Source organism: Anas platyrhynchos, chromosome 3 (genome assembly GCF_047663525.1).
Source record: "Anas platyrhynchos isolate ZD024472 breed Pekin duck chromosome 3, IASCAAS_PekinDuck_T2T, whole genome shotgun sequence".
In the NCBI taxonomy this organism is placed as follows: domain Eukaryota; kingdom Metazoa; phylum Chordata; class Aves; order Anseriformes; family Anatidae; genus Anas; species Anas platyrhynchos.
In genome coordinates, this window is record NC_092589.1 from 83,878,191 (window position 1) to 84,022,369 (window position 144,179).

General features: G+C 42.0%; 2 long non-coding RNA genes across 3 annotated transcripts; one reads left to right on the plus strand and one right to left on the minus strand.

Moving 5' to 3' along the window:
* The first annotated feature begins 4,209 nt into the window (after positions 1–4,209).
* On the plus strand, positions 4,210–115,613 carry LOC140002022 (uncharacterized). 2 transcript variants are annotated; one of them, XR_011807875.1, is made up of 5 exons: positions 4,210–4,427; positions 4,743–4,845; positions 102,091–102,278; positions 111,380–111,471; positions 115,064–115,613. It is a non-coding gene; the product is annotated as an uncharacterized lncRNA (long non-coding RNA). The 2 variants fall into 2 exon arrangements; XR_011807876.1 differs by lacking the exon at positions 111,380–111,471 and having other exon boundaries at positions 115,064–115,608.
* A 22,256-nt stretch (positions 115,614–137,869) lies between these two features.
* On the minus strand, positions 137,870–139,099 carry LOC119716541 (uncharacterized). The gene is made up of 2 exons (XR_005264737.2): positions 138,271–139,099; positions 137,870–138,178 (listed from the first exon to the last, which is right to left on the minus strand). It is a non-coding gene; the product is annotated as an uncharacterized lncRNA (long non-coding RNA).
* Between the last annotated feature and the right edge of the window lie 5,080 nt (positions 139,100–144,179).

Here is a 144,179-nt window from a genome sequence, read left to right on the forward strand (position 1 = left end):
TGTCCCTGGCAGAAACCTGAGAGTGGCTGTGGGCCTGTTGTTATTGTTGACCTCTGTCTGTCAGGGATCATGTTTTGTTTTGTTTTGTTTTTACTATTGGGCGATGTGCCCTATTAATCTATACCTAATTTAGAAGAGACTCTGAGGCTTTTTTGGAAAGCGAAGAGACCACATGTTTTCTGTGCAAGTATTTGAGAATGACTGCTGGCTTGTGGCTACTTTTCAAACCTGGGGGAATGTTGCAGAGAGCACCAGTATCTGCCAATCAGTTAATGCTGATGAAAAAAAAAATAAATTGGAGACTAAGGACACTTGTGATACTGTAATTGCACTTTCTGAATAATGGATCTGGCTGTAATTAAGGCTGTGGTGTTCCTCATACATAACCCTGCCAGTCTGAGAGGTTTTGTAAAAATTCTTGATAAATTGCTCTGGTTCAGAACTAGGAAATACAGAGCAAGGATAACAGTGAGAAGGAATGTGAATTTGTATGGGATTCACAGGCTGAGGTCTGGCATTTGAAGAGATCAGGAAGGGGAGATCATAAGTGTATTGGACGAGCATGAAGCTATTTATAGGAGTAGTGGAGGGAAGGGATCAGGATGGGTATGCTCAGCTTTGGGGAACTATTGCAACTATCCTCATGAGTTAAGCTAGTGAGGCTACTCTTGTTCTGAATCTGCCTCTAAAGGAGCTGTTCTCTACTGACAATGGAAAGAGTCAAGATGAATTAACATCTCTAGGCTAAAATTATCCTTCTTTAGTTGTGAATTAAGACTGCTATAGGAAATGACTGAAAGAGCTCATCTACTCCAGGCAATTATATACAAACATTCATTGCATTGTTGATTCTTTTCTTAAAATTCTCTGTTAATAGATTGGGACTGTTGAGTTTCCACTGCACCGCCTCACCAACCTTGCCAGAGAAAGAGGTCTGTAACATCTGAAAAACTAAACCTCCTGTAAATACAGAGCTTTCTTGGCCAATTCAAAATGAGCCATGTTCGTGATAACTGGTTAATTCCTTTACTTTGCGCTACCTTATCTTTAAAGAACTGTCATGATTTTGCAGATGAGACCGTTCTTTTTTAGATGTCAATAACTTGAGGTCCTTCAATATTTCCTCATTTTTCTCCTATTTCTAGACTTCTTTTCTGGACTCCCTGAAGGATGCTCACATCTATACTGAAGGGCTATGCCATCATCTGACAATGAGACATGGAGTGAAAGAATTGCTGCAAGCGTGGAGATGCTTTTTGACAGTGCAGAGATGCTTTTTGACAGTGCCCTTGTTGTAGCTTCTTTAAAGAGCTGCCAGTTCTTTGGGAATCTTTTTTTTTTTTTTTTTTTTTTTTTTTTTAACTTCTCTGTTAAAATTGCATTTCTTAATGGCCATTTTCCTGAAGTCTTTTATGCTCTTTGCCTCTTCTAAAGAATCCACAGTCACAATTACACTTTCTTCTTTATCCTGTTTCTCCTTAATCCTTGGAGTGGAGTCCAGACAACTCCTCTCCTTTTCGTCCCAGGGCAGACATGTTCCAAGAACTTCTTGGGGAGGAGTTTGCTCATGCATTGCAGACATCGAGACACTCAGTGTCCAGGCCAGATGTCCAGGCTATCTATCTCTCTGGTCAGGGGGCCACATCCAGGAGGGATCCACTCCATTCTATGATATCAGTCTTGGATTAATAACTCTTACCAAGTACTTATGTCTTTTAAAGAGCATGGAAGTATTTGAGTATTTGACTAACTTAGATGAAACAGGTCTTGTAATATTTCATTTTCAACTAAAGTTTGAGAAATAAAAGTCTCTTGCTAACACCAAATTGTACAGGTGAGGTCATTTTGGTTATGATCACCCCAAGGCTTGCCATGTGGATTTCCCTTTGTGATATGCTGTATTGTAGTCTAGGACAGCCCCACTAGCCTTCTATCCTTTTTAACATTATCTGAAGACCTTAAAGCAGCAGATCTCTCTCTCTTTGGATTTTGGAGAAAGTACATATGTGCTTCCCTGTCCATTCTGCTTGAACAAACTACAGCCTCCTATAAATATGTCAATTCTCTTATGCCAACGAAGTCATAAGTCTGATCTTATGATAAGACTTCCAACATAGTGTTCTTTTTCCCATTACGTCCTTCCTGGAAAAGACACAATTCATTGACCACCATCCTACTTTAGCCTTCTAAAACCTTACTGCAGTTTTATCTTTGATGAGTTTAAGCCTCTCCTGCTGGTTGTTCTTGCTTAATGCTGCCTTAAGGACTTCAACTTCTGGTCTCTGCCAGTTCTGATTTAAAACTCTCATTACATTAGCAAGCCAGTGTGCAAAGATATTCATCTTTGTTAATAGAAAGCTTAGGATGTGAGGAAAGATACTGGAATGGTGGACTGCTGGAGAGAAAGTGTGTGGAAACAGTCAAAACACAACGCTAAACTCATTTGATTTGAAATTTATTACCATAAATTTGAAGGATAGAATTAAAAATCTGTTTTCTAGTTTGCAGTTCTGGCAAAACTCCTCACTAAAGTAAAGTATTTTTTAGTTTATAAAATGTTAGTCAGCTCACAGGAATAATAATAGAAAAAGGATCAACTTCATTTTAGCAAAACTTTTTTATTTTTTTTTAATTTTTTTTTTTTGTGTGTGGCTTGTTCCCATTTTCTTTCACAGTGCATCAGTGCTTTGAGAACTTGACTTAGTGTAGCAGTGGGGAGTTTGAAAGTGTATATGAAGTATAAAAGAAGTATGAAAGAGGAAAGTAGAAGTTTTTCACTGGAAATTCTGTACTTCAGAATAGTTTGAAGCAGGCTTTTTCTTCATTCTAAAATTAGTTTGAGTATGAGATCTTTTAAGAACAAGCCCGCATGCTTGGCAGTGATCTACGTGATTTCCATCCTGTTCCAGTGTGAAATGTCCCATTCTAGACAGGCAATGAAGTTCCCTAATGTGCTCATTTTTTCCACTGGCCACAGAAAAATGGCAAACCTGGTTGTGATTGTACTTTGTTTAATAAAATAGCTGTTAAACAGTGTTTCAATATATTTCAGCTAATATCCCGTTACTAGAGAACTGGCCCCACCTAATGCATCCCATCAAACTTAAACAGCTTAGCAGGTTTAGCGTTCGGCATCAATTTCAGATTTTCCAGGATACCAGAATTGCAAGTAAGATATTTGACTATAGGGGACTCAGCCTCCTCTTGCAAAGAAACAAGAGCCATTTTGGAGTCATAGCCTAAATGTCACATCTTTGTTCCTGCTTATGTTGCTTTCTGAGTTCTTTTAGAGATGCTCCATTGTACTACCCAAACCAGGTCTAAACTCAGATTGTGAGTCCCTTTCACTCGAGACTCCTGGTGGATGTGCTGTGGTCTCTGTTGATAGTATTATGACTTGCCATAACTTCTCTACCATCTACTGGTGTTGGCCAGGGTGTTCTAGACCCTCTCTATGCCTAAAAACTTGCTAGACCTGCTGAGAAATTCTGCCAGTGGTTTGGTACAATGCAAAGAATGGGGTGTGTGTATGTGGCAAGGACGGAGAGGTTACTGATGGCAATTGTAAAGTGATGAAGCTATTTGCTTAAGAAATGAGCTTTTAAGAACCCAAATTCATGTGTACAAAGTAACAGCGCTTCAGAAAGTAACGTAAAAGTTCACACATTGGTTTCCATGCTCCAGATGTTACTGTTGTGTCTCTGTAGTTTGTGGATGTCAGATTTGTGGATATTCAAACTCAAAGTCTAGCCTTTGTCTGTGTGAGGATACTTCTACAGAGTGGTCTTATACAGATCTTGGCTGATTATTTTGTGAAGCAAGAAAACATATTATTTCATACAGGTAGTCCATAGGTCTATTCTCTAGTCACAGGATAGCAAAGAGTGGTCATTTTTGTGAATTGGTGGAGGTTGGACTTGAAGAACAAGCCCTGATTTGAAACTAGGACTCAGAATAAAGCTCCTTAAAAGATTTAACTCTAGGAGCATGAGGAACAGGTCCTCTGCAAATTGGAAAGGTAAATTAACATGGCTTCACTGATGCCAGAGAAACTGCATCCATTTATGCCAGTTGAGGATGACAAATTTCCAGGGCCTGTGTTAATGAGAGGCCTGAAAGTGGGTGGAGGCATGAAATTACTTCAGTATTATTACTTCAGCAAGGCCTTCTGCACATGTTCCTACCATGGGACCACCTCGGAGCATTTGTCTGAGGAGAAGTTTTGTCACATCAAACTAAATGAGTTTCTGTTTCTGCTCTCAGCACTCATTCCCATCAAGGGCCCTCACATGGCTATTCCAGCACACAAGAATGCATTCAGGAAGGAGCTGTGATCAAAGCTTCCTGGCTCCACTGAAAATTGGAGGCTCACAACAGGAGCAAGGCACTTCTGCAGAGCAACACACCACTGGTGTGTGCTCGCTAAGGTGAGCAAAGAACAGCAGGTGGGTGTGGATTTCAGTTCTGCTCCAAGCTGCATGTCTTGGCTTGCATTTCTGCAGTGGGAAGTTATGTTTATACGTATTTACTTTAATGGTTTATTCTAATTTGTCTTTCCCTAATAGACTTTATAGAAAAAAACTATTCAGTATATCAAAGAAAAAGCCAAGCCAACTGAACTATATTGCCTGATGGTAGGTTTCCAAGAGTAGTGACTGCTGTTAGCTGTAGCCCTGGCTTTAGTTCATTTTTCAGGTTTTGCTGGAGCTGGAGGTAGATCCTGGGTTGTTTCCTGCTTGCAGGTTGCAGCAGATGTCTCAGCTGGAACAAGCTCATCTCTCCCCAGAAATGGAGCTTCTCAAACACAGACTGGCAGCTGAGGAACTAGCTTCATGAGAGAAAAGGGTAGGTGTTCCCAGAAAAGTGGTCCCACTCCCTGTCTCCATGCTCCAGCCACTTATTTTGGCCTGGCTGTAGGACTGAGACCCCTGTGGGAGCTGACTCAACTTGCTAAAGTGGAGAAAACAAGCGCAGTAAAGACGCGTGTGATTTTCTGCTTTGTTGTGAGCAGTGGCACACAAACAAGGGTCCCAGGAACATCACAATGCGTGGCTGGGAGTAAGAGAGGAGGGAGGAGGAATGAGACACCCTCTCTAACTCCTTTTGGGAGTGAGCGTATGACTGTAAATTAGTTGCCTGGGGAGTCTTCGGGCGGAGGAGGGAAGTGCCTGACGAATTGAGGCGCCTAAAAGGTTAGGCTGCTCTGGAAAGCAGGCGAAGCGGATCGCTGCTGGTGTACGTCGGGTTTAGATGCTGAAGTTCCATCTTTGGCAGCGTTTGAGCAAGCCAGATCCCACCCTGAAGGATCTGCTTATAAAACAAACAAACAAAAGAGTTGTTCTGTGTTTTTCACTGGAATGCCACTAACTGTGTTAATGACAATGGGGACCACCAATAGTGTGAACTCCCTGTTCTAATGCAATACTTCCAGGCTTCTTTAAACTGCATTTTATAAGAAGCATCAAAGGAGAAAAAATTCTGCATTAGCTCTATGGGAGCTGCGTGCATACATCAGAGGGCAAATTTGGCCCCCAGTGTTCTCCCTGCAGTGAATTTGAGTCTCTGATAGCATCAGTGCAAGAAGAATAGAGCAGTAGCTTAGGAGGCATGTGGCATTTCCTGGCTGGGTGCAATGGATTCCCCAGCTGAAACCAATAAAAATCAGTTCAGGAAGAATTTTTCAGAAAATCAGTGGTGAAATTGACAGTCTTGAAATGCTCACACAATTCTTGCAGCTGTGGAGTCCTTAAAGTCAATGAGTTCCAGGAAAAATGACAATAGTTCTGGAAACTTTCCCATGACTGCCTCTGGGCAAGCATTCAGAATAGCTCGTTTACTCAACGATGCTAATTCATTAATCATTAGAGATACTTTTGTTCAGTTTCCTTTGAAGTTAGCCACAACTTTTCTTTTCTCCTAAGATGAAATGTGGTCAATTATATCCATACATAGATTTAACACGGGGCAGGTTCTTCTCTCTGACAAATTATTTACTTGCTTTGTCAACCCAGACTTCTAGCTCTCTGATGTTTCTCGGTTGTATATACTGATCAGAAAATGTTGCAACTCTTCCAATTTTACTGCATTAGATCGGCTTTCCTTTCAGCTCAGCCCTTAATGCCCTCAACGGCTGTGGCAAACTTTGATGTGATTGCTCTTTAATTTTCTTATTACAGGACAAATCAGTTTTGTGCTCACTGCCAGCTACAGCATCATTATCCTTTAAAAGGCATGACTCGTCCAGCCGTACCCCTTCTCTAGGAACCGATTTTTGGCAACCTCCTTGTTTTTCCTGCCCTTCCTTCCACTTCTGAGCTGGTGGGTGATCGGACTTGAAGCCAGTTGGTGTCTCAGCCTTCCTCTGGGCAGGCTTATTCTCAACCAGTTCTGCTTTTCTGGTGGCCTGGGCCCTCCAGCACTGCAGCAGGACTGGAAAGCGCCCATGCTATCTCCCCTGCTTTTCTAGTTTATCTGGCCTCTGACAGGCCTTCTCCTCTCCTGCGGGTGAGGTTTCACGAGGCGTCTGAGTCAGCCCACGAGCTTGCTGCTGGTGAAAGGGGCAGACCCATTCCTGGGCACATGCTCCATTTGTCTCCCTTCTGTCATCTCTGGGATGTGTCTGATCCATTACTTCACTTGAGTGGTGAAAACTATTCACTTTTTCTTGATTTGTTTTGTTTTGTTGGGTTAGGTTCCTGCCAGTTTAGTGAGCTAAATTCACTTTCTAAAGGGGTCAAATGAATGCCACAGCTGGGGAAAGGGAAGGGTAGGTCTCTGTAGCTGGCAGCAAGAGGGGGAGCGGAAATGCTCTTGGTTAAACAGAGCTGTTTTGAAAGAGGATGGCAGCTGTTGCTGCATTTTTAGAGTTTTTGAGAGCACTTGCTGGATTGAGTTGTCTCTGGAGAGACTGACAAGTGGTGCTTGGTTTGTGGATCTGCATGGGATTCAGGCCTAAGGTGGATGTTGAGCTGCTCAGGCTCTTCATCCTGGGCTGTTACCCAGGGATTGTCCAGCAATGAAGCCTGAAGGGCACAGGGGACTGAATGTGGCCTCAGTGGGGAAGTAAGCCTGCGTGGGGATGGGCAAGAGGCACTACATGTTGCAATTCTGGATGTTAGTGTCTAAATTTTACCTGAGCTCTCTTTTGGCTGTGAGCATCTCTTCCTTCTGAAGAAAGCTGTGGTATTGGGGATGACTCTTACTGTAGGAAATCCTACTGGTAGGTGGAAGCTATATTTGGACTTGCAGTTTCAGCATGTAGTGCTGAAAATTATCTACAAGGGATGCTCAACAAATTCTGCAGTAGGCAAGGGAGCTCTCTACTGATGCTCTGAGGTATGGCAGAGCAGATGAGTAAGCTTTCACCTTGATGTAATGTTAGAGACCTCAGGGCAGGCCCTACTGGCCCCTGCTTTGGGGAGGGCAGGATTGTCACTGAAAATTGACAGTGGGAGCTCCAAGAAAATATGCCATTGGATGGTGTCCTAAGCTCTGAAGATGTCTGCATTGTATTTTCAGGTGGTTCCAGCTGTCTGCGTCCTAACTAGTCACACTCTAAGTCAAGGTCATGTGAATCATTCCTTATTTTAAATGCTTATCATAAAAGACAGATTTTCCCCAAGAAAGACTTGCTTTTCTCCAGTGTCTAGAAAACCTAGCTTGGACAGAAAATTCCCATATAATCAGCTGAATCAGGGTTTGGGTAACCACACTGAACTGTCATCATCGGCAAGGGCATCAGTTTCTGTATGATAACAGTGTTCTCTTAGACGTATAGGACTGCTATTTGTGTGTCGGATGACTGCGCTCAGCTGATTTCTGGGCACTTTGTGGCTGTAGGAAGGCTGTTTCAGTCCTCACCTGAGTAGAAGGGATGAGAGTCTGGAGAGAGCTACAGGCAACCAAAGCCATGCCAGAACTACAGTCTGAAGAGGGCACTTAACTGGAGAGGAAACGTATGAAATACCTGTAGTGGATAATAAAATAGTAGCAACAGGTCATATTTTCAGTAATCTGCTCTGGAAGAAGTTACACACATTCATTTACTTTAAACGCTTTAGATGAACAGTTGAAATGCCAGAGCTTTCTCTCCTGAAACAACACCTTCAGGACTGAAAAGCTACTGAATTCTGACTGATTTATGCGAGGAAAGGTTTGTGACCCAATAGTTTTTCAGAGCTTGTAGATTCAGTAATTAGCTATATAGTTAAGTCTAGTAAGTCCTAATACCTGTTTTCTTTCTTAATTTTGCCAATTAAATTGAGCTCCTGACTTGCACCTGTGGAAGGTTTGACATTTCTTGGTAGGTGTGTCAGTTATACTTTGCTATTTACATCTCTTTCACTTTATGGGAAGAAGCAAGGTTAATTCCTGTATATGTCCTGGTGAATTGCTTATACTTTAAGTGAACAGGAATTCCTTTGTCTTTCTGGAGTCCCAGCCTGTTCTTTTCCAGTAGATGGATTTTTTTTTTCACTTTTTTTTTTTTTTTTAAATTTTATTTTTTTATTTTTTCATAGTCCTTTAACACAGCAAGAACTGCTGAACAAACTAAATTGGTGGTCACTTTGTCTTTTGAATGCATGACTGCTAATTATCATAATACACAGATCTGTCAGAATGACATATGTATAAAAATTATAGTGCCAAGTATGCTTCTCAACATTCATATAATACAGAGAGCTAAGAACCTTCCAATTGTCCCAGTGTTATATGGACCCCCTGAAGACATTGGCCAAATGCAAGTCCTGAGTAGGCAAATGCAGTTCTGCTAAATGTCTTTCACATTATTTGAGGTGGTGTAGTGGATGCTGTGAAATTTTTGTGGAAGAATGAGCAGCCCTGCTGGACATTCCCATATAAAAATAAGTGACACACATTTGGTGGAGGGTGGAGAGGGAAAGGAAATAAGCAAGAAGTACCAGGTGGAGAGTGAAAGAGAAAGCAGGCCTCTTTTGTATGTACTTCGATGTCATGGGATACTTGACCCTCTTGGGTACCATATTTATGCACCTGATGCAATCAGCCACTCCTACTGCTGTCTTCAAGTCTGAGAGTTACACCCATCTACATCAGGGGATGGAAATGTTCCTCAAAGAATGCTTGACTCTTTGGGGTTTTGACCTTTAAGCTACTTTGTTATTTGTTTTCTGACCTATCCCATATCTGTGATTTAATTCTAACTGCTGTTCAACTTGGCTTGTAGTCTACAGAACCACAGAGCTGAAGCAGAGGTAACTGTGAAACTAATTATTTAAGGAAGAAACTCTTCCAGTTACAAAATCAAACTGATCTTGCTCCAAATCTTCATTCTGAGCTTCCCATGTTATTTCTTGTTAGTCTAGCTGATAAAATAGCACAGACAAGCCTTTGGGCATACAAGTTGTCTTTCAGATTTGAAGCAAAAAGCACAGACTTCAAGTTAAGAGCATAATTTATTGCATGATTCTTGAGTGTCTGTGCCCCATGCCATGAACACTCATGCTTCAGGCCAGTCTGCTGACTCTTGTGTAATGTTGACAGATCATGAAAACAATACAGGTGAGAAATGGCTGTGTTTTGCTACTTATTTTTCAGCCAGATGAGCTCTTAGGTGCATTGCTGCCTAAATGCCTGTGTTGGTGCAAAGAAGAGAAGAGCTGAGAGTGAAGAAAAGAGGTTGATGCTGAGCAAGGACAGGGTCTAGGTAGGCCACCTCTTTCTTAGCAGTAGGCTGTGCTCAACACAAAATGAGGATTTATCAATGTGATGCAGAGCTTGAATTTAGCAGTACTGACCTCAGCTTGTATTACAATGTAAATATGTCTTTTGAAACTATTTTGTCTCTGCTCTCCATTTCTGTTCAACCTACTTCTACTGGCAGTTTCAAATATCTGTTTTATGATGCATCCCCTGTATTTTACTTGTCCTTTCCCCTGCATTTCCAGTCTGCCATGCATGTTTTTATGAGATGCCACCATATTGAGAACTTGGAAATGCATTTATCTCACCATTCTTGCCTTACCGTTGCTCTAAGTCATTACTTGTTGCCTTTGCACATTATCTGCCATTCCATCCATACCTCTTAAAACTCTTCTCCATTCTCTGCAGAAATTTCTTCTTGAGTTACTCTTCTGCAGATTCTTTCTGTGATATCAACCTATGTTTCCCATTGATTCTAAGAGGATCTGAGGTTATTTAGAACTTTTGAAAACACCAGGACGTTTTAAAATAGATACTTGAAAATGGACTTACGGTGAGAAAAACGTGTTGAACCTGATTTAATAAACAACTCATCACAGCTGGTCCTGTGGGGCACAGTGGTCACTATCTCCACCTCGGTGTCCTGTCACAAACTCAAAGGGAGTTTTATTGTGTAAAGGATGAGAGCTGTGGTGTGATGGATTTTATCTCTGTGCAGTAATCCTCAGTTTAATTGTGTCCCTACCTCTGAAAGGATGCGCAGTATGTTCCCAGGAATTATGTTCCTGAGAAATAGTGGCAGCACAAAATGGCATGTAGCTCTATGCTGCACTGCTGAGAGTGACCCTTTGAAATAAAATGAATGTTCTCTGACATTCTTTCTCTCTTCATTGTAGCTTAACTGGCATCAATACAAAGGTTTACATCTGTATTAAAGATGTTGGTGATTGCTGAATGCATGATACATGGATGGCCATTATCATCTGCAGAGAGTTAGTGTACTATGCATATAATCAATCAGTTTCTGTTCATGTCAGGAGCTGGCCAGCTTGTTACAGCCCGTATCACATTAACCTTTGCAGTGGAGCGATAAAAAGCAGAAGTGATGTGGAACATACAATGAGCACCAAGCAGTGAGCCAGCCTACCTGCTTCTTGCTTGCCAATCCCATAGGTATGTGGATTCGTTAGACACCAGCCCAGCTAGCCACTCATGTCTAGTCTCAGCCTATTTCTGACTGATGAGATACCCAACTTCTACACAGACTGGTACTGGCTGAAGCCTCTGAGATGGGTTTGTAAACTGGATCTGGTCAGGAAAGCAACTGCCATCATCTGACATGCTGATAGTTACCTTTTGCAAGGTGGACAAGAGGGAAAAGCCTGGGAGGTTGGAGGTGCTGAGCAGGATGCAGGAGGGTCCCGACTCTGGTCCTGTACTGCAGACTGTGCCCAGACCGAGGGCAGAATTTGGATTGCAGACCATGGTTCCAGGCCTCTGTTGTTTTATCCAATGGAAAATCATTGAATTAAAGTGAAAAACACAATTGACAGCACCGTCTGAAAGGCCAGGTTTGTAATGCGCACATTCCAGGAAAGTGAGCTAGTAAAATAATAGAGGAAATAATGCATTTGCTGGAAGAGCTAAATAACACTAACAAAGCCAGTTCAGCTGCAAGATATATAGATTTAAGGACATTTATTGGCTGTATTTAAAGGAAATCAGATAATCTATCTGGCCTCATAATCTAGGAAAAGCCTTGATCCCTGGCTTTGCTGCTCTACTGATGCTTTATGGCCATGATGCTGACTTAACTGGCCATAACAAGCATGGGGTGAGAGAGAGCTTCAAAAACAGCTGGAGAGAGATTAGCTATCTGGAAATCAGTCATTTAGCCATGACCTTTTCAAGGAACAGGAAAAACAAAAACAAAAAACTAAGAACTTTGTGCTTCAACTGTTGTGGCAGAGTTAGGTTAGCATGACTGTGGCTTTCTATGCTCAAATAATTGCTAATTTCCCCGATGGCTCTCAGGCTTTACAGGATGCTGGAGTTGCACTGAGGGACAGCCCAGCCCACATCTGAGAAATCCAAAGATGTCCTCAGATGTGTGCTCCCACCTCTTGAAATGATTGTGCTGAGATCTGAAATCCTACAAACAGCCGGGGAACATCTTAAAATAGCCCCAGTGTTTTAGTGAGATGATGACATCTTCGAAACTGTAGTCAGGCTTCAAAATAGACAGTAGCAAAACTGAAGCTTCTGGAAATGCAGTCCCAGACCCTGGCACAGATGAGTGCTCTTCACCCTGCATTGGTTTACAATCGTTGGCATAATTTTGGAGTCACTGGAATTTAAAAAATAAGAAATTCTTCTAATCTAAACAAGTAAAATAACACTATAAATAACATTTAATCTTCATTGTGACTAAATTAAGTGAAGCAAGAAGTTATTAAATATTTTTCAATTCATTGCTATAGCTTCTCTTAAATTTTATGTGAAGCAGGAAGCTGCAGTTGAAAGCAATGTAAGACAAAAGTCTCTGACTGAGCCAAGGATGTGGCACAGCTGGGAAAAATAGTAAATATAAATCTCAGGCAAGACACTGTTAGCAGAGGCATTAAATAAAAAAGGAGTTTTTCTGCATGGTACTGATATGACCTTAGCTGAATTTTTGCACTATTTTATCTGCCTGTTTTCAAAAACACACCAGATGATTCAAACTGGAACAGGTGCAGGGCATGAGGACTAGACAATCAGTGGAAGAGGAACCTGGCTTGAGGAGAGCAGACTTGAAAAAATGGTGTTTAGCCTTACTGATAAAGGTTGAGAAGGGACATGAAAAGCCTTTATAAATACATTCTGTGGATTATGAGAATGACAGTAAACATGAGTGGGTGTCTAACTTTGGAAGGGAAGCATGGCTCAAAACTGATACAGCTACGTTTAGGCTGTATCTATAGCATCTATATTATTGAAGTAGTAAAACTGTGGTTATTTTGTTCTTTTTCTTTCAGAGCTAATGCCTAGCCATAACCAGGGTCAAATCGTCACCAATCGGGAACAAGACCAAAAAAAAACAACAAACCAACCAACCAATAACAAAACCCAACAAATCAGCCATCCAAACAACCAAAAAAAAAAAAAAAAGATAAAGAAGACAGGGAACAGAAGGAGAAGAATTAAGTCAGGAGGAGATCTGATGAAAGATGGAAGGACATGGTGTGAGCATTGGGCAGGAGGTCACTGAGGGGTGAGGTGGGGGGCACTGAGTGCCCAGGGCACTGGTGGGTGCTGCCTGGTGTGCTGGGCTCTGCTCAGAAATGGGAGCAGAGGAGGGAGTGTACATGTCGCCCTTTGCCCTCCCTGCTTCTGGGACCCTCCTTGCTATGTATCCTCCTCCTGGGGACATGGGAGGCCAGCTAGGCCAGGGCCAGGAGGATACTGTTGAGGAGAGGTCCCATGACTTGGTGGAAACCACCTCCTAGTAGGGCCCCCAGAGGAGAAAAAAGTAAGATATAAGTGGGGCCTTTCTATGCAGGAAAGAATTGTACATTGCACCTCCACATCCAGCCAGCTGACAGCTCTCCATAGCAGCAGTCCCTATGGTTTTCTACTCCTACTCTCTCAAATAAAAAGCTCAGAGAAAAATAGCTCTTCTTCCAGTCAGCAATGTGACTGCTACAATCTGAAGCCTTGTTTTGCCTCACTGATTAACTATGCATATGGTTCGTTAGAAACCTGCTGAGTAGCATTACTGTGCAATTACATCTTTGGGAAACCTAAGTCTCTTTTTGTATATGTATATACATTTCCTAATCTTTTCTTGAGAAGTATGTCAAGAAGCTTCACGTTTTGTATCAAAATCCAATCGCAGTAATGAGGCTGAGCAGGGCTGGTTGTAATGACAGCTGCCTGTGTGATATTTACATTCAGCAGGGTTCGTGCACAGGGTTCTTTTAACCTAAAAGTGGAAAAATGCTTCTCGGATTAATGTTTTTACATGTCAGTATTCCATTCACTGTGCAGAGATGGGTGAGAGAAAAGACAGTCTTGATGATGTTATGTGCCAGAATCTGTCTTGTAAAGACATCTTTCAAACACTTGGCGTTGCAAAGCTTTTAATGTCTCTAAGAATCAGATAAGAATAGAGAGAAACTGAGGACATTGCAGCAAGAGCCAAATGCAAAATTGCTGAGGTTACTTCAGTAGGAGTGGAAAAGAAATGATTTCCCACTTTCTTTGGGAAACTTCGCAGTTCACAACAGATTCATACTGGAAGCATAATTCCAACAGCGTTGCTCAAAGATGTTTTATAATTACCCTTTTATCTTTTCTTCCCAGCTCTGCAGCTACTTCTAGTCCCTGTGAATTTACTGGAAGAACGAATGCCACTACAGCCACAGAAGCTTACATGTCCTGAGGATCTCTTGTAGTTTTCTCACCAAAACTTCTTCAGATTCTAATTGATATGAAATAATTTATTGCTGTGATATGACAAAATAGCATATATTTAACATGCAAGTGAATACATCATTGCTGTTTTTGGATGACCTTCTGCAAACAGTGTGAGACACTGGAGAGGCTCTGGATTATCCCTGTTTTACCTGAAAATTCAAGTCCTGAAAGAAGGCAGTTCTTAGAAGGGAAAGAAAGATTGCAGCAGTAATAGCAGAGCCAAAGGACCATGCAGTGTGTCCCCTCTCTCTCACTGTGCTCTAAATCAGCTAATCGTGCCACAGTACTTCAGACTCCTGCATCTTAAGGGCTTCTAGTTCTGCGGTCTCTCTGGGAACATTTTTCTAACTCTTCATTGCCTGTCTTTGCAATCAGAAGGGTTTTCATTTCTGTATTTGCCTTATTGTTATTCTCTTCATGTCCTAACAATCCCAGAGATGGAGAACAGATTGCTTTCCCTCTGCCTTTTACCTGTTTGAACCCTGCCACTTGTATGAGTAAGAGCAACTAAAAGTAAAATCCAGTCTCTTGCTCTGGATCTTTTGCATCCAGTAAACATGCTGTTAAGGTGCTCAGGTAGCTTCAGCTATCACGTGGAGCAGACATTGAGGAGGACAGCACCAGAGAGACTTTCTTTAGAAGCATATAAGCTGAGTGACACACAGTGTGGTAACAACTGGGGCAGGCTACAGGAACTGACACTGTGAAGCACGGAGCAACTCAGGAAAAATGGCTGTAATGATGCCTGCTGGGACAGCAAGTTTCAGGGGGCCATCTTAAGTCTGCAGTCTCTAATGAGTGTTTCTCTGACATTAATGTAAATAATAGTAATCTGCATGGACCAGAGGCCACACCAGTTATGGAACAGTGCTCCTCCTGAGTTGGAAGTTCAGTGTTTTCTCTACCCTGTTTTGCTCATTGTCTCTTTCAACACTGCCCTTTTTACAATAGAACTTCTGGACAAGTGTTGAAGCATATTCTGTCTCCATCTTCTTTTATAGTATTGCAATTATATAAAACATATGCTTTTTGATATTAGTGAAATACAAAGCTTGTAATTTTATAATGCTGCAAAGCCCTTTCTTCCAAGCAATAATGACCAAGAGATGCACCTAAAAGAAGCAGAAACTAATTACTTTGGTGTCAAAAAGACTTGTTGGCTTTGGTTCATTTTTATATGGTTTGTCTGGCACTATTAAAAAGACTGTCCTCCTCTTGGCTGGGATTTATCTCACCTGAATGTAAGTGTTCAACATATAAATTCAGCGAGGAGTTTAGTCTAGGCTGCCTCTAGCATTTGGACAGGCACTGCCATGATTCATCTTGCTTGTTTGAAGCAGCAGGTCTAGTATGAGATGTCCCACCATCAGAAGTACTTCCCTCCCTCTTTTCACCAAACCTAGAATTTAAGGTGAGCTTTGAGTAAGTATTTCACTTCTGAATGATCACCTTGAGATGGTTGAATGAATCTGCAGTGTTCATATTAAGGTAATTTTAACTCCAAGGTGTCCAAAAGCTAATGCCGTGATTTATTTAGTGTTAGCTATGGCCAGGCTTATGTTAAGTAAAAAGCTTTAATAATGATACTCTCCATTATTAGTATGTTACTTGCTGGTGCTGCAGGTTCCATTACTTGCTCATGAGAAATAAGCTTTTTTTTTTTGTTTCTCTTGCTCAACAGTCTGTGTCGATAGGCCATTTAAAAGTATTTGCTTAGCTTGTATTAGTTATGGTATCTCTTGGAGGCCATTCACTTGAGATAAATAAAATGTGGGCAGTTTACACAGATTAAAAACATGTGATTTGAAACAAACATGCATTTAAGGAAAGGAAACATTTGGAACTTGTTAGCTTTGTGAGCATTTCTTGCAAATAGATGTAATTCTAATGGTCCTGAGGATCTATGCAAGGAAAAGAAGGACTTTATCTTCCTTGACCTCTGAAGCAGAATGATTGGCAAGTATTGGGACTTAATTTGTTGGAAAACAAGTGATCTCATGGTTTAAATGACTTTGTCAGTGAGTGCAGTAAGAATTATGAAGACGCAAATCACAGGGTATGAAAGAAATTTGGTTCCACATCATTTCGTTATCATGAGTATTTTCAGTAATGCATTTACTCTAGCATTCTCTGTTCTGATGTACAGTAACATCTGTTAGTCAGAGAAGTCCAATTTTTAATAATTGTCTTGACAAGGCACAAAAAGATCAAGTAGCTTGCTCAAGGTCACACAGAGAGTGAGATTTAGTTTGTGTTTTCAAAGAAATATTGCCTGGATCCCAGCTTTTATTTTTATTTTTTATTTTTATTTATTTTTTTTTCTGGTAGAGCTAATTCTCCTTAATATTTAGAACTTGTTCCATATAGCACATGATTAAAGCACTTTCGGCTACAGTGTCGAGAGATGCTGTTGTTTGAATTGGAACCTAAAGCACTTTTATTCAGAGCACCAATTAAAGATATGAGATAGAAAAGTAAACAAAGCATAATTTGGTAATATATAGCTCTAATCATATGGAAAAGCTAAACTTGCAGAGTTTAAACTTGCAGCTGCTAGCAACATAATAACTAATATGCAGTATTTTAATCCAGCGTTTCCACATTTCTTTCATTCAACCTGGAACAGAAAAAAAAAGCCTGTTCTTATGTAGCTGTTATTTAACACACCGAGCTGATGAGGTTTAAAACATGATACTTCTCGTTTCTAAAATATGTTCTTTAGTTATAGAAGGATGTTTCACTTTGAGGTCTTTTGGTAATTAAAAAAAATGTTCTCTAAAAGGAAAGTTTTGGGAATATATATATATATTATTTAAGTAGAATCTTAAAAATGTGATGGAATCTTCCATGGGAATAATAACAATTTCAGTCTTCTAATGAAAATTTAGGCATTTGACACTGCAGAATCTAAAACTTGATGGGTGTTCATTCCCATTGCAAGTCCCTTGGCAAGATCCCTGCTCAGGGGTCCAGCAAGTTGAAACAAATTTGTAACACCTGTGGTCACCTCAGAAAAGCCTTAGAATGGAGGTAGCAGTTCAGATTAAAGGTGACTTTTACCAGCTCCCGGCACCAACAGTGGATGAAAGGAGATGCTAGGACTGAGCAAGAGCAGGACAAGCTCGCATTGATAAACCCCAACCCCTCTATATTCTCCCAGATCCAGCTCCTCTGTCAGCTCAGGAGCTGCTCTATTTTGTGATCTTCAGTGGATGTCTCCAGGGAGTATGTGGCACACCTTCCCTTGGGTTAATGCATGCATACCTCATCTGCAACACCGCTTGGCAAGGAGCTGCACAAGTTTAGGGGCTGCCACCACCTCCGTCTTTGAGCTGAATGTGGCTCTTCCTTGCTTCATGTGATGGCTCCTGGCTCTGCGTAGTGGAGTGGATTGTGCGTAGCTGATCCTGTCATCACGTTACCCAGAATTGTAGAGTCACCAAAAGTTTTTGGGATAAATGGTCCTAACCTAGCCTGCAAATCCCTGCAATGATGCCCAGTTTTCCTCAGGGTGTATTTCAAAATGTTATTTACAGTCTTATCCCAGAGATCATTTCATGCTTTCTGGCTTGTACTGTTCTCAGTGTTTCACAACCCAGCTTTCCACCCTTCAGGTCTGTCTAGAGTTATTTCCATTTGGAAACCCTACAACACACTGGAGTTAGCTGCCTATGCAGTAATCTCTAGGCTATGTCAGCAGGAAGATTCCCTTTGAGTTATATTTGATTAACTGATTTTCATTGTTTTAGTGTCGATAATTTAATCTTATGTTGAATCTCCTTAATTAAAAGGAATTATGCTTTGAATATAAAAACTTGGGTCCTCAAGCATTACAGTGACAGGACTGAAAAAGTGTAGATATTTTTAGGATGCTACTATTTCAAATACAAACAATTGTAGTTCCTTGCTGTGTTTCTGTGCCCCATATCAATTCCTGTTCCCTACAATTGGAGCAGATACATCTGAAAAATTAAATTACAGTGGAAGTTCCAATAAAAAAAAACAAAAAAAAAAAACACAAGAAAATCTATTACAGTCATAAATCCTATCATGTGTGAATCACTTATTTCCTCAACATTCTCTCAAATGTTCAGCATTGTGACATTTCAGGCTGCGGGGAGGTATTTGGGTCCAGTGCCAAATAAGTTGGCAGAAACAGCCCCTAATTGACCTTGGACATTCATCGTCGCATTGTGTCTGGGCACCAGGGTGACCAATGCATTTCTCCATGAGGAGAAGCAGAGAGTAGTGTTATAGGATGGGGCATGTAGGAGAGGGTGAGCAAGAGAGGCGTGCCTTAAACCAGCACTGCCATTGAAGAGATGCTTGTAGATGTGTAAATGTGACCTTGGCACTGCAGAACATGTTTTTATACATGTTTAAAAATGTTGCCTGCTTTACTTTATCCATTTATACACTTGGATGCTGAAGAAAAAGATGGAAAAGGACTCGGAATACTGTGTAAGAGCCTCTTACATCAGAAAGGAAGAGAAGGGAAGAAGGTATGGTGATAGTGCTGCTATGGAGGGTGATTGGCTCAAGCAGTGCAATGTAAGATGTCTCTTGTCCAGAACTCTCCTGAGATGTCAGCTGGCCAAAAAGAAAATTGTTGTACTTTGTTGTTTGAAAATGTGTTGTGCTTTTGGTAACAAATAGTACTGCCAATCTGAAGCATTCCAAATCGTGAATCAGGCTCCAGAAATCACAAGATTAAGAGGAAAAGGAGAATTTTTAGAAACAGTATGTAGCTGGAGCTCTTTGTTTCCTGTTTTTTGAATCTTTACTGTGCATTACGGACATATTTTCAGATTTTTTCCACATCCTTGAGGAATAACAGGTACCCTTAAAAATTGAGATTTTCTTCATATAACATGACTTGAAGAACTTGGGCTTTGTGGAAACTACTGGATATCAGAAACCTTGATAATACATTCAAAAGGTTTAACAATAATGAATAAAAGAAAGCAGAAAGGCCTGAGAAAGATTATACTGCCTGTCTTAGTGAGTTGACTCACATTGTTACTGAAATTAAAGTGAGGTTAGCCAGATGAGAAGAGATTGCAAAGATTTTATTGATTAACCTTTTGCAGGGAATATACATCTCATTTTTCCTGGTAAAACAGAACAGGCTCCAAAGACTGAAACGTGGTGATTTTGAAAACGCTCAAAGGAGAAGCAATGACAGGATTTATGGCATTCCTAAAAATGCAGAAAATAATACAAATGTGGGAATGTTGCCTCTGTCACTTACACAATACTTGCATTTTAATAGTATTATATAAAGAGCTTATAGGGTAGGAGCACAAAATTCCCCAGATCCAGCTAAGATACATAGTTTTCTGTTTCCAGAATTATCAAACTCAGCAATATTTCTTACAGACAGCCTGGCAGAACAATGAAGAGCTGTATAAGAATAAAATTATCTCTTTTGATGACAATTACTACCCTGAAGTTCAGAAAATTTGGAGGCACGTTGGAGCTAAGCAAAACCATCTTAGGAAAAGGGGTAAGGTCCTTCATTTCATAATCCTCATGACTAAGATGGGTATTATTCTATAAGAACAAAAGGTTCTGGAGAAGTATTGCCAACACTTGACTAGTTAGGCATTGTGATCCTTGAAAAAGAAGCAGCAGAAAGATTAAATATCCCATTAGACTTCTAACGTTAAAGCAAATCCACCTGGATTTTGCAAAGAGGCAGGATGCTTGATGTACCTCAGGACTGCAGAAAGGGAGAAGCAGAAAGAAATGAAATATGAAGTCTGGATACTCCACTATGTCTGAGGAACAAAAAAAGGACACCCAGAGGAGGATATGTAAAGCTGCCTTTTACTAGGATGCAGTGTTTCTGCATCTAGTCCCTTGGAGGAACTTCCAGCAAACTTCAGGCTGTTTGGGGTTATGTAGTATCTGGCAATAGACTCAAGGGACCATTTCAGCAGCTGGGGATCAGCTCAGAGAAATGCTCTCTCCTGGGGAAGCAGTAAGAAGAAGGGGAGATTCTGAACCCAAATTGTCATTTTCTAGTAAGTACAAGAGCACTTCTTTATAGCCATACAATTTCCTTGCAGGCTGGCTATGTTAGGCTTACAAGCAAAATCTTTGGGTCACGGAGCCATGCTGACAAAGTGGGCAACAAGCTTTACAAACACGATGTTCTGCATTGTGCTGCCACAGCAGGTTTAATAGCCAGATGTTAGGGAGAGTTTTATGGATAGTAGGAAGGGAAATAATTGACAGGGTGAAGGTATTAAAAAGACAAGGCTGTATTTTGGGTAAAATGTGCAAGGAGCTACTGATAGAAGGGAAAATAGGCAAAAGAAAAGAGGGGGTGGATAAATCAACTCCACCTATTGCAGATTTGCCTTCTTCCTCCCCCTTAATTCTTAATTTGACAAACAAAGGAGAAAATATCAGAAAAAAAATGTAAAATATATTGCAACATTCTGAGCTGTTTTCGTTTCCCTTCATATTCTTTTACTACCAAGCAAAACTTGTTCAGGAAACTTTCTGGGATGGCAATTCTTTGCCTACTTTGCTGTCAAAAATAGTAGTTGCAGCTTTCAGCCTACTAATCTCTTTGAAGCCAGAGAGATTTTCTGCCCAAATGAATTTTAGCTCATGAACAAGTGATTTAAGGTATCGTTGATCCTAGCTGAGAGCTTTCACCTTGGATGGCTCCATACCTGGAAAAAAAACCCACAGCCCTTCTGTCCTTCATGTGGGAAAACAGTTATGGTGCTTGATGTCCTTTAAATTAGTTTACTTTGGGAAATATTAATATGAATACATAGATTTGTAGAAGATTTTGTGACTCAGTAATGAAACACAAGTATTGATCATTAAAAAGAGTGGACTTAAATCTTTGTAGGGCTATTGTGAAAGAAGCTGTGGATAGTATTCACCTATAAATGATTTTAAGGGCTGAACATCACAGAGCAGCTACAAGATTAAGTGCTGATTAAGTGCTCCAGGTGTGGACTTCTAAAACTCAGATGCCAGGAAAGAGGGAAATGCATGAGATTTAGGCAGCAGGTTGCGGGCTAAAACTTCTGAAAATCCTCAGCCATGCTGTAACTATTTACAGTGGTATGAATGCCAAATTAGCTATGCACTGATCTTAAGACACAGCCAAGCAGCCATAGGGACTTTAGGGCTGAATAGATTCGGCTTTGTTCAAATATAGCTAATACTAGCAACACATCTGTTGATGGTTAAGGAAGCCTCAATGTGGCTGGAAGACAATATATTGTAAATTGTATGAGCAAATTATTGTTGGCTCTGTCTATTACTATGACAGTAATGGTGTGTAAAATATGAAGCTATATCCAAGGTCAAGATGGATGGTATCTTGCTAAGATACTAAGGTATAACTTTCAGTGTCACTCTGTCCAAATATAAATTCATGCTTACTGTGTTGCTTAATGTGGCACAGTTTAGGTCTCTGAAGACAGAACAGAAAACCATGCTGGGTTTTATTCTCAGTTGATTTATCTGAAGATAAGAATAGACGCAAGTAGCCCTGTATAGGCAGCAGTTTCATATGGAATATTTACCCCTGCTCTGTATGATCTTGACATAACAGTGCAAAATGTACAGAGGCATTCTGCTTATGTGAATGTAATAGATGGCATAACTTATTGATGCTAAGATTTGCTTGTATCTGAACTGTCAGAAATATGAGATCATCCTTCTTTCTTACTTAAGTTGACCTTTTCCTCTAGAAACTATTTTAATCATAATTTCCATTACAGTTCGGCTTTAGGCATTATGTACACGCACGAAAAAGAACATCTCAAAAGAAGTATTCTCATCTTCTTTCCAAACCTGAAAACACCACATATCCTGGGACACATCAGGTGGAAAAGTAAAGAAAGAAGTGGGAACGAGATAAGCTGGCAACTGGTTGTGAACAGTGTAATAAGTAACAGTCTTAGCACCCCAACTGAGAATTGTCAAGCATACTTGACCTAACTTGCTCCATAAATTATTGACCTTACTTTGGAAGATATGCTCAGTTGCTTTTAATTTCACTACCACAGCCTAACAGTTGTTTCAGTTTATTTTCAACTGTAATATGTTTGGTAACACATCCAAGGAAACCAGAGCAGAAGGGTGAAAGCTTGAACAACTTGATCACATAAACATGTTTTCATTTTGAAGCTATTATTTATGGAAATCCAGGGAATATTTTGGGTGCCATATTCACCCTTCATGGGACTTCCTTGAAGTTCACAGAGTTGCTTGAGAAGGGATGAATTTGGCAGTAGTTCTGTGCAGGGACTTTCATTACAGGCTCTGGTTAACCTCCTTCCTCAGGAAGGGGACACAAATAAAGACAACAACAACAAAAAACACCAAAAAAGAATCTCATTAAACTCTCCCTATAAGAAGGAACTGTTGTGTTCTATATGTTCAGGGCAGCCTCCTTTAGTCTCACTTTGGGAGGAGCTCTGTACTGAGATGAGATTTCACCAGATAGTGAAAAACAGCTTGTAAAGAAAATTGGGATACTTTGGGGCAGAAGATACCAGAAATAGCTCAAACTGGAAATTGCTGAATCTTGTATCTGAATTTTAGAATGATGATTTAAAACAATCTACACAAACCCATTCCTAGAGTAACCTGAGTAACTTTGGAGAAGCTTTGTCAGCACTGAACACGCAAAGACTAAGCCAAGTCCTGAAAAATGAAGGGTTTACAGTATTATTTTGGGGATTACTGTTTCACGTTATGGTTGTGGGGATTACTACCTGGTTCTGTCATGTAGCTTTACAATAATTATTTTTCCAGGTTGAGTAGCCTACTGACTTTGTCAAAAAGTTACACTCTTAGTTTAGCAAAGCATATTTTTTAGAAACATGGCAGTAACGGCAAGTGAGTTTTTTCTCTGCCTTAATTTCTTGAATTAGACATAGTATTTGCAGCCAGACACCTAAGGACAAGTAGTGTTGCAATGTTGGAGAACTGACTTCCCTAACAAAAAGTCATGTTACTGTTTTCTCTACAAGTGTGTGAAGTCAAGCTCTTTCTTCACATCATCTGGCTTGCTGACTTCCAGAGGTCTTGCTCTTCTGTGCGTGTCCTGGATGTGTTGGAGTCCCCAGATGTCTGCTGCCAGGCTCCAGTCTCCTTGAGGGGGGCTGGCAGTCCTACAGGACTCCATGGGAGATACTATCCACCATTCACTTTTTCAGCCTCTGAACAATATTTTGGATAGTCAAGCCCCAACTTGGTTGGCCCAACCCCAATTAAATGCTGAAGGCCTGCACAGGCCCAGCCTTACACTCATATATTAGACTGCTTGTCAAGGCCCTCCCTTGACAAGACTCCCTCTTAGTCTCAAAAGGAGTTTCTAATGTCTTCTTTTCTCACTTGTGACTTCAAGCTCACGTGAAAACTTGCTACAATCTGTTGTTTATGCTTATTTTCTCCCTTCTTCTACTTTCTGCTGTCTTTGTCTGGATGTTGCCTCTCTTTCATCCCTTCCTCCCTACTTGTCTCCATCTCCTCCTGCAGGTGAATGCCCTTTTTCCTGAGGTGCCAAGGCAGGATGTTAGAAAAGGCTTTTAGTTTCCTTCTGTTCCTCTGATCCACTGGCACCTGTAGTCCCTGTGGGCCAAAGCATTAAGCACCAGAGCTGGGCTCTAATCCATTCTTTTAGTGCTGTTAATGCTATTTTACCCTAAACTAGAAGCTTTAATGGACAGGGTATAAAACCCTTCTCTGTAGGATTTTCTGTGGGCTTCCCAGCATGGTCCCTGTTACCAGTCTAATCTTCACCTGTCTGACAGTCCTGTGCACAATGCAGAGAGCTCTGGTGAACCAGTGTTCTTAAGAGTGGTCTCATCTTCTCTTCAGACGTGGAAGATGTCCCTCTCTTCACCTTTGTAGCTCTGCCCTGTCATCAGCTTCTGTTCTTTGCTTGTATTTGGCTCAAACATCCCCAGTCTCCAGGTGGTTCATCCAGCCCAGTGATGGAATCACCAGGCAGGCTAGGGCATGTGTGATGTACTGAGCGGTACCTCAAGAGGTAGTAAATACAGGCTTGTTTATTCAAAGGAAATGAAATACAAGATAATGGATAAAATTCATTGGTTTTCACTTAAGAAAATATGCCTGGTAAGATTTATTTGAAGACTAGATTTTTGTCTGTGTTGTTTGTTTAAAAAAGTGCATGGATGCCAGAGTCCCAGGTATTTTTTTAGGATAAGTTCATGAATTCTTCAGATGCGACTTTGAAGCTTTTCCCAACCTTTTGAAAGCATAAGTAATAAAATTGGGTGGGTTTGGTGCCTCAGATGGAATCTCCTAGACGTAAAATCCATCTACTAAGGTGTTTCATATTTTCTAAAAGCCAAAACCGTGCAAACTGCAGCCCAAACTATGAGGTGCTTGTTAAGTGTAGGCAGAAAACAGTGTCAAATATTCTTTAGGCTGCCTTTCATAATCACTTGTTGGCTCCACTCCTGCAGGACCTCCTACAAGGAGGTCTTGGCCATGTTCTAAAATAATACATTTATCCATAGGCAGCAAAGACTACAGCTGCAGCCTGCTGTTTGTGTGAGATTTAGACACAAATGGAAAGGTCTTTTAACTTCTCTGAATTCCTCATTAAACTGCTGGTGTGATTTTCTGTAGCCACCTCAGCTGAGAATAGCAGTCCAACAAAGAAGTGCTGGATGAGACTGGCATCGTATGCTTCTCTATGAAATATTGCAAACTGGGAAAAAACTGGGATTTCCCAGAAAGAAAAGTTGGAAAAGTGTTTTCAAACTGCTGTAGGGCAGTTTTTTTGCAGAGGGGACTCTCCAGATAGGGGTGATGGTGGGAAGTTCATGGAAATTCTGTAGCCTCAAACCACTGCATGTTTTGTGGAAGCTGCTGATATATATATACATATATATATACACACATGTGTGTGTATATATTTATACATGTATATAATAAAATTGTTTGTATTGAAGTCTTATTCCCTAGCTGGGCTTTTCCCTCTTCAGATCTCTGTTTCCCCCATTCAGATCTCTGGGAGCTCAAAGAACATAGGATAGGAATGTCAGGGCTGGATATCTATGGGTATGATTACAAACAGGTTTATTTGTCCAAGGAATAATGAAAACCAATGGCCTGAAACTGAAGCCAGACAAAGTCATGTTGGAAATAAGACACAAGTCTTTAACGGGGAAAAGATTAGCCTTTGGAAAATAGCTGCTGTGGGGAATGTTAGTCTCTCCATCTCTGGACATCTTCAAACAAGAAGAGAGCCCTGGCTCTAGGGCTGTGTGCTTTCTGGCACTACCAGCCTCAGCAGAGCCTGGTGCAGGCACCTCAGCCAAGCACAACCTCCTGCGCCCAGTACAGGAGTGCCTGGGTGCAATTTAGAGCCCCAGGAAGGCAGGTGATATCATCAGTTGTGAGACTATTGGAGAATGTCTAGAGGAAGGCTACTAAGATGGTGAAGGGCCTAGAGGGGAAGATGTATGAGGAGCGGCTGAGGTCCCTTGGCTTGTTCAGCCTGGAGAAGAGGAGGCTGAGGGGGGACCTCATTGTGGCCTACAGCTTTTTCATGAGGGGGAGTGGAGGGGCAGGCACTGATCTCTTCTCTTTAGTGACCAGCGATAGGACCCTAGGGAATGGTGTCAAGCTGCAACAGGGGAGGTTCAGGCTGGATATCAGGAAGAGGTTCTTCACTGAGAGGGTTGTCACACACTGTAACAGGCTCCCCAGGTATGCAGTCACGGCACCAAGCCTGTCGGAGTTCAAGAAGCATTTGGACTGTGCACTTAGTCATATGATCAGTAGTAGTGCATCCTCCTAGCCTTCTGAATGTGGGATGCTTCGTAAAGAAAGTAAGAGCACTGAACTTCAGCCAAGCTTGAGACTGACAGACTTACCTCTAAAGCATGGTTTCTTTCTCTAGATGTGTAAGGACATAGTTAAAAGGTGTAGCAAATAGTTTTATTTTCAGTCTGCTAAGGTGTATCAGCATTTGAAAGAAGTTTCTCAAGGTTAGCATGTACACAGTTCATAGACATTTCCTAAGAAAAATATAGTCAGTTTTGTCATATTTTTTATCACTAGAGTGTGACAGAGCTACCTGCTCCTTTTGAATAGATAGTCCATCGACTATGCAAAGAAACTGTGGATCTGCTGTCCTTAGGTGTGCTGCTCAGTGCCCTGAAACATGTTTGGTCCTACCAAAATGGATGGGACTGGATGTTGAGTATTAATGATGAGGAAGGCTTCAGAGTCAGGCTGGCAGTAAGTATTTGTTTCTCACACATGACCAGAAGCAGTTTATGTTGGTTATATACTGCCTGATTTCAAAAGCTTAAAATCCGAAAGCTTAAAATCCAAAAATTTGCCATTGTTACAGTGATTATTCTGAGACAAACTTGGGGGGAGGGGGCTCTGAAGAGGCCAGAATTGTGTGTGGGGTGAGTGACATCTGAAGAGTCAGCCCTTCTTCTGGAGAAGATAATTAGTGAGATGAGTGGTGAGGCCCTGGCAAGGCTGCCCAGGGAAGCTGTGGATGCCCCATCCCTGGAGGTGTTCAAGGCCAGGCTGGATGGGGCACTGGGCAACCTGATCTAGTGGAGGGCATCCCTGCCCATGGCAGGGGGATTGCAACTGCATGATCTTTAAAGTCCCTTCCAACCCAAACCATTCTGTGATTCTATGATCATTAGGAAAAATAACCACTTGCGTATTGAAAGTAACTGGAACGAGAAAGCAGTTTTTGTCCTAACATCCCTTGAAAAGAAATGTGTGGCCATAACACTGTCTTGGAGGCGAAATCTTAAAGTGTGCTTGGTCTTATTTATTGGTACATTGAGTCTTTGGAACCACTTCATTGCTCAAAAGTTGTCAGTGCTGGCACTTAAGAGCATGGAAATATAATTTCTTCTGCTGGTGCTGATAGTGCTATTTAGAGCTATAATGTTCAGAATATCTGGGATACTGCTGATGCTTTTAAAGTGGCAGACACAGCCAGTATTGCATGAGCTGATGACGGCTTTGTATCTAAAAATTTTTATTAGATGGATTGTTGCATTTTAAAACACTACAATTTCCATATGTACTTGCAGAAATCTTTTGCTATATAAAGTGGGTTTTTAGGGATTAAGTCATGTGGCATTCCCCTGACCATGGAAGGGCCATGAGAGTTAAATGGCCTAATAAAGATTTTAGAGTCAAAATGATAATTTTAATGTAGAATTGGGAAGTGAATTGTGGTGAGGAATATTTCTCTTAGCGTGGAAATATAGCTACTGAGCCTGAAAACTTTGTGCTGCTAAGGAAACATTATTTGTGGAGGAAATAGAGAAAACCAGCAGTGGTTATCCATTTCAGAAAACAAATGAAAGAAAGCGTCATATGTAGCAAATTGTCCATGTGCAGCAAATAACCGAAGGAGAAGAGATCTGCAAGACTTCACCTGGCCTTGACATATTGGTGTCCCAGAAGAAGTGAAATCTGTGTGGGAAGTTGTGGTGGGACACCTATGTGAAGGGGTGACCATTGGCATAGATTCAGTAGATGCACCAGTTGGAAAGGAAGGAGAATTCAGCCACACAGCTGAGGACATTACTGAAGGAGGCTTTGGAAGACAAAGGTTGCAATCAAACTGTACCACTAAAAGGCACTGTGTAGGAGTTGAAGTGTAGGTGTAGAATTAGGTGTTGAACAGCAGTTAAAGTGCTCTGTGTGGTTCAATGTCTGCTGGCATAATTATATTTCACCTTCTCGTTCAGATTCAGTAGTGTAAAACATTCATCACATCCTAGTCTATTATACTGTAGAGGGCTTCTGTGCTTTGGTAAGCATTTATGACAGGTTGTCCTGGAGGCTGAGCACATTTCAGCAGTGGATAGAGTGGTCCCTGTGTACATTGGCTTTGTATCAGTTTAAGTTTGTGAAATGCTTTGGAATCCTTTGGGGCAAAAGGCCATGCAATGTAGGGCCATTATCATGTTTGCTAAGAAAACCGGGTTTGGTGCCAAAAATGACAAAATCTCCTTTAAGCTTTGAAAGTCTATAGCTAGAATCCGCATTAAAATAGTGCAGGAACAAAGCAAAATGGGACTGACTGGTAATTTTAGTGTTGCCTTGGCTCTGTCTCTTCCTGATGTAGGCAATGTTGATCCTATTCCTTTTCACCTTCTTCCTCTGGGTTCTCCAAAGTCCGTGGCTATAATCATGGGGTGGACTTGGCAGCGGTGTGTAGGACCTGGAATGTGTTTTTCCAGCAGCCGTGTCTGGATTTGTGGCTGACTTCTTTGGCTGACGCCACTGCTGGCCCTGCTGGCAGACAGATCTTCTTGGGGGCTGTTTTGGGTTCACAGTGCTGTCAGCTTGCTTTGTGTTCTGCCCTAGATGCCATTTTCCTTGAATCACACTTTTTTTTTTTTTTTTTTTTTTTTTAAGACTGCATTTGTGGACAAAATTCCTAATATGAAAACACATGATATGGCAAAAATCTTTCCATATTTCAGGGTTCTTGTAAATGTTTCCGTGTGAACCAAGAGTAAATTCACACATTTGCTCAGAAAAGTAACTCCTGCTGCAGACGTGGTCATTTCCAAATAAAGCTGTTTGGCTGGGGAATTCTGTGGGAATTTCTGTCTCTTGTATTGTGGTGAATCCCAATTCCCATGACAAAAAACGCCCCTTAGTGCCTTTCACTGAAATAACACCTCGATCTGCAAAGGTATTTAGGTGACTAACCATTATGTAGGTGCCTCATTTCCACTGACTCACACTAAGTGCACCAACTACTTTTAAGGCTTAAACTGTGCACACAGGCAGTGCCTGCAGATCATGTTGCTGATGCCAGCTGGGCAGGAAGGATGCTAATTCAGTCCTGGATTTCCACCTTATCACTCCTTTGCTGACTGGTGGCTCTGCAGAAGTTTTGGTGGCTTGCTGTGAGCAGTTTCACCAGGGGATGGGGTATATCCGTTCACAGTCAACTGAAAGAACCTTGCTGGATCCCAGGGAGAGCTATCCATGTTGCTTTTGCTTTCTCTGAGATTTTGAAACACAGAATTATAGAATCATAGAATATCCCAAGGTGGAAGGGACCCATAAGGATCATCAAGTCCAACTCCTGGCACCACACAGGTCTGCCCAAAAGTTTAGACCATATGATTAAGTGCACAGTCCAATTGCTTTTTAAATTCAGACAGGCTTGGTGCAGTGACTACATCCCTGGGGAGCCTGTTCTGATGTGCAACCACCCTCTTGGTGAAGAACCTCTTCCTGATGTCCAGCCTAAACTTCCCCTGCCTCAGCTTACCACCATTTCCACGGGTCCTATCACTGGTGTTTACAGAGAACAGGTCACCTGCCTCTCCACTCCCCCTCATGAGGAACCTGTAGACCGCAATGAGGTCCCCCCTCAGCCTCCTCTTCTCCAGGCTGAACAGGCCCAGTGCCCTCAGCTGCTTCTCATATGTCTGCCCCTCTAGGCCCTTCACCATCTTCGTCGTCCTCCTCTGGACACTCTCCAACAGTTTTACATCCTTTTTGTACTGTGATGACCAGAACTGCACACAGCACTCGAGGTGAGGCCACACCAATGCAGAGTAGAGTGGGACAATCACCTCCCTCGACTGACTAGCGATGCCGTGCTTGATGCACCCCAGGATATGGTTGGTCCTCCTGGCTGCCAGGGCACACTGCTGGCTCATATTCAACTTGCAGTCAACCACAACCCCCAGATCCCTCTCTGCAGGGCTGCTCTCCAGCGTCTCATCGCCCAGTCTGTACATATAGCCAGGGTTGCCCCATCCCAGGTGCAGGACCCAGCACTTGCCTTTGTTAAACTTCATGTGGTTGGTGATCACCCAGCTCTCCAATCTGTCCAGATCTCTCTGCAAGGCCTTTCCACCCTCATCAGAGTCCACAACTCCTCCTAGTTTGCTATCGGCAGCAAATTTGCTCAAAACACCTTCTAGTCCTACATCCAAATCATTTATAAAGGCATTGAAGAGGACTGGCCCTAAAATGGAGCCTATAAAACATATTTTCATCAATCCTCTTTTTATTGTGGGTTTTTATTTTTTCATTTTTTCATTGTCAGATATTTCCTTTACCTTTCTTTTGCCTTCTCTTCTCTTCTCTTCTCTTCTCTTCTCTTCTCTTCTCTTCTCTTCTCTTCTCTTCTCTTCTCTTCTCTTCTCTTCTCTTCTCTTCTCTTCTCTTCTCTTCTCTTCTCTTCTCTTCTCTTCTCTTCTCTTCTCTTCTCTTCTCTTCTCTTCTCTTCTCTTCTCTTCTCTTCTCTTCTCTTCTCTTCTCTTCTCTTCTCTTCTCTTCTCTTCTCTTCTCTTCCCTTTTTTTTTTTACCTCTTCTTCCTCTCCACCTTCCATTCTTTTACTTTCTAGGTTCCTTCCTTCATGGATATCAGGGAGAAGAAAGAAAACAGGAAAGCAAGAAAAAAGCTAAAAAAAAAAAGGAAAAAGGTGAAAACCCTAGATCTTTCAATTTGGAAGACAGGACTCATTTTTAGAAATGCTTTGAATAGAAAATGTTGGGAGCTGTTACCTTGATCACAGGATTGAGGCAATAATTGTTCTCCATGTATGTTAAAATGTTTCTGGGGAAAAAAAAAAAAAAAAGATTTCCCCTTTTATGCTAGATATTCCTAGAAGCATTTTATGTTTTGATGTCTGTGCTCGTTAAATAAATTTATGAGCCTGTGCTCCACATTGGCACACTATCAAAGTTCATGTGGCTGGTACCATCTTTTGACTGCAGGCCCTGTCTTTCCCACTATCCACACAGTGGAGACATTGGTTTATTCCTGGGCTTTTCTTCTCAAATGAACCAGCTTTGATATAAGCTCCTTTCTTACACTGCTGAGCAGTTGATTGACTAGCATTAAGGTCAACAACCCTACCTCCTTTACATGACTGAGCTTGATTCTAAGTATTTCCAAAACAGATATATACGTAGAACATGTTTTTGGTGGGGATCATTCCCTGGAGTCTGTCTTGAGTACATTTTTATCTTTTGCACCTTCTAATCCATCTCTAAAACACAGAAGTAAGACTAAGAGGGAATTAGTAAATAACAATATGGATTTGTGCAAGAGTAGTGGGAATATCAAGTTCCTCTTTTGAAAATAAATGGGAATTCCAGCTTTTTAACAGGGAACAAATTTTTCTTGTTATAACGGGAAGGCTGAGCAAAAATATATATTAATATTAATATATGTATTTTAACATATTACACTATATATTATGTAATATATTAATATATGCAATAATTATCATTATATATCAATATATTATTATTATATAACAAAATAACATTTATTGAATCTACAGAAGAAGATGGAAATCCCTGACCTCTGGATTACAACTGCAGTGATTTCATTAGGTAGAGACATGAGGATGATATAGCAGAATACAGTGGTTTTCTGACATTAATTCCAAGTTTGTATGCCTCCTAAACAATGTTTATTTGTTTGTTTGTTTTTTATATGCAGTGCAATGTGGTTTTATTCATGTTGGAAGTATCCAACAGAAAACACCTTCAGGAAGTGTTTCTGAGGAAAGTACACATAAGAGTAGTGCATGGTTTGCTTTACTGGTTTAGACAAGTCAGGCTAAGTGACATCAAGTGACTAATTCAGTTGAATGAGACATCACTTCTCTTTTGCATTTTGATTTATAAATATCATAAAGGAAAGAATTGCCAAACAATAATAGCTGGCAAGCTCTCTTGCCAGCCAGCCCCAGATAGATCCCTAATTTTTTATTTTTTTTTTCCCTCCAGTGATTTGTCCAGTTTGTTCACAAAGATACTAAGAACAATAAGGCTTCTGCTGCTTTCCTTCAAATACTTCTCTCCAGTTAAGAAATCTTGTTGTTAGTCATTTCCCCTAGTATTCTCATTTTATACTTCATTTGGTATTTTAAGTTACACCTTTTTGTTCCAGCCTGGTTATTTATTCCTTTCCTTGGTGTTTACACTCTTCATGTACTTGAAGTGGTTAACATATGGCTGTTGGATGCTGTACAGACAATCAAACATCATTCCTTTAATCTCTCCTCATAAATCAGCTCCTCCAGCTGTTCAGTCATTTTTACTGCTTTTTTTTCCACATAGCCATCATTCCGTTCCTCTTTTTCTGATATTGGAGTGCCCAGAGCTCTGCAGAGATTCCTACATATAATCTCCTCAGAGGCAGGCTGAGTCGTGTACTCTCTGGAGTCTGTGACCACATGCACAACTAGCTATGAATTCTGCTTTGGGTTGCTGTCTCCCATCTGATAATTTGGTGCTTTCTTACACTTCTGTCATGCTGGTTAATTCTGAAACAGCATCCTGGACTGCTTGAAAACTTGATTTAATACATTTATGGTATTTAGAAACTTTAGGAAAAATGCTGTCGATCAGTGCTCAGAGATTTGCGTAACAACTAACAACCCATAAGGGCTGGATGGGATATTGCCATGTCAGGAAGAGATGTATAAGGAACAAATGTTATACTGTTACATAGAAAGTAGATGTAATATTTGCATATATTGGAGGATAATTAGCAGTATTACTGGATCAGAAACATAAGCTGGGAAGGATCTTAAGATATCACCTAGTGCATTATCCTGTCCAGAGGAAGGATCTATTGTAGCTATGTTGCTCATGATGGGACTCTTTTCTGTTATTAAGGATGTCCACAAGGGAAGTTCTGCAGTTTCTACAGGAAGTCTATCACAGTATTTACAAACAATCCTGCTAGAAGGCTTTTCCTGTTTTCCAACCTGCATGATTTCGATTTTCAGGCTTCTCAGGAGTATTAGGAGTTGCCTTTTTTGCTACTTTAAATGACAACATTGATGAAATATGGGACTGGGACTTGGATGCACCTGTTCCCTTGCAACAAAAAGAAGACATAAATGATGAAGGAAATATGGTAACTGTGTGGCCTGTCATTATTAATCTAGTTCTCCAGTCACAAAATGTCTGAGCAGCCAACCATCAGTGGTCTTAAGAATGACTGTCTGGGAGGGAGATGATGACAAGAAGTACTATTAATTCAACAAGAAAGGCTTTATCCATGCCAGAGTCCCAGCTGCTGGCAAAGATGATTGCAGTAGTGCTGTGCTGATTTGCACCAGCTGAAGGTCTAAAATCTCTGTTTGTTTGAAAAAAGACAGAATTGTGGTACAAAACATGCCTCAACTCCTTGCATGTGTACCCACAGTTTCCTCTGAACTAACTAAACTGCACATGTAAAATACTATCAGTTCAGAAATGTCCTTTCAGTTAAAAATAGCAGTGCAAGAGGTAAAGCCTGCAGAGCTGCCCTGGAAATACTGTAAGAAGTTATTTCATTTTAAGCTCTTTTTTTTTTTTTTTTTTTAATGGCTAGAAATACATTGTAATTGACTAGTGGTTTTATCGATGCTTTGATCCCATATTCTAGCTAATGTCAGGAAATACAGGAAGAGATCACGGAGCAAATGCTACCCAAGTCTAGGAAGTGTTTAGTGGTCTGGGAGATCATCCAGACTGGATATTCAAAGCAAAATATAGCACATATCTTGAACGTCTCAAAAGTATTTCAGTTCCCATTGTAGTATTAGCATTTACTGAAAATGTAGTGCAGACATCCACATGGGCCATGCTTGTCCAAAAAAGGACTTGGTGAACAAGTTAACACACTTTTAAAAGTAAATACTCAATTTCTCAATTTTGAGCTGTTGTTACTGAAGAAATCATGTGTTCAGATAATTGTGTGCCATACTTGCTGCTCATAAATGAGCTAATTGTAATATCCTCTGTTACCAGGATGAGCCTTGTAATGACAAGAAAATGTTTCCCCAGGTTAAGTATTAGGAAAACATATAAGAAATGCTTGATACCTCAGACAAGAGTAACACAGGTAAGAGTAGTTCTTTGGATATGCATCTGTCAAGACCATCAAATATGTCAAGAGTGTGCCCCAACATCCTCCGCAGTGTTGCCTACAAGGCAATACAGATCTTAAAGTCTATCCCTAGTATTGGTAGAAAATAGTTTTTCCTTCTCCAAATATGAATATGTAATTTAATTAGAAAAAAAATAAAAATACTCTATTTACCAACTAAACTAAGATTATAAACCTTAATAGTCTTCTCAGACTGATATTTTCCACAACCCTCTTCCAGTCATTCAGCCTCCCTGTGGGGTTCTTTGGGGAAACAAATAGTGACATAAGGGACCTCAGAATCAATAAAATCAGACTCTGGGGAGAAAAGGGAAGAAAAAAACCCCAACACTTCAGAATCAAGAATTTGTCATTTAAAATGACCAGTATCTAGTATGATACCTTCTTAGGTAACGTGGGATCCAGTCACCTAAATGATGGATTTGCTGGTTTTTAAGATGACACTGAGAAAAACTGTATAGAGGATTATTTTGTACTACTCAACTTGCTTTAAGCCCACAGCTAAGAATGTGTATTTCTGTGTATTATGAATTGTGTATGTAAGTATATGAGTATATAATGTATATGAGTATGTAATTATACATTATATTGTATGTGATTATAATTGCTGATTCAACCGAATTTCAGCTTGCATCTCTTGTGTCTTGTTTCATGCCTGTGCATCTCCAAGAAGAGGCTCTGTCTTCTGTGACTCCTCCCATAATGTAGCTACAGCCAGCAGTAAGGCCCCTCCAGCCTTCTCTTCGTTAGGCTGAACATACCCTGTTAATGGAGTCTCTTTTACATCCTTGTGCTTTGGCCTCCTGCCCATCTTGGTGGCCCTCCTACAGACTCACTCCAGCACAGGCATACCTTTGCTAAATCCCAGTCACCTTCTTGCCCTTCATGAGAACAGAAATGGCTTCCTGGAGGATTTGCTCTGTAGTCTGTCCAGGGATTGAGGTGAGACCGAGTGACCTGTAGGTACCTGGATCATCCTATCTGCCCTTCCTGAAGACGGATGTGATACTTGACTTTTTTTTTGGTCACCAGAGACATTACCTGACAGCAGTGACTTTTCAAAGATGATAGCTTCAGACTCAGATCTGAATCTGAATCCAGGTAAACCTTTGCTTTGTGACTTATTGTTGCCATTAACAACCTGCACTGGGCTGGTTGCAGCCTGGCTCAGTGACGCATTTACTCTGGCTGATGGCTGGCTTCAGAAGCCCAGCTGGGTAGTGCCAGCTCCTTCGGATATGGAGCAAAGTCCTTGATCAAGCAACAAAATCAAGGTTTTCAGGCTTTTATTCTTTGCTGTGCCCTGACTTGTATACTGGTTTAAATTACTTGTAGAGGGGTTCATGGCAGAGAAATGCAGCTCTATGATCAGCATGGTCACAAGTAGGTAGTCCGTAATGTGGACCGTGAGAAACCTTCTTGTTCTTCAGAGGTCACATTCTGCAGTTTTGTCGGACCTAACTTTTGACACAAAATGACATTAAATCTGATACAAATGGAAAAATTACTTTTGTCTAATGAACTATCACTAAAGCTGAGGAAGGAATGAAAGGGGTACAGAAGGCACCTGTGAAGTATTTAGAAGTACTTAATGGATGTTAGGAAGAACTTCTTTACTGAAAGGGTTGTTAGGCACTGGAACAGGCTGCCCAGGGAGGTGGTTGAGTCACCATCCCTGGAAGTCTTTAAAAGACGTTTGGATGTAGAGCTTAGGGATATGGTTTAGTGGGGACTGTTAGTGTTAGGTTAGAGGTTGGACTCAATGATCTTGAGGTCTCTTCCAACCTAGAAATTCTGTGGTTCTGTGATTCTGTGAAGAGTCACCTGCATGAAGTTCTGCTGCTGCTGCTCTGCAATGCTTTTCTTTTAGGTGCAGCTGTTCACACAAGAGACAACACTATGAGGGCAGATGTTGCCCCTACAGGTTCTTCCAATGCTCAGTGTCTCTTCAGTGTTAGACTTTGTTGTTGGTTGGCTGATTTGTCTCAGTTTTTATACATCAAGATTGCAGTGAAGGTCAAAATATGTGACTTAATCTAAGCAGAGAAAAACAAGGTGGTAAAGTATTTTCCATCCTAAAACTCCTAAAAGGAGTAGTCTATATCATATATTTGAGGGGGTTTCATCATCACACTGAATGGTGTCAGAAGAGGTATCTGTGAGAATGTAAAAATAAATCAGTGAAAAAGAAGAAATAGTTTATCTCATGAACATCTCTGCCAGTGCAGTCCTTCCTATAATATGTGTTGTAATAACTATTCCAGGTGATTTTTTCCTGCCAGCGGAGAGGTGTTTCCATGGAGTGTGCAATCGCTGAGGGCCTGAGCAGCTCCCAGCAAGGGCCAGGGATGGATTCCAGGTGACTTTAATGCCTTTTCAATCCAGGTCTAAAGCCTACAGTTAGCCTAAGACTACAGTTAAATAAGACCTTCCTGTGCTTAAATGCCCAGAACCACTATAGCAGGCAGTGCCAGATTAGCAAGGCAGAAATGACTTTATAGATCTTTAGGCTGCTGTAAAACTACTATAAATGAATCTTGGCTACCTGTGAGCTCCAAGAGTACATCTGGTAGCAAAGCAGGAAGGCAGTATCGAAACTGCACCCTCTAGCTAGAGAAGGGAAGGTGGCATTAAGCTGCTATTGCTGCTTTGAATTACTAAAGTTCCCTTTCTATGGAGAACCATCAGGAGAGCGAGACTGTTGGGTTTCTGGCTCTTTTGCACCAATGAGGTGGCAAAAAGCAGCTGGAGCAGACTTGAGAACCAAGCTGTACAGCTCATTTCATTTCGCACACTAATATATATATTTTTCCTGTTTCTGAGTTGTACAGAAAATGGCAAAACTTTCAATTGGCTTTAATTACACAAAATGTAACTAATCACTCATCATGCATTAATTACCAACAGATTTTTAAAGACACTTACTGACATTGAATGATTATGTAGGAGATGCATGTCGCTTATGAAATGGATAATCCTCAATCAGTATATTTCTTGCAATCATTCTGTAATTATTTGACACTATCTATATTTAGGTTTGGTAGCATAAATCATAAAATGCTAAATTATTATTTAAAACAATATTTTAAAAGTCAAAGCTATGTAAGCTAATCCTATAGAAATATGTCTTCAATAATCAACTGGTATTTTTTTAAAAGTGCAATTAGAATCTTATTAAATCTAAATTAAAAGCTTATATGAAAAACAATTTAAAAATAGATATTGAAACCTAAGAATTCACACTCTTCAGTGTTTGCTCTTATTACAATGCACACTTAAGAATTTCATAATTTTTTCCAGGTGGACAAAAACAAAAAGGGTTTAAATTTGTAGCTAGTTTCAGATTTTAAAGTAAACAGGCTATTTGAATGGAAGGACGTGGTTTGCCCTGTTATACCCATATGAGAACATTTAATTTTAAACACATCATAAAAATAAAACATTAACATTTCTAAGCAACTTTATGCCATTTGAAGGGAGATTTTATTTTCATTTCAGACACTGAACTTGATTTTTCCAACATGCAAATTCTAGGTCAATGATAGTCACAGGGAAGCAAAACCAAGGACATAGTGGGAAGGCATTCATTTTTACAAAAAGAATTAAAGTGAAAAAATCTGCAGAAACCACAGGGTATTAGGGTATAAAGTACAGTGAGTGTGCTCATTCACTGGAGTGATGCTGAGCTTGATGCCACTGGTTAAGCCTAAAGCCATGGTTTGCCCTCCTTGCTTTAATAGAAGGGCAAAAATCCCAGCTCTTAGTTATTGCTAAGCCAATTTTTGGTCACTTCTTGCAAACTGGGCTATTATGAGGTTCTCTTACTATGTCGTTATGTTTATACATTGAAATCTGTGGTTGGCATTTCTTCTATCGTATCCACAGGGCAAAAGCAGAATTAGACATAGAAACAGAAAGACTCCTGCAGAGAAAGCAGCAAGAAAGGGCAGCTTATGAATTCTTTCGAAGATTGCAAAGAGTTATGTGATATATGATTTGTAGTCACAGGCTGTGCCTCTTGAGCTCAGATGTTCATTAGCTGATCCTGTTCCATCCTGACATATCTAATGGGATAACATAATATCTATACGACAGGCATGATTTTACTGACTTTCACTGCTAAGCAATGTTGAGGCTTTCTGAAAAAAATTACCATCTTTACTATATACTCTGTGAGCACAGAAGTCTCTCAAATATCCATTGTTCTCTAAGAATTGTCTTCGGTAACTCAAGGAGTGCTTGCTTGATTTTCTGGAAGATAATGAACTCAATGGAAGAAAATCAGGCTTACTTGAGCAGGGCGTCCTTACAGCATTTCAGACAAGTTGCAGTAGTTTTTCTGAAATGTAAATTCTCTTCACAGCCACAGGATTGGGTCATTCACCTGCTTACCCCTGGTGAGAGCAGCTAAGTGACTGGAACACATTTTTCTTCTTCTAGAAGGTTGTCATAACAAAATGGCCAGAGCTGGTACTATATCATCGAGTACATAAGGTCTCCTCCTCTGCTGGGGGAACTCTTGCTTTCCTTACTGGACCTATTGAAATGTACTGTAGAACCTACTGATGTGAGTATCCATCAGCATTGAAAAGACTCGTGTAACATAATTCCAAATGTTTCTCATTGCATGCTCTAACTGCTCCAATGGGTAGGCTTGACATTTAAATCCTTCTTTGGTCTGTATACCGGCATCCTCATTTTATGTTTTACAGGACTTACATTATAAGAAAGCGTTTGTAAAAAGTGGCTTTCAGTCTTCTTGATAGCCTCAGAAGTCAGTTATAGTTACTAAATGCAGATTTTGTGATTGAAGTACCTATTTATGTAGAAAGACCTGATGTGGTTTAAGTACCTTTTTGATCCTCTTCTGAGGCTTTGGTGTATGTTTCAGGTAAGGGAATAAAAATCTTACCATTGTGCTCATGTGGAGGCCAGCAAAGAGTTCTGCTGGCTATAGCATTCATAAGATGAAATGCTTGCTCTGTTCTTGTTCCCCCGTTTGTGGAAACTCAAGGCCCAAAAGAGTGGATAAAGTCATCCTTAGGGCAGTGCAGGTGGGCCAATCTTGAAGAACCTGCTCAGGGAGCTCCAAAACTGATTTGTTCTTCCTCTTTTCCAGAAGTTCATAGTCTCTATTGACTACAAAGAGACTTTAGGTAACCAGTTTAGTCAGTGTTGTTTTATAGAAAAATAAATGCATTTATATATTTTCAGGCTCAGTTCTATTGTTGTACACACTGACATTCTACTTTTAAAATGGCTTTTGTTTGGTGTGTATCTTCTGAATTTCTTAAACCTTTCATATACCCTATGATTAAAACCCAGGGAAGTCAGAGTTGATTCATTTCCAGATCAGGTGTTGTTGTTTTTATGCTGTTTATAAGGAATGAACAAAATGCTCCTGTTTCCCTCTTCTTATCCTCTTGCTGGCATAGACAACAGGTGAACATGAGCTGTTGATTTGCAGGGTTTTATTGTTCATAAGCTGTAATGTGAGAGGGCTGTGAAAGAGTGGTCAGTCATTTCAATCTCTCTTCAGCATTTTACCCAGTGTGGGTGTGTCAGCATTACAAAGGCTATCTGATGTCAGAACAGATGAATTGCTCAGGGAATTTTCAGAGGCTGAACAGAAAATCCTTTACTAGCTAAATTATCAGTATTGTCCATTTATGTATTTAAAGAATGATGAAATTAAAAGTGCAGTATGAATGCAGTAATTTTATTTTCATATTTTTTTCAACTGTAGATTTGCTTTTGCTTCCTGATATGTTTTTCTAAGTGTATATTTGTACTCCATCCGTAGAATTTCCTGTGGTTTGAAATTCTTTTGCTGACATGAAAACAGTTGTGATTTGAAAAACAGAACAGTGTTGAAACTGGTAATTCATAAAGCAGTTGAACTTATTAATATGGCTCAGAAACAGGATAGTAGTAAAAGGTGCCATTTCCTATGTGTAAATGGAAAACCTATGAAATGGAGGGCTGGGAATCTCTTGTGATTGCAATGACAGTGCATTCAAAAAGCAGGATCCACTCATAGGGACTCACTTGAAGGACCTAGAGGTCCAGCTTGGGTCCCTGCAGGGATTCTATGAGAAGTTTGTTTGTAAAAGGACTGCTGTAGGTGTAATGAAATAGCTAAATGTTCCCTTAGAAGCTGTCTCTTTGGGAGCCTCTTGTGTTTCCTCTGCCAGATTACAGAGAGTGTGAAAGCCTTGCTTCCTGTCTTCACCTTGCCCTGCATTCTATTAACACTGGCTTTTTATCAGAGTTGTAATAAGACTCTACTCTGTGTTAGGTATTTTCAATAACTCTTCCTGAAGTGGGGTGCTATGGGACTCCTGGGCAAAGTATTCAGCTTCCCTCCTGTCCCTTCCCCCTCTACCCCCCAATAAATTGCACTGGTCAAGCACTGCTTGATATGACTCAGTGCATTTATGGCCAACTACATCTTAATGGACATTTCTTTTTGCCAAGCAGCGATGCTTCCTTAGTTAGGAGTGCATTTCTTCTTTACATTGTTTTAAATAAAAGGGTGGATTCCAGAGTCCCTCATTTCTTTCTGCAGACATCGCATCCCTGAAGTGTAAATTTATCACCTGCTGAAGGGAAATGATTTTGTGGGAGCCACTTGTTAAAATATTGGCACCATCTCCCTGGCTGGGCCACCCATGCAGTCTGGCTGCCTGGAGGTGTTTCCATCGGCGAGCGCTCCATTATCGGCTGTAACGCACAGCGCTTCCTGCCCCTTCCAAACTCAACACACGATCGGGGACCAGCGTTTATGGCATTGACCCATTAACCACACTCATCCGTTCTCCTGTTCAGGAACGAAATGGCTTATATTTCAAAGTGTTAATGTACGTGGTGGTAGATGAGGGTTCCTGTTCAGATAGGGATGCTCTGTACTAGCGGCAGATGCGTTTTTCAGTGCTGTTGGAACAGCTCAGGAGAAGGCTAGGTTGAAACTAGCCCTTGAATCCATGTATAGAAAGGAAAGGTAGAAAATCTTTTTTTTCCTCTCCAAATGGTGTCTGTCTATAAAGCAATACTCAGCTGTGGAATGTTGAAGAAAGTTTTATTTCTGCACTCTGACCTTTAGAGGGCCAAGCACAGCAAAAGGCATACTCTAGTATTCTCTGCTTTTTAGTAAATCAGTCCTAGAAATAAGAAACCATACTGCCTTGAGGGTGGAAAGAATAAGGAGGTGGCAGGGACCCCACAAAAACACTTGCTTAACATGGATCTTCTGGGCTTTATTTTAGGTAGGCACTGCAGTGAGGAGTGGGTGTTCTCCTGCGGCTGCATCTCCTTGGCACTCCCATGGGGGTGTGTAAAGGAGAAGCACAAACTCATCTTGTCCTCTCTCCGAAGGCTTTTGGAGGAGCTGGAAGATGGTGTTTGGAAAGTGGAGTTTTGACTTAGTGGAAAAGTTAGAGAGTTCTGATGTTATTGTCATCTGGAATTAGGGGATAAAGACAAAATATTAAAAAGCATAAAGGAAAGAAATTTTTCTTGGAAAAAAAGAATGATGCTGAGGAAAAATCTTTCAGACATTTATGGCCAAAATGAAGTAGTTCAGTATCGTGAAAGGAAACAGTAAATTGAAATGTCAACTTACAGTTGAAACCATTTGTTTCAAATAGTATATTTAAACAAAAAAACCTTTTCTAAGGCAGATACAAAGCTAAAATATTCTTGAGACATAAACTTTGTATAAATTCTAAGGAAATCAGATTTCCCAATAAAAACATTATCTGGGAATCAATCACCTACCTGCAGGTTACGTATTTCATAGCCCCACAGTTACATGCACAGTAAATGTCCTCCGCACTGCTCATTAGCTCGGGTTCGCATAAGCCAAGTGCTGGGTTTGTGCTTGCTCACCACCTGCCCCTGTCCAGAGACCAGGGCTCCTTCCTTCCCTTCGCTGCTCTTTGTATAAGCCAGTGATTAGGAGGCACATAATTCCACAGACCACAGCTGCCTTCTCCCCCAGTTGAAAAAAGAATCAGAAATAATTGAGCAAAATCTAAGCCATTAAACTGTAATGGACTTAGCAGTGCTTAAAATCTAAGGAGGCAATGAACTTGGATTTGTAAATCTACTCAGCTTATGAAGAAAAACAAGATGCTTATAACTTGTCAAAATATGTGTTTATTTAAGCAATAGCAATGTCATGAATTTAGTTGTGGGGATGACTATCCACATGATATCCAATTATCATCTAGTATTACTTAGAAACCCTTTGCGCGTCTGTTACTTCTATGTGTGAGCTTACAAAAACTCCAGAGCAGCAAATATGAAGAGTCCCATTGTATCCTTACCTCCGTTGGAGTAAATCAAGCTTAAATCTGTTGAAATTGAGGGATTTAAACTGATATAAAATTGATTTGAGTACAGAATCAGGCTCCAAGCTTAGTGCTATGAAAACATAACTAAGAAGTGTAAATCATTGAAACTGAAAGCAAATGTGTGTTTTCAATAGTAAGGGACAAATGTTGCAAAAGCACACAGTTGCAGTCCTAATTAAGCTGTTAAATTTACATGGAAAATGTGTTGATTTGTTCCTTTCAGAGGAGTTAGGTTACATGGTCTCCATTAATAAGAATACACACAGTTAAAAATAAGTAAGTGAAGATCCATGTCATGATTATTTTATTTATTAAGACAATTAAAAAAAAATCTATTCTTCCATCGTTACTGCTGTTTGTTTACCTCTTGCATTATATTTACAGCTTAATGAGAATTGCCTGACCAGATTTATTTCTTGAATGCCATGCTCAAGTACAAGTGACACAAGTTTGGGATAATACAGGTGTTAATTCAAAGTAGTTAAAAACATATCTTCTGCCTGCAGTGTCCACTTTTTCACCTATATACACTTGAGGCTGTTCTTATATAGTGTCGATTCTTCTGCATCTTTGGTGTGCTCTGCAAAATTGGTAACCCAATGTGTGATAGGTATCAGAGGACATGCAGCTGAAATGTTATTATTCTTCTCTGTATTTGGAGATGTCTCATTTTGAGATTTGATTAATGTCTCCTACATTTTTATTTTTCTCATTTTATTTCTCATTTTCCCTCCTTGTTTCTTATCTGTCCCTTCCTCCTGTTTTGTCCTGATGCTCTGTGGGTGTTTTGCTTATGTGAAATTTAACCTTAAAATCCCCCCCTCTCTCTTTTTTATTTTTATTTTTATTTTTTTATTATTTTCCTGCCTGATTTAGTATGGTGGAGATAAAACCGGAAAATTTAGCTCTGTAGCTTTAGGTGTGTGTCTGAGTTGGATGAAGTTTCTCTTAGTTTTCTTGTTGAAAAAATGAGCTGGGTTTTCTTGAGACTATCTCATACTTCCTACAGTAAGTGTTTGCTGTTGGGATGTGGGGAATGTTGGTGGTTTTGAACAATAGACCAGGGGGCAGGTATTTGCATGGTGCTGTGATCCCCCCAGCCTGGAAATCTTTCTAGCCATGGTTTCTCTCAGGGCAGCTTGTTACAACCTGGGAAAAGGGGAGATATGGGGAAAGTCAGTCATTAGGAGGTTAATCTTCTTTATCAAGGTGCCACTGGGTTGACATGGAAATATAGTTCTCTATGGCCTTCAGAAGGTCCTTAAATCTCATGTCCTACTGAGGCAAATGACTCCTGGTAATAATTCTGTTTTCCATTATGAATCGAGGAGGAAGTTTGCTTGTACATGTCATTGCATCTGAAGAGAGAGGTTGGTTATTTGTTACTGTGGATTGTAATTTCTCACGAAGACATGATTTTCTGGCTTCAGAAACGTCCTTGAAATCATTCAGATTCTTCTGGGATTCCAAAAGCAGTTGATATGTGGGTTTACATGGTGTACTTTCACTTGATGACTTAGGAGGTCCAAGGTGAACCAACTCTGTCTGCAAACTTGGAAACTAGGTAGAATATAGAATGTCAGACTGGCTTCTGCTGCAATGAAGAAAAATATCGTGTTAATATCAAAACAGCTTCATCCCGTAATAAAAAGTCAGTGTGTTTGTAAACAAAGCACTTGAAAAGGCATAAGTAAGAATGGGTCTTGACATAAGATGTAATTTTGCACTGAGGATTTAAAGTAAACATTGATCTGGAGGTAGGCAATCGGCATTTTTTGGATGAGGTGAACAGTCTCAAATGAACATAGCATAAAGCTGGATGGCTTAATTTTAGTGGCTATTATTCATTTATGCTTTTGAGGCTATTTGTCACATTAATTTAACCATGTCACATAAGTGAATAGATGTGGTCATGCAAAACTGGAGCAGAAATAGATCTAAATTCAGATCTGGAGTTTGATTATCCAGCATCATGCATTGCGTATGTTTTTAGAGGCTATGGAAAATGATGCCATGGGTGTGAGTGCAGCCCCTTCTTGAGGGTAGAAAAGGTGTGACTCTTATGCCATGTTCACATTCAGCCTGGGAATTTAAAGCACTTCCTTTCTTTCCTCATAAATGTCAATTTTTGGAAGCACCTGAGCAATACCAGCTACTAACCTGTGTAATGACTTGCAATTATTTGTGATCAGTACCTGCAGAGCATAAACTGGATCAGGTGCTTGCCTGCTAATTTTTCACCTGATCAACATGAAATTAATCACCAGATTTGGGGCTGGGAAAAAATTGATCAAAATAACTTACAATTTCAAAGCAAAATGGGAGGTTATATTTTGGTTCTGTAGCATTTTCAGGAACAATGTTCCTTTTTTTCTTTTCTTTTCTTTTCTTTTCTTTTCTTTTCTTTTCTTTTCTTTTCTTTTCTTTTCTTTTCTTTTCTTTTCTTTTCTTTTCTTTTCTTTTCTTTTCTTTTCTTTTCTTTTCTTTTCTTTTCTTTTCTTTTCTTTTCTTTTCTTTTTTTTTTTTTTTTCCTTACAGATATCCTAGAACATTTTCAGACTAAGACAACAAGGCTATGTTGCAGAACAGTACCTTCTGTCAAGTTTACCTGGTTTTCCAATGTAATTGCAATCTCATCTTCTTTAGTAACATCTGGCACTGACAGGGTTAGTACAGAAGGAAAAGCCTTATTGTCATAATTTCTGAGATTTTCCAGGGTGTCCATTTCAGCCTTTTGGGAAATCAGGATTTCTGACTCCTTATTCAAGTGTTTATCAGGATTAATACTGTGTTTTTCTATGTCATTTTCCCTCTGCAAAATTTTCAAACACCATTCAATTGGTATGGAACAAAAAACACCCTGAACTTCAAAGGAAATCACAGTATAACACATGCAAGGGGAAATCTTGTTTTCACACAAGTCTTATTTCCACACACCAGCTTTTTATCAGAGCAGACCCCATGCCAGAGGTTCTTTAAACTGAGCTGCTTGTGAACTGGCAGATCCTTCCTCTTACCATACAGGTCATAGGAAGCAAGTCTTCACGGAAATCTGCTGGAGACTGGAATACTATCTTTGGAGAGTTCATAGCATCTCATTTGAGGTGTATGGCTCAATCCAGGAGGAAGGTTATTGTGGGACTGTCTCTCTGTGCTATGAGGGGAGGCAGTCAGCATGGTGCTGGACTGGTTCTGGAAAGGTTTTGCAGTGGAATTGCACCAAGACGACCTCCAAGGACAACCTGTCTAAAACACAGTACTGCAGTTTTTCCCTGCTAAATGCACAGAATTCATCTATATAACTTGAGGTAGCTTATGCATTTGCTGGCCCATGACAAAGGCACTTCTCAAATACCTGGGAGAATCCCATTCCATGGGAGGCCTCCTGTCTGTTGGCAGCATCAATATTTCACACATTCAAAGTGCTGCAGCCTTTTGCCTGCTCTGTGGCTGCTGGTACAGATGTGGCTTTACAGGGTAACCTATTACTTGCTGAGCAGATAAAAGTAGCACACAACATCATGGAGCAAGAACGATGCTGCAGCGTGCTGACAGGACCATGCTGCCTCATATGGACAAGAGCTCCAGGACTCCCTCCTGCTGGAGTGCCATCAGCCTTCCCCCTGCATGAAGCTGTGGGTATTCTCATCTGTAGGACACTTGTCTGTCCCACGATCCAAGTTTCCAGAGTCCCACCTCCCCACTGTGGCAACCCCGCAGGCTGAGTTTCAGGGATCAAAACTTTGTGCAATAAATCTCTTGCTACACAAGGTCCCGTGTGAGCTATCTGCACCATGTGCTGCTTCTGCCAAGACCCTCTTCCCTTAGGGCTGGAACTCCCAAAAATGAAATTTCTGCAATGCATTGATTGTCCACATGGATGTTCTAGTGCCAAGCTTGTTTTGTACATTCTCTGTAGCATCTCTGACAGATCCTCCCTGTTATATAGCTGATGCTTCAAGGATTATCAGTAGTCAGTTTTGATCTTTTCACTGGCATCCACACCTAATACAATCTTCTTGCTTCCAGAATCAGAAAAATGTGCAGCAAAGTACTCCCTGTGTGAAAGATACCTTTTTAATATAATGTGCCATTGTAAAAAGTGGGTGTGATTTGTGAAGAAAAGGCACTTTTGAAAACTTGCATGTATATAGTGAGTTAGCAAAAATGTTTGGAAAAATTTGAAGGGCCCCAAACCTCAAGCTTGCGGGGTTACTCCATCCTTCCAACATATTTGCAGCACCCAATCACAATTAAGGAAATTATTTTAAAACTATTTATAAAAAGAAACACAATATGTTTAAGTTGACAACATATTGCTAAAACCACACTAGATCAGTTGGGAATTTGAGATGTCATAAGCATTTTAGGCTATGTAATCAAATAGTCTCCCAGGATTTTACACACTGCTAGTTAAGAAAACAAATTTTCATCTTACATTTTGCAAGCTGTCACCTTATATACAGTATATCAGAAAACTTGCCATGACTGCTTTTACTGCCAGACCTCTTAAGAGCTAATTGGTTAAGCACCTGGGCAGGAAGCTTTTTGGCAGAAATGCTATTTTCTGCAAGGGCTAGCTATAAAGTTCTGGATGGCAAATTGTAATCATTAAGGCTCCCTCTTCTGCAACAGAACACATAAAATGTAAATACATTGCTTGGAGAAATTACGATGCATAAAAGGACAGGCTGTGTTTTAAGTTTATCCGATGACTTATGGCCCAAATTTGAACATGGAAAGGATCTTATGCCTTTTTCAGGGTCAAGCTTTCAGCAGGCTTCTCTAATTGCACCCAGGAAAATGAGAATCCCATCTGTTTGCATCTACCCAAACTATTATTTGCATGCACAAATGCTAGCTTGTGTATGCAAGGAGGAGTTGCAAATACAATGACTCATACTGTTTTTTTCAAACACAGGTCTTGTTGTACATGAAAAATAATTTCCATGGGCTTTTTTCCAGTTACGGATTGAAAGTGCTGCTGAAAATTTGTCCCCAGGAAATTGTACGTTTCTTTGGTATTGTGTTAGAAATCACAGCCTAGCCTGCTGCCTGGAATGAGTTGAATGCAGCAGTTTGTGAATACGTGTTTGAATTCCAAACATGTTTTGCTCTGATTGTATTGGTAGGGCTTTTTATTACGTGTTATTCATGAGCGCTGTCATGAATGCAAATACTTTTTCATTTGTGTTGATATTTGATATGTTTGTTTCTTTTGGGGCAGAACTTTCAGGAGAGGTGGATGCCAACTTTCTCTGCAATTTGCTGAGGGGAGGGAAACTTTCAGTTTGCTCATGTTCCTCTGAAAATGTTAGCTCTCTGTGAACATCTCTTTTCATTGGCAAACAAGAGCATACAACATCCTTTGCAGAAATCATTTAAATCAACGGCAGTTTGTTTTCAGACCACTTTGTTTTACCTGTGACTTTGTTAGTTGTTACTTCTTTCACTCAGATTTAAATTGGTGAGCATTTAGATGCAAAAGCTAATGTTTATGCTTTAATTTTATGCACACAAGCTGTCTTGCTGAGCTTGGTCAGAGTTAAAGCAGATGCATACATTTGCAAGATCTGGGGAGCTGGAACAATGTTGTGTGATTTAATGACGGCTCACACATTGCTAGTAATAAATAGCAAATAGTTGGCACTATCCAGAAAAGAGAGAACATCGATCTATGCGTTTTGAAATATCCTTGGCATAATTTGCAGTACAAGTATCAAGTACCCATGCTGTTGTAATTAAACTCCAGTGACATTAACAGGGTCTCAACAAGAAGATGAAGAACAAGTGGGAAACTCCCCCCTTGCCCTCTGTTGACAATCCTCACACTTCTCCCTCCGTTTGAAACCGCGGCTGGGAGGTCGGAGGCAGGCACAGCAGCCTGCCAAAGAGGTGGTTGCGTTTGGCCTCACTCAGACCAAAGCAGCGAATCCTCCCTGGGGCCGATGCCCTGCCAGCTGCCCCCTGCCAGGGCTGCACCAGCGCAGCGGGGGCTGGCTCAGGGCACCCGTGGGCTGCTCTGGGCTCTGCCTCTGCCCCAAAATGCCGTGCCACCCATGCGAGCTCTGCCCTTGCAGCCAGGGGATGCATTCTTTTCTTTTCCCTATGTATGCTTTGGGCTAAGTTTTGCCTTTGTGTAAGCATATGTGTGAAGTAGCTTTTACTGAAGAGTGGGCTAGAGAATACTGGATAAATAAGTGTCAAGCAATAAAGCTCCACTTAATTTCTTAGCCAGCCTTTCCCAGTCTTCTCCCATTTTTTGCCCAAAGCCCAGCCTTTCTGGTCAATAGGAATGTTATTGGAGAAACAGGGAATGGGGTGGCAGCACTGGTAGTCATCATTTAAAAGAGCTCTTTGGGCAAATTGACTACACAGGTTAATTGTGTGTAAGGCTTGCATGAAAAGCAACCAACAGGTGATCATTGTTAACTATGAATATTTACAGAGCCTGACTACCAGCAAGGGAGAAATACCAATTTTCATAATACAGAAGAAAGTAAGTGGGATTAAAGGAATGAAAGCGAGAAACAAACAATGTAGAGTGAATATCTGGGGGAAAAAAATAACTATATGTGTTTTACAAAAGCTCTTTGATAACAATTATCTCTAAATGGTACTAGTAGCAAGCTTTGAGTTTCTGAGCTTAACTGTAGCATTTACAAACTCAGTGATAATAAACAACAGGTAACGAACATTTAATAACAGAGAAAGATGGTGTGAGTTTGTCTCTTCTAATTTTCATGATTCTCCTGTAACAGATATTAGAAGGTGTTTAACAGATATTAGAAGTTGTTACTTATGATAGAGTCCAATCTGCCAGATTTCTGCTTGTAGGTCATGCCTATATTCTAGGGTCTCAGAAAAACTATCCCCCTAAAACCAAGTCATTTCCCTGCTAAGCCATCAAAGAGAGACTCTGTCTGCCTAAAGGCCAACTTCAGAAGTCCCCGTAAGACAGAACCTGGAGTGTGTAACTGGTTCACATGGCAGACACATCCCTGTTAGGGTTTGAATAGTAACACAATGTTGAGCTGATGACTTGGGTAGGTAATTTTGGGTCAATACTATCTGGGATTTTGACTGTTGACTGGAAAAATGCCAACAGAGAGAGAGAAAACCCAAGTCCTGCCTTTTTTAAATTTTCCTACTTTTCACTCTTGCTCTACCAAATGCTGATTCTTGCCCCGAAGGCTCCATCTCCAAGGGCTGTAAATCGGCTTGATATCCAGAGATTCAAGAGAGCTGGTCAACAGCCTCCACAATACTGCACTTTCTGAGCGACTTGTGATTTAGCGGACCCGATTTAAAACCCTAATATGAAAAAAGTCACATATGTGAAGGGGAGCCTCCGCCCCTTCTGCATGCACACACTCCCTGACTCATATTTTTGAGTTACGGCTCTGCCTGCAAACACTGCGCAGGCTGCTGCGACCTTGGGGCTGTGTGCTGGGATGGAGATCTGGATCTGCTCAAGCTCATCTGAATAATTTCTGGAGGAGTCAACTGGACCTTCTCAAAATACAGCTTCTCCGGGGCGAAGGCTTTGAATGGGAGGCTAATCGCTGATGTGTGTTGTTTTGTAGCTGAAACTTTTCCCATTGCACTTGTGTGTTAGAAGCTGGAATTTGGCTTCCTGTCTGCTGAGTTTCTGCCTGAAGCAAAATTTTTATGACTGAGCTGTGAACCCCTGAGTGGAGACGGTTGTAAAAGAAAAGCTTACAGCCTTTTTAACTAATTGTGGCCTTACCGGCGATTACCATAAGTTTTTCAATTTATTTTTTAAAGTTTTGTTCCCTCCGATCTCATTCCATGTTCCTGAATGCGTCAGAGCTGGTGGAGTCTGAGTGTAAGAAGGTACACCAGTAAAAATGCCCAAAAGATACCAGAAAAAAAAAAAAAAGTAAAAAAAAAGTTACAACTCCCAGTTCCCCACTCACCTCCCCCAGACTTTGGATCAGGCCCTCAGAAACCAGTCTGAAAGGGCAGGGATGGCAAGGTCATTGAGATGCTAATGCTCCTTTTCCCAAAGGAAAAATAATCTTTTACATAAAGTGAGAATAATTCTCAATCTCATTACTACCAGCAGCCCGTTTTTTAATATTCATTATTCAATATATATATATATATATATATATATATATTTGTCTCTGGAAAAAATCTCTCAAAATAATCACCTTTGAGAATGTCAGAATGCAGGTTTCCACAGACTGCACCCAGACCTGCAATTTCTTTACTGTTTTGGGTAAGTGTTGTCTTCATTCCACAGACTGCCACCCTTTCATTTTGCTGCAAGTCTGTAGCGATGATCCTAATAAGAGGAATCCAGGGAGAAAGATGTGTGTTGTGCTTGTGATATCTTACCTCAGCTCTTTTCTGTCCTTTCTGGTGCCTGAGCAGTTTCTTCATCAATAAACAATAAGAAGCCATGGCAGAAGAGGGTGTGTTATTTATTAAAATGTTGATAACTTCTGAAAGACTAAATTCCATCATTTCTGTCATATAATTTAAAACAACAGGCTTCAATTCATTGAGGCAAAGTCTGAAGCATTAGGGAAAAGGACTTAAGGTGATGTATCCAGACACAATGTCAGCAAGTAGGCAATGCGCTCCTCATGATGTAGCTGGAGGCGGCTGGGAAGATTATACAGGCAAACTGTGACATGCTGTTGCACAAAAATGTTCTGGCTATACTAACCTCACTTCTGGGCTCAGGCTCTGTTACTGCATTATTAAATACCCGATTGTTGATATAATTCATTACTTCAAAAGGACACCCACCAGGATTAAACTTAAAAAATGGAAAACAGCGTTTTCTATTTTTAAGCAAGTGTGAGCATTTGGGTTCTCAGTACAGTATTCTCAAATGAATTAATGGTGAGAAATAGCATGTGCAGATTACTATGAAGACAGGTAGAGCTCTAAAAGCAGGAAAACCTCAAAGGACAAAACAACAAGAACAAGATGACAACACCTAAGCCTAAGAAAAGTGCAGGATGATTTTTGGTTTTATAGAAATAAGATTGTGAAATTAAACTGGTTATGTTATAATGATAAATATTTTACTCACAGGCTGCTGTGGGCAGTGAAGTCTACTAGAGGCATTTTAGAAATACCACAGCAGTGGGTTCTATGGCTGCCAAGACATTTCTTTAGACTTTTGTTTCAATGGGCACAGATACATTTGAGCAGTCAGAGGGCAAAGGTAGGAACAGTGGGCAGTTCTCTGAGAAATGAACAATACTGCAGATAGATTTCCAATAGCCCTGTCTGTGCCTGATGGTAGATCATAGGAACCATGTGAGGAAAACCTGCTGTGCTTTCTGTAGACACCATTGCAGACAGTGAAGATTTCAAGCTTTTATAAAAATCTTAAACAATACAGAAGCTTGCTAAGAAAAAAATGGAGACTAGTTAACACCAGTTACAAAGATGGATGAGAATCAAAATCATCAGAATGAGAAGAACTTCATTGTAAAATAAAAATGACATTCCCTCAGTTGGGAATGTGAGACCTTGCTTTGCAGGAAAGGATTAAAAGCAAACTCTAGAAATCAGAGGCACCAGTGATGCATGTCAAGAGAAAAATCATTGATACCATAGATATAAGCAGTTCCATAAGGTTGTTTCCTTTTGTATGAAATTCATCTATGGTTAGAAAAGTTACTGTACCTCCTGAAATAAAATTCGGTCATTTTGGGACAGCCCGGAGCTGGTAACAAATATCTCAAAACAAACAAACCAAACCAAATTGCTAAAAGCTCCAACCCTGTCATACCCAAACACCAAAATACAACCCCTCAAGTTTTGTTACCTGTTGTTACTGGTAGCAGTTTCACTATTCACTATTTTGCTGGCAAAGCCTTCATTCAACCATTTGTCTTTCATTGCTTCTTTGACTCCAGGCCTCTCAGTAGGGTCAGGCTCAAGTAAGGACTGCATGAAGTGTGTAGTATTTGGATGAAATGACACGATTTCTAGTAATCTCTGATTATTTGGGCAGGTTAAAATTTTTCTACTTCTTCAGAAATGTAACACTTTTTCTGCTTCTCCACATCGTAAGAACGTAAGCTAAAATGCATTCTCAAGGACTACCTCCCAAATAAAACAGCTCCACTTCTCCTCTGCGACTACTGTGGGCCCACGTGGTGTCTCTGTGCCCCCAGAGACACCTGAGCAGCTTGGGTAGCATGAGCCAGACCATGCTGGGAATCACGCTGTGGACAAATGGATGCTACTATGGACATAGGACTCAAACTTGCTTCCAAATTTGCTTGATTTACCCCAGTGAATGCAGCCTATGGCATCAATCACAATCACAGCATTGTGCCCACTCAGTGTTTGGTCAAGGCTGTGAGAGGGGGCACATGCCCTTTGCTAGCTGACTGCCCCAGATCTACCTCATTTGCACAAAGCCAATCACATTGACAAAACTGTACCGAGGGAGGGAGATGCACCCTGGTGCCAGATGACATAGTGCACTTGGACTTCCTGGAGCTGGGACAGCAAGCTCAAACATTCCCATATGTCAGTCGCTCAGTTCCAGTACTGCATAAAGTCCCTCTTTTTTTTTTTACTTCTTGGGAAAACTCTACTGAATTTTTCCATACTCCTTGGGGATGCTTTGAAATGAGCAAAATGGCAAGTGAGCATTAAACTGGGGGAGTAATGCTCCTTTCACTTGCAATCTCCTTTGGAAGGACTTAGATCAAAAGTATGCAAAGCTTGTGTACTACTGCTCTCTCACTAAGTTCCCAGTGGGCAAGGGAACAATGGAGTTATCCACAATCTTCCACTAACTGTGTGGGCTTTGTAGAAAAGCAGAGATAATGCATTTATTAGTAGAAGCTATAACAATAGGATAAATAAGAAAAAAACAGAAATATTATAATTGCATCTATGGAGAGCTTGTAGAAAAATGGAGCTGCTATCTGGTAGCCAATCTCCAAAGACAGATAAATGAGAAATTAATGTACAAATGGTCTGGACAGCTATGGTAGATATCCTCATACCATTTACTGGGGGAGAAAAAGAAATTATATCATCACTTTATCTTAATATTGTGACTGAGGACTAGATCCATCTAGCTTGGTCTGGAACTGACAGTTGCTTCCCAGTGCCTGGCTGCAGGCAGCCGCTGCAGCTCATCTTGATACCTTCAATGATTCTTGCCAACTGCCAGAGCAAAGCTGCTCAGAATGATAGGGAGATCTAAACTTCAGCTGGTTGGCAGCTGGGAGAAACAGGGCTCTTTCTCTCTGCCTCCTGGCTTCATCAGTGAAGCTGCAGGATTTGAAAGGGCTGTGAGAAGATGCCAAATCCTGCCTGTGATGGTTGAAAGAGATGATGATAGTTGAGGTGTAGAGGAGGAAAGAGTGACTACACTAAGATGTGTATTGGAAATTTGAGCTTTGTAAAAGTAAATTCTGAACACTGACCCAGAATGCATGTACACCAACATTGTTTCTGGGATTTTAGAACCATGGGCTCTAATCCAGGCTGGAGCTTCTGAGAGCTGTCTCTGCCAGTTGTCCTAGAAGACTCCATAGGCTGTACCTTATTAAAGACTGTCAGTAAAACTCAGTGAAAAATGTATTTCAGTTTTTCTTTTTTTTTTTTTTTTCTTCTCATGAAAAATATGAACAGTCTCTTCACGAAAAGAAAAGTGCCTTCCCATTTCTTTAATTACCTAGGCATTGTGGGTTGTTTGTAGCCAAAAGATAAGTTCTTCAGGAGAAATGATCTAAGGTTTTAATAAATTAATTTTGGGAAAGATCGGGATGAATGCCTGACTATAACCTGCATATGGCACACTGAACCTAAGGGTGTTCTTATTTACTGCAAAACTTCTCTGCTTGTGTAAAAGTAATGTATATTTTATTCCACCTTTATATAAGAACCAAGCACAGTGGTCTTGTAAAAAGAGACAAATGTCATTTTACTGGCCTGTGAGACAAAGAGATCTTGCCTAAAACACAGAATTTATTTCTAAATTAAAACAAACTCGAAAAGGTACCTATTAACCACCAATGAGAAAGTTTATGTTATTGTTAAGTTCATTTTATCTCATGGATCAGACCTTATATGCATTAGTATTCTTTATAAAAATTGGAGTGCATTACTGAGGGCAATATCTGATGGAATAGGGATGATTTCTCCAATTAGTATCTTTTGGTGTAGTTACTTGATATTAAAAGGCTCCACTATGAAGGGTAATGTGTCGGTTAGCATAGCAAACATACTAACACCTCTGTCAAAGAAAAAGACAAACATCAGAGCTCTATATAATGGTAATAAATATATTTAAAAAATCCAACAAAACTCTGAGTCAGGTTTTAGAGATTTGCCTTCAGTATCAAGAATGAGGTTACAAATTAGCCCTAAAAAGCAGTTTACATTGAGTAGATGTTATGCTTTTTCCTTTGTGTAAGTGCCATTTTATTGAGAAAAGAATGCTCTGGGAAGTGTGCATAAAAAAGGCTGTACAGTGAGTGACTGGAAAGCCTGCAGTGTTGAAAGTGGAAACCTGCTGTTTATTTTTAAAATAAACTCATTGGAGTGCTAGTGCAGGGTACCCAGCCCATCAGAATAAAGTATTTCAGTTTGGAGGCTGAGTGACAACACAGAGCTGCGACTGATCTGGTAGATCCTGTTCCAAATACTAATTCAGTTCTCTGTGCTTTGCTCAGATTGTTAAATTAGGTGTGACTTACGCCTAGAAGGCATTCGTTTGGTAACAGATTGCTGTTGGCTGGAGACCTAAAGCTTTAACTCTTGTGAAATAGTAATAGTTTGCTAGCAGTGATGAGTAAGCTTTATGAAGGTTTGCCATTCAGGAGAAGTACCAGCGTTGGGAAAGCCAGTTGGGATGTCCTGAGGCTGCAGCCTGGGCACTTTCCCTGGACACTCTCCATGGTGCTTCCTTCCCCCAGCTGAGCCACACCACTGCAGCAGCGCTGCTCCTTGCAGTCCCGTGTCACATCTCTGCTGAACTCAGCTGAGCTGGTCATTTTAGGAATTTAGGCAATCCCAGTTTGATTGATCTGGTTCAGACGCTAGTGCAGATGATGATTGTGTTATTTGTGAAACCGAGATCTGCATGTGGAGTGAGTGCAACAACATCCTTTTTAAAATATCTTCAAAGAGCTGAAAAAACATGAAGAGATGATGTCACTGTTAAAATAAACTATGTGAAAAAGGTGACACCTTTTCTAATTGTTGAGCTGGATTGCATTTGAACCAGCAATCTATGGATAAATGGATCTATGCTTTTTATTACCAGGACTAGACTAGGACTTACCTTGCCTCACTTTAAGCAACTAAAACCTAGGCATCAATCATTATCAATGGAAAGAGATGGGCCTCCCCAAGAGAGTCATCACAGCTATGTTATACAGCTATTTTATGCTACAGTTAAACATCTTAGGAGATGAACTTCTTGCACTGACAATAGCAGGACTGCCTGGTATAACCCAGATGCCTGATTGATCAGAACTAGGTGACATCATTCTTTTCTCACTTTACCAAACCTTCTTATAAATCTAGTCTTCAAATGTATTTTTTTTCCAAAACTTTTTTGATGAATCCTTTTAGTAAAGAAGTACTGAGATACAAAGGAAACATTGCAATGAAACAACACCTATATGCTAGTTGATTGAATAGCAAGGTTTAGAGTTCTACAATACATAATATTGTGTAGGATAAATGTAGCTGGATTTAAAGTGAGAGGCTCTGTTGAGTGGGAGCAGCATGCAGTACAAATGGATCTGTAATGTCATTACAAGATTAAATACATTTCTCTTTTCAATGCATCAAACACTATCATGCAGTTTAACTTGCTGGTGATGTTATACACAATTGGTGCATTACACTGGCAGTAGCTCATTTCATCAGCCTACTGGATGGGGAAATCTCCATGGCAGAGGAATCTGGGGAATGGATGAAGCTGCTGTCCTAAAGTCTCTTTCAAAATCTTACACACAAAAAGTATCTAGTTAAGAGTAATGCATGAAGTAGCTGGAATCTGGTGCTATGTTAAACTCAAAAGTATTAGCTGTAACAGGCTGCTTCTCCTCTGTCACACTGATCTCTGTGTATTGTTTGAATACAGCAGCTGCTTTCTTAACTCATCTGGTGCACAACAGCTAAGCACTTTGCAGTACTCAAAAGAATCTTTAAAATCTTATGCACGACAGTTATCAATAGGTGAAACAAGTGTTGCTGTTTAATGTTGTCTCATAGGAGCCTCAGCTGTATTGCAGTTGAATTTGGTTGGTTTTCTGAATGTGCTTCTGCCAGAATATAGCTGCCTTCTTCCCCATGTTACCACTCCTTGTCAGCCTTGCTGCATAATGCCAGTATTTCTCCACTACACTGGAATCTTTTGATGGTGGAGTCCAGTTGATCTGAAATCCTTTACATATTTTGTGACAAGTCACAAGAAATATAAATTAAGTTATCTAATTAATATTTTATTCCATCAGAATTCCCTTTTCCACGATGAGAATGTGAACAATTCAGGTTAAATTGTGAATAGGTTTTATACCTAAGTCTCAAAATGTGTCTGTGTTAATACCAAGGGCCTTGTACAAATTTTATGTAGCCCTTAACCTATTATGCGATGTATATCAACAGAGTGAGCTCAATAGGTGGTTCTGTTTACTGCTTTGCCTTCATTCAGCCAACCGAAATGTGAAATAAGTATAATCCTATTTAAGTGCTGACAGCATCCTCTAGACTTGATTTGTCTGGGTTATGTCTAGGTAAATTCAGAGTAGCACTTCTGAAATCCAGACATACTGAAGTAGTTCAGTAGAATTTGTCCTTCATCTTTAACGTTGTGTACGGTTCATATCCTGTAAATTTAGAGTAAGCTGAAGTGTAAGAACCATAGAGTAAGGTCAAAATCCTAATATATATTGTATCTGTCAGAAGTAGGTCTTGAGAAGAATAATGTACATTGTTTAGTTATGTATACGTACTATTGCAAAGTTGATTGAGAGAGGTAGCCTCTTAACTCAGATACTCTGAATCACTCTCTGGATGATGTAATTTTTTCTCTCTTTTGAGCATATAGGGATGGAAAGCTTCTACTTTTAGACATCTGAGTTAGATGCCTGTACATAGCCACCTGCACCACTGTAGATCAAGCTAAAACACTTTGCTGTCTCTGGATACATGGTTTAGTAAGGACTACTGAGCACTCCTGAAGGAGACTCGATATACTTGCAGCTGGACAATGGGGTGGACATCCCTATTCAGAGGAGTTCTGTACATCCAGGCCTCTTTTTCCTTCCAGCAAGTGTCCAAAAAAAGGTGGTTTGGGTCTGGATCAAGTGCAGCATTTTGTGTTGAACAGCAGCTGAACATTAAGATCTGCTGGATCAATGCAGTTGTGGGGTGGGATGGGAGGAGGCACTTCTAAGCTTCCTCCAGAAAGCACAATTACTCTTACGTGCCCTGTGAGCTGTTTGAAATCCACTGACTTTTATCATGGCTTCAGTAGCACCCTGAATGTTACCCTACCACTTGGCTTGTTAGTTAAGGTACTGAAGGATTCGTGGTTACAGTCATAAATAAGTGTGAGGAATCTGGATGAAGGTGCATTTGGCCAGCTACAGATTTTTTTAATCTTAATGTTCTCCGTGAAGGTTCGGATTAGTCTGTATTACTCATACATATCTTCTTTGCCCTGAATCATATCTGTTAGAAATAGACCTGATGTTCTAGAGTGGTAGGAGTGTGAGGGGTTCATTTGATGGGTTGGTACGTGCAAATTCTTTCTGTTGTTTTAGAACATGCTCCCAGAGCCACATGCCCTACCTTCTGCCAGCTTCCCTTGACACAGGGTTACTCTAGAACAACGTGTTGTTCTTTTTTTTTTTTTTCTTTTCTTTTTTTTTTCTTTTTCTTTTTCTTTTTCTTTTTCTTTTTCTTTTCTTTTTTTCTCTAGTGTTTTGCAATGGACACACATTTCAAAATACATTTGTCACACTCTTACGTTATTTTTCCTGGCAATCCTTCTCTGATGTTTCTCTGTTTTCTCTGCATTGATGCCCCATAGTAGAGTGCCACCAACCCATTTATAGCAGAGTTTTGTCTAAACCATTCAGTGCTGAGAATGTTTCGATAAGTGTACTTTTAGATCTATTTACATGGACCAGACGTCCACCTTTGGGCCATATTTCCTGCGAGGAAGGAGTTCTGGGGCTGTGTAAACTGGACTTCCACACTGGGTAAGTAGCAACCCCCTCAAACTTTGTGGTATTGCTCAGTTCAAAATCTGATGGTCACAAAAAAAAAAAAAAAGGTGAAGAGATCTGTTCCCAAGATACTTTACCAATTGGCCAAAGACAGCAGAAAGATAAAGAACCAATACATGTGATGAGTCCATGCTACTTCCCTAGTGGGCCTAACATGATGGCTGATAGTGCCTGAAGCAGTGCGGTTGAGGGACTGGGCTGACTGGAGACTCTCCTGCCGTGTGACCATCTCAGGAGACAGCCAGGGGTTTTCATCAAGAGGCGTGGGGCCTGGTGGTCACTGCTGGTGGCCCAAACAAATCCCTATGATTTGCCCAGAGGAGGAGGAGGAGGAGAAGGAGAGCTCTTGTGATCATTTACAAGGAGGAGGCAAACAGAGTAACCGTCCCCTCAGGCGTCATCTCTTCTTTTCTGTATTTGCTGACCAAAGCTGCCCAGCTAGCATTAGCATTTGGCCACATCTCAGCTGTGGGTGCCCGTCTGGGCTCAAATAAATGTGCCATGGGTAAGTAGAGGAGAAACAGACGAGTTACCCAGCTGTTAGGCTGTAGTCCTGCATTGGTTGGGTTTGGTTCTAGCTCTTCTGGTTTGCCTCAGTTGACTGCATGCTAGTACAAGAGCTCAGCGCCACAGCTGCATGAGTGTGGCTGAAAGAGTTACAGCATCCAGCTCAGTGTCTGTGCTTTGTGCGTGTTGTAAATGTGGAGTAAAATGTGCTGGCTTAAGCCTTTTTCTCTGTATGAGTGCATGTGTGCAAGGGGAGGGAGCAGAAAGGTGCGATTGTACAGGGCTAGCTGGCTGTCAGCCTGGGGTGAAGAGCTGGTTCCTTTTTTCTCAGAGGTGTTAAGCTTTTAAAAGTTTGGGAAACACTGGGTTAAACATGTGGCGTCTCTAAAAGTGAGCTTCCCTTGCGGGGATTTTTCCGTGCGGTTTCTATAGAATAAAATTAATGTTTCTCTGAGCTGTGTTAACTGCTTGGTGCAAATTCTCTCATTTTTATAAATGTTTGTTTCAGAACCCTAGCAAAGTTTCTGTTAGTGACCAAATGGTGAGGTTTCTAGTTGGAGTAATGACTTGACAGAAGGTAATGCACCTATACCTGCATTTCACCCCAAAAGATTTATTTCTTTGTCTACAAATCACTTCTGCTAGGAACAGCTTTCTACACATAAAAGCTGTAATTGTTTCTTGCTTCTCCAGCAATACACCAGGGAAAATGCTAGACAAAATTGTTTGCCTTGCTCTCCTAAAAATATGTTTTAATTAAAGCTCAAATAAACAAGCTGTGAAGTTATACTTTGTAACTCTTATTTCTACTAAAAGCTAGACTATGTTCATTCAATAATCATAAGTTCAGTCATACCAGCATGCTGCTTAAATAGTAACTGAGTTGTCACTGAAAGCCACCCAAAATACAAAGTTGAAAAGACAGGTAACATGCACCTACCACCAATTTTGTTGTCCTCATAAAGAAGAAAATTTTCAATTTTCAGGTCCCTGAAATGAAGACAGAAAGCAAACTTTAAGATGTCTGATGTCCCAGCTAACCATTTGCAGATATTTTTTAGCAAAGCTTAATTGAAATAATAACAATAGTTCTACACAATTGTAACAAGATCCTGAAGTTTTCAGTTGGGAGAATGGAAACTTTCCGTATTTAATGGAGTATTTTATGAGTATTTTAAAATAGATCGTTCAGTTTAGAAATCATCCATTCTACTGGTGTATTATTTTGGAAAATAAATAGCATTTATTTCTTTGTTTGAGTGAAAAAGGAAGTTGCATCGTGTTTGGACCTGGAGTGTTTTTGTCTTTGCTTGAGGCACTGAGTGCTGCTGAGTATTTCTGCTTTCCTGTGGAGTAAATTGTATCCCTGGGATTTGGATGACAAGGGGGGAGCTGGGAAGTGAGACCTGCCTTGCCCATGGAGGTGAGCCTGAGCTGGGGCAGGGGCAGATGCCCTGAAGGTGGAGCCATCCTCGCAGTGATGTCCATGTAGCCAGGACCAGCCAGGACCAGCCGCCCTGCTGAAGGAGGACGTAACTCAGAGCTGCAGGAAAAATGCTCCTTGCTGGCTCAGTGGCTTACTCGCTTATTGTGGGAACATTTATATCCTCACAAATTAAAACCAAAAGCCAGAACATTGCTCCACTGTGGGGAGTGCCCAAAGTGGCAGCTGAAATGTTTCACAGTGCAGGGGAATCCTCCACCAGTGTAGGCTGGGTGCTGGGAGCTGGTCCAGCAGCCTGCGATGCTTTGCTGGCTCCCATCGTGGCCCCCCCTATGCCATCGGGTTGGCATGGCCAGGGGCAATGGGGAGGTTTCCCTCGGCTCTGCAGGGGCACAGAGGGGAGAGAGCAAATTTGAGAAGTGCCTCTGGTTATGTGGACGCAAAGACTTGGGAATGTAGATGAGGAGAAACCAGAAGGAGGTATGGGAGGAAGGATAGTAGCACAGAGTGAAGCCTGGGAGGGCCAGCACCATGCAGCTGCCCCAGGCTGAGAGCAAGATGGAGATAGCTTGAATGATTTATTTATTTTTTTTAATAGCTTTTCATTTGAATAGATTGTGTTCTGGGCTGGCAAATCAACCAGTGCCCAAAAGCTCTGAGCTAGGTTGAAGATAACTTTAGGCATAGCCTACCCCTGTGGCTGAACCCTGTGCAATAAACTTGGTGGTTTAAAACCAGCTGGGCTTCAGGCTACTGCAAATCTGACTTTTCTATCAAATCAAATGCCCCATGTGCAGTCTGATGACTTTCATCATTCTACAATTAAAAAATGTTACTTTGGATCCCCGTAACTGCGAGTCTATAGGCAGAGCTGAGTATTCAGTCAATAAAAACAGACACTTTCTTACCTGATCAACCTGATAGAGAACTATTAACGTTTACAAAGTGTCTGAAGTTATCCTACATCAAAAATATATATATTTTTTATTTTTACTTTTTATTTTTCCAAAGAAGAACCTTCCCAGACATGGTGCAACTTTAAGCAACGTCATGCAACTTTTCACATTCCCATGGGAACTTCAGAGAGAGCGCCTGGAGATTATCCTGTGATGTTTGTCGAGGTCTTCGGCCCAGTCATGATTCAAAAGGTTATATGTGATTTTTATATGGGAGAGGGGAAATTTTACAGGAAAAATATCCAGGAAAAATTAGGAATTCTACACAGAGGGAAGTTGCTGACACTTAGCAAGCACCAGCTGCAGGAGTTGGTAGCTGACTGTGTGCATGCGCTAGCCCAATCCAGTTGCAAGGTAATGTGATTTACCTTATATGTCTTTATTTGAGGTTTTCAGACTAAGATGCATTACCTTACGGCTTGGGCACGTCTAGAGCAGGCACAGGGATAGTTAGCAGAGCTCAGCTGGTGAGTGCGAGCTCATGAAGCCGCTCAGCCTGGTCTTGTGCCTGAGCCCTTTTGTATCTGGGACTGCGAAATGCTGTGTGCAGGGTGAATGAGCAAGGGGGACTGTGCTCCGTCTGTTGCTCATTTTGGCAACTCTGGCATCAAAATCTACTTTACACTTACGTGAATGAGAAAGGTGCTACCTTTGCTTTGAAAAATAGGCTTAGTCTTAATTTAAGCCATAAGCATGTGCTGGATCGGTGCTGATTTTAGTGCTGAATAGGAAAAGTAAAACTCAGGGAAAAAATTAGCTGTCAAAGCATGGCGCAAGGTTTCTGATGAACAATATTAATTTGGACTAAAAATAGTTAAGAAACTGGCTAGCTTTTCATCAAGTATCTTATTAAGACAAAGGAAGATACTGTTTTTAAAAGGTATATCCCAGAGTTATAAAGCAGAAAAGCCCATATGAGCAAAAGTGTATTAAATTAGCCAATTCCTAAGCTCATCACTTAGGAATGAGATCTTGCAGTCACAAACATCTCCATTCTAGCAAAATAAAGAGGCTCCAAGTACTGGCAGACCGTTCACCATCTCATGAAGGTGTGAGCATGATGCCTGGTTTTGCCAGCACCTCCCAGCAGAACCCCAACATCCCCGGGGTGCCGGAGCAGCAGCCGCTCCCAACAAACAGCTAGGGATCCCTCCCTTCCTTTGCAGAAAGTAATGCAAGGAGTTGAGCTCTACTGAGCGCTTAGATGAGAAAATCAGACTTACTTTGTGAGGTAAGTTTCCTATTCCTGCACTCATCTTTCTGGAAACATTGATGACTTCTTTTCAGAAGAGGATACACCCACAATTATCCACATTGGTGTAACTTCTGCAGCGAGTCACTATAAATCATGGCAATTGGAGTCGAGCGGGGAAGCCCTTCCAGATCCGCAGGATGTGCTGAGGATGGCAGGCCATCCCTGCAGCAGGACAAATTCCTGTTGATGCTTCATCCCCATGGTCCCATCACCTTGCTCCCTCCCAGCCTGCTTCTGGCATGGGATCAAGGCCATCACTCTGACCCTCAAAGCTAGCAGTGGATCACGAGCTGAGGAACCTATCCCCACCAGCTAGCAAGGCATCTGGGCTCCTGCAGGACCATGCAACTTCATAAACCCTACAACAAGGTGCTTGAGAGCCAGGGATTTCCTTTGCTTAGGCGATTTGATACTAAAAGAAGTATCCTGAGCAGCATTTTGCACCACTTAGCACCTGACTGCTCTCAGGGTGCGCAGTGAATTTCTTCTCTTGCAAAGCTTGCCCAGCAAAACAATAACAACAGTTCAAGAGAGAAGCAGGGAAAGAAGTCAGGCTACTCCCCTGCTCACTGGGAAGAGCTGTTTCCAAGCAAAGAGAAAGGAGGTTTGTGAAATTCATGAGGAATGTTGTCATGGGAAGAATTTAGATGTTATGTTCATGGGCACTGAAGAAATGCTGTAAAATAGATTAGCAAGGGAACCAGCAAGGCAGGCATGTCAGCGTGGACTAAATGGGTGAAGCCCCTTGGGTTTGTTTTCTGGTGTTTTTTGTTTGTTTGCATGTTTAAATTATCTAGGTCAGATAAAGGCTATTTATTTCTTGTCAATTCCTTATTAATTAAAAAATCCTTATTAATCTTTTTTAATTAAAAAACGCTGGATTGCAAGTATTTCAAGTTTACCACACAAAGCACTTGCAAATGCTGAGCCTTCACATTCACAGATTATTTGTTTCATGGTTGCTGTAACGATGCAGTCAACTGGATTACTTGTTAGGTCCTGGGGGTTTTCTTGATGAGAGCATTTATCATTTAAAATGAAGGATCTGTTTGAATTTGAATTATTATATAAAAAAGAAAAATGGTGGGAAAAACTGCTGCTTGCCTATTCTCCTGCTTAAAATGGAAGTCCTTATTCAGCTGCTTTTGGCATACGCTCTGGGATTCTCAGCGGGGAGAAGAAGAAGATCAGCTCTCCTTGCACAGACTGCTCAGGGTCCTCCAGCAGTGGCTGAAGTCGTGATCTTTCCCCATAATGCAAAAGCCAGCCTGGCAGGTCACTTGATGTGACCCACAGGATTATTTCTTCTTTTTGCAGCCGGTGAGCTGTGATTCTTCAATCGCAGCTCACTTGATTGCTGGTCTGTCCTGGGTGATGTGTGCTTTCAATATGTTGTGGCTAACCAAGTGAAATCAGTATTTATATGCATAGCCACACTGGAATATTTGAATTTGATACAAATTTGTCATCAGCTAATTCTGAGATAATCGTAACAAAGTATTAATTTGTCGTGTTCATCAGCTCTTATCCCTGGACTTTGTTACTTCACTCCCCAAGGACTGCATAACAGCTTATCTTCTACCACCACTGAGAACAAAATGCTTTATTAAGATGGGCTGAGAGAGTGCGGTCTTTGGAAACCCTATTTTTTTGAGAGAAAATTGAAAAAAAATTTCTGTGGAGAAGAGCACTCTATATTCTTGTAGGATCATAGACTCATGCTTGTTTTTGCATGCTTGCTTTCTTAAATGCTTGCTGTCCTTGCTGTTCTTTGGAAGGGACATACATCTTACTTGTGAACAATCCTATGGCAATATAGGTACCCGACTGCAGACAGAATCTGTCTGGTGTACCTCCTTACTTTCCTTTCCGACAGCCTCTTTTTGTCACAAATTCTGTCCAGGAGGTCCCCGCCGAGGCACAGCTCCATCACCATGTAGTAGGAGCTGTCAGTCCCCAGGGTCTTGTACAGAAGGATGACACTGGAGTGCTTAATCAGCTGGTGTATCTGTGGCTCCCTCTTCATGTTTTTTAAAATGTAGGAATCCTCCATTTCTCTTGTCAATGACTTTTATGCCTACCTAAATTATAGAATATGTTTAAATAGACAACAAACCTTGCGACCTGTTTCAAAAGGATGGGTGGTAAGCTGGCACATGGGAGAAGCTAACGTTGGCATGGTGTTGATAATTGCTATTACTGTGGAAGATGTTCCAATGGAAGAAAACACTTTTATTTCCATTGAAAGCCAAACCAAGAAGGCTGAGATCTGTCTTATCTACTCCTCTGATTGCAGTAGTAAGTATATATCTATGCGATGCTCTCAACTGAAACAAACAAACCGACCCATGTTAACTTCATCTGTACTGTTCCACACCTTTTTTTTTTCTAGCATGTTGCCCTCTGACTTGGTGTAAGAGCCATTCACGACATAGTGCCCTGGGCTCAGGACCCTTACAGCTTGGGAAACCAGTAAAACAGTGAAGCTACTGAAGCTATGAGGAAAATAAAAATCAAAAGCCAGTTTAAGTATGATGGTAATCCACCTTTCCACAGTCACAGTTTGTGGTACATTATGTTAGCCCAACTAAGCTAAAAGCAGTAGGTGTTATCTGTGTCCTGTCATATAAGTGATTGCTGTAGAAGTGTCTGGCTTTGTCCATAGCTTTAAAGGTCAGATACGTGGCCCTAATTACTCAGCAAGGATTACCAGGAAGCAGATTTGAAACCGTCCTTGTGTTGTATCCTATTCTCTTTTAGCGGGGGGATATCTTGGTTGCCTATATTGTCTCATATTTGTGAAAACAGTTGCACTCAGTACATATTCGCACATGTGACTGATTATACATGAGCAATAAACTCTATTTATGAGGTTAATTTATGAGGATAAGGTTCAGAGGATAATTCGCTGAGTAGATTGTGGTTTGCAGATTAAATGGGCTGCAATTCTCTAACAAGCTACTGAGAGGTTACTTGTGATGCCTGGTGTGTGGTACCCTCTCACCAACAGCTTACCTTCTGCCCCATGGGGATGTGCAGCTCCTCCATCACCTTGGCAAAGGAGCCCTTGTTGATCATTTTGCCTACTAGGTAAGTCCCAACTTGTTTGGTGTGAGGGAAGTTCTTCCCAGTCTCTTGGGGCATCTTGTTAAAGCAACCAGGTATTTTTATATCTTTGATGTTTTTCTCCCATTCTGGTGGTATCCCATCCAAATTGTCAGTGTCTGTCATTTTGTCTTCCAAGCCTGCTTTCATTGCTGTGGGCATCCCTGGAGAGCCAGATTTCTGTTGCTACTTTCCAGATGTAGCTTCTGATTCACAGCAGATCCAGACATTGTCTGCATGTCTTGTGATGCAAGTGCCATCCTGCTGAGCACAAAGCAGCTAATCCTTTCCCTCCGAGAATCCATTTTTGTCACTGGTCTCTACCCTGGGTGCATGGCTCTGTTCAAGCATAACCAAGAGGTAGATGTTTAACCAAATCTGATATCTGGTGTCAGTGAATGCCCCAGAGCTTCCAAGTCAGACAACACATAATCCTAGCACTAGCCTGCGACACACTGCTCTCTTCCACCTGCAATAGCTCTCTAAACACATCCTCAGTGCAAGTTGCACCAACCATAGTTTTCCTTGCATGCATATTGCTGATGTGCTGTTCCCCAAGTTCATTCTCAAAACACCGTGGTAGTGAGTGCAAAGCTAAGTTCTGTACCTGATGCTGTGCAAGCATCTATGCATTTGCTGTACAGAGCACATAAATATATATGCACCTGAAGCAAATTTAAGTCCCAGAGTCCTGTGAGCACAGGTCTCACAGAGATACCTTGCATTTCCTGGGACTTGATTCCTGATCTGTAACAAGTAGCAGTGTGTGTGTGTGCGTGCATTTTCCTATTTGCAGAAATGACTGATAGAAACAAGAAAAAAAAAGTGTTTTTTTTTTTTTTTTTTTTTTTCTTTTTATTCTACAGCTGTTGTCCATCTACATCTGGCTTCATTACCTCGGTTCTTTCCAAAGTCATGGAGAGAAAAGAGCCTTTCCAGAGTGCTTTCACATACCTGCAATTTGAGCTGGGAGTTACCATCTCTCTCCACTAACTGCAAAGAAATCTTAGGGAACCAAAGCTCTTCCCATAACTTAGCGTGATGACGAATCCTTTCTCCACCCTTCATCACTTGGAGACGAACAATAAGCAATGTTCTGCTTGCCTGATTTTACTCATGAAGCTCGATAGGGGCAAAAATTTGCCAGGATGAGTGAAAATGAGAAGGATTTTTTATTTTTTTAAGTGTTTAAAATTCAGAATGGATTTACTGTACATTTTACAGTTTAAATGATTGTGGGTAAGTTCAATGCATCACCATATGCATGCAGCTGCTGGCAAGCACAGGCACTCCTTGCCTTTTAGTGCCTAAGTAAAAGATAAAGAAGATTGTCTGTTCACAACAGTTTTCATGTTTTGAACTGTATCAGTGGCTCTGCTGGAATGGGACTTTGCTAAATTATGTGGCTTTTTCTGTTCTGTACAGCAATCCAGAGGCAAAGAGACATTTTTTTTCAAGGAAGCAACGAGGGAATTCTCCTTGATTTGTACTTGCTATTTGCTCTGCCTCCTTCCTGTCTTCCTAGACCACTGTTCGTCAACTTTCCCACTAAAACAAGGGAAAACAAAACAAAACAAAACAAGCGCATAAGTGAGGGGAACCACTGCATGGGACAGAAACCCCATATTTCTGGCACATTTCAGAAGAAAGGAAAAAAACTCTTTAAAAATACAACAAACCTTAAAACATGATATCTAGCTAAGTTAACTATTGCTATTGTTGGGGAAAGGCCCAGCCTGACACCTTCAAAAATGTTGAAGTCGAAAAGCTTCCAAATACCTTCTAAAGTAATTTTTTGGCATATTGAAGGATTAAAAAAGGGAGACAGGGAAGAAGGAGAAAAAGAGAGTCTGCCTCTGTGTGAGGGAATTCACTATTGCTGATCTCAGGCCAAATGAAGGTTAAATCCATCATGAAGAAGAGAGCCATCAGCCAGTGGCAGTAGTGTCTTTGTTCTGTCATCCGACTATTATGTGTCTTGCAGCACTGCAATGTGAAAATAAGAGAATAAACAAAGCAGATCTCTGAGAGAAGAGAGTTGCCAACAAGGGATTATCTCCAGCAAAGAGGAAGGTTTAGCACAGCAGAGGGAACAACCAACTTACTGGCTTCAAAAAACCAAACAACCCTCTTCCTCAAATAAGCCCCATGCCAAATCATCTCGTATTTTTACCACCTTACATTCATTTGGGTGGCAGTTATGCTGCAATGAGAAATAAAAAAACAAACCAACAAAATCCCAGATGTGAAGGAGGCATATAGTTTTCCTATCAGCAAGTACAAAGGAAGGCTTTCATAAGAATTGGAGACTAATTCCAGGCTTGAGAAGAGAAAATTTGCTTTATCACTCCATATTCTCAGTAGACTTCAAGGGAAACTGAAATGAAAAGTGTTTCTCCTCATATCCGTCCTGCTGATCCAGAAAATTTGAGACCATGTATGTGCAGGAGTTACTTTACTCGAAGGCCAGGCTAATTAAAAAAACTAATTATGTTCAGCAAAAATAAAGCAGCATGAGCAGGAATTTGTCACTTTGCAGCCACCATCCTGGATTTCCTCCTAAAAAAAAAAAAAACCCTGCCTGTAGCTGTATCCAAAGCATTTCTTGTCTCAGGTTAGAGATGTGGCAACATGGTCCTAGTTTCTGCTTTTTGCCATTGTAGGGTGAAGCCTTGGCCTAACAAAAGGCTGGCTTTTACTTCTTAGAGTATTTCTTTTTAAAGTCCTAATTTATACCCTTGTGAATATTGCTAGTTATGAAAGTTCTAGTGTGAGATTTTTCAAAAAGGCCAGAGTCAGATTGTTAGAACTGCTAAGTCCCACTGATTTGACTTGAGTTTCCTGAAAACCCATTCCTTTGTGGTTGCAGAGGTTGTGCCATACCTAAAGATGTGCTTTTGAAGAGCATGAAGGGCATGCCAAAATGGTGGGGCTGCAAACAGCATTGCCAAGTGGGAGTGACCCTATTGTGCTCTGGGAGACAAGGCTTGTTAACTGGGATGCAACATCCAACCATTGGGATAAAAGTCAGCGTCTTCTCCTTAATGGACATTGTCATGGTGATGTACCATCCAACAGAGAACAAATTCAAAGATCTTTTCTTAAAGTGTTGTCCTTCAATGCATACAAATTCCTGGGTGCCTTGTTGAATCTCCCCACTCTCTTGATGTTGTGTACCCTTCCCACTAACCACTGCTCTGTGCTGCGGGAGGTACTACTGGTGCTGGCTTAGTTCCTGAGCTTGGCCTGCTTTGGAAGCCTTGAAGGCTGTGAACAGTTCATGTTTCCACATGGCTTAGGTTACCTGGGTGTAGGACATAAAGCTCGGTAGCTCCTGACTGAAGCTTTTCAACTTTCACACATAGAAGTGGGGATTTCCTTTTCAGAGAAGGAAATCCAAGATGGTGGCATTTATATGTGGTGAATGGAGTGAATAAAGGGAAAAAATGGCTTGAAGAAATACTAGGAGGAATTGCAACTAAATAGCAACCTCACGGTCTGTATTGTAATAATTCTCAGGTCCTGGAACCACTTCAGCCTATATTTTATAACATACCTAAGACGTGCCCTTATTGCACTGTAACACCTGCCATATTGTAAGTTATTTCTGACTTCTCATACTCTTTTTGGCAGCTGTGGAGTTTACTTTAGAAGTTACTATGTGTGCAAGGTCAGCAGCTTTTCTGCAGGATTTACTTACTGCCACGTGCTAAGGGGTTAAGAAGGCATGGAGGACTCAAAGGTAGTCCAGAATGCTCCCAGAATGGTGCAAATAAAGGCTTAGCAGAGCAGGCAGTGCAGTTACTGTCTTGTGAGAGTTGTAGTACTTCCTTAGTCAAATAGTGACTGCTCTTTGCCACCAAGAGGTTGGTGGAATCGGAAACATATGGGTTGTTATTTTCTCAGCATTGCTCTGGTCCAGCACTCACACAAGTGAATGGGAATGTTTCTTTTGTCTTCATAAGGAATCAGATCTGGCTGTAAAAGTGCTGAAGACTTTGTTGTCCGTAATATATTAAATTTTAATTCATGTAAGTATGCTTCCAAGATGTCACTTATGAACATGTTTCACTCGTACAATCCATATCTGCTCTGGATCTGTCTGATTTTGTACTGATTCCTTAGTCTAGCTGTTGAATTGAAAGAAAGAAGAATAGGCTTTCTTTCCAGATAGACTTTGTCTTTCTGCCAGGCAATAGGTGCTTACAAGATTTGCAAAAAGTCTCTCATGCATGTGGATATTCATTTTCATATTATTTTCCATTTCTAGGAAAAAATTCTTGCACCTTTTATTAATCATCTGTGAGTATTGATTCATGGTACATTTTAGATGGAATATTTATGTCAGACGTATTTCCTTCAAATGAGGGTCTTTGTTCCTCAGGCATATTGGCAGCTTTGGTCTGGTACAATTTACTCTACTCCTTGAGGTAGAGTTTATAGTTTCTTTCATGTTTCACTATCATGTCTGTTTCTTGAACATATACAAGAACATCAAAACCAAAAAACATCCGTACTGGGTCAGACTGGAAATTTATCTAGTTGTTGCCCAGTTTTTGAGTGTGGTCAAAACCAGATACCTGGAGTTAAGTGTTTTAGGCGAAGCCTATATGATAAGTCCCAATAATACATCTCAGCTCCGAACCCTCAATGCTCAATGGCTTCATAAGTCAAAAGTGTCTTCTGTGGATGCAGTAAATGTACACTCTTTACAACAAAATCTTTCAAATTTTATCATCAAAACCAACACAATCTCAAGTGCTGTGCTATAAGGAGAGGAAATAATCTTCCATGGATCTGAACCAGGCACAGGAATGGCAGAAGTGTCTCAGTAACCTACTTCCAATTTGGCTTGAAACAGTGATAGGAGAAGCAACAGCCATTTCCAACTCCAAGCCATATTTGGCATCTACCACCAAATGTGCCCACAGATGATACTTACACCCATCTTTTGGAAACCAAAACAAAACATTCTGCTCAATTCATGAAGACATTAAGGATTTAGGGTCAGAGGCATGAGGTGAATTCTGATGGCTGATAAAAGTGAAGAGTTTCAAAGCCTTTTGTTGAAACTAGAATTCTTTTTTTTTTTTTTTTTTAATCAATTTATTCTTTTCTGATTAAAAACTGTTCTAAATATTTACATTAAAAACCAAAAACAACTAAACTTCCTCGGAAACAATTCTGCATTGTCACAGAAACTTGCACTTGCATTGTCACTAAACTTGCATTGTCACAGAACCAATGATCTGTTACTGCATGTTAAAGGAAGACAGCAACAATCAGGAGAAATTACAAATCTACAGGGGATAGAAAAAGTTATTCCAGAAAAGAACAAAATGGAATAGATGCATGTATCATCATAGTTCAAAAGGGCATGGAAATTAATGAGCTGGTTAGTAGTGTACAGAAAGCAGTAAAGAACAGATAAAGAATGGGGAAAAAGGACAGATGACTGGGAATGTCTCAGTAGAGAATGCCATGCTCATTTCCCACATTTTTTCTCCAAAAGCTGTAAGTATCCAGTGCAGATTGTGAAGACCTGCATTATTTATTTATATATTTAAGTGACTAGGAGAAGATACTAATGTAGGTGACTGCAAACACTATACAGTGTCTGGATTGTTTTACTAGTTTTTGTGTAACTTGCTGAAGAACCAAATTGTTATGCATTCATAAAAGGAGGCATTGCTAGGAGTATTTATTTATTTATTTATTTATTTGTTTTGTTTTTTAGTTCTTTGGCACCTTTAACTGTCATTGGTTGAGTTGGTTAGGTTAAGATCAAAAAAAAAGACACTTCACCTTAACGAATTTATAATTAGATATCTTCATGGGGACCAGCAAAGGGCCCCCCTAAACTTAGGCACCTAGTGGCATTTGAATTGGCTGTAAGTATCCCTTCAGCTTTCAGCTTATGCTAGATGGACACAGGTGTCCTCAGGAACCCATATCAGATCTGCCAGCCCCATCAAGCTGTCTTGGATACCACAGAGCATCACGAATGACACTACACATCTGTATTTAATACTTTTACATTTACATTCACACCTTCCAACGTGAACCATTCTACGATTCTATGATGATTTAATTAATTGAACTAAGTTCTCAGTGGCAAACTACAGATGAGATGAATCACTGCCAAAGCTTCCCCAGCTACACTAGGATTTATACCAAGTACAGTGAGAGCTTGACCCTCCTCTTGCCCACAGATGCCATCATGTAGATGAATCTATGTGGAATTTTTAATCTCAGACAGAAACCACTCCTCAGTGTACAGAGCACATAGAATCATAGAATCATTAACGTTGGAAAAGACTTTCAAGATCATCTGGTCCAAGTATGTGCTCTTGATAACCTGTTAGTTTAAAAATTACTTTTGTCACTGCAGCTTCGTAAAGTTTTACATGTAATGCTGTGATTCTCAGCAGCTTGATAACTTCAGAAGACAAAGCTGTATTGCTGAGGCTATTCATTGATTAGATAAAGTCAGATTTCATTATTGCCTTTCTTCATTAATTCCCTTTGGAAAGGGAGAGACTTTTTTTTTTTTTTTTTTTGAGTTTCTGTTTATTGAACTCAGGGGAAATCAACAGTATCAAATTGTAATTCTTAATAGAATGAACTTAGAATGAACTTACATTTTTATCTTTTTTGTTGTTGTTGTTTATTTTATATCTCCTTTACTGCTCCGAGTGTAAGAAAGTGATATTATTATTGTCTGGAGCCAATTATAATGGACATGTTTTCTCCCTTAAAACTCCCAGTATAGGCTTACCACTGTCCTTGCTCAAGTCAATGAAAAACTACTTCTCACCGAAATGGGAGCAGAGTCATGCCGATAAATAGCCTTGAAATCCCACTGCAGGTGGGCGGAGACTGTATCATTTCCTAACACACTTTAATGCAAACATATGTTGGACTTTCAATTAATAATGATCACCAGAAACCAAAAGAAGGGTGGACAATTACAAAAAAAGATTTTCTGGAATATTTTGATTGTATTCAGTCTGCTGACAGCAAAGAACTAAGTAGGAGCCTTTAGTTTGTGTGTTTGTGAGATTTCTCCATATTTACATTCTCTCTCTTTCAAATCATTGTTTTATACTATACAGTATCCATGTTCTTGGTTGTCTGTCTGCCAGCTGAAGTGATATAGTTCTGCTTTACATTGCGTCTTCTGTTTGGCAAACTATCTTCTGCAAGAAATGCAGTATGCTGTTTACATGTTGCTTTTTTTTACAGTGGGGTTGTTGTAAGTCCAGTTGGCCACCATGCGCATGGTCACTGACCATGGGGAAAAATCAAGGCTGACGAGATCTTTGTCTTTGCAAGACCCACCATTTCTGAGTTGAACTCCCAGTTGCAAATCTTGCAAATTGATAGCCAGTGCTTTAGTGAGAGACAGGTTTCTCCAGTGGTAATTTATCAGGCAAGCTGGAGTCTGGCCACTTGAACCTGGCTGAAGTGTATGAAGGAAGGGGAAAGAATGAATCCTTGATCTTACTGACACCTGTTTCATTCAGTGGGAAAGACTGCATGCCTTTTATGTTTTCTTCTTTTTAAGGGGCTAATCAGTGTCTTGAGAAAGACAGCTCTGATTTTGACACTTGTCCATCCTCCCAGCTGACAAAAGGACAGATACCAGTGGTGCCTGGGTAATTTAGTGCAACTGCAATAACCCAACTGAACAGCATGTAACTTCGCCAGAATTGGCAGGCAAAGGAAAAAGTCATCTCATTCACTGAACTTCTCTTTTTTTCTCACACTGTGGAAAAAAGACAGTGAGTCTGTCACACAGATTATAATAGTGGCCAGAGTTTACCTGTTAACCACTTTGCTAGCCAGATCATCAAAGATTAGAGTGCTGCGGTAAGCCCTGTACTCTGTAAGAAAGTTGTGGAGGAATTCATATAACATTTTTTATCCACCCCTAAAACCTAGAGTTTAATAATCTGCTCTTGAATGTTTTCCATAACTTTCCTGATGACAAGTTTACAGATGTGAGAAAATCTTTGGCACAACCATGCTCCTTCCCTTTGGATACTCAGCGGGGCTTGCCCAAAGCTGCAGTGTCAGATATCTTAAAATCCAGTGTCATGTTTCACAGAATTGTGAAATAGATTAATTTGGAAAGGATATCTGGAGGTCGTCTAATCCTACCCTCCTGTTCAAGGAGGGACACCCAAAGCAGGTTGTTTAGGACCATGTCCAGTGAGGTTTTAAAAATCTCCAAAGAAGAAGACTCCACAGGCTCTGTGTGCAAACTGTTCTGGTGCTACGCCACCCCTGTAGTAGAGAAGTGTTGTTCAGAAGGAACCTCCTATACTTCAACATGCACACACTTGCTTCTCTCACTGGACACCACTGGGAAGATTCTGGGGAGCCCAGAACTGGGCCCAGCACTCCAGATGTGTCTCACCTGTACTCAGTAGGGAGGAAGGATCTCTTCCCTTGACGTGCTGCTATGACTTGCAGCCCAGGAAGCTGTTGGCTTTCTTTGCCACAAGGATGGCTTGGGGTCAGGAGTACGTCATGGTAGGCTCAAGAGCAGGATCAAGAGGCTCCTTTCTGGCTTTGTCTTTGTTGCTTTTGTGAATAGTTTTTTGGTGTCCTGGAAAGGGATGAGGTAGGCAATGAGAGTAAGAACATCAGAGGAAAAGGATATGAAAGGCATTAAAAATATAAACTCCCACAGCAGGCTTGTGAAGATCAGTAAATAAATTAGGAAACACTGTAGGATGCATGGTCATGACTTTACAGTAACAATAATAAGCTGGAGCCTCCAAAGAAGATTCTAGATGGTATATTCAGGAAACGCATCCTTTTGTTTGCATATTTGGGGGATTTTATACATGTGCTTGTATAGTTTCTTTGCACAATCATGAGATTTGATGTGGTAAATCTGAGAGAAAAATTTCTTTGGTAGGAAACATGATAAACAAATATAATGGGAATCTTTCAGTGGGTCGCAGCATTTAAGAAGTATTTCTACTTTTTAATTACTTAGCCAGCATATTTATTAATGAAGAATTTTGAGCAGTACTGTGGAAAGAAGTTTTAGACCTGTCAGAACAGCAAATGTTTGGCATAATTTATTCAGCCTACATATTAATTTCTCAGCAGCTGCTAAGACAAGGATATCCACAGGATATCTAGACAATGTGAAAGCAGTAAATCTAGGATCAAATGACAAATGGAGCACCAATTAAAAGACTTTGAACTGAGGAAAGAAGCTTCTTGCAGGATAGTGTTGATGGTATCCCACTGTCTTATAGCACGTATTCCTATAGGAACAATTGCTGAAATTTAGGAGGGTGAAATAGGAGTCACAGAGCAAAGAGAACTTCAGTGCAGTGAAATCCTGCACAGCAGATCATGGTTTGGGAGCACCATGTGCCTCCCAAATAAAACCCCAAATCCTGGTCAACCTGAGTAGCCATAATCTACTGGCATTTGTGAGACTGGAACAAGCTGGATTTTTTTCAGGGAAAGAAATTTTAACTGGGCAAATCTTAAACTGATGTTTTATGGGAATGTACCATTTCCAGTTAGAATGATTTCTCTGTTCCAGGATAGAATTTGACCTGAATATGAAAGAGATATTACAGACCAAGCAAATAATAATTTAGTACTAAAGTTTTCCTGTGGACTGTGGGAGACACTTACCTCCTAAGCCCTGTTGCCAAGTCCTCTGGCACTGAGAGAAATGCTATAACAGGAATTATAGGGAGACTGCCCTGGTTTTGTAAATGAGGGAAGGTTCATTAAACCAGAAAAGACAAAACTGGATTACTGACTCATGGGCTAAAACATGGTCTTAGTTGTAAAAGCAGCTGGAAATAGAAGGATTTGCTCCTCAGTTTTTCTTGTCCTAGCCCAGCTGGTGGCTGGATGGAGGTCTCCATCCTTTACCTGTCTTGGTACATTTTTTTGGGGCTCCTCTGTAACCTACTGTAACCTTTATATGTATAGGTTTGAAGTCCATGAACAGCATTAAAATGGTAGAAAAAGCAAAGGGGAAAATATTAACACATTCTCTATCTATCTTATTTGGGCTGTCTCCTTGTCAGCTTTCCATTAAATTGATAATTTTTGAATTTGAAAGGAAGAATTATGATTTTAAAGAGCACGTTTCCATGCAAGTTGCTTTCTTTATTTATTGAAAATGACAGCTGCAGGGTTTGTATCTAGAAACTGGGCAACAGGAAAGAACTGGAGAGTAAGGCCAATGTGCAGCACCCAGGCTGTCACGGTTTAACTCACCTGGAATTTTTTGTACCATGATAATATGCTGAGACCACAGAAGAGGTGCCCATTTGCAGAAATAAGTAGTTACAGAAAGGAAAAAGAGATATCCCTTTATTTCCCCTCCCCTCCAAGAATTTATGCAGCATGCAGTTTGTGCTGCCTATGTATTCTCATTCCTCTGTGGATCAATAAATTAAGTAACACATCAATACCAGAGAGTAAATGAATCTCAGCAGAGGAGAGCTCCCTGCTGTGGGTTTTCTCTCTTGGCATGAGGTACGTTTGATCTAGGTGTGCCGTCATAAAAGATAAGAGCTACTTCATCATCTTTGGGGAGTGTGATTTACTAACTAAAAGTGATAGACATACCTGTTCTATAGCCTGTATCTGAAAAGGTATGTTTTTATTCATTTATTTCTTCTTTAAAATGTTGGCTTTTGGGGGAAGAATAGCAAACAGAGAAGAAAATATGTGGAGGGTTTTTAGGGACTGCCCATTGAGCAGCTGCTATGCAACAGGCAAAACTTGCAAGAAGGGGCAGCATTACCCCCTGAAAGCCCACTCTGTGTCTATAGTGTTTGCCAGGGCCAAACACTATTAAATCAATTCTGGATGCAGGATTTAGGAATTTGGGAGCTGGTTGATGCTCCTCATGCCTCATCAAACGTCCCCCTGTGCACAGCCTCCAGAAAGAGCCACGGGGCTCTGCTGCTGTCCGCGGAGCAGTCCGTGGGCAGTCAGGGAAATCCCTGCTCCAGGGCCTAGGTTTTCCTGTGTGTGGATGTGGTTTTGTCTCCTACAACACTTTTGCTTGGTGTATCTGGAGCTGGTTTTTATTGCCGTTTTATTTGCTGGGGATAACTGCCCTGCGCTCCAGGGCAATCCTGGCTTGGATCAGCTTGGGTGCTGCCGCAAGAGGGAGCGCAGCTGGAAAGAGCATCCCTTGACATGCAAAGCAGCTCAGGCAAGACACTCAGCATTTTTGTCAACAAGCGGAGCTACTGGAGATGAAGAAGGAGTGTTTTTACAGAGGAAACGGAGTTCTTCCCCTATTCACTGACTCAAAGGTGAGGCAGGGCTGGGTTAAGCCCGCAGCCCCTTCTAGAAGGATAATTTTTCATGCTACATCTGCCTGGAGCCTGCCTGCATACCAGCCTATGTAACATATTCAATAGTGCTGGTAAGGCATTTATAAATCAGATAATTAGAGATGTAGCTTACTGTAGCATCTTGAAGGAGGCTCAGCGCTGGGCAGTGACTTTTATTTAAAGTCTGGCAGTTAAATGTATTATACTGCATAAACCTTGAAATGGCTTGATTATAAAATGTGTTTTGGAAATTCCGTGTGCCTTCCCCACAGAGTGCTAAACCTGGTGAAAAATGGGTAGCATCAATAAACACCAAACCTTGTACCAATAAATGTGTTCCCTTCATTACTCAAAGAGCCCGGAGCTATGGAGGTATAAAAGGCCCCATTCTCCCCTACAGGGGAATAACACATGTAGGGTAGAGGAAACTCAATGAATTTCAGCATGCAGTTTCCTGCTCATTTCTGCATGGGAGGGGGATGGGGAAGGACTGAGGGCTTGCTTTCTCCGTAGGACAAAAACAAAAATAATAAAAAAATAGCTGCCTGCTTAATTTACAGATGCAGGGAAACCAAAAGAGCCAGAAACATCTTTTCTTGTTAACTTTCCTACGGACTCTGCTTTTGCAGTTCTCCTCAGATACCCCTCATCAATGGTTTCCTCTGCTGCATATTTTAAAAAGCTCTGCAAAAGTGTTGTGCAGCCCAGCCCCGTCCTTTGCACTGGAGGGGTGGGAGCTGCGTGCCCGTGCAGCACTCCAGGCACCCTGGCAGACCTTTGCAACCAGTGCAGGGTTTGCCCATGAGCTGCAGCCTTTGAGTTCCTGCAGCCCTGACAAGCAGGGAGAGATCAGCTGTGTTTTGGGATCAATCCAAATTGCATCGTCACTAATTGCATTCTGCAGGATAGTTATAAAGCGACCTATGATACACATAAAGAGCGGGAATGTGTAATTTCTGTTAAACTTTTAAAGAAAGCCTCTTGTCTAACACAGGCGAAGTGCAGGAGCATTTAAGGAGTCACCTCACCACTGCAGCAGCTACCTGCATCAACCCAGGAGCTGAACTGCCCCAGACCCAGCTCTGTGAGTGTGAAATCGTCTGATGGCAGGCAAGTACTGACCCTGTGGGGGACACAGAACAGACATTGACAAGCTGGTCCACTGATTTCCATCCTGGCTGGGGGGGATCCAGATCTTTTCCACCTTGCGCTCTGCAAAGCTGGATTCCAGTCAGACCAGGGTAAAACTGGGGTATATCGCAGTGCCTGAGTTCTCAAAGCTTCATTTTTTTTGGAGCCAAATTTCTTCCTTTTTCTGGCCCAGATCTTAGTTTGAGTCTAAACTTTTCCCAGACCTTGAAGTAGATCCAGAGATGGTCCTGTAGACTGTCTATGCGTGAGCGTGTGTATGCTTTTAGGTACCTGCAAAGGTCTGACAATGTGAGTCCTTTTAGAGGATTATTCCCATTGCATCAAGTGACTTGTTTTCTCTGATTCATAACTTGAGTAAAGATTCTCCCATGCAGCTTTATCCCTGGAAAAACCTGTTGGATTTTAGTTCCACTCTTTGCAGCTGCATGGCAGGGGAGACCTTGAGGAGCTTCCTCCCGGGCTGGAAAAGAAGCTCTGGCAGGAGGGAAGAGCACCCGGCAGGGATTCACACCCCCAGGGCTCGCCGCCTGCTGGAGTTTTTCTCATTACGGCTGCTGAATTTTCTCAGTGAGTTTGTTTTCGATTGAGCTTTCCCTTTCTCACCGTACTTTCCCAAGCAGGATGGGCTGGCACAAGTGCCCCCCAGCACGCCTTTGCTGCACAGCTGCCCTGGAGGGGCCCGCAGCACGGCAGTGGTTGCAGATGCATTGCCCCTGTGTGGCAGATGAGAGAATAAACAACATATGGCAGAGGCTGAACGCCGCTCAAACGCCGCCGCAATGAGCACGGGATAGGAGCCCCTGTAAAATAAAAGAGACTTTTTGCCCTAATCTGTTTTAAAGTGCCGTAAAATTGCATTTATTTCAGGCACATTTCCTCGGCCCTTGTTTTCATTACGTCGTTCTCAGAGAACAAGTCGGTGCATCTGAGCGCAGACCCCATGCAGTGCCTTGGATAAGCAGAGGGATGCTTACCCTGAAAATTCAGCTGAGCTGCTGAATTTCACGAATCAGCTTTTCCTTTTGCAATCCGGGGGTTGCTTTCCCCACACCACGGTGGCAGCCTGCGGCTCATAGCGATAACGTGTGCTGGCCCCAGCCTCACAAGGGCCCTCAGGAAAGCTGCTTCTGCATCTAAATATCTGAAAAAGTTATAAGAATTTATTATTTTGGACTCCAAACCCACCCTGGCAGTGAAAGCAGGAGGCGGGTAGCGTGGTCTATTTGTTATTTGCCCAGTGCTGTAGACAGCTGTAACAGTTACAATAACTTTGATCTTTTGTTATCCCCACTCAGAGAAGCCCTCATTACCAAAACATCACCCCTGACCTTCTTTTATATTTTCAGTGTGCGTTTTATTAACTCCTTTTTCATATGGGACATGTGGTGTCTGCCACTTGGTAAAAAGGAGACGAAGTTTGCACTTCTGATGCAAAGAACAGCAGCGAGGAGTATGGCCCCTTGCCAGCAGTTTATGCAAAAAACATATTCTGGGGAGGGGTGAATTAAATCTGTGTGTACAGAGTCAGGCTCTCTTTGGGCTCACAGCTGGGACAAGCCTATTGCATTTAGTGGGGCTTAGCCAGGGAAAGGGGGATGCATCTTTGTCCCTCCCCATGCATGCACTTTACGTGGACATGATAAATCTCAGTCAGTTGCCTGAGGAATTTATTTTCGCAGCACCTCTTTACTTCCCAGGCTAAGAAACAAGGCATCCGGCCCTCCCCTGCTGGTAACACTGGAGGTTTTACGCGTATTATACGTTCTGTGAAACAGTATGCGACAGTGAAAATTTACTAGATGTTGCAGAAAGAAACAAGGGAAAGCTAAAGCACAGCCTAGCAAAATAAAATAACTGCTGTTTGCATGTGCTTTTATTGATTTCTGACAGCCGTGTTATTTTCAGGGACAACAGAAGGGAAAATAACTTCTCTCTTTGAATGGATGAGTGATACAAACACACACACACGCTTTTAACTAGTCTTGTATATATATATATTTTTTTGTCCTGGTGCGTGCATGTGCAGAAGGGTGTCTACCTAATTGGCCTCGAGAGGGGATTAAACTAAATAAAATCACAGTCCACAGGGGGCCTCTAAATATGGCTTTTTAATTTGAAAATTTTTGTGGGTTACAGTGTAATTCAAGCTTTTCAAGCTTTATTAGTGCATAGCCGCTCGTGCAGCTTGCAGAGCTCCCATCTCAGCCAGCCCAAACAGCCAGAGCTGCTGCGGCAGAAGGCAGAGCGCTCTCCTTGGCTGCGAAGCCTGCTCCACAACACAACAACCCCCCCCCCCCCGTAAATAAAACACGTGCTAATAACAGCGACAGGAGGTGGCCGAAAGCAGCAAGGCGCATCCGGGCAGCGATGCTGTTTGGAAGTGGTACTGAGCAGAGGTAATGACAGTCAGCAAGCATCCCTCTGCTCGGCCTGCGACAGCGGCGCGGGGAGCAGATACGAGTGGATACCAGCGATTTTGCATGTTCGCTTGTAATAAAAGTCAAAATATGCAGCTTGGTGTAACTAATTGCTGTGGAAGGAGAAAGAACCAATAGTGCTCGTTGCTGTGAAACTGTTAATGGAGAACTTATGGAGAGAAAGTCCAAGTTCTCTCGTCCAAATTGGAATGTGAAAGAAATCTGTTGGAAGGTGATGACAGAAATGAAGTAAAACAGTTGTTTCCTGATCCATGTGCCAGATGTGTCACATACTGTGATAAATAAGATCTGCATCTTACACTCCAGAAATTGGGGAATATTACAAGCGTTTATTATAGTGAGGTACAAAAAATGTACTTGAAATGCTTTGTTTCTCCTGGCACCAAGCAGTGAGAAGTTATTGCACAATGCCTGGAGCTGCTAATTCTTTTGTTTAGGTTCAATCCAACACAGCCTATTAAAAGCTTAAATTCAATTTTATTGTTAAGGTATTTATTAACTGATTATGAAAAGACATTAAAGGGCTCATAATTAAACTACTAAATTGTTCCTTACCTTGACGAATCCCCCCCATTTTCCAAGACTGACTTCCCTAGTATAAAATATCAGGGTTTTAATTTAGAGAAGAATGCTGGTCACAGGCGAACCCTAGCTCTTGCTTCAGCTCCCGAGCAAGTCCCAGGCTGCCTTGCTGCTGTTCTTAAGCCCAGAATATCATGGCAGAAAGCCTAATGCATTGGTGGCATTTCTTGGGAAGACAGCTCTGCAGGTTTGTGGCATGTTGTCACACATTTGCAGAAATAGCTGCGTGTTGATGTTGGATAACCCGGGCTTGCTGCTCAGGAAAAAAAAGTCTCATTGACTTTTGGCCCATGTGCTTTTAAAAATGTGTCTTGTGAACAGCCTGCTAGCCCTGCTAAGATTGAAGGCACACGCTTCCACGCAAAGCTGGCTCCCATAGTAGGATGTGGTTCCTGAAAACCTGCTGCATACATATTTCCTCAAATCCAAAGCCCAGGGAGGCAGGGGGACCTGGGTGACTGGACCTCATGAAAAAGCTCAGAGTAGAACCTCGAAGAGACTGCTGGCTCTCCAAACCAGTGATTGTGTAGAAGCAATTGAGTGGTGCCTTCACACAGGTGGCCATGTCTGGGTGGGGTGGATGGGTGCAGGAGGCATCCAAGGGGGTTGAGACTTTGAGGGTTTTCTCCTTGGGATTTGCTCTGGCCATGAAAGAAGTCATCAGAAAGTACACATCTGATTACCACAGTTAAAGATGAAAGTTTGAAAGCCTTGGTAAGAATCATTTATGTGAACCTCTGCAGTCCCAGAAACCTGGTGGTGAACAGCAATAACCTGAAAGTTACCTGTCTTTTAAAAATAAAAACAATCTCATTGTCTCACCATACCCATGATGATCCAAGGCAAGCCTTCTGCAATTTGCCTTTGGGACCTTGCTCTAGGCAGCACTGGTGTTCCCAGAACTGTCTTAGGGATGTGGGGCAGCTCACACTTCTCCTGCTTGGTGGTTCAGGTTGTCGACAGTCCCAGGATATTGGTCAAGGCGGGGTGCATCTGGCTGAGGGAACTGACCCTAAGCACCTCACATGGGTGAACTACACCCCTTGGTGATGAAGGGAGCCTAGTGCCTAACCGCATGTAGATGAAGTTCCTCCTGGATATCATCCATTGTATTTTCATGGGTTTCTTGAGAAAGATTGGTTTGAGATGCATTACACAAAAACTCTGTGGCTTTGGGGAGGTGCCAGCACACTGTCTTGGTGTGTAAGAGGCGTGGGTGAGCTGGGAGCACCTCCTAAGTCACTTTCCCTTCTGCTGGAAAATGCCCAGTTTCCCCACGCAGGTCCCCTTAGGGTGGCTTTTAACCTTTTAACCTAACCTGTAAGTTAGTCCGTTCCACCGTGAAAATGTGACATCATCTACAGTCTTCATCTGTATCGCATCAGCCTTTACTCAAATTTCAGAGGGAAATACCTCTCCGTTTTAAAGTTCTTGGAAACAACTTTAATGTTAGGCTATGTCTTCATGGCTGGAAGTGAGTGTGCTTACCCCGTGGTGGATATCTTGCTCTGAAACCCCAGTTTGGAACAGCACAGGTAGCTTTTACGTTGAGGTAGGTATTTTACTCCTCCTGGGACTTGCCTTCATTAGTCATATAGATGCAAAAGCTCTCTTGCCCTCCCCTCCAATGACATATCTCATGACACCGAATTTAGCAACCCCCTTTTATACTTTTTTTTTTTAAAAAAATGTTTATTATTATTATTATTATTATTATTATTATTATTATTATGGCAGAGAAGTTGCAGCTGTAAGTGTTTATGGGAAATAAATATATTTTATTTTATTTTATTTTATTTTATTTTATTTTATTTTATTTTATTTTATTTTATTTTATTTTATTTTATTTTATTTTATTTTATTTTATTTTATTATTTTATTTATTTCTACACACTAAGCTGCATACCCTCTGGTAACCTTATCTGTTACCCCGTTGGAGTCTGCGGAAGAGTGGAAAGGCTGTGGTGTCACAGAGCAGCGTGAGCTGGCCCACCCTCTGAAATACAGAGGTATGGCTGCTCAGAGAGATTTTATTGAAGAAAGTGATACTGCTTTTGACAAAACCAGGCACAGCCTTGCAGTAAGGGCTAGTTAGGAGCCTCAGCAAACTGTTATTGTCATACAGAGCCATGTTTACCCTTAAGGGACACATTAGGGAAAACAATGGACAATGGGCCATACTGACAGTTTATAGGGGGAAATAAATGAAAGAAATAAAGCCTAGTATGCTTTTGTGAAACTGACATGGAGACAGCTGACAGAGGTCAGTATGTTACAGCTTTGCAAATGGTGAAAATATCAATTGTCCTGGCTTGTCACAGAAAGCGCAAACACCTCCTGTGCACGCCAAGGATATAAAAAAAAATAGGTGATACTTGCTGCAGTGAATAGCCAGTGATGAATGTGGTGCATAACTCGTGATGCACCTCATCCAAGCCAGGGAGGGGATCCCCCTGGGGCAGGGAATAGTTTTGCGATGCCTTTTTTATACTGCGTGGGATTTACTTCTCCTAAATTGCGACTCCAGAACCTAAGACCCAAAGTCCAGTCTAGCCACTTTCCTAACCTCATAGGCAGATACATTCTTGCTCCTTAGGCTAATGGATCCTGGAGCAATGAATTTTAGGGGCCAAGAGTAGCTGTTCTGGGACCTGGGGGCAGCTGGAGAAGAACATCAGCTCCACCTGGGGCCAGGGCAAGTGGCTGAACCCAACCTGACATGACTGTAGGTCCCTGCAGGAGCCTAGGAGCTGTGCACTCAACAGAGAGAGCGTGCCAAAGCTGGGAGGAATGGCTCTCTGCCTGTGCCTTTTCAATTTTGGCAATTATTTTAGAGGGACTGAGACTCCCTGGGATAGGGACCAAAAACTGGAGCTAGAAATCACTTGAGTCCAAAGGACCAGGTGGACTGAATCCCTCCCAGTGTTACCAGTGGAACTGGATCCCAGTCAGGTTCTCTCAGCATCAGTGCAGCGGGGGCAGCAGCAACAGCTTTGGGATTATTTACACCACTGCAATTCTGAAAGTTTGTGTTGTGGGTTTCTTGGCCCAGCACAGCTAGGCGTTGCCAAAAATGTACATTCCTAACTCTGGTTAGATAACTGAAGTTTGCTATATCAATCTGAATTCGCTGTGAAATCAAGATGACTTGCTTGGGTTTTAGGCTGTTCTTGTATCTCAGCTTCAAGCTTACACAGGAGTCTGTTGCAGCTCACTCAGGCTGCCCCATCTTTTGGGCTGTTTTCACCTCATCCAGGTAACCTGGGACAGCAAACTTTAGAGTCCAGAAAGCTCTTGAGACCTCCCCAGAGTCCTTCCCTCAGAGATGCACATTTATTGGTCAGATGGAGGTCTCAAAGGGGATGTGGTGCTGGGAGCACCCTCACGAGCCCTGCTGAGGACTGTCAGTGAAGAAGGAAAAGAAGCTTCAAGGTCTGTGCTACGGATCGTATGCCTGGGTTTAGAAAACAAAAGCTTTTTCTCTCGTTATAAACCCAGCCCTAAGTACTGTCTGTTGGACATGGCAGCCAGAGGAGGGCAACACATGGTGTAGGGGCAGTATATGAAAAGTCTCCAGTGTCTGAAAGTGTCTACAGTGCAAACCCGGCCCTGCCAACAGCACGACTGAAGAAATGTCCACCGGCAGGCCCCGTCCGTAGGTGTTACTGAGTGGCAGATAGCTGTGGAGGCAGAAAAACGTCAAAGTGTTAGAAAAGTCAATATTATTAAGACCTTGTTCCCCTTGCTTCCCTGTTCGGAGTAGTTTCTTGAGTATGACCAATTACATTCTTTTTTTATGACCAGTCACAAATGCAGTTTTTATGAGCTGGTTTGCTCAATGATTCAAATGTATAGACTTTATTTCAATCTCATTTGAGTTGGAGGAAAGCATACAAGGATTTTTGCTGGCTTAAATTAGTGGAACTGCCCCTTTGGCTGAATGACAGGGCCCTTGCCTCGCGGAGCAGAGCTCCAGCCCCGTCTCTGACTTTTGCCTGTAAATTAGTTTGTGAAGTGGTGTTTATTGCTACATTGGGAGGTTAAGACAGCCTAATTGTATGTTTGTACAGGAGAAAACATCACGCCAGAGCCTTGAGCAATTATTCTTTCCATGTCCTTTCACTGTTTAATCTTGACACTGTTCAGAGGGGAAAGGAGACAATTTGTCTTCACCCCGCAGCCAATTAGCAGTAAAAGTGCAGAATAGCTAATGCAATATCCGCTGGAGTGGCATCGTCCATTCATCAAGATAAGGGCCCTGAAATAGCAGGCATCTAGAACCCCTTCCTGGGAGTTGTTCTGAGCGCAGCCAAGGACATTGCTGTGATTTATAGCCCGGTGCCGGGTTCCAACCTATGACAATGTTCAGCACCTCTCCTCCCACTTTTCCTCTCCAGTGGCCATCTTCTCTTTGTGGAGGAGTTGTTCTCCAGCAGATCAGTCTTTTTCACAGGCTGTTAACTCACTGACATGTTTTGACTTTTCTTAATAGCTAAGGTGAATCATGGGGAATAGCCTTTCTTTTCCAAGTGCCAAATATGAGCCAGACAAGAGCAGTGTCTCTTTGAGCTGGCTAAAAGGTGTGGTACAGTAAAGGTAGCCCTTTGATACGACATCCCTGTGCTAAAAAGAAGAAATCTCTTTCTGACCATGTCTCATTTATGGAAGTGTCAAATCTCTTCCGTAAAGCCACCCAAGTCTTGTTGCCCCCCATTCACGTGCAATACACCTACAGAGCCAGTCAGACCCGGTGTAAATGAGTGATGACAGCAGAGCTTTGAGCAGTTCCACATGACCTGTATTTGGTTCTGGATGTCCAGGATACAGTTTCCTTGAAAGTGCCTGCAGGCAGGTTCTCTCTGTGTTTTTCTTGTCTGCGAAATAGTTCTTTAATGAGTGCTGGATAGAATCCAGCCATCTTCCATCTTCATTGCATGGTCCTATGGCCAGTACAGATATTTTTTTGCTGGATGCTTTACTGTATGCAGAAAGTACAAGCTCATACTCAGTTTTTGCTTTGAATCGACAGACCAGAAGTTTACTGGGCACCTCTGCTAGAGTGATCTATTCCTGTATGTTGTAAAGATGTTAAATTGAGCCCCGGACTGTTGATGCATGCTATTTTGTTGCACCAGGACTGGGCACAACCCCTAATTTCTATAATAAACAGTACAGGAAAAACCTACCCAGAAATGGTTATTAAATCCATAGCATGCTTCTTTGTCATTCCAGCTCATTTTGGTGGAGTCAATAAAGTTTTCACTTAAAGATACTGAGTTTTGATACAGAACAACTAGACATTTTCAAAAAAACTTTATTTGCTGGATGGAATAAAAGGGAGACGCCAAGAACATTTTAATCAAGTGCTCATTACTGAGGGGATCCAAGAAAAAAAAAAACACTGGCTCCCCAATCCCCTTCCAAGCCAACAGACCATTTTGAAGGCTTCAGTATCTATCTAGCTATATATTTGTATAGACACACACACACAAGATGTTCTTACACTTCCAACAAAGGATAAGGTGGAGGAGGACTGGTGGTTAGCAAGATGGGAACAGGGCTGCATGTGAGACTGATCTGGGAAACATGTTAGACAATTCCAAAGCTTCAATTTTGACCTTTCTGCAGGAAAAAAAAAAATAATAAAAAAAAAGTTCTTTATGTAAAAACCCTCAGATCTTTAGCTTCTCAGAGAAGCTGCCTTTTGCCAAGTAACACAGTCACTTACTTACATTCCATATGTCTCTGCCAGAGGGTATGTCCCAGGCCTGATGTGCTAGTAAAACGGGGAGTGTAAATCTGGATGAGGTGCTCAAGCCAAGCTCAGTGATGTGAGAGACAGGAGACAGGCTTTAAAAGCCTCACTGCCCTAACACACACCTAGGAAGGCGGTCGTAGGGTCTGTGTTCTTTTGGAAGCCCTGCTTCTTCCTAGGTTCCCCAGAGGCAGGAGTGATGACGTCATGATGATGTCACGTTCGCCCTGAGCTCCCTAATGTTATTCACAGCAGCATCTGCCACAGGGAAGCATTTCTGCAAGAAAGGTGTCAAAAACATAACACTTTCCAACCCTGGTCAGAGAGGGGAGTTTCAAGCAGCAGAGCGCTGACGCTGCATCCCCTGGGGCGTGAACCACTTTTCTTCTAGGTGTCTGACTGACAAACCTGGTGCCGAGAGTGTTTTTCCTCTCTTTCATTCACTTTATTGAGAACGGCATCAGTCACAGCTGTTTAAAAAATATCTGAGCAGGTTATGATGGGAAAGGACAGTACAAGTTCTTGCCGTGCAAATGCAAAGCTCAGATGACTTTCCTTGTGAAGATGCAGATCCTTAGTGGTTTTAATTCCTGGGCTGTTTCAGTGAGGAGAGGCATCTTTGGTGTGAAAGAGCTAGCAGAATGGGCACTCAGGGATTTTGGAGCATTAGCTGCAGCTCTGGCACTGATTCCCACTGAAACTTAGCTAAAAATTTCAAATTGGAGTCTCTGAAAGGTCGATAATAATAAGTAATAGGTCTGGATGGAAAACAAGAATTCTGTTTTGTGAAAAATGTTGTGGTTTCAAAATTTGTTTTCATTCCAGCGCAGAAAGAATATGAGATCTTTCTTCCTTTTGTTCTTTTTCAGGGGTCAAGAGAAAAAAAAAACTTGGCAGATTAAAGAAAGCCTTTAGTCTAGTAGTTTAGGGCAATGCTTCAGATGAGGAACTTGACCTGGCATCTCCCCTCTACTACGTGAGATTGGGACCAAAGCTGGGTTCCCCACACAGAAATTTTATCCCAGAGCTTACAAATTTCTTGGATTTTTTTTTATTTTTTTTTTTATAATTAGTGTTTCTTAAAAAAAAATCAAATACTATAACTTTGTTGTTGTTGTTATTGTTATTTAGACGGAAGATTGGGACCTTTCTTGATCATTTCTAATACACAGCAGCACATAGTTTTTTATTACTTACAGCAAATGCCAGGTACAGGGACAGTTCTTCATCTCTTGGACACTCTCCAACTGCTTGCTGATACTGGGTGAGTTACAGAACTACCACACATTTGAATGTTTGGCCATTTCTGTATAAGATTGTTTAAAATTCTGATTGTGTGTTTTGCTCTACGACTTCAGGCAGATGTGTTTGCAAAAAAGATCTTAGCATCTCTGACTTCACCTCTGCCACCTCTGAAATGTTGCTGGTTATACTATGGTGCCTTTTCCCAGCGGATGGGGATGTTGTAAAATTTCGTTCATATTTGCACAGCTCTTGGAACATGACAGCCTCAAATGCCGGTATGAACACCTCACGTATGGACAAGGTAGTGGGAGCCTTACCCAAAGGTGCAATGTTTCAGTAACAGCACTGCAGGCTTATCTACACTGAAGCAGCCAATTGAAGGTCTGGTCAACAGGCCGGCTAATGGCAGTTCTTGGTTTTGGCCATGGCACAACAACATGAGATCATTTATAAATAATCAATTTTTGTTTACCCAAGTGTTTCATGTACAAGCTTTGGAGGGTTCTCCTAGGTATAGTGAGCCAACATGAATTACAATGGGGATGAGATGCAGCTGTAGCTACTACTCCACTTGTAATAGCCAATAGCCAGTGTTATTAGTGGTGCTACAGGAGATAAGATTGCATTTGCAGGGAATTCACACAAGAAACAGACTTCCCCACAGAGCGCTGCAGACATTAGGCCTACAGGTGCAGCCTGTGAACTTGTAAAGTCTTTTCAAAATTCAGCTGGGATTTCCAGAGCAAAATACAATTTCTATAGGCAGAATAGATTTAGCACCTATTCGCACATAGATGCGAGTCTCCCTAGCTACCGCTGAAACCAATGAAATTAAAAAATGCAATATTGGACTTCTGTTATATATAAGGCCTACAATAGATGTAAGATGACTAGTTCTTGAGTCGCCATCTTTTAGCCAAGCAGAAAATGAAATACTCAAGCAGGACTATAAAATTCTTTTGTAGCTTTTCATCACCTGCTTACATCAAGCCATGGTGACCCTTTTTCAGCTAATCTGGCTGGAGTGTGACCTTACGGGCTTTGTGGAGGACTGCAGGGAGCCTCAGTGACTGCTTTCATTTCTGCACTGGTGATGTCTCTGGCAAGCCCAGTAACGCTCATCAACAGTGAGAACAAACTGTGAGATCTCACCCTGCATGTTCATAATAAGCATGGATTTATGAGTTAGTCCTTGCATCACAGTCTCTGAGGTGGCTAAATATCTTCACTGTGGAATAGATGGGAGTGGGAAACCGGGGTTAAAACAGTCAAATTTGGGTGTCTGTTTTAAGGCAGCTAAGCACGAACATCTCTTTTTTTTTTTTCTTTTTTTTTTTTTTTTTCCCCCAAAAAAAGGCACAGTGCTTTGGTTGAACTGCTTCACTTGTTAATGCTCAGGTTCAGAACAGCTTTGCAGGTCACAGGATTTACCTTTTGATCTTCCTCAAAGAGGAGCCACGTCTGTTTCCTCTAATGTGAACATTTCCCCAGCTGCCTGGGGAGCACTGGGAGTATTCAGCCCTTTTCTTAGACCTGAACACAGGAGCATGCCTTACCTTCCCTGGCTAAGAAAAGCTCCTTGAACCTTTACACTCCAAGACTCAAAACTCAGGTGTGCAGAAGAGCCCTTTATACCATGGTGGTGGTTGTGGAAAGAGATGGTCAATGTGTGTGAATGCACCAGGGTCTCACTTTTAAGGAGCTCTTGTTTGAGTGTGAATGAGATCTGGGCCCTCCATTTGGTAGACAAACCTCTGCAGACTTCGCAAGGATGCTGTGAAATCATGTGCCTGTGCTTTATCAGGACAAAATAACCTAGTGTCCTTAGAACAGGCCAACATCAGGTGTCTGCTGTACTTACTACCATGTGCTCTCAACCCCAACCATTTCTGCCTGTAGAGGTTTGACAGGACATGCTGTGTCAAACTGTCACCACTGTACTTTGCTCCCCACATTTCCCTTCTGTTTTCTCAAATCCAAGCAGTTTATAGTAGTGGGACTGCTGGGCTGCCCTCGGTGCTGCACTGAGCCTGGAGCATGCATAGCGGTTGGTTTGGCCCTGTGGGAAGGAAGGCATGTCCTCAGCCAGGCCACTGCAGGAGGAAGAAGAGGAGGGTGAAGGCAGCTCCTGCTGGCTCAAGAGCTGGGTGAGGAGCACTTTGCTCTGCACTGCAACATCCTCTTTGACAACACGGGGGTGCCTTCTGATGCTCAATTCAGAAGAAATGAAGTACTCACCAACAAGGTAGCTACGGAACCTGAGCCTCCCAACCCAGCAAGTCAAAATGGTCTTGACCTAGCAAGTCAAAACAAGAGAGTAGGCAGGACTCTGGGGGTAGTTCTGTGCTCAGGACACAAAAATTAGTGTTGTTTTGCTGCAGACTGGCCACTTATTTGGAGCTCTAGTCTTTCTAGTGGAGGTGGTGGCAATTGCACATTTGCCAGAATTGCCTCAGGTGGCTGTGCAAGGTTCAATGCTCTGTGCATCCCGAAGGAAGGGAGTGCTCTCCAGGGCAGAAAAGAGGATTCTTCAATGCAATTCGTCAATGGGATATAAATTTTCTCTGTGTTTAATGCCACAAGCCCCAAAATGGTTTGGATGGGTCTGTGTTGCTGGACAGAAGCTGAGCCTAGCCAGAAGAATGGGAGAGAGCTAAAGGGAATGCGAGGCCTCAAGCAAACAGCTCTTGCAAACATCTTAGGTTGTTTTTCCTGCTGTTCTAAGAAATATGGTCAGCAATGTTAGGCAAAGGACTATATATATTTATGTGAGGATAGAGTTATGCCTCCGGCTTAGAGAGATGCAATCAAATAGGTGGTGATTTCCACAAATGCAGGAGAATAAAAGTTCCCTGCATGGGAGGGGATGTACTGAGGAAAGATACTTACCCCAGGAAACAAAGATTTGGCTGCTGCCACAGATCCATTTTCCCAAGGTTAAAAATAACACAGGGGAAGAGCTTGTGGAACCAGCTCCTGAGACATCAGGTTTTTGGAATTTGGAATTAAAAATTGATTCTTTTGGCCCATGTTCGGTGAAAACAGTGGAAAGACTAGATTTATTTGAAAGAGAAATCAAAAAAACATGAGTGGTCATAAAAAATAGACTGACTATGACAGTAGGACAATTTATAATTGGGGGGTCAAGTATCCTATTAGTTTGGGGCTATTTCTCTTTAAATAGAAGACCAGTCACAAAGGATTCCTGAGAGATGATATAATCTGAAACTATATTGGAAAAAAGTTTGCTTCTCTCTTAAATTACCAGGGCCTTTTGTATCCTAGTAAAATACTTTATTACTTGATCTGGCTCTAGAGAAACAGTGATTCCATAACAAATCTTTCCCAGGACTTTAATTATTTCCTTTATTATATCCTGAAAAGGGACCAGGTCACTTCTGAAGGCCACAGAAAGAATATGTTCTTTTTTTCTATTTTTTTTTTTCTTTTTTTTTTTTTTCCTGGGCAAACAAACAAAAACCAAAGGAATGTTTCTTTATATCTCAGTCCTAAATTAAAGTTGTGTTGCTAAGTTCTGTTGTTTCCAGAACAGTTCTGAATAGTTCTGTTACCAGAAACATCTCAGAATATATTTCAGAGAATTATTTGATAGCCTTCCAGTGAAACCCTTAAAAACCAGCCCTGCCCCAACATGACTGTGAATCTTCTTTGTCACTAGGAATATAAGGAGGGATTTCAAATGAAAGCCCCTGTGGCTTGTGAATCATTTAGTTGCTTCTCCAAAGGCCGTGATGTTTGATGTTGCAGTGACAGACCCAGCTGTGCAGCACAGGGCATGTTCCTGCTTTCAGCAGCCATAAATATCTGACAGCGCTTGACCGCTTCCTCGTGTGATGGCCAATTACAGATATTGTCCCCTCTGAAAAATGCCTGTGTGGAGTATCCAGGGAAAACTAGAAAGAGATGTGCCAATATATTTGCCACTTTGCAAGACAAGCATGCAGCACAGGGCCCTCCTGCATGTAGTTCTGCTGAGATATGTTTTGTAAGAGAAAACTTAGCTTGATTTACAATGAAGTTACTAATCCTTCCTTCCTTCCTTCCTTCCTTCCTTCCTTCCTTCCTTCCTTCCTTCCTTCCTTCCTTCCTTCCTTCCTTCCTTCCTTCCTTCCTTCCTTCCTTCCTTCCTTCCTTCCTTCCTTCCTTCCCTCCTTCTTTCCTTCCTTCTTTCACCCCCTTCCTTTCCTCCCTTTTCTTTTTCTTGGTAGTGAACTGAAAAAAACATTTGATTATCTGCAATATATGTTTTCCTATATGTGCGGGTAGGGATTTACTTCCCCAAGGAATAAAAAAGGAAGAAAGAAAAACCACAAGCCATGCCACCGTCTCATTAAATGCATAAAAAATTAACTGTCCTCATTATAACTAACATCCTGCTTCCTCTAGTATTGCCTTATATTTCAGGGCATTTGAAACCTGCCATTTATAGAAATACCCCAAGTGAATAATATGTGGTCCCTGATTGACTGCAAAGGTATAATTCAATAAAGGGCTCCTACTGACACTGGGAACCACCAGGGTACAACTTGAGGGTTTATGAATGGCAGGAAGGCTCCCAGATTGAATTATAGCTTTGTTAGTCAATCTGAGAACACATTTTGTTACTTACAGACTATAGGAAAATGGCATGGACTTTTTTTCAGGTGAAAAATGGTAAATCAGAGTAATGAAATAATCACTTCTGATTTCAAGTGGAAAGTCTATGAAATAGGGAGAGAAGATTAATGTGCACACAATGCGAGGTTATGGAGGTGTGATGGGGAAGGCAGAGGATGGATTACAGTGAAATCAAAGGGAGTGTTTCACTGGAAAGCAAGCCCTTTCTGTGGAAGTTATTAGATGACCAACTATTTTAACTAGTCCTAAAACCATAGTAACAAAACCCAAACAGAAAGACAGACTTCACCAATGGCTTCTCCTTCCCAAAACACCACAGGCCTATCTTTAGTTGTGTGTGTTTATATATTTGCCAGTTTCTGTGCCCTTCAGTATCTCCTGTACTTGTTGCTCTGGGAGATTTGACAGATTTGTTTATGCCAACAGGTCAAGCATTGTGATGGAAAACCAAGAAAACACTGTTCTGGCACGCAGAAACTCTTGCAGGTTTCTGACAATATGATCTCAAATCTGTTTTTTTCCTTTGTTTCTTTCTGAGTGTTATACTGTGGGGGAAAAAAAAAAAAAAAAAAAAAGGCAAATGGTCATTACTGATTATTACTGGTTAGCTGTGAGTACTTTTATAGCCAGTGGTGATTCTTGGTTATTGATTCTCAGGCACAGGCAGCCTGGTTCTTCAGTGTACCAATTTAAGGTTGTCTATGGTGGTTTTGCAATCCCTTTACCTGATCCTTCTCCCCCACCGTCTTTTCAATACTTTGAGCCTCATTTCCTATATAACAGTTAATAAAAACAAACTGGCAAGAAACCCTCTTTCCAAATTTATGAAACTTTTGTCTTACTGTTATTTCGCTTTTTTCTTCCTCTTCTTTTTTTTTTTTTTCTTTTTCTTCCCAGGTTTTACTTGCCTGTCAAACTCATTGAGTTCAAACTTTTTTGAATTTTAGAAACCTACATTCATAGAGTAATTGGAAGAACAGTCCCATAATTTCCAACTCCAGGGGGAAGATATCTTGGAACACAACAGCAAAAAGAAACCCTCAGGTGAAAGAAGAAACCTGGTCAAAATAAAATCACAGATCATTGATTGAAAATGTAGATGTGATTATTTCTAATAACCAATGAAGTAAGGCAATTAGTAGAAACTGTGTACATTTTTGGAGTCTAGCTGAGTAGTCATTTTTAGAGTGATGAAGATTTATGGAAGATCCAGTTTAAAGAAATAAAAACAAATATTATGGTCTTATGCTGGAAGATATCCTTTAGGCACGTGCTTGACATTGCGTTGGTGGGGTTTAAGTGGTGAGTAGACCGGGAAACCTTTACTCCTCCTACAACAGCCTGTAAAACTGCATCTTGAAGTGGGAGCTTTGCCTCACAGAGAGCCCCACCAACCTTATCAGCAGGTGATGGGTTTATTGATATTGCCAGAGAAGCTGGAAAAGCAAGTGTGGTCCAGTGCTTCCCTGAGCAGAACTGAGCTGTGACTATTGGCATTATTCACAGCCTTAGGCTGCAAGTTCTGCTCTATGGCACAGGACATGGACTAGCATTGGTGTACCTGAAGTGGCTTCTCAGTCCTCGCTGCTGCAGATTGCCTCTGTCTTAGGAGTGAAGTGGGCATAACTCGATGAACAGAAACTCAGCCATTTGCAGTAAAATCCCTGTCTTACCCTCCACTGATTTCTCTGTTCGTACTGTTACTCTGAAGCTGGGAGAGGTAGCCAGCCCTAAAAACTTTCAGGATTTATTTATCATATCTAACACTCTGGATTCTGCCTAATAGCAACAGCAAGCCAGTGTGGACTTCATAGATGTGGTGAGTTGACTGATGCCGCTTCTGTACTTGGAGAAGGTCCTATCTCCTTTCCTCTCCACCAGTTCTGGGCATTGCTGCTCAGCACCATTGATGGCATCCTTCTACTTCAGGGTGGTCTCTGCTGCCTAAGGATGTGGTACAAAGGGAAAGGCTTGGTCCCTCTCCACATCCAGTGGACAAGCTGGCCAGGTGCTGAGTTTGGCTGGGGAGCGAGCAGCTCGGTGTCTCTGCTCTTGAGGTGTGAGGTGTGGGATTGTACCCATCCTGTCTTTGATTTTTCCCAACCCAGACTGTGGTGTTAGTGGATAGCCAAAAGGGGCAGGAAACTTTAAGGCTTGCCCCATGTCATCTGTGCTCAGAAAGGCTGGGGACATTTCATCCCACATCACCTCTGCTTTTGCTGTGCACAACCTCTTGCCCCAGCCCTGGCTCTGCAGAGAGGAGGCACATCCCTGCCATCACACACATTTTATCTGGCAGAAAGAGGCAAAGAAGGAAGCTCCTGGATGCTCTGTTCTGCTCTCCAGTTGTGACTGTGCTGCCAGCGGGCTGGCCCAGCTGCCTGGGGAGCCACACAGAAATGAAAATAGCAAGAATAATCCACGTTAAAAAAATAAAAAATGTCTTTTCCAGGAGAAGGTCATTTTTGTTTTCAGCCTAGAAGATGTGTGGTCTCCCCATCCATACTTGCTTCTCCAGGTAAGGGTTGGTAAACAGGATGTAGAAATGAAGAGTTGCCCATAGAGGAGAGCAGGAAAAAGTGACTTTACTGCCAAAGGAAGAGTATCCTGCATCAGCTTGGCTACCGATGCTAGGCAGAGCCAGTCCTAGCCAGTGTGCTCTCCAGGTCTGACTCCATCCCAAACAAAGGAGGCAGCCCTGGCTGTCCCTAGTCTAGGCTCTGTTTTCATACCCCTGAAAAATAAATAACATAACACATACTTCCTACGGAAAGTAGCCAAGGGCTTGTCCACACTGCATTGCATAATGTCATATAATCTTCATGTCCAAGGGAGGTTATTCCTCTTTTTTTTTTTCAATATGTGAAATGTATCTAGCATGCTCACAGATGGGGGTGACAATCAGGAGGAGTATTCCTCTTTGCGAATTACCTGGAGATCTCGTCACACAAGCTGTCATATACAAAGTAAAGGTATGGAAATTCAATCATAACCTCTGAGTTTAATCACTGGTGTAACTTCCCTCCTGCTTGGCGGGACCAGGATTTCACCCAAAGCATCGCTAATACCCAATTCATCAGCTGACACAAAGTCAACAAATGCAGAACTTTCCAAGCACAGGAAAACGAAATGCCATAAGAATAAAACTTTACGGTGGCTGAGCTCTCTGTGGAGCAGAGCATGAGGGTGGCTGCAGTCCCCATTGCAATTAGGGTCATGTCACTGTTTCCTGTCAAAGGAAAGGAGCTTGCCACTGCCCTTTCATTTTGTGGAGCCGTTTCTGGGAACGCAGGAGCTGCTGGCAGGCTTTGCTCCAGGTGTTCTCCCCTATTAAGCTGTTCTTAATCTCTGCTCTCTGTCTTGAGCTAAACAGGCAGCTGCAAACTAGAAGAAAGGAAGTGGTTACTCCAATGCCTATGGGAAAGGCATTGATGTTGCAAGAGGGCTTATCAACAACTTCTATGTGCACAAAATTCATGGAGCGCCTGCCTCCCCAGGGGACCGCATAAGCAAGTTCCCACTTCTGCTGCTTCTGAGGCTGACCCTGTGCAGAGACTTCTGCTGACAGAGTGGTGTCGGTCTGCAGCATGGCAGCTTTTAGGAAATCTCTCTATTGATAAAACCCTCAGTGGAGGCCCAGCTTGCAACAGCAAAGCAGATATTCATACTATAAAATACAGTAGGCAACATGGACTGCTCCCTTATTTATGTGACCACCTCTGCCCCAGATGGCTACAAGAGCTCCCAAGGAGCTGGGAGCTGAGGTTCAAATGGCCCTGAGCATGGAAAGGCCACACAGAGGTAATACTGTCTTCCAGTGGTACCACATCTTAGATAAGGACATCTGTGTCTCCACACACAGATGGGTGGGAAGTGTTTTATTGATCAGGAGAGATTCATGGACTAGTGGCACAAGAGGGACTAGTCTTATTTAGCTCCAGGCACTCCTAGCAGCAGGCACTTGGATGCCCAGAGGTGTTACCTGTGGGAAATACTGGTACACGGAGACTTCTGGGCCTCTGGGGGGATGGGTGGCAGACAAATTCATTTTGGAGGAACTGGATTTGTGTCTCAGACCTACAGGGGCATGGAAGCAGGAGTTGTGTACCCAAGTTATTGCATGGCTCTGGCTTTTGGATGTTCTTGGAGTGTCCTTTGTGTATAAAAACACATGAGTCAATGACAGAGCATGTCCTTGGGACCATGGGAGATGTGCTTATAAATACTCTGCCCCTAACAAAGTCATAGAGGTTTAGCTCTGCACACTTAAAGCAGAAGGAATTGTGCAATATTGTCCTATGGCATCAGGACCAAACCACGGGAGACTCACTACCTGTCCCAATAATATTCCACTGTTTGACCACTTTGCCTATGCCTGTGACTTCTCCCTTCCATCTTATACCAGGATATTTTTTGTCAATGAAGAAAACAAACAGAAGTTTGAAGGTTACATATCTGTGATAGCAACCAGCCCGTTGCAATTCTGGTCTATGGACTTTAGTGACATCAACAGGACCCAAGGGAATGGAATGGAACTGGGACAGGGGAGGGTCAGGCTGGGTGTTAGGGAAAGGTTCTGTACCCAGAGGGTGGTCAGGCACCGGGACAGGCTCCCCAGGGTCACAGCACTGAGCCTGCTGGAATTCAAGAAGCGTTTGAACAATGCTGTCAGACACAGGGTCTTGTTTTTGGTGGTGCTGTGTTAGGGGTTGGACTCAGTGATCCTTGTGGGTCCTTTCCAACTCAGGATATTCTGTGTTTCTATGAATTATATCAGCTTTTGCTGGTAATGTATCCATTAACTTACATTTACTGGATTGGCTTTGGTATAGTAGGATGGTAGAGAATACTCCAGTATTACGCATGGAGCCTTTCTTCTGTCAGGGTTGGGTGCATACAGAGCCAAAGAACTGAAAGAGACTGGCAGCTACTGGAGAGACTCCTGACAGAGAACTTATCTTAGTTGCTTCTGTCTCCTCTGTTCTAAAGGAAATTATACAACATACCTTTTTTTTTTTTTTGGTAAAATATATTATTTTTTATTTTTATTTTTTTTTATTTTTTTTTTCCTTCAAAAATCCTTTATTCAGAAGAAAAGCTTTCCATGTTTGTCCAATTTGGGAGTATTCTTAAGGCAATGGATGAAATTCTGTCACTCAGGAAGTCAACAGGATTTTCCAAAAGGGGAACTCCAGATTTCGCCAAGGTTCCGTTCTCTGAACTGTTTGATTTATTCTGCAATACATGAATATTTTAAAACGTTTGACTTTTAATCTTTGAAATTTGATTAGAACCTGCTAGAGTAAAATACTTAATCCATTAGAATAATCTAAAACCATGTGCTTTTCAAATCACCCCGAAAAGGGTCAGATCTGCATACAGTTTCTAACATGTTTAGATTGTGAAATGTTTCTTAATTTATGTTCTTTGGCTTGCATCCAGCAGCTTGAGCCTTCAATATTGTATTGATGCCATCCCCAAGACATCTTGTGCTTTGGTTCCACAGGGACAGCTGTGGTCTGAGGTTGCCAGCTGACATGGCTTTGAGTACACATAGCTATGCTAAGGTTCAGGAAATCAATCTACGGGTCTACCAATAAAAGCTTCACTGCTATAAGGCAGATTGTACCTTGTGTCTTCACACAAATTCATACATTCATTACTATAAATAATCCTTGAATCTGTTTTAGCTCTATTTTGGGTAACAGGTTCATGGAGCTTTTATCTATTAAGGGTCTTAGGCCTTGTCAGTACATGCAGAATTGACTGGCCTAGCTTATTTAAAATAATGCTTCTGCTAGAGCACTTCCAATATAATTTAACAATACCAGGATAACCTCCTATATTCTCTCACATGATAAAACTAATAGGATAAAACTACTTATTTTGAAGGGTAAAACTAACTTTGTTCAAAAATAATGAATTTTCCACCTGTAAAAAGTGTTCCTTTACAAGCCAAGGGGTTAGGAAGGCACAACTCCGCCTCAGCCTCTTGTGGCTGGGGTTGAATACAACAGCTGCCAAGATTTTGGAGGCTTGGGAGGTTTTAAAACTTCCATGGAAGACCAATGGGCACAGCTGTCTGCTTGTGACTGTGAATCATAACGAAGAGCCCCTCAGGGCTCATCTTGCAGATCAGCACAGACCTATGCCTTTTCTTCAGGCACACTGCTTCACACCTTTCTCTGTGCCTTATCCGGTTGTGAAGTTAAGCCTATTTACATAGCACTTTTTCTTTCCTTTTTTTTATTTTTTATTATTTTTATTTTTTTGGGTCCCATCCTGTTCTCCATGTGCTTTTGCTGAAGATCTGAGGTCTCCGGCTGCTTGCAGTGTGTGAAAGTGTAGGCGCTGCAGTACAGAGCCTAGCCCTGTGCCATTTTACATTTGGCTTACGGTTAATATCAGCTTGCTCTGCTTTAATATCCGGAAGCTCTGCCCCCAGTGCCCTTTGGGAAGCCGTTCCTCTATCTGAACATCTGCAGCTGCAAGCCTGCCCTCTCGCACAAAACCTAATAACTTGTGGGACAGAGAAGGAAAGAAGTCTAGAGAAGTTTTTCTGCTTCGATACTGAGGACCCCCTGCCCCTGCAGCTGAAGAACAGAGTATAAATGAGCATTTTTACTTCTCTGCTATATTCAGAGATCAAAAGGATGCCTAATTGAGCAAACCTGAATGGCTCTCATTGACCTCAACCCTAGGGTTATTCACTATTCTGCACCTGTTTTGGAGAGATGATTCGGGGTTTGATCCAAAGCTTTCTGGTAACTTTAATTTTCATCAGGACTCACAGATGAAATGGAGCATTTCTTGCTGATTTTGGCAAATGTCATTGCAGGGTCTCGGTTCTTTCATAATTTCCTAAGTAACTTCTGAACCTGCATGGTGAAGTTGATACACAGGGTTCATGAGCACATATGAGTGCTGGCAGGACAGAAAAGAATATACCGTAGGCCATATGGAGTACACAGGTACATCAGACAACACAAGGATAAGCTGATGGACATCTAGTTTTTATTCTACTATGCTATTTTATTTATTTGTTTGTTCAGTACGGGGAAAACCACTGCTTTATTTTTCTATTTGCTTTACAGATGTTTCAGTAGTAAAATAATTTTATCAATCTATCTCTTTTATGTTAGTTATTCTAGCCTTGTAGCCAAAAACAAGGAACCATTTTGGTCTTACAGTGATTTCCTAGAAGGTGGCCTGAGAGCTTTCATCCACTGTTTCTTCTCTCAACCTCATTCTGTGTGATGCCTTCCAGTCCAATCTAAACTGAAGGTCCTGTAGAAGACAGAGGGGTTTTGGAGTCTGACCTCACAAGAGCCCTAATATATCTGAGTGATTTTAGGGAAGCTTACAAATTTGTCAGTCTTGCAGTCATGCACTGGAAGCTGCTGTTCCATACTCTGGGTTCTGGGTGCAACGAGAGGTCTGCAGCACCCGTCAGGTGTGCAGTGTCCCTGGTGGGGACGGCTCTTCCCCTCCTACTCTACCATACCAAGCCAAAGAAGTCTTGAGGATCCCAGGGTCAGAAACCTTTGCTCTTACAGGGACAACAGCTTCTGTCAGAGGCAGATAATCTTTACACCACAGAAAGTCCTGGGAAATCCTACATTTGCAATGGTGTCAAGCCTCTGTAGATACGGCACATTTCCTCCTGTCCTGTCCTGTCCTGTCCTGTCCTGTCCTGTCCTGTCCTGTCCTGTCCTGTCCTCTCCTCTCCTCTCCTCTCCTCTCCTCTCCTCTCCTCTCCTCTCCTCTCCTCTCCTCTCCCTGTTTTTTTTTTTTTTTTGTTCTTTCTTTTTTTTTTTTTCTTTTTTTTCTTTTTTTTCTCTCCTTTCTTTCTCTCTCCATTTAAACCTAGCTCTTTTTCCATTTCTTTTTCTCCCACCCCTGCAGTATTTTAACACTTCTGTGCACTCAGAAAAACAAGTCACGGTCTGGTCTTTAAGATTTTGTGAGAACTGACAAATTTGGTCAAGGGTGAGATTTTGCAAATGCTGTTAAAAACACAGCTTTTCATGTGGCAACATGTTCTTTTATACTGGAACACATCCTAAATTTTCACACATGTGCAGGAAGTGAAATCACACCTTTTTATGGCAGAAACAGCTTAGCACAGTGAAATGACAGCTTTTCCCTATAAAAAATGCCTTTAGTTTTTGTGAAAACCAGCGAATTACTTGAGGCAAAACCACAAAGTGTTTCATCAGCAACACAATGTCTTTTAATGCAGCTCTGCCTTGAAAAAAGCTCGGGGAAGATGGATATCGGGGGGATGACACCACTGGACGTATCAGACTTACAGCCCAAATATGCTGTACAAGATTTGAGTGCTTTTTCAAAAGATTTTTTAATCTAATGGTGTCTTCTAAGTCTTCCTTTTCCCTCCTTCTCCCTCTTCAAAGTCTTTTATTTCCTCTCCTTTGATCCCAAATTTTCATCCCATGGTATTTTTAACTCTGCCTGCCTCCACCAGGCTGACACCCGTCCCCGCTCCCCTCCACATGTGGCTGCACGCTTCCCGAGCGCCGAGGGAAGCCGAGGGCTGCTCAGGCTCTGGATACAACTGGAGCTTTCCGATGTGCTTTAGTGTTGCGTGCATCATCCAGTGTGTGTCCTGGCCAGCAGGACATTTGATCCCCTTGCTGTTGCAATTTTGCTGCTTTCAGCAGGAGCAAGCGTGACAGTTTCTGGAGGACCAAGGCAATTACTTTGTTGGTGTGAAATCTCTTCTGTGGAGATCATAGCCGGATATGCCACCAGGAGAAGGAGATATTTTACTTCCAGGCTTGTTTCCTACAGGTACAGGTATTCGAGTGTAGTGAGATGTTTTCCCAAAAGTACAGGTATTTGAGTGAGGTGAGTTGGTTGCCATGCATTGGCCTGTTCTCTGCCAGGATATGCCATTCTCAAACATTATTTCCCCTTCTTCTCCTTTCTCTTTATCATTTGTGTGCACTTCTCTTCCCTTAGGCCATGGGAAAACCTGTAGATTTGGAGGAGCCTTACAGCTGTCTCATGGAGTTCTCACAGCAGCCCCTCAAGATGTTTTCAGCAAGTGCGTGCCTGGCAGGAGCCGAGAAAGCCCTCAATGTGACGCAGAGTAATTTAAGTTTCTGTGCTGTCACTAAGGACCTAACCTGTGACACAGTGCCAACAAGGTGAGAAGCACAATTTGCTATAGTTGAAGTGCAGAAGTAAATCAGAAAGCAGCAAGCAATGTTACTGCCCTGCATCTGCAGGTACATCTCTTAGTGTAAGAAAGGGCATAAGCGAAAAAGGCATTTGTACAGGTTAGAGGATATTGGGAATGTTGCATGTGCTGTTGTACGACTGCCTGCCTGTTGGAGAGAGAGATTTTAAACCTGCCTGTAAGCCCAATAACCAGCTTTCTAACCACACACATCCCACACCTACATTTTTGTGTTCTGCAGCTTTCATGTTGGTCAAATAAAAAGCATCAGCACCACATCTACTTGTTTGCATTGAGGACCAATATGTTTTCTTTGCACTTTAAATGCTGTTTAGGGCTCTCTTTATGAGCTTCAATTAGGAGTTTGCTATGGAGGGCTTATTAGAGCAGTTTTATTGGTACTTTAACACATTTTCTTTGTTAAAAGCTAGTTTAGAAGCTAGTTTAAGAAGCTTGTAAATGGGAGCCACAGTGAGCTGTCTGTTCCACTGACAAAACTGTATCAACTGGCCTCCCAGAGGGTCCCTCAAGTCACCTGGTCCACCCCTGCTTGAGCATCCACAGGTGAGTCCCAGCATCTGCTAGGTTCTCAGCAAAGGGGGTCAGGCGGGGGCATCATGGAATAAATATAAATTCTGGAATTATGGGGAGAAAACACCCCCAAACTGGGAGTGCTACATTTGATATAAACTTAGCATTTAAGAGGCATCCAGTTAATTCAGTATCCAGGGCACTCAGGTCAATAAAACGCAAAGAGATCACTTGGACTTGTTTCACCAGCAGAAGTGGAGGCCAGGAGGCCTTCCCATTTAGGGTTCAAACTAGAGGAAACCACAGTGTCAAGCTCCTCTCTCTTGACCAAGACCTCAGGAAAGCCTCCCTCTTGTCATTTCTGGACACCCCACACTGTGGACAAAGCTGAGAAGACCCCAGGCCTGGATGAGGTGCAGTTGGAGAGCATCCAAAGGGGATGTGCCCACCCTCATGTCCCTGGAGAAGATACCTGGTGTGCTGGCTTCCACTTTCAGTTTCGGTTTCAGGTTTTTGTTTTAAAGGTACCTAGATGTGGAAAACCATCCCCACAAGGGTCCCACTGCAGAAACCCAAGTGGTGTTTGCTGAAATAAGCTTAGAAGTAGGTGGAAAGTACCTTCTCCAGATCCCTGAGGGAGTGATACAGAGTATCTAAACAAGTCGATTTCATTAGCCACATTTATATTTTCCTACAAAAAGTATGCAAGTAAATATTTTCTCCAGGATTTTTTTCTCTTCTCTCCTCTTTTTCTTGGCTCCTTTTTTCTCCCTAAACCTACAGTACATCACTCACAATGACTTAAATAGTGAAAACTGTCTACAGTTTATCTAAGGATCAAACAGCTGTTGTCTTCACAGGCCTTTTTTATTAATATGAATTAATGTTTTCCAACTTATTTCCTACATTTCTGCTGGGAAGAATAACCCTTCCCAGAAGCATTCTTTGGCAGATAGCAAAATAATTTGAGTAGCAGATATATGATCTCATTTTTTTCTGGACAGATTACAAATTGGATATTGGCTAAAAGTGGATGAACACAATAAGTATTTTAATCTTGCAGTGATTTCATGTACCTAAATACTTCAGCTGCCTACACTTTCCAAGCTATGAGCTGCATCCTTAAGCAGTTAAACTGTCTCTAGTTACAGAGGATACCATGGCCCAGACCTACTGTAATGGAAGAGGGAGCGGGTTGTTTCCATTTGTATGTCACTGCAGAGGTTTCTAAGCATTAAGTTCTTGCCTGAATAGTGTTTCTGAGATGAAGTGCTTTGGAAATATCAGCGTTCAAGTCCTACTCCAGCCCGACAGTCACAGAAATAGGTTGCTTTTGACACAGCTGGACTGCTACTTCTATGCAGCTAGATTCTGCACGGTGGGTCTGGAGGTGAAGACCTAGAAGTGCTGCCTTAAAAATATTCTACTCTTGTCTTCCAGGGAGAGTCTTACTGCTTTAATCAGCTTTATGGAAAGCCATTCCTTCTAAAAATTGCTGTTGAGTCTGAGAGTGTTCCAGGATTTATTCATGTGAACTTCATAATCTACACATGCGTCATGGAGACTTCTGTCACTTGATGTGACAAAGGTGCTCTTGGAACTCCTGTTGACCCTAACAAGTTTTTGCAGTGACATGTGAACCAACACTCCTGTGTTTCAGCATTTCTAAAATAAGCAGTTTTGCATGGCTTTTCCACTGTGAGCTGATGGTCTCTGTGATTTGCACTTGAGGGAGTGATGGATGGATGTTTGTCAGAGACACAGCAGATGAAAGAGAATCTGTTGAATCTTAGCTCCAAAAGTTTCTCCTTTTGGAGAAGGTTTAGAATTAATTTCCAACTGCATTTGCTCAATATAGTGTTGGTTATAATGACTCTTTCCGTGTAAGTACTGTGTACCTTAATAGTCCTTGCTTTTTCGGTGCTCATCTACAGCCAAGAAAGGAATGATAAATAACTAGGAAACCAGTCTCCTCTGCATCCCAAATCACATTCCAGTATAATTTTTGGAAATCCTGGAACAGGTAGTTCATTTTTGTTATGTGATGTTTGATATGCAATGTATGTGAAATGATAAGTTGAAGGGAAAACTCTCAGCAATCTCCTGGAACCTAGTACCAGATCCCTGCCCTACTTCTCTTGTCTCAGATTGTGTGGAAGGACTGAGTGTGGTAATAAAGTATTGGGAAGATCACCCTCTTCGTTATAAGAAATGACTGAGTGGAGGATCCTGCTCAGCTGCAACAGGTGTTGGTACAACCGGGAAGAAACATCAGACCTTGGAGCTGACACTGGTGGCAGGTCCAGTACGCCTATGAGGTGAAGCTAGGCTGAACATGATGCTTGTCCTGACCAGCACTGTGCTACAGTAATTTAAACTGGAGCGATTTATTTAAATCTGTACCAGTTTTCCAGTTTTACAACACGTTTCATTTTTTTTCTTTTCTTTACATTTCATATAATGCTCTAATTTTTTTTTCTGTTTGCCTCCTTGATTATTTTTTACCTTAAGAATTCTCTCCTCTATGCAGGTGATAGAGGAAGCTAGATGAAACAAAGCAAGGCTTTTATGTTGTAAGAAACATGTCATATAATGGTGACTTTCACAAAACTGATTTTTGGCGCCTTGATTCTTGGCCTTGAACATAGCAGCAAACTAGTGAGCAGGTTTTCATCAGTATCTTTAATCAGGTTTCAAGACACTGTAAAAATACAACAAAAATCATAAAAATTCCTTTTGTCTCAAACACATACCTTAGCAGTAAGGGATGTATCCCTAAATATTTCCTCAGGAAAAATTAATGAAGCAAATTAAAAGAAAAATTCTTTCAAGCTGTTCCAAACAAACTCATTTCGTAGGCTTTTATCATGCTTCCTTGCCGTTTGGGAAATTTATTTAAGTTATTAAAAAATTCCCTAAAATTCTCAGCTGAAAAGTTGGCTTCTGTTTTTTCTACAAAGCTAACTCACCTGATTTGTCAGAACAGCTCGAAAATGAAGTGCTAACTGGTGGGTTTTATTGAAAGGAAACCAAGTGGAACAACATATGTATTTTCTTAGGAAACTAAAAAGCTCACAGTCCTGTGGTGTTCCTTGGGGTAAATTCTTTGTTATGAATTACAACCTGCTTACTGATGAGTTGTTAATAAAAAGTAGACCTGCTGGGCCATTATTTTTTTCCACACAGTATACCCAGTTTAGCTTTTTTTTTAACGTTTTCATTAATGCACTGAGTGTGAATAAATCTGTTTCCAATTTGTAATTGTTTTCCCTTCATCTGGACATTAATTTATTGCCAAATCTAACACTCTTCTATTTTTAATATCCCTCAAAACTGAAGAGCTGTTTTAAAAACAAAGAAAAAAGATTACAAGAATGCAGGATAGTGGGAAGAAGGATCTGTCTCTTTCTTTCTTTCTTTCTTTCTTTCTTTCTTTCTTTCTTTCTTTCTTTCTTTCTTTCTTTCTTTCTTTCTTTCTTTCTTTCTTTCTTTCTTTTTCCTTCCTTCCTTCCTTCCTTCCTTCCTTCCTTCCTTCCTTCCTTCCTTCCTTCCTTCCTTCCTTCCTTCCTTCCTTCCTTCCTTCCTTCCTTTCCTTTCCTTTCCTTTCCTTTCCTTTCCTTTCCTTTCCTTTCCTTTCCTTTCCTTTCCTTTCCTTTCTTTCCTTTCCTTTCCTTTCCTTTCCTTTCCTTTCCTTTCCTTTCCTTTCCTTTCCTTTCCTTTCCTTTCCTTTCCTTTCCTTTCCTTTCCTTTCCTTTCCTTTCCTTTCCTTTCCTTTCCTTTCCTTTCCTTTCCTTTCCTTTCCTTTCCTTTCCTTTCCTTTCCTTTCCTTTCCTTTCCTTTCCTTTCCTTTCCTCTTTCCTTTCCTTTCCTTTCCTTTCCTTTCCTTTCCTTTCCTTTCCTTTCCTTTCCTTTCCTTTCCTTTCCTTTCCTTTCCTTTCCTTTCCTTTCCTTTCCTTTCCTTTCCTTTCCTTTCCTTTCCTTTCCTTTCCTTTCCTTTCCCTCAATATCTCTCTCTCCCCTGCTCTCCCCCACTCTCTCAGTCTCCATTTTATTCTTCCTCTCTTCCCTGGGGAAGGGGCACTGGGGGTCTCCTGGGGTCCCGCAATCTTTAAAAGCAACACCCACCAGCTGAACCTACACACAGCTCGCAGAATGGTCTGAAGGAAACACTGCAATCAAAGTAGGATCTGATGGTTACCTGAGGTGGCAGCACAACTTTATTTAACGAGGGCTGACTTTTTACTTGTTTGTTTTCTGTCTAAGCATCTCTTTGCATGGGAGAGCCTCCTTCCCCACTTGTTACTGCACTGTAATCTAGGGAATAGCAGCAAATCTTGTTTGTTACAAAAAATGAAGGGATTAAGCAGGAGGCAGGCAAATGCCAGTGTTTTTCAATGGATATTATTAGCAGGTGGCTTTCATGCTATTTTAGTTCCACACATTTGCATGTATTCACGTGAACTAGGGGCATGAGTCCAACCTCTGATGATGCAGCATTACTATCACAGTCAGGAAAATCTGTAGAATCGGCAGGGAGCACTGTATCAGTTTTCAAGGGAGGGCTGGTTGTTCCTGGGGTGCTTTCAGAAGCAGCAGCCACTGGAGCTGGCAGATCTCTTGGCCAGAGTTAAGCCGTGCTCATGTGTGTGAGGGGACAAAGCTGGATAAAAAAGCAGCAGCTGTGTTGGGGCCTTGGGAGCAGTGCTCTCAGCACACCCTCCTTCCCCCGCTGTCTTATGCCAGGACGGGGACACACTACCAAACACTAATTCCTCCAAGTGCTTGTGTTTCACCAAAGCACATCTCAAGCCCTCTGGCCCCAGCAGCAGAGCAGGACACTGTGCCCTCACCATTCGAGCTCTTTCCTACCTCATCTCCTTTTGCTTTATTCTCCTTAGGCCCAGGGGGTGCAGCCAGGACCCCCAGCACAGTGGCTTTGAGGGAAGCTGCAGGTGGCCAGTGGCCAGAGGGCTACCTGGAGCAACAAGATCTGTGGGTGGCACATTCCTCGTCATGCTCAGCAGTGTCTAGCTGCCCTGGACCCAAGAGAACTACCTCCAAAGGATGGGACATTTGCACACAGTCTCTCTGGCCTTCAGCCTACCTGTTCGGCCTCATGTCAGCTTCTCTCTGAGACTTTCTACTCAGACCCACTGGAAACATTACTCTGACATGACTGATGTTGTTTTTCAACATACAAAATATGCAGGAGGTGGATGAAAATGCCAGCATAGATGACTGTATGTGTTGTGTTTGTATAGCAACTGCACCCACTCTACATACCATTGCCTTTTTTTGACGGGCTGGATGCACTCATCCTAAAACTTCAGGCAGCAATTGCAGGTACTTTTTCCTGTGCAGGTGGTACCACGATATCAATAGATGGCACAAGAGAAAGACAAAAGAAAAAGCACAAACATTAATAAACACCTCCCCCCCTGCTCCCAAAAGGTGCCAGCAGCATCCACTGCCCCTCCATCACCCACCGGGGTACAGGAGCAGGGGGGATGTGGCATGTCACAAAGAGCACTCACAAAGTTTCGTGGTCTCAAACGCTTTTGACAACAACTTCTGTGCTCTTTCCACTCCCCCAGAGATGCTGGGTTTCTCACTGTGTGAACCGTGCTCTTTAGCAAGCAGGAGAAACTGATGTAGCCACTATTTATTTTTTTATTTTTTAGCCACAGTTAATTCTTCCCTTTTGCCCTGGGTTATAGGACTTATGTCCGGAAACAATAGGAGCCTAGCACCTTCCCATATGATCTCTTTCTTCGTTTTAGCTGCTTGTAAAAACCTATTTTGGTCCCTTGAGTCCTAAAGAGTAATATGTCCATTGCCTCCACAATTGCCTACTCCATCTGGGACTCTCATTGGGATTCAGTCCACACATTCAGTTCAGGTGGGATCTTCAGAAAAATCAATAACCAACATGTCTGGCAGCACTTTACTGCATGGTATCTGTGTCCTGCTTCCTGGCTGGGACTCTCAAAATACTGATGTTCTGTTGAATTGGGGTTTTTCCAAGGTTTCCAGCCACCTTTCTGTTGCTTTGTGAGTTTTTTTTTTGTCTTTTTTTTTTCTTTTCTTTTCCTTTTTTCAGTTGACAGTAATCTATCTCTCATAATCTGTGTGGAGATGGACATTCTTCCTGCTTTGCTGCTTCCCCTCCAGCAGAGGCCCTGCTGTTTTTGGTGCTCAGATTTTATGGCCTTTGGTATTCCTGACTCCCACGGACACATTGGACAGCCATGGGTGAGCACGGCCTGCGACTTCCATCATCTGCAGCTGGAGGCTTTGGGACAAGTGTTGCGCTCTGCTGCTCGAGGGGGGGACCTGCTCCAGCACAGTTCATCCTCTGACTCTTATTTAGGTGTTTGCCCATGGGCTATAACATTTAAAGGGAGGTTCGGCTTTTATTGCAACTATTTGAACCAGCTTGGTTAAATTATGAATGAGGCAGGGGTGTCCCTGAAGCTCACACTGAAGGAGTCTACATGGCTGGTGTAAAACCAGAGGCCAAGTTTACACCTAAGCATGGAGAAAGGGTTGTAGCAGCACCCAGATGCTCTAAGCCAGCTGTAAACTCGCTTGTCTAGGTATGGGTAATGTCTGCCTGGGGCAGCACAGAGCTGTAAAACAGCAGACCTGTAAAAGTGATCAAGTACCTGGATCTGGTCCATACCAAGCTTTGGGATCAGGACTGAGGACTGATCATGGACCTCTGCAGCCGATGCAAGGAGCTGCCATGCAGCTGCACCCCCAAGAAGCCAGCAGAGCCCTGCATTGAGCAATCACCAACAAAACCATGACAATGTGGAAAACTGTCTCATTTGGTGTAATTATTCATTTTGCTGAGGCTGGCCCTGAGTCAGTGCCTCCAAATGCTTTTGAACCTGAAGCCTGTAGAAAGCAGTTGGTCTGTGTGGTGGGGAGCTACCATCTCTGTAAGCATCCTACTCAGTAAGCAAGGAAAGCTGTTAATGGCCTGGGTTTCAGTTTCCCCCACCATCAGGCTTGTTGCCCTTCATGGAATGGGAAGGATGAGTGCTGAGGTCCCCTGGAGAGGTGGTTTCTGTGGCATTTCTAGGCAGGACAAGAAAGCACCACGTAATTCTGACTTTGTGCACATTGCCAGGTGGCTTCCCAGAGTGAGTGGTTTGGATAAATTTGGAAAACTCTGAATAAACAGGCCAGAGTTACAGGATTACCTAAATCCAGCCTGCAGATTACCATGTTGGAGAAACCAGACATGGAAAGCAAATCTGTGAGCTGCTCCAGCCAACTGCTCTGCTGATGCTGGCTGGTTCCCTAGCATACACTTTGCAGAGTTTTGGTCTGCTCTTCTTTTCATGACTTAACACATTTCATTCTCATGGAAGTTTCTGCATATTTCACCTTAAAATACCTTTTCATGATATCCCATTATTTCTACTTTTCTCTCTTCTAACATCCTAAAAAATCCCTTTGTCTTTTGTGTAATTCTCTCTCCAAATAATGATAAAAAGTTGCACCATTGCAACCTTACTGTTGAACACTGACATAATCTTAGCTCCAGACATTCCAGTCAACATGTTGTATAACCAGTTTTAGTCTGGCGTTTTCCTTACATAGATTCTGTATAGTCCCTTTGTAACTTGTTTTTCTCTGAATTTCTTGACACCCACTGCATACCTTGACGTACAGAGATACGAATGAAGTCTGGAGAGCTTTGGAGGTGTAAAATGGGATGGTGAACCCAATCTCGCCAACCTTTTTTTTTTTTCTTTCTGGGAAACCTCCAAGGCTGTTGGATTTTATCAGAGGGAAAGTCATCATTTTCAAACCATCAGATTCAAAGACATCTTTGTTCCCCATTAATTGCTGCATTCATTTAACAAAGTATCAGCAGCTGACAATAAAGCTCCTCACTAACTATAAAATCAGAAAATAGCTCTGTTCAGTGTATTGATAACTTCATATTAAGGAAATTTTCTTCCAACTGATATTAAATCAAAACAGTCATTGTTGATTTCTTCTGGTCTTTCTCCCAGAGCTTGCAGAGAAGAATCAGGCATATTGTATTTTTAACTTTTTTGTGTGTAATTAGGCTGTCCCTAGGCTTCCATTTGTGATCAGTTAGCCTAGTGCTAGGTCCATGTTGAGGCAGTACCATGGCATTGTGGTACTGTAAAGATCTCCAGTTTGGCAGTTTCAGAATAGAAAAGATTTACACACACCCTGAGGCCTACTGCTAAATGTATAGATATAGATGATGATATAGATATTATATATAAATAGATATGTGTGAGTAAATAGCAAAGAACTGTGTGAAGATACCATTTGCTATGAAGGAAAAAAGTCCACAAATGATATGAATATCAAAATAGAACTTATCTGGATATAAAAAAAATATATATTTCTGGGGAAAATAAATAAAGAATACAATATAAAACTTTTAATTAGATTTTTCACCTCACTTGTCCTGTGATTAATATTAAAAGAAAAACACATGAGAGGTAAAGTGACAAATAAATACTTATTATTTTGTTACTTTTGTAGTGTGGTTGCACTGAAAATATTCTTGACCATTGAAAATCCAAGGAACTCTATGTTTAGGAAAGAAGTAATTGGGAAAACTTCTGCTTGAAAAGGTGTGCAGGTAACTTTATTCATCTGTATTTCATGTAGACATTTAACTGAGCATCAGCAGACCCTGAAATCATCAACACGGTTTCTTTTCCTATCATTCTCCTGTGTTCTGGCCCACATCACATTGCCTGCTGTACGTTAATCAGCTTTCCTAAGCTCTGGTTCATAAAACTGCTATGAACTGCATGCTTCTGCATCACCTGATATTTAGCAGGGAGTAAATTATCTGGGATTAAGGAATTTTAGGCATTTTCTTTTCAAATAAATATCTATATGCTTTCCTTATGGCCAGGCTGGACTTAATGAATCTGATCTTATTTCATCTCAGGAGCAAAGATGTTTTGGGCTGGTTGGTGGAGAAACTTGGCTCAGGACACAAACTCTGTGTGAGAATTTGATGATTATTAAACCATAGAAACTAAGTGGAAACACTGCTTTAGGTCCCATCAACACTGCAGAGCAGATGGACAGGAAAACAAATACATAACTTTCCCTGTTCTGTTACAGAAAATTAGAGTCCCACACCTGCCTTTGCGGTAGCTTTCTTGTACAGCTAAGAATAAATCATTTGGAAAAACATTTTTGAAGACAATTGTGGCACCAGGGCACTGGAGCATCAGTGAAAGCCAAAGGGAGTAAGTGAGCAAGTGTGAACCTCCGAGCTGCGATGTCTGTGTCCCAGTCCTCCACCCCTGAGGTGGCTATAATTCTTTCAAGCTATTTTGTCTTTTTATAACACAAGCAGCTTTTGACCAGCCAGGAATGGCTGGAAATTCAAGATTTCCATTTTGCGTGACATTATGGCATGTCAGAAAAGATTTCACTCTCACCAAAAGGAAAAAATCTCTGTGTCTCATGGAGAAGAAACTTCTGGCAACTTTTCACTTCAGGAATGTCAAGATAATTTCATCTGACTCCTAAAAAATGAAACAGAGCGGCCAGCTACCCCAACACAACTTCCTCCATGCAGGTTGTCATGGAGCCGAAGCGATCTGGAGGATTTGGATTCCAAGGGGAATTATTTCCTTCTTGAACTAAAATGAATTGAAACAGACTTGAGATAGTTGTCCTTGTCAAAGATATTTACTTGTATTTACACTGTTGAACAGGTCTGTTAGACAACAAAAACGAAGGCTGTTTTTTAACTCACAGATCTCCAGACAACACCTCCATCCTGGCTGATGGATTGTCTCTGCTCCTACGTTGCTTAAATCATTCTCCAGTTATGAAAAGCCCATGGCTTAAAGTGCTCCCCATGATGACAGTAGAGCTGCACTGAAACATAAAAAGGATACAGTTTTAACTCAGATCTCAACAGCTGCATCCCTGATACCTGCTCCAATAGCTTTGCTTAGTTTATGGATGCTTTTTTAACCTCACCAGTATAATTGGTTCTTGGTTGGACCTATCTGCACTGCTTGTGTGGTCTTTGGGGTGTCTTAAGTTCTTTATTTCGATTATCTTTGTCAAAACTGCCACAAAATCACAATTTCTAGAAGATCAATGATGAATATTGAACAAAAAGTAGCTCCTCAAAGTGTCCGTGTTAAATTATGGAGCCCCTGCTGGCAAAGCTAATTCAGTGCAATTCATTTCTCATGATTTAGAAATCATCCGATAGCTATGTATGGAAATATCATGAGAACAAATGACAAAACATAAGTACCGTAACAAGAGGCCCTGCTTCCCACTGAATAGGAATGGAAACCTATAGCTTTCTAAATGTTTATCCTTAGCTTTTGAAAGAGAAGAAGAAAATAAGGTTGGAGGAAAAAATATAATACTCCTTTCTGCCATGAGAAAGGATCTACTGTTCCTCAGACATCTTTCCCATAGAACCTAGACATTTGTTCCCTATCCTTTACTTGTCCAGGTGGTTATTCCTGGCTGAGAGTACCATGTAGGCAAGAATCCTCAGTGAACAACACCATATCTCTTTTGGGCAGACCATTTCTCCAGTTTGTTCTTATAGATAATTATGGCTCCTGCAGCTTCTCCCATGTTGATATTATGAAACTTATGTGACATGTATGTGACATCCAGATCATTCATGAAAATAAGTGTGGGCCCGACACCAGCCATTTTTACACTCACTCACTCAGGATTTCATCTAGATCATGTCTCCATGGATTGTTTTTATGAGGCAGTGTCAAAAACTTTGTTAAAATCGCTATATACAAACACTTTCTAGCTCTTTTCTTTTCAAAAGACCTGATCTGTTGTCAGAGATGGAAATAACTCAAATTTATACAGCGTGTCCATGGGGCTGTTATTTGTATTGTTAACTTCGAGGTGGATTATTTTTATTATTTGTTCCAGCCCTATTCTGGGAATTGAAACCAATGTATCACATCTATGGTTCCAGCTGTGCTCTTTTAGAGACAGGAATGCTGCTTATCCTTCTCCCTCTTCTGGATCCTCACTTGAACTCTGCCAGCTTTTGCAGAGTACGTGCAACAAGAATTAGTCTGAGAGGATTCTAGCCAGGTATTTAAGATGAATAATGTGGCTGATATGGAAGTATCTAATGTACCTAAGCACTCTTTAGCTTTTTCTTGCGCTATTCTAGCAGGACATCTTACCTTTTGTCTGTCATACCGTACTTATTCTACCCAATTTTAGCCATTATATTCAATGAAAGCTGAAGCAAAAAATGTTTTGGCCTTCAAAATCATCTGTCAAGAGCTTTCCTTCAGCACTTATTTTATTTTATTTTTACAGAATGATTTCTTGTTATAATTTTGTGCCTTTGCCTTCCTGATTTTGTCTTTTAGAGTCACATTGCTTATTTTCATCTTTAGCAGTCTAGCCTGGTTTCCACTGCTTGTGTGTATTCCAGTGTTTGAAGTCAGCAAGATCTTATGCTTTAACCAGGTTGTTTTATTACCATGGCTTCTTCTTCTCCTGCTTTGGAATGGTTTGCTCTTCTATCTGCAATATTTATATCTCCTAAAATAAATTCACTTTTCCTTTTCTCCTTTCTTTAGTAAACTGTCCTCATATAAGTTCTTACCCACCTGTTCTCTGAATTTTCCGAAATCTGCCTCCCTGAAGGCCACTGTTTTGATCTTGTTCTCTTCTTCCTTTCCTGTGGATCATATATGGTTTCATTTCATTGTCACCCTCATCTCTATTTCTACCATTGTGTTTTCAGCCATTTATTTCCAAATCTGTAGAAATCTTTCTCCTACTCCCTGCTGGCTTTTCTTTACCTACATGTCAAGAAATTGCCATTAGCACATTCCTAGAGCTTGCTGAACATTCTGCCTATATTTCACTACACATGAAACACACCCACAACTATTCTTTAAAACTGAGACCAACTGGCAGAAAATGCCCCATATCTGGACAGCTAAACTCACCTTCCGGCACTGGGAGGCCCTGCCCTGCCCAAGGGAACTGGCTGCTGCTCTCCCCAGGCAGTGCTTGGGAGTTGTTCTGGGATGGTGCCAGTTACCTGAGGACAAAACCATGTCAGGGAATTTCAGTGCTGTGAAGAGCAGCATGCCAATGCTGAGGAATGTGCTCTGGAGCTGTTTCATTTACTGCAGCCGATGAAGTCTCTTGTCTCTTGGTATATTATTTTCTCAACAGGTTGCTGAAGAGTGAAGATCCCCAGAGAGCATCACCTCCTGCAGGCTCCTGCCAGAAGCTCACAAAATGCCATCCCTACCTGCACTTGCTGGGCGGACTGTCCGCAGCAGATCCTTATCCTGTGAGCACCTAAATGCCATTCCTCTGTGATCAGAAGCTCAACAACTCTGCTTCCCTCTGAATTTTGGAGCTGAGAGCAAGCACCACATACTGGTCAGAAAGTACTCCTTTTCCCCCTTTATCCTCTTTCATGAGCAAACTGCGTCCTTTTTCACTAGTACGCCTGTCGCATGCATTATCCCACCATGTGTATATTTCATGGCTATAAATTTTGGTGTTTTATACAGACTTCCTCTTCTTAATCTCAGACTTTCTTGCCTTAATCTAAGATGATCAAGACGATCCTCCCCCCCAAGTGTACACAGTCTCTTTCATCCCTCCTATGACCCATTTGTGAATAAATCTGTGATTCACTTTGGCTAGAAATAAATATTGGAAATGATTTTGGTGCTGGGGGCAAAAAGAAGGGAGTAAATCAGATATCTTATGCTTAGCTTTAGATCAAGAAAAATTGCAGAGACAGGACAATGACACCCGCCCTCCATCTGAACGTGGTTCATCCTCCTGGGTTCGTCTGTGCTGGAAACACGTGATATCCTGGCAGCAACGCAGCAAATGTCCAAGAGGGAAATGACACGTTAAAACGAAAAGACAAACACATTTTTCACCCTGACAGACAGCTGGCTTACATCTGTATTTTCACAGGCATCAGCAGTGTTGACTGTTATTGTTAAATGCTCCGATGCTGCGCCGAAGTGTCAGAGGGCCTGGGTTCTCCGCAGAGTTTTTTGCCCACGTCTAAGACATCCTGAAGTGATTAATGGGCGGTGGGCTCATCAGGCCCCACTTGCTGCAAACCGGCACCGTGCTAAGGTGTCCCGTGTTAGCACCATGCCCACGGCAGAAGGGGGACGGGGACAAGGGTCGGGCACCCACCTGCGGCTCCCCCACAGCCGCCCACGCGTGGGCGCCCACGGGCCGGGCCTGGCCACGGGTTTCCACGAGGTGGCAGCAGCGTGGGGGCCTCGGGGAGGCGATTTTGGAGAGGGCTGAGAGGCTCCCGCAGGAAACAGCTCTGGGGATAAATCCTCCAGCGAGCCCTCCTGCAGCGAGGGGGGAAGAGTGGTGATGGGGAATTGCGGCTCTGGGAGAGCGAGCTGCAGGAAAATGAGGATGCGGACACATATCAGTGAAGCGTGAAGTCCTGGCTCTGGTTGTTGCTCATCTGTTTCCACATTGCGGGGTTTAGGGTGTCAGGGTAATGCAGAAAGCCTTCTCCAGCCCTGCCTGTCCACCCTTGCAAGAGGATTTGCAAATCTTGTGACAAGGAGAAGGTCAGCTCCAGTCCAGCCACCTGCAGCAGCCCCAGCTGCCCACCATGCACAACAGCCCCGTGCTGCACCACATCTCTGGCACGCACAGCCAGTGATACCAGACAACTCGGGATGCACCTGTAAAGTGACCAAAAGCTGACAGAGAAAATGTGCCTTGGCTTGGGAGCCCCTGACACTTGAGGCAGCTGAGGCCGAAGGGCAGGAAGGTGAAAAGTTGGTTTCTGCCTTGCCCCCGCTCCAGGTCACTCATCCTGCACACATCCCGCCAGCACTGCGCCTCGTCTCTAACAGTAGATGCCATTTATCTGTCAGGGATGCCAAGAGAGATTTGTTTGGGATTTAAAGTTGTGTTTTTATGGATTTTGGCTAAGCTGTTGCTTTGATTTTATAATCCTCCCAGAAGAGCTGGGAGCAAAGGCAGGGAACATTTTCCAATCAGCCTAACAGAGAAAATACCACAACGAGCAATCTTAACAGTGCAGTAGCTGCACGTGTGCCAAAGTTTGTGTGCTAAAACAGTTGTGAAAGGTGTCAAAAAAGGAAGCTGCAGCCTGAGAACAACGGGCTCTGGGCCTGTATTTGTAAGCAGTTGTCCCATCTCAAATGTGACCTTGTTCTGGCTCACGGTGGCTTCACAGCAGCCAGCTCATTGCATCGTAGGGTTTGTAGGTCAGGGAGCTATGGGGAAGGCAGAGCTGGGCACAGAGCAGTGACCTGCTGCTGAAGGAGGAATCAAAACTGGGGACAGGTAGGGGAGCTCCTCTGTGGCCTCTGTGTGGATCTCTGGAGCTGGTCTGGGGGCACCTCTGGAGCTCCTGTGTTAGTGCCAATTTGCTCTGTGGAGGAAGGAGAACTGGGATCTGCTCCTTTCCTCCCTTGCTTGCTCCACAGAGATCACGTCTCTGGCACCTGCCTACCTCTCAGAGCTGAAAATGCTTAGGGTGCCTGAGTGACAAGTGAGCCCCGAAAGCTCTTTGCTTCCTCCCAGCCTCAGTGAGGCTTTGGGTAACCCACACTTCATATCCCCCCTCCATGAGGTATAATAAAAACCATAAATGATGTGACATGAGCAATGGAGGTCCAAAGTGCAGGCTGATGCATGGTTATATTTCTCTTCCATGCCCTAGGAGGTCTTCTGGGAGGTCCCTCTGTTCCTCAGAGCCCAAGACCCCATGTCCTCACAGTGCAAGGGGCTTTTGGATGAGAAGAGACATCACAGCAGGCTCCGCATCCACCCAGGCTTCTCTGCGTGAAGGAATTTGCTCAAGAGCCACGTCTGTCTGTCCCAGGCATGAGCCAAGCTGCTGCCTCCTGGGGACCAGCACCATTTCAAAGGTGGAGCCCCCCTAATCCCAAAAAGGTGAGAGATGCCAGCCCAGCCTTCTCCAGCAGCTCTTGAGCTGTCCCTGGAGAGGCAAAAGGTGGGGATATTCAGAGCCCACCATAAGACACTTCTGTTCTCCAGTGCTTCTGGGAGGGTTCAGATGCACAGAAGGCTGAGGGTCTCTGGGGAGGGCGGGATATTTTTAGTTGTCACTTGGCTGATGTCTGCTGTCATGCAGAGAGAGTTTGTTTTTCTTTCCTGTATGGATTATGTTCTTTTAGGGATAGCAAAAGCTCCAGGACTCTGGGATAGGTGCTTGTCTCACATTCACATAGGAATAACAGTAATAATAACAAAAATAATAGTAAATTAATACGTTTACAGAAATACCCAAGGCTCCCCCAGAACCTCCTCATCTTGTTTAGGCAGCATAGTGGCTCCATTTTAAAAATACATAGTCTCATGTTAGCCTTTCTGAAAAATAATTTAAAGGAAGGATTATGCAACTGCCATCATAGACCAGCAGTCTGCCTATTGTGAACTTGCGTAGCACTTGAAAACAGTAGTTTTGGCCCAAATTCAGCACATCACTTAGGCATATGCTTAACTTTAAGCATGAGAATAGTCATATTGAAATCAGGGGGACTGTTCACATGTTTACAGTTAAGTCTCAATCCAAATGCTTTGCTGAATTTTGGCCTACTGGGAACTGAGAATGCTAATACAGTTTTCAGAGCCTGACCCTGTAAAATATTAAATACAGCTGAGCCCTCTAATTCCCAGTGAAGTTAATGGAATTGAGGGTACTCGGCATTCCTCGGATGTGTTCAGTGCGGCACCAAATCAACCCCCAACTGCAGCAGTGGGAAACGTGCTCATGCGCTTTCTGGAGCCAAGGAAAGCTGCTCCTTGAGCGCAGGTCTGATACCCTTCACCTTAAAGATGAAGCTTCACCCTGAGCTTTGAGAGTCTGGAAAACCCGAGGTTATCCATACAGCACAAATACAGATGTGAGAAATGCGAAGAAGGAACGGGGATGGTGGTGGAACTCTCAGCAACATGCCTTTTTGGCCATGCTCATTAATTGCATTCAGAAAGTGATGCTTCAGAGGGATCTAGAAGTCTTGTCTCCTGACTCACATTTGCCTTGATATTTGGTGATTTGCCAGTTTCTTGTAACCGTTGAGGTGGAGTATTGATGCAGGACTTGGAAAAGGAGAGCAGGCCTGGCTGCAAAGTCTGTATTTTGAAGATTTTATTTTTGTGTTTTTATTTTTATTGGCTTGCACTTTTTATTATATTTCATATTGGAAATAGCAATTCTGATGAGGAAAAGCTCCAAAAGTTTTCAAACCACAAGCTCAAACACATACTTTAAGTTTTTAAACTACTCTGCAGAACAGGCTGTCAATTTTGGCAATCAAGAATGTTGTTGAAATTTTTAAACATTGGTAAGAATTGAGTAAAAATGTATTCATAGCTTGTTACTTATTTTTTTCCAACTATTTCAGGGAACTGCTGAAATTGTTGACAACCCTTCTGAAACTAGTAACATATTTAAAAAAAAAAAAAAAAAAAAAAAAACAGAAAATAACATGCAGGTTTTTAAGCCAAGCTTAGAAGTTTGAATGGCTTTGCAGGTTGGTTTGGGCTGGGAAATCAGGAGAGGTTGGCTGCTGAAGGAAAGGCTTCCACAGGTAACATCGGGGACAAAAGTGACATTCTGGAGGTGGATGCTGGATAAAACAGTTTGATGGTAAAGAACGAAATATGAGGAATTGAAAGAGACATCAAGTGGCTTAGACAGAGCAGCAGCAGCAATGACTATTTTGGCAGTGGGACTGGAGACTACTGGACTTTTTTGTCAGGATAATTTTGCAGTTGAGAGCACAGCTTCTCAGTGATGGTTTCTTTTGCTGTAGCAAAAAGAAAAAGGCTTCATTTAGGGTAATTTTGATCCAGTCAACATATTTTGTTAAAAGGATTTAAAAGATTTCATTTCAAAAATGTTGATGAAAGATGAAAGCACAGCACATCCTTTGGGGGAAAAGAATGGGATGTGGACACCCATGCCTGCCATTGTGTAACCCACAATCCACTCCTCAGGTTGCATGGTATAGAAACGAACATCGTTTTAGTGCCTGGTGGCAGCTGTAGGACATCTGTGAAGCTGCTGCTCTCTGTTCCTTTTCTGGGTGAGGCCCCTCTTTATACAGTATATTCCTCAGTGCACACAATATGGTTATGTCAATGCATCTCATGCAGTAAAGACCACATTACATTATAGCTTCCTATAGATTTTGACCCACTGCAAAAAGACCTACTATCTGCAAGGAAAGGGTAATGCAGCTAGATGTTGATTTTACTCAAAATAGAGCAAGTCAAGTAAATTAAACAAAATTCAGCACATAGAATCCAGCAGTTAGGAATATTGAAAAGTCTCACCTAAATATATAGAAGTTGAAATGCCGGTATTTTTGAGGTAGTGATCTTAAAATTTGAGGCTTATAAACTGATTTGGATTAAAATGAATGTTAGAATTGCCAACTAGAAATTCTGAATTTTAGTGAGGCATGTTTGAGTTAAAATGATGTCTAAAAATATTCACCAGTCTTGAAACTATATGGCAGAGAAAATGATGATGTTAAAATCACTGGAGAGGGAGAGCTGTCCTGGAGAAAAGCTGGACTATGTTTCATTGGGGCAGGTACCGAGACCTGGAGGAAGCTCAGAGAAGCAGGCTGAGATGTGCAATGGTGTGAAGGGAAACCAGACTGAAAAAGACGTCTGAAGAAATCAGATCTGAAGTCATGGGAGCAGGACGAATGCCCCTGAGAAGTGGAAAAAAAAGGAGCAGTCTGACACTGTGACCCTTTTCTCCTTTCCCATAGATCCTCTTTTAATACAAACGGGCCTGACCTTCCTCCTGGGACTGTAGCAGAGCACAGAGCAGCATGGCACGTGGATCTTGTGGCACCTCAGAGAGATTTGCACCTCTAGGTGCTGTGAACACCCACAAATATCCCAAATTCAGTTTCCAGGTTTCTGCTGGATGCGACCGATCGTGCAGCCTAATTTGACAGTACCAGCAGCATTGCACTGGTGGGATCTCTTTCCCCAGGCTTTCCCATTCCCTCTCTGGTGTGCCCTGGGAATGCTCTGTCCCCAGTGCACAACCGAAATGCCACGAGACAAGGAGGGATGTTTGCACTCGCCTGTGCACTGTTGCCCTCTGCTTCTCCAAACCGCAGGGGCCACCTTACAATAATACTTATATAGGGCTATATATTTTCCTAGCATTGTACAAATATTAACTAATTAATACCCAGGACTCCCGTCGCCCATTCTGCTAGACACTACCAGCCCCAGGCAAGTCATTTAACCTCTGTTTGTCTTGGCTACCCCATCTGTTACGCATTGTTTTTAATTGTCCTCGGAGAAGTCAAGCAAGTTGAATGAGATCTTGGACATGCAAAAATTACTTGCACAGGATGATGAGGAATGGCTTGGCTAAGCTCCTTGTGGATCCCTTGTCAATCCGGGGTATACATGTACTTTAGCATTACCAGTACCACCAGGAAAGCTGCTTGGTAGACCAGATCCATTTGTGACTTTTAAGAGGGGAAATGAAGTTTTGAACAAGTTTACTTGGGATCATTGAAGTGGGGGGTAAAAAAGTGAGGATATGGAAGTAGAGCAGCTCATGTGTCAAAGTGGGAGGTTACTTAACTAGCATGTTACTCTACAAAGGAGAGGATCCAGAGTCCCAGGTGAGACATGCTGTGTTTCTTCATCAGGACTTCCTACCTGGAATGGGATGGAAAAAATTCAACATGACTCCAGAGAGGCTCCTGGTGGAACGTAGACCTCTGAGTAGGTCCAAGTGCTTGGCCCCTTATATCTGACATTCACCTGTCCTCCCTCACTTTCTCCAATGGATGGAAGCTCCTTGGATGCTACAGCAGCTCAGTACAACCGGGGAGTTCTCCTGCAGAGGGGACCCTCCCCTGGCTGGCCCAGGTTGCTTTGCCCTGCTGGGAACTCTAACTTGCATCAGAAGAACCTGACAGAGGGAAGCGCTGCTGCACTTTCCAAGGCAGAAATATTCCAAAATGTTCCTAGTAGTTTTTTTGTTTGTTTGTTTGTTTGTTTGTTTGTTTGTTTTTCTCACCTGACTTTCCACTTATGCAAAGCTTGCTTCTCACTATATCTTTAAGTGTAAGAAGACATCTCGGAGTCCTTTATGCAGGCAGTGTCATTTTCCTAACACCTCAGGCCTTCCAATGTTGTTATTAAAAGGTAAAAAAGTAGAATTTTGCCCTAAAAAACATTTCTGACTGAGTGAAATCCCTTAATGATTTAAATGGCTTCACATTGGTTTTACAATCTATATTTTTAAATGGAGGGGTAAAGATGTAAAACCTTGACCCAGCAAAGCCCTTAAGTACTTGTTCAACCCCATATTCAGAAGGTTGCAGGCTGGATTCAGGACATTAAGGGGCAGGATTATACACAAACATTTGCAAAGCTGGTTTTACTTTTTAATGAAAATGGAAAACTGGCCCTTTTAATGCAGAGGCTCTAAAATGGGTCATTGCGAGTGCATTTGTAACATTGCAGGCTGTTCCTGGGCATAATCAATAAGCACGTGAGAAAAGTTCTGAAACTTTAGCTTTCACAACGTGGTGAATTCTTAAAAGTACGGGGAATCTGCTTTTAAATCAAGGCTGAGTTAGACTGTGTTTACAGCTGTTAATATAAACAAGGAAATCTAGCTACAGAGCTCACAGCATGACTGCGACATCATGTTTTCGTTACACTGACTGAAAACTATGCATAATAATCAGCAGATTATTTGGTATTTAAATACAAGTATGGATTCAGTTATAAACCTCGGAAGATGGATATTAAATTAAGGCTCCTTACCTCTGTCCTCTTTTTACAAATACCTAATATTTAAGTGTTGCAAATTTGTGCTTACAACAAACCTGGAGTTGAAATGGTTGCAATTAAATGAATAGATGCTGTAATCAGGAGTCAAACTGGAAATTAGCTTGGCTCAGTGAATGTGCAAACATGGAAAGGGTAGGCTGAGTAGGAAGGCGTGGATTAGACATACACATTATGAAAACAACTTTTGTGATATTTTGCATCTTTCAGGGTGCCTACTGCTCTGTGCCATGTAAAAGAATTCAGCCCTGGCATCTCTATTGGGCTAAGAGGGATTTGCTTGAAAACACTTATATTCTTTCAAAATGCCTGGCTTCTCAAACCTTTGCATGTGAATACTGTTATACTGTTTGGGAAAAAAAAAAAAAAAAAAAAAGTAATTCTAGTGCTCCCTTCTCCCCAGACAAAGAGTAAAATAGGATGGGAAGAAACAGGACAGTAGAATGGATATTTCCAAAATTATTTCTAGTACTCCCATGACCCAGCTTTGGTCTTGTGTGGTTTAAAGGAGTCTTTGTTTGAGTTTATCACTTTGGCAGGAAAATGAGACAAAAGCTGGGCAAAATACCTCTGAAGAGCCAGGGAGAACACATGCTGTACAGTGGCGTGTTCTTATCTGGGGGTCCCTCTCCAGTTCTGTTAATTCTGTCTCCAGCAGAAGCTGTGGGGTGCATTTGCAAATACTGTGTGTGAATCCAACAGGCAAACACCACCAGGTACGCACTGCCCTTGTGCTTGGGGACCTGATCCTCGGTCCCCCTGAGAGAGAAACTCCTGGGACTGTATCAACATATTTATGGCTTTGTAGGATCAAAGCCTTATGGTGTCTCAATAGTTTTCATGGTTTATTTAGAGTTTATAACTGAAAAACATGCTTTTTCCATCAAATTAAAAAAAAAAAAAAAGTTTTTCAGTGACAGGGGATTTCCTCTCACTTTGTATCATCAGCTCCTCAGGAAGGTTTAGAGACAGGACTTGCACGCCTAGCAGCTTGGCATTACCTGTAGCTGGAAGGAAATCTAGGGTACAAAGGGCTACAAGGGAAATGAGGCCAGCTGCCTCAACTGACAGAGAAAGTTTGGGGTTTTAGCACTTGATTAATCTCATCAACTTGTTCAGTATGCTGTGATTGAAGAGCGGCACCTTGCCCCCACTCATCAGAGCCTAGGTCACTATCAAAACGGGAGCTGCTCTCCTTCTGGTTCATCCCCAGGGACCTTCTGAGGAACAGTGCCATGTTTCCAATCACACTTCAGAGTGAAGCTGTTCTTTAAAAGCAGTGAGCAAACCTCAACGCATCTGGAAACACAGTGTGGTTAAACAAGCCAGTATTCAAATAAACACAGTGCTTTTTGCGTTGTTCTCCTCTGGGCCAGCTCCAGACCCTTTCCCTCTGGGCTGCTGCTGAACTTGCCCCATCCCCAGTGACCATCTGAGGAAGGAGGCACATCCCAGGGACCTGGGAAACCCTGGTTCCCTCCCTGCCTCGACTGAGACTGGCCTCGGTGACCTTCACCAAGACACTCCATCCAATCACTGCTGCTGTCTGGCACTGATAAAAGCAGAAAACTTTTGTCTACTGATCAGGTTTGTGAGGACGAAATCTAGTAATGACTGCAAGACACTTAAATGCTGCTTGAAGACCATGTAAACATACAGGTAAAAGGTGGCTTTACGTTAAGGTTCTTCTGCTGGCTGCCTTACTTACTGCCCTTTGACAAAGCAAACCCATCTTTTCTGAACAAAGGAACTTAAAAATAAGATTCTGGAGGGAGAGGAAAGGGGAAAAGCTGCCACACAGAGGACCGTCTATTGAAGATTTTGCTTTTCTCTAAAATCGTGGATATAAAAGTGTAGGACTTTTGGAGAGATTAGACTACGTTCCTTCTGGCCCAAATGCTCCAGAAAAGCACATCTTTGAATTTCTCTACCTTCAGTCCCCTTTCTTACCCCAAGGGTTAGCTCTGTTCAGTTTGTGAGCCAATTCTGCAATAAATGGAGAAATCCCTCATGTAAAAGCTGCTATGCTATTCTAAACAATGCTGAAGTGTAACCATTTTCAGTGGGCTGATCCTGATTGCCTACGCAAACATTTTTCTGTAGATCTAACTGCCTCCTCGTGGGGGCCTGATATAAAATTGCAGGGCAGGAGAGTGCTGCTCCCACCCTGGGTCCCAGGACGCCGGCAGCAAGAAGCTGCAGACGGGGGTAATCGCCCCTCTGCAGTGAGCACATCTGAAATCAGTCAGCTCCCAAATCCTCTTGTGAATCCAGCCTGAAAAATGGAAACCTTTTGTTTCAGAAATAGTCAAACAAACCCTCATGATTTTTCTGATGATCCTCCCCCTTCCCCCCATTTTTTTTTATTTTTTATTTTTTGGCTGAAACTTAATCACTAAATCTGACCCAAATTCAAAAATAGTTTTGGCTGCCAGTGGGGAGGAAAAGGCCTGACTTGAGTGTGATGTTCCAAAAATCTGGGTTTTTGTGTAAATTTAAGTAGGGGGAGTACATTTTTTTTATTATTATTATTTTTAATAGCCTATCAAACCTCATCCTGCTCTTGCATTGGAGCATTGCTTAGAGCTGTTTCTGCTTCACTGGTGTTATATATATCCGAGAGTTTTGACAAGACATTAACACAGTGTACTCAATGTGTGCTTGGTTCACAGCAGTTGTTGCTCGTTGACATCTGAGCTGCTTTCTGAGTGAGTGTTCCATAGTAGACTCTTCATGATTAAGATTTTAATACTTCTATTATAATCATTTTTTTTTTTTTTATTTTTTTTAGCAGGTAACTTTAATGCAAAGCAAAGATCCTCTCAGAGTCCAAATTGGCAACTGAAGTAGAGGGGGAAGCAGTTTTTGGTTTTTGGTTTTACTTTTTAGCTTTGGCTTTAAAAGACAGTTTGATTCAACTCTTTCCACTGTGACAAGTCTTTCTCTTTTTTCAAATCCCAGAATTTCCTTTTCTAAAATTCTTTCATTCTGCACATATTGATGTTTGGGCTTTCTTAGCAGGGTTATTTTAACCAGAGTTCAAAACAAACAATTTTATTTACTTATTTATTTTATTTTTATTTTTTATCTCAAATGGATGGACTAGGAAGGAATATTTCCCTTCTACCTGGATAACTGTTTGATGCCTGCAGGTGATAAAGCCTAAAGACTTGGGGATCCTTCCTAATTCTCTTGTGCAGAAATGGTGAGACCCCTGTCAGGGTAAAGGGTGAGATCCTGCACCCTTACTTCGAATCGTCTGTGAACAGTCCCTGATTCTCCCCACTGACTTCTGTGGAGCCACTTCTCCTGGAGAAAGGTCTTAATTGGTATGAGCAAGGGCTGGCCTGTTTCTCTTAAGGAAAATGGGGACCCTTGCTAAGTATGTTAATTGGGTTAATAAAAGTTGTCTCTCAGGAAGGAGAGGACAAGTGTGATGAATTGAGCTAACAGGAAATGGAGCCAGCCACAATAGTTCTCTGAGACCTGTTTGTGGTCTCCCTCTCAAAACATAACTAGCAGCAGCCAAGCATGACTCCACCATTGTTTTTGAGGTGGCCCTGGTGATTTTTTTACAAGGCTAGTGATAGGATGCCTTGGCACACGGCCTAGACTCTGTTGCTTCTTTCACGGGAGGGGGATTGTTGGATTTTCCCTGCTGTCTCCTGCTGCAGAAGTTGAACGCAGTCACTATGCCGTACTGAAAGCACCCTGGGAACAGAAAGTTTTGTTCCCCTCTGGATGGCTGTCGAAATAAGCTGGGGCCCCAAGCTACTGCTGAGCTTGCATGTGCATCCCACACAACCAGCCTTTTGCAAACCCAAAGTACTTCATCATCGAGAACACGCTGCTGCTATCGGCAGCAGCTCCCATAGAGAGAAGGGCAAGCTTTTCCCCTGTGGGAAAAGAGGGAAGAAGTTCAGGCAGGCTGGCAGCGTGACCAAACCCATGTGAAAAATCTGTGCTGGAGTGTGGCTCCGAAGGCATGCATCCTTGGCCGAGTGAGACAGGACTGGTGTAAGCCTTGTGCCTCCTGCTCTTCTCCCTCTGAATCCCTGGCTAGGACAGAGCCTGTGGTAGCCAGAGCATGGCTGAAGGGGAAGGATCGTGTGGATTCCCCTTGAGCTGCTAACAGTAGCGGGACCTTCCCAGTCTACGCTGGTGATGGTTTCAATGGGCTTTACTGGTTACCTCTGATCCATCTTAGAGGGCCTGTTACTAAACTGTCACCTTGAGCTGGTGACTGACTTTCAGTCAGAGGGATCAGTTCATATCTATTTATGCATCTAGCAATGAAGCTAGAAACCTTTAAACAGAAGGGAAGCCAAATTCTTCCTTTCTCTCTGTAGATTCCACCAGTCCTGTAAAGAGCTGATCTTGTCTCTTCTGCTGATAGCATGTGCATACTTATGCTATACACCCTCACCAAACCCCCCCAGCAACTCCTGTTTATTTGAGTTGCTTCATAAAGTAATGTGTCAATTTGGAAATCATTAGGTATTCCTACCAGGAGTCAAAGACCACATTCAGAGTGGATTACATGCATGTTTCTTAAAAGTGTTAATGTGCTAATCTGCTGGTTACTTGATCCAGGCAAAATGCCATGATATTCCACACGAGCAAAATACCATGGCTCTTAGAGATTTCATATAAATATTACCCACTGTGTTTCCACATTTGAAGTGTTATACTTGTCTATTAAATTCAACAAGCTGGAACTAGTATCTGGATATAAGTGATATTCCTACTTTATTTATGAACTTCAGATTCAAATTCTTTTTAATAAAATACCTTGCAAATAAGGAACAGAACATGAATCTTACTGTTATTTCATGTATTCTGTGTAAATATTTCTACTATGCCTCGCAGCAATAAAAGCCCATTATATGCACTCTGCATTACCATTGTGACCAATAATGTTTGACTTACAGTACTGTGTTTAGTCCAAAAACAAAACAGAGTCAGGGCAACACCATGGCTGTTATAACAGTACGCTGGAAGTGAAAGAGTAGACTTGCAATGAATAAGGCCTCACACTAAATAAGAGCTTGTTCATTATGAAGCTATTTGGATTATAGAGTACTCCTGACTCTGTTAAATACTCAAAATTTCTTATTTGCGCTCTGGAGTGGGGGTGGGATGAGGCCACACAAACAGTAGCCAGTCTATGATTTTGCGATTCACAGCGTGGTCCCTGGTGTTTCTTGCAAAGCAAATGCATGAACATGAGATTAAATTGACTTTTGGTATGGTGGAAGCTGAGTGGTGAGTCTGCAGGTATTACTCACACATGTCCAGAACTCTTTGCAGTGGAAACTTTAGGGTCATTGCTGACTTTTTTTTTTTTTTTTTTTTTCATGATTAAGGCGAATCGTCTCTCAAAGGGAGAGACAAATTGTCTCTCCTGGCAAGCAGCAAAGCACAACACTGACAAAGCCCTCCTTTCCATGTGTTTTGGAGACTCGTTCTTTCCTGTCAGTAAAATGCCAGGGAAAATACATTTCTAATTGGTCAAAAATTCCTTCAAATATTTATTTCAGATCAATCCCAAGTTGCTTTTCCTCACACTTTCTCTCCCCCCAAATAGGCCAGTGATCTGAAAAAGCTCACATTTTCTCAGTGCTACTTCACTGGCTACTATTATACATATACCCATCATTTAAGGCTTAAGTATAAGTTGACTTATATGCATTCCTGAGGTATAGATTTCACTCTCTATGGCTTCCAGAGACTTGCATTCATCTTATCAAGAGTATCACATGAGTCATAGAGAGAGAATAGACCATATATCTTTGTATTCAGTGATTGAGGCTTGGGCATGCCCATCTGCGATCTCTTAATCCTTGATGCAACCCCTGTTACAGTTGAACTTTAACAAGTGTCTTTTATTCAGAGCTTATTTAGAGTGGACATGGGATAAGGGGCTAGAAAATCACCTCCAGTTTGGAGACAGATGTGCAGCTAATGATGTCACAGCTGGTAGGACATTGGGCCTAGTAGATTGATAATGGCATACAGAGCCTTTTCCTTTGGATCATATTTTGCTCAAGAAGCCAGCACTTACAGTGGAAAATTACTGTCTGAGAACCACTTGTGACATCTGGTAAATGAGCGATGCAATCTTATCTGCTTTCTGAGCATGTCAAGGACCTGCAGGATTTAACCAATGGTCCTGGCTCTGCTGGTAGCCTCAACTACCACAGTGAAAATACTCTGCCATTAGGTCACCGTAGCACATGTGCTCCGCTGTCTCATGCTCACGTTCATCGCACCCATTTTAGACCCTTGGTTTAGGCACCAAAGTAATAAGCCTTGTACGAGACTTGCAAGCTCAGCAGAAGGTGTGCCAGAGGGCGATTCAGCCCAGGAAAGGCACGGATGTGCCAGTCTTTGTGTGGTGTCCACACAAAGGTGTCCATGCTCCTCGCTGAGGGATGTCATGTAAATGTCTAAAATCAGATGAGGTGAATCCAGGCCTTGGTCTATATAGTTTCAAAGTCAAGAGCTTTTCATGAACATCAAATTCATTTAAAAATATGACACAGGTACAGTTAAGCTGTCCAGCAACAGAAGAAGGGAAGTTTATAACCCATTTTAATATCACAAAAAAGCCTTATTCATGGAGAATCCCATGCTCCAGCAAGAACAAACCATATTTTCTTGATATTCTCCCTTTGTTTAATCCTCTGTGAACCCAACTGCTCTTTGGAAACAAAATGAAGAAAATGCTCCAAACTCTGACTTAGATGGTGTTAGAACTGCAGCTCTCCTGAGGAACAAAATGAAATAGCCACACACAGACTAAAATGGTATCATGGCAAATCAGCCAAAGCTCGTCAGCATGTAACCAAGCCTGCATTGTTCTTCCCTTCCTTACTGCCAATATTTTTTGGGGTCTAAAGATATTCTGTTATAATTCATTTCCTGTGCCTAAGAAATTCTGTCCAGGATGCCAGAATATCCAAATCTGATAATTACTTCCATTGGCCCACTTGGCAAAACTCGTCATTATCTGTTTGAGCTCCCAATTTAATCTTCCAACACAGAAGTGGTGAAACATTGGTTTAGAGCATCTCTAAAGTTAAGCATAAGACAGCTTTGCAGATTCCCTTGAAATGAAGATGTCTTCACATAAAGGCAGCAGCCTCAGTCAAAGCCCGTCTCTAACTTGTAGAAACATTTCTGTCCAGTTTGTTGTTAGTATTATTTATTCGTGCAGAGCTGAGACTTGGATTGGTTTTATAGTGCCATGGGAGTGAAGGGGTAGGGAAAATAGATGTTTTCAGGTTTGTTAGCTTGTGTCAGTGGGTCTCGCTGGAGTTATCAGAAATCTGGTGCAATTGAGCTAAGATAAAACAATCAAGTTTTCACTTAGGCATTATTCTTTAACAATGGTCTTTCCCCGCAGCTATTCCATGTTTAGTTTCAATTCATGGGACTCTTAAATTGAGTTACTGATACAGCCTAATCCTGGAGCTATGCTGTCTCTAATCCTATAACAATACATTTTGTCATTTCAAAAAATGGTCTCTCTCTTTTTTTTTTCTTTTTTGTTTGTCCCAAAGGCAAAGTTAGGTCATGTTCCTGGAATGTGTCTATTGCATCCAAAAGAGGAAATCCAACTAACCAAAATGTTATCAGCAATTAACAAAATAGATTAACTATTTTTTCAACATTTCAGAAGAAAGAAAATAAAACACCAGCTCAGACTAAGTCCATTTAGCTGCATTAGACTCTGGTAGGCTGCCAATATTCTTTATAACAGAGATTTAGAAGTTAATAGTATTGGAGATTAGAAATTGGTGTCAGTTACAGAACTGTGCAAAGTGATTTCTTTACATTAAGACACAACAGCTGAAATGAATAAAATACATTTCTTTCTGATTTTTTTTTTTTTTTTTCATTTGGCTGTAATTGCAGTTTTGGCACGCTGGCCAAATCTCTTCATACTGGTGGGATCTCCCCATTTCTCATTCAAAGAACACTGGGAAAAAAAAAATAAAAAAAGAAATGGATATCAGAGTTTATCAGGGAAAAATAATGCAAGTCCCTCCTCCACCATTTTCACATGTAGTGCAGAAAACTGCTTAAACAAACAAATAAACAAACAAAGAAACAAAACCACACACACACACACAAAATTAAAATGTGTTTTTTGGCCTTTTGAGCAACAGAGAGGCACAGGTGATGCAACCGATGCTGAGCTGCTTTGGTGAGACCTAATAGCTCGGATACCTTCCAGTGGCCTTCCAGTACCTAAAGAGAGCCTACAGGAAAGGTGGTGAGGAACTCTTTGTCAGGGAGTGTAGGGATAGGACAAGGAGTAATGGCTTTAAACTAAAAGAGGGTAGGTTTATATTAGATATAAGGAGGAAATTCTTTACCAAGAGGGTCATGAGGCCCTGGTACAGGCTGCCCAGAGGAGCTGTGGATGCCCCAACCCTGGAGGTGCTCAAGGCCAGGCTGGATGGGGCTTTGGGCAACCTGGTCTGGTGGGAGGTGTCCCTGCCCATGGCAGGGGGGGGGGTGGCAGTAGATGGGCTTTCATGTCCTTTACAACCCAAACCATTCTGTGATTCTACAATACCAGAGTTAAATACTCCCCCTGGTGCAGCAGGCACAGATGAGTTTGCCAGAGGGAAAACACTCTGACTGGCTGTGCTTGTGCCAGGATGTGAATATGGAGTGGCCATAGCAGGTCTGTTAGATGCTTCAGATACGCCTCTAGTTTCCTCTTGCCAGGTTTATAGAAACAAATGCTACCCGTGACCCATGTGTGATGGAAAGCTTCCCAGATACTCATGAAGACAGAAGTATAAAGACCTGTGTAGGTATGTTTTCATGGTCTCCTGTAGCACTTCACAGCTATAGCTAAAAATACTACACAAGAACGTTTAAAGTTGCCCAAAACCTCTTAATTAAAGTTGCTGAAAAAAAAAATAAAAATCACAGAAAACCCATTGATTAAGTTCAATAGGGCCTTGTTTTTAAAAATGGAATTTGGGGCCCCAGAGTAACCCTTTAAATTGATCTTTGTCAAATACCTCAGTGATTCAGCACGTGCCGCTCCACACTGAGGATTTATTACAAATTTAATAACATAAGTGATTTTAATAGACTGTGCGCACACATGTGTGTGTGCATGCATGCTCGTAAGGGATTATAGTTTTCCAACTACTAATTTCCTTGCAAATTAAAATGTTAATATTTGACACACACTTGAAAGTCCCCCAACAACAAACAAAAGTTAAGCCGAGCTGTTAGCACACAGAGCAGTACAGAAAACCTGCCAACATCAGTGATTTGAGTTTTATGTAACCAATAGCTTATAAACACTTAATTGGAATCTGTGCAAGAAAAAAAGTAAAGTGTTTCTGGGCTGGAACCACCTGCCACCTCTGGTCTGGAATAAATGCTACCTGCTGAGGAACAACCTTTGACAGCGTGTGGGCAGAGGGTGGTACGGCACAGCATGGTGCCACCCGCCACGCACGGAAGCCCATGGAAAAAGGAATCCCATGCTGCAGGAGATGCCACAGCGGTCTGGATAGGAGTGGTTTTAGTGGCTGTTGAGCGAGGACTGTTATCTTTTGGAATCCAGTCCAGGAAAGTGCTCGTTAACCATGTTTATGTATTAGCAATGCCAGGCAGGGCAAAACAGCAAAAATATTTTTGTTTAGGAAAAGTAATGATGGTAATGTGGCATATGAAATGTTAAGCATTAGTTCTAAATGGGAATGTAAAGCATGCTTTACATGTTAGAAATGTTATTAAGTTCTAGCATTGTTCCGAAGGCTAATTGTCTGGTAAAACACCATCTCACAAAACTTAACAGCTCCACAGCCCTTGCACACACACACACAAACCGCCTTGCACACTTCAACATCCCCAAATAATTTAGCATGGGAGTTGTCACAGATGTGCCTGGCCAGAGCTGTATCCTTCATGGTCTAGGTGGGCTCCCAGCCCCAAGCAGGACCAAGCTTGCTTGGCTGTTGCTGGATATGGGAGCATCCTCCTGTGGGAGCACATGGAAGACTTGCCCACCTCACCCCAGGATGGCTCTGTGGGAGGCAAAACCTCATCCTCCCCTGTCAGTTATCTCCTAAATCAGGCCCATAACAGCATTACCAGAAAGCCACATTATAGAGCACTTCCTATCTTGGAAGGAGTTGGCATGCTCTGGTTACTGAATTAAATCAATCCTATTCTTTCTTTGTATTATTCAGTAGGAAAACAAACACTCTTTTTCACAAGGCAATCCTTAGCTTTTCTGTTAAGTTTATGGCAGCGGACTCTGGAGCTGAACATGGTTTTCAGTAATGACTAAACGACACGAATAAAGCAGCACTTGATTTATCCACCTGTTTAGAAAGAGAAGAGGCTCCTCAGCTGCATGGTGGGACGATGCTGTCCTTGGCCATACTGAGCAGCGCGGGGCCCCATGCAGTAAAAGCTGTTTTGTTTCTTGCCAAAGAAAACCTCTGCCTGCTCCGAGACAAACAGCGACCTGGGGTCCTCAGGGAGTGCTTCCCCGCAAGTGTTGGAAAGTGAGCAGCAGAAGGTGGGAACATGGCAAATGCTTCTGCTGAGGCTACGCTGCTCGTGGCCCAAAGAAACACAGACAGGGGATGAAAGGATGGGAACTGAGATGTCTGGCTAGCCACCTCCTTGCCTGGAGGATGGCAGTGTGAAAGAGCATTCCTCCAGTGAACTGAACAGCTCAGACATTGACATCAAAGAGGGAACACATCTGTGCCAAGGCAGGTCAGGAATTCTGTGGGGATTTTGTTCTGCTGGGCCTCAACCCCATGCACTAAGCTGTGGTGTTTGGAGGTCCTTAGAGCTAGCACTATGAGGACGGAGGGATTTTGGCAGACAAAATCACCTGGGCCTCCCCAGGTCAGCCTTTGAATGCCCTGGGCATGATACCTTCCTGGTCAGAGTATTTGCCCAGCGTACAACAAATCCCAGGCTAGATGTCCACATGAGAGCATTTTGGCATCAGACCAGAGCTAGAGAAAAAGCAAATGTAGCCCTATTAACATGATGGCCCACAATAAAGTTAGCATAGGCAAGGGCTGGGTAGGAAGGTGGGACTGTAGCAGCCTGGTCACAGGTTGGCTTAAGCTCCTTCAGAAGTTCATCCTCTACTCAACCAAGAGATAGAGCAACCCCAGAGGTGCCTTGCTGACACCTGCTTCAGGATGCAATGAAACCTTACTGGGAGAGGTGCTCTATCTCCCTTGGCTACTGGCAGTTTTATGTCATTTTTAATTCTGAACTACATTAGTACACGCTCTATTTAATTTCACATGACTATTATCAAAACAGTATTTTCACTGCTGGAATAAAGTGTTGCTTTTTTTCTTTCTTTCTTTTTTTTTTTTTTTCTGGAAATGAAATACTATGGTATTTAAACAATTGGGGTTTTGTTCTGTTTTGGAGTGGAAACAAGCTTGAACATGTCAAAACATGTCCAGAAATGGCAATTTCATTTTTTGGACCAGCTGTACTGCCAGTCCTTGTTATTTCCCTGGAAATACCCAAAATATTTGTTGCATTTCTTTTTTTAAGATCCAGAGTAACTTTTTCTGAAACAAAAATTTCTATCTAAAATTGTTGCAGAGAATAAGTAGAAAATATGTCCTACCCCTGTGAGTCCAAATAACAAAGATTAAAAAAAAACTACTTTTACATGCATATTAATAGCCAATAATTTCTGGGACAGCCTCTTGGTTTTGCAAGGCTCATTGCCTGATTTTTAAACATTTGCAGTTGCTTTCTTCTGACTCACAGGAGGCAGGCAGGGTGGGTCAGAGGGAAATCACAGGGTTTGCTCAACAAAACCACCTTCCCCCATGGGAGAAAGGGGGAAATCTGTGAGTCTGTGGAAGTACACAGATGATGAGGGTTGTGTGAATAATTTGCACTAAAAATGCTTGAAGTCTGGGGTGCTGTATCATCAAGATCTCCTGCATTGTATTCCAGCCACCTTCAAGCCCTGTGCATGTGGGACAGCAAGGGGAGGGGGGCGAGACAAGAGGAGAGGCCTGGCTTTCACCCAAAAAGGGGAAATAACACAACTCGAGGAAACGTTTATGATTGAGGCTTTGTACAGCCTAAACTCAGGGTTAGATGTATCAGGCATGTGCAAATGCATGGACTCGCAGTGTGTCTGCTCTGGTCCTAGCTAATCCCAACAGGTGCCACGCAGACATACTGCACATTGAGGATTTGCTTTGGGGATGAGGTTAAAAATAGCAAGGGACTGGGAGAAAAGTACATTTTAAAAGAGATTTTCTCTCTTGTTTTCCTCACAGAAATGCTGAACTTGCAAGGAAAGTTCTCTCCCCATGCAAGAGCCACATGCACTGATTTTATTTATGTTCATATGTAGTTTGGGGGAGAGTCTCAAATATGCCGATCCAGCATTGTTGGATTTAAAGAAATTAATAAAAACAAGTCCAAGCAGCTGGTTGAAACAATTATGCTTTTCACAGAAAGCCTTGCAGACTGCACAGAAAGTTATGAAAATAATCCTTTCAATTAGTGTGTGGTCAGTGCACCTGCAAAGGAGACTTGTCCAAGTAAAAGTATCAACCAGTGTCAATGAGAACAATTCATGAATTCATCACGAGGGCCTTTTTCTATTACCACATTTACACAGATGTGAATCCCTGGGGTGCAGACACCAGAAGGGTAACCCTACTGTAATCCAAAGAGCATGAGAAACATGAGTTCAGATCAGGAAAGCTATTAATTTTTGTGTATATTTTACTTCAGCATCCCTATTGCACAAACTGCATTTAGGAACCATATCTATCCACCTTCCCTGCACTGCCCAGTTCTCTAGAAAGAAATAATATGTTATTCCCAGTGAAAAATGACATCAGCTAAAGGACTCCAGAATACCAAAGGGATTTACAGCTCTGTAATTTTATCACCTGAACCATAGCTGTAAATGAGTTCATCAAGCTGGTAGAATAATACTTGCATTATGGTCAGGTTTTAACTCCCTGGTGCTGTCTGCATGCATTATGATTATATATTGCCCAACTGGTCATCACAGTAGAGTGATATTAGAGCAGCACAAGTGAATAACTGGAAGAAAAATGTTGAGAGAATTAAAAGTCCTGCAGCAAAATAGCTGAGATGAAAATGGAGACACATTATATGTCTTCTTTGTCTTGTCTTCTACAATTTTCTTTTGCAATTATAAATATATATATATATTTATGTAATAAATCTTGCAAAGAATTATCACAACTCTATGTAATTACTCTACTAAATGAAGAAGACTGCCACATTTGTAGCTCAATAAGCATAGAGAAGTCCTGATGCAGTATTAAATATTAAGACCAGAGAAAGAGAAAACTTTGAAATGTTGTGGACAAATGATGTTATTTTAATTAAAGTATGTATTTATCTACTTATTCTGTACCTGAGTATAATGTTCTGGTGATTGCAGCACATAAAGTAGAGCCCAGCAGGGTGTATGTCAGAAAGCCAAGCTGCAGAGGGGTTGCTCTGCTATCAAAGACCTCTGCACACTTTGAACATTTAGATAAACATTAGTTTATCCAAATTGCTTTGCTCTTCTTCCCAGTGAAAAACAAAGAACTGGCAGGGGTGAGGCTTTGTAAAAAGTACTGCTTTTTTTTTTTTTTTTTTTTTTTTTTTACATTTGGCTAGTCCCAGCATATTTCCATTTCAATTTTTCATTGATAACTTATAAAAAGGCCTATTAGTATGATATAGTACATGCTTCCTCATGGCCTCTTTTTGTAGTCCATCCAAAAAAAAAAAAAAAAAAAAAAAAAAAAAGGATGAACAGAGTTATTTGCAACGTATGCTCCATTGTATGTTCACATGGGAGTCAAGGGAGCTCCAGAGCTGCTGGAGGTTGGTGACACACACGGTGATGGAAAATTGACTGTCCCAAGCTCCAGGGAGGACCTGGGATGCAGCAGGACCATCTCCTACAGAGGGAATATGGAAATCATGAGCCCTGCTTGGATCTATTAAATGACACATAGAAAGCATTGAATGGAAAGGTGGTGGAGGAAATCCCTCCTTCATGACTCCAGGGCAGTCAGTATGTCTCCATTAGCATAGAAGAGACCAGACTTGAGCTTTTGCTGGCCAAACCAGGAAAAGGAGATAAAAATCTTTTTCTTGCTCAATCTGGGGAACATTTTGCCTTCAGTCAGTAGGATTCAGGGGTGTTAATGAGGGCAGGGTTTGGTCCAGTGGTTTTATTTCCCCACTTGCCTTTTTCTGGAAAGGAGGCCGAGTTTTGCAGTGCTTGGTCCCTGGAGAAGCCATTTGCACCTGTGCACCGTGTAGACAGCCCTGCCAAATCGCAGGGAGAAGCCTCTATGATGCCAAACCGGCCTCATAGATTTCTTATTTAGCAATCACATCTTAGCACATTTTTCCTTCTCCCCAGTGTATCTCCTCAGCTCGTTTGAAAGGGGCGCTTTAGAAGCGGTTTTACACAACTGCAGATGCACACAGCCCTGGAAGCACAGACCTCTCACAAAAGGAGCCAAAGCCCAGTGCTCACGGTGAGTGTGCTCTGGCCAGCCATTGCTGATGAGCCCCAACCCAAGGCAAGCTGAAAGGGATTTAACCCATCCTCCTCCTCTCCCAGGCTAGCTGCTAAGATTCAGGCCACGGGGGAAGCCATGAATGCTTCCAGACTGTTAATCTCAGATTTGGGATCCAGAATGAGAGACCCTCTGTGATCCAAAGCCCACCATTTCCCAGCCTGGATGGGTGTCACTTTGTCCCTGAGCAGACCTGGTGGTGCTCTACAACCCCAGCACGCAGGTGCAAATGAGCATCAGGCAGCTCTGGACCACTCTCTTCCCCAGCCAAGGTGGATGTGAGCAGAGCCACCAGAGATGCAAGCTGAAAGACCCATCCCATACGTGACCTCCTTTCATCACCCATCCGCAGCCAAATCACAAACCTGGCTGCTGGGAAGAGAGTTTGCACTTTTTATTTACAGCTGTTTGTTTCATTAAAAATAAAATAAATAAAAAACTTCCAAAGAACCATGTAAATCTATGTGTTTTTTTTTTTGTTTGCTTTTTTTCAGGACACAGCTGACAAATGCATACTTAAATGTCATTGAAGTTCTCTGAGCATTTTATTTCAACAATATAAGAAAAAACCACACACACCCCAAGTGATGCCATTGGTTGAAATCTATTTTATTTTAAAAATTCAAAACTGAATATATATATATTTTAATTTTTGTAATTTATAACAGAAGTTAAAATGCTATGCTTTGAACATAAGGAAATCTGTAGTCAACTCAAACAAGACAACTGAGGCAGTCTGGTTGAGTGTAAAGGTAACATTTCCTATCCATAGTCTCTTCTGATTGTTGATGGAACTTCACTCCCACAGAGAAAACTTCCTTTATCCCTGAAAAATCTTGGAAGAACAACATAAACAACATGAAAACAGCATTATCCATTTCATGAATGTAATCCTACAAAACTAGTCCATTTATTTTACTTGCATACCTGGATTCTGTGAGTGCTCAGTACAGCAGCTTGCCAGAGATGGAAGTTCACATTATCCTGAAGCCTCACTGGGAAACCATCTCTCCTGAAGGATCGCTATTGGAATTTTTGTTCTTACAAAAATTTGATCCAGGAAAGATGAAATGAGCTTTGCTGTACACCCCAGGGAGCAGGTCTGTAATCCACAAAGCACTACCACGGCACAAGTCTATCATTTCAGGGGCTGAATAGAAAGTTTAACACTTGTTTCAGGTTAAACTGAAACAAATTCAGTTGTTCTCAGAACAGAAAATGTCAAAATGTGATGTTTGACCTTTCCCAAATGACTTCCTTTCCTTTCTTCTTGTCATCTTTGTGCCACCTAGAAGTCCACCCCTTGTGCTGGATTTGACCTTACCTTGCCAAGTAGTTTTTGGAGCCTCGACATGGCATGGTTTGGTGAATACTGCAACTCCTGCCCAGATCCAGCCATGGGGAATTATCCCCAGGTGACAGCCAGTCTATTGTGGGGACAGGCAGAAGGAAATGAGCCGGTCCTCACTGCTGGGCACCATGCAGCACCCTGGCTGTAAGCATCACCCTCTGCAGGTGCAGTACGGCTGTGCTTCCCATTCCTCATCCCTGCCAGCATCCCTCTTTGCTACAAGGGCAAGGGGAGCTTGGGCCAGCATCTACCAGAACAGAAAGGGGATGTTGCAGCACCTCCCTGCTTTAAGAGGAGGCCACAGGCCAGGTCCTGCAGCTGCTGTAAATAGTCGCAGCGCTATTTAATTCAATGCAGCCTTTATTTACATCAGCTGATCTGGCCCCACTCCTCCTGTTTTCCTGTGCTCGCTTCCTTTAAGATGTATTTTTATAGCCTTGTAAAACACCACTGTATATTCCTGTATAAGCTAGTAAAGACACGAGCACAATGCAGTTCTGCGGTTGTTACTACAGCGGTGCCTGAGAAGGAACCCCTGCATGCCAGGCTGGGCGTATACACTGAGCAATGGAGAGGTCGTGCCCAAAACAGGCAGGGCAGGCTGTGGGGAACAAGCCTGTGTCAGGAAGGAAGAGGAGAAGATGGAGGAAAGGGGAGGTTGTTTCCAGGCAGGAGAGCAGCGAGAAGGCAACAGGAGATGGGGTCCCATATGGCTGAAGCTGAGATGAAGAGATGTGAGCCGGGGGGGAGACGGGTTTTGGAGCACAGAGCTGTGAAAGACAGAGTGTGGCTGGTGAAAACTGAGCAAAACACTCTGGCATCTGTCTCAGCTGCTCCCACAGCTGTTCTACCTGCACTGACTTCTTTCTACCATTCTCTTCCCAAAGCCATGCAGCCCTGGGGGTGTAGAGGAGAGTGGAGGGAGAGGCAGGGACACAGGGGCTGCAGCCCCCTTAATGGAACCCCCTGGAAAACTCTGGGCCCAGCCACCTGAAGAGAGGAGAAGAGCACTTTGAAGCCCCCAGATCTCCCCTTCTTCTCCTTTGCCCACTTAAATGCCTTTTAACACTGCTTGGGCTTACCCCAGCAAGTGAGCAAAGCACTAGTAGGAAATCCTGGCAGAGGTCTTTGTAAAAATGTATTTGTATTATGCAGGTTGGACCCATGTGCCCTTCTGGGCGAAACCACTTCAACTCCAAGAGCTGGTGGCATCCCCAGTCACTAATCCAGTTCTGGAAAAGCTGTGCCTGGGAGGCAGCAGAGGCCATACCAGAAGGTTATGGAAAACAGCTACCTCTACCTTCCTAGCTTCAGACCCTGCATCTACAGCATGTTGGGTGCCCCAAAGGTTGTTCTTACCACATCCCACTCTCTTTAACCTAAAGGAGGATGTTGAGGATAAAGGTTTAACTTTTTGCAAAGCAAATGTTTCAGTCCTTTCTAGGGGCAATGACAACCACAACTCCAAAGAGAATTGATTCTACTATCTGGAGGACTTATAATTCCTCAGTGACAACCAGTGATTACTCCAAGTACTGTGCCTGGAGCAGCAGCTTCAGAGTTGAGAAAGGTCAGCAACAACAGAGAAAGGGTAAATCACAGGGCAGATAGAGGGAAGTGCAGTACAAAGCAAAAAGATGTTTGCTGCTCTTGGCAAAACATGTCTGAGCTCCTCAGGGTGGGAGATCTCCACGTGGACAAACGCAGAACATTGTGCATCTGCTCCACCTGCACTTGGAGCAATCCAGAAGCTGGACAGTTTGGGGCCAAATAGTGGCACCAGCATAGCACTGTGCTTGTCTTGAGCTATTTATACACACAACTCTGAGCAGGGCTTATTCTTTTATGCTCCAGGCCTTGCTAACGTGATTTTGTGCCTTGCAGAGCACAACTATCTGAGGCAGTGCCTGAACAGGGTGCTAAGCTTGACTGTCTAGACCAAGGTATAACAACATGCTTAGTGACCTTCAATAAAAAAGTATTTACCTTAGCATCTGCTGGCAACTTTTAGGAAACAGATGCCTTTCCCTGTTCTGTTCAGGTATCTCCCACTGCTAGCTTTCACACTGGGGTATTCCCAACCACAGATCTGCACAAGGAAGATGTTCCAACAGAAAAATGCTGATTTGTCTGGCTTCTTTTTCAGGAAACACCAGCTCTGACCAGTCTTTTCTGGGAAAGGGAATTTCTCCTCCAAACATGTCAGGCTTGTGTATCTCTGGGGCTTGTGGAATGTGAGAGGCTCGTTCCAGCCTGGCCACCGCCTCTTCTGGGCTCCTTCAGTTAGGAGGATGAGCAACCATTCCTTGGCACAGTGACCTGGATCCTTTTCTCCTGTGCTCCTCAGGAGCACAGTCTGCATGCTCTCTGCCTGCTGCTGGTCTTTCCTGTGCAGCCTCTCCTCTTGGCAAGAGAGGAAAAGCAGAGCCAGGGGACAGAGGAAACGTAGAGTTAAGCCAGCATGTGAGTGGCAGGGCCATCACTTCTTATTGCAGGTGCTGAAGTGATTACTTGGTTTTGTCACTTGAGACCCTTTGGAACAGCAGATCTTGAAGGAGCTGCTCCGTCATCACTCCTGTGCAAGTTTTTGACCATTTTAACCATTGCATTATTCCAGTTAACTGCCTGCTTCATCTACACTGCATGCTTGCAGGCTAAGTGTAGGTGGATGTAACGGGGAGAAAACAAAGGCAATGAGAGAAGGATGTAGTATACAGGGAAGGATGATTTCAGTTTACACCTTCTTCACCTGGGACATACCTTTGCGGGATGGTAAACACGAGGGGCTTTGTGGCAGTATGAGTGGAATCAAAGACAGGTGGTTGTATTTAGCCCAAGCTAAATTTGCTATTTTTGCTATGCATTTTCCTTTTTTTCCCCCTGGCATCTCAAACATATACCACCAGGGACACCTATAGCTTGTCAATCATCTAATGAATTTGTTTGAACAAACATCTTATGTCAACCTGAGAACTAAAAGAAAAGGGTCCTAGCTCAGGAGAATAGAGTGTAAAAAGTATGTAGAGGAGCTTTCAACAGTAGTAAAAATCAGTTCTCTTGAACAAAATTGTAAGGCTCCAATAATAGACCTTGATGACAAGTGGAATTAAATAAAACATGAGTGATGAAACCCTGTAATGTTTACGGTGAGGTAGTCCAGACAGCTGATTATTAACTGTTACCAAAACAGTGTCTTGGCAGTAGATATGCAGTAACCAGGATGTAGACTGGTAGCTAGTTTAAATTACTGGTAAGGATCTGTTATACTTCTCAAAGAATTCTTCCAGCACAATGAAATAATAGCATGAAATCAGTAATTATATGTGTGGGAAGTACTGTCTGACAGATCATGTTCAGAGGAGGGAAAGGGGTTATTTCCAATTTCATTCTGACTTGCCATCATATTGCTGTATTTAGATCCACAGCAAATACTTAGGGATAGGTTTGGAGCTTGTGTGCTGTTGACTTTAGGTTTGGGGCTTGTGTGCTGTTGACTTTAGCTAAGCAGCCATGCACATACTATGTCACACCTGGCTTGAAAGAGAAAAAAAAAGAAAAAAAAAAGAAAAAAAAAAAGATGAGTATAAACTACCTGGAAAGAAAACAAGAAAACATTGTAGATCCCTAGACGTTACTCACTGACCTATTCCAATCTCAACAAGACACCGAGATCCAGCCTCTCTTTTGGCAAGGAGCAGTGACGCCTGCCAGTCTCAGGGCTAAGCACTGAAGAAGCCCTTTGGGACCTGAAATACCTACATCTAAGCTAGGCAGGTGCAACTCACAAAGTCCTTGATCTACTTGAACGAACTGTTTCTGACCCATCACAGATCCACAGAGCCTTCACTGCCTGCTGCAGGAGACCATTGTTTATATCCCTTATTGACAGGCTGATCTTGTAAAGGCTTGGGATCCCTCAGGGAGATCCACAAAAATGTCCAGGACTTGTCACCCTGCTACAAAACAGTGGTTGTCTCACACGTGTGCTGCCTTAAGTACCCCATTGCCTTAGCCTTCATAACATTAAGGGCCTGCTATTTGCAGCTCCAAAATCTTTTCCTGAAGTCATTCAGGCAGTGTTTTCCAGACTCCCTTTGGCAGTATTTTTCCTTAATTGTTTTTATGCTATTGTTCTTGTGCTGTTATTTTCATGGCCATGCACCTGCAAATCCTGGCAGAGTTGTCAAGACAGGTCCTCATGGGAAGCAGCTCCCACTGCTGTGGGAATTGACCTCCTCTCCCCCCTTTTCATTGCCTTTTGGTTTGTAAATGTTAGTTTATATTAGAGAAAACCAAACAGAGTGCACAGAAAAGTAGGCAATAATAATTATTATTGCCAATGTTGAAACATTTGTGCTTGATTAGCATACTCTGATCAGTGCTAATACCATCATAAACAGGAACACCCAGAGAAGAGTTTGAGCAGGTCCCAATGGAAAATAAAGGGTACAAGAGGAAAAACATGATGAAAATCATCCTCATCCTCACCAGCTGCTGCTCTGGAGAGAGTCCCAGAGGATGACTGTGGTCTGGGACCTCGATGCTGCTCTTCCCAGCTGGCTCTGGGCAAAGTATTCCTTTTATCTTTTCCCTTCCTCCCTCTCTCTGTTTGTTTTTACTTTTCTCCCAGAAGAAGCTATCACAGCTAGAACTGACATATGCCTTCAGCTACAAACTGCCTGGTGGCTGCGGGGTCTGGGCCGGTCCCACTGCCACCCTGGCCCAGCTCTGCTGGTCTTGGTGGCCTTGGTGGGGTCTGTGGGGCTGGGTGCTGCCTGCTCCATGGTCACCCTCATCCCCTGGCCCCCATAAACCTGCAAACCCAGCTCTAGCTCTTGTTCTGAAATTTTGATTACCGAAATCTGTAAACATTTGTCACCAAGATTTCTTGATATATCACCCTGACATTATCCCTAATTAATCCCAAAATAAAAGACTTATGTAGCAATGGTTGTTAACCTAAGCAACCCCAATTAGATCCAGTCATAACTCATACTTTCCAATTTAACCCCAAATGTTATACAAAATAGTAGAGCTACAGTTAAGAAGAGTGGGCTCTGTCAGCCCTTCAATATAAAGATATGTGCCCCTGTCACATTATTCCCATGCTGGGGTAGGAGACCTCTCAGGAAGCTATCAGTCATCCTCATGTTGTCCTAGACCCCATCTCTAATTCTAATTCTTACTGTAAACTCAATCCTAAGCATTTTCCCTGTATTACAAGGGTTTATTGATTCAGTTTTAATCTCGTAGCTGAAGTGGACCACCTATCTGTGAGCAGTTTTGGGTCTGGCAGAGGCCATCGATCACCCTGCAATCACATCACAGCTGGCAGTAGAGTCAGGCTTCAAGTTATGGTTAGGTTTGGGGTTAGAGTCAGGATTTCATTGACAATGGAGGCAGGAGACTGAGCTGCTGCAGCACCCAGACAATACCACTGAGGTAGTTCTGGAGATGTTGCTACCAGAGTCCATCTTCTGTTGTT